At 38.3% G+C, this 122,388-nt stretch overlaps 3 protein-coding genes across 5 annotated transcripts; 2 read left to right on the top strand and 1 right to left on the bottom strand.

The window, feature by feature from the left end:
- Nucleotides 1-12,366: 12,366 nt before the first annotated feature.
- Nucleotides 12,367-18,635, top strand: cdx1b (caudal type homeobox 1 b). Its single transcript, XM_084138006.1, has 3 exons — nt 12,367-12,867; nt 15,184-15,332; nt 18,041-18,635. Exons 1-3 carry the CDS (start codon nt 12,456-12,458, stop codon nt 18,236-18,238), a joined length of 759 nt encoding a protein of 252 aa, XP_083994132.1. The 5' UTR covers nt 12,367-12,455; the 3' UTR covers nt 18,239-18,635.
- A 7,626-nt stretch (nt 18,636-26,261) lies between these two features.
- On the top strand, nt 26,262-104,259 carry camk2a (calcium/calmodulin-dependent protein kinase II alpha). Of its 3 annotated transcripts, none has more exons than XM_084137636.1 (20): nt 26,262-26,447; nt 49,366-49,520; nt 51,275-51,369; nt 70,824-70,883; nt 74,514-74,568; nt 76,394-76,459; nt 76,821-76,893; nt 78,300-78,402; nt 83,499-83,582; nt 85,274-85,368; nt 85,456-85,578; nt 85,854-85,937; nt 86,977-87,019; nt 90,277-90,317; nt 93,888-93,920; nt 94,249-94,297; nt 96,146-96,221; nt 97,790-97,884; nt 98,594-98,835; nt 102,213-104,259. In XM_084137636.1, the coding sequence occupies exons 2-19, from the start codon at nt 49,459-49,461 to the stop codon at nt 98,824-98,826; spliced, it is 1,470 nt and encodes a 489-aa protein (XP_083993762.1). In that variant the 5' UTR covers nt 26,262-26,447; nt 49,366-49,458; the 3' UTR covers nt 98,827-98,835; nt 102,213-104,259. The 3 variants fall into 3 exon arrangements, with proteins under 3 accessions (XP_083993762.1, XP_083993763.1, XP_083993764.1); XM_084137637.1 differs by lacking the exon at nt 26,262-26,447 and adding an exon at nt 37,128-37,165; XM_084137638.1 differs by lacking the exons at nt 26,262-26,447; nt 93,888-93,920 and having other exon boundaries at nt 49,318-49,520.
- A 2,067-nt stretch (nt 104,260-106,326) lies between these two features.
- sra1 (steroid receptor RNA activator 1) lies at nt 106,327-112,852 on the bottom strand. The gene is made up of 5 exons (XM_084136523.1): nt 112,757-112,852; nt 111,351-111,467; nt 110,038-110,246; nt 108,790-108,898; nt 106,327-106,929 (listed from the first exon to the last, which is right to left on the bottom strand). Exons 1-5 carry the CDS (start codon nt 112,779-112,781, stop codon nt 106,748-106,750), a joined length of 642 nt encoding a protein of 213 aa, XP_083992649.1. The 5' UTR covers nt 112,782-112,852; the 3' UTR covers nt 106,327-106,747.
- Nucleotides 112,853-122,388: the final 9,536 nt, after the last annotated feature.

Raw genomic sequence — 122,388 nt, 5'->3', positions numbered from 1 at the left:
AGAAAGTGGTACTGTGCCCCTCATGAAAAACAATACAACATACTTTTAAAATGAGTACGCAATTAACATACTTTAAGAGAGTATACTGTACTTCACTGAATGTAATGTTTTCAGACACTTATTGTTATTTACAATTAAATGAAAATGTATTATAGTTTACATTTATATTACAGACAATTGGTTGAACTTAGTGCTTTTTTGAACCACTTAAGTAGGACTTGAGTACATCTTTGTATGTAATTTCATACGGAGCCCCTAAGGGGACATGGTGGTGGGGAAAAATATGAGATTGGAGGAAAAATTATAAGTCAATGATTTACTTTCTCACGCAAATATTTTACACAAAGTTTCTCATTGGGAACTCAAACATTTTACGCAAAGTTTCTCGGGGGAACACAAACATTTTGCAACAAACGCAAAGTTTCTCGGGGGAACACAAACATTTTGCGACAAACGCAAAGTTTCTCGGGGGAATGCAAACATTTTACACAAAGTTTCTTAGGGTAATGCAAACATTTTGTGACGAACGCAAAGTCTCTTGAGGGAATGCAAACATTTTACGAAAGGTTCCTCGGGGGAACTCGAACATTTTTGCGACAAATGCAAAGTTTTTGTGGGAATTCAAAATGTTTATGGTTATTCACGTAACCCTGGTTCCCTGAGAAAACAGAAACCGGTATTATGTCAGTTTTAGCTGATGCTTATGGGGAAAACTCCTGTTTTCTTAAAATCCTGAAGCCTGATTGATTCACGTCTGATAAGCCACGCAGAAATGCCGAATCGTCAGAATCTTTCAACTGAGGAGCGGCTTAGCATGACTCTCTGGGCATCGTAATAGTACAACAAGCTACGCAATGCTCATTCCCGTTATCGCAGGACACCAGGGTTACATGAGTAACCATAAACTTCACTCGCATTACTTCAGTTTTAGCTGATGCTTATGGGGAACTTAATCCAATTGCGTTGAACTACAAGCGCAGAATGGAAGCCACTCTGCGAGCCGACAGCTAGGGTGCGCTCGATTGAGGGCCCTTAGACCAGCTAGGGGAAAGTCTCAGACCGCAGTCGGAGCCTGCTACACAGTCCATAAGTGTCTCCGACTGACAACACCTGTGCTTGAAGAACAGGGATCTCCAGGTTGTAAAATCTGACAACGGTGGATGGCGAGGACCTGCTGGCCGCCGCACAGATATCTGGGATAGCGACTCCGCTGGACCACACCCAAGAGGAGGCCATACCTCTAGTCCATGGACTTGTAAGCCAGTGCTATCGCATCCACAATCCATTTGGAAAGTCTTTGCTTTGAAACCGGCAGCCCTTTATTACGGCCTCCGAAGCTGACAAATACTGTAGCTGCTCTGATTGCTGAAATTGGCTCAGTAGACACTTGGAGGCATCTGCCATGAACATTTTCCTCCTGGAAACTGAGCCCAGCGTTACCCTGTTTTGGTAAAAACAGGGTGATTTCCAAGGGACCAAGGCTCTGACGCAGTCGTGGGTCACCCTGAGAGTGTCAGCCTGTGTGCCACGCATGGGGTAAAATGAGACCTTTTAACCAGAGTTTTAACCTTTTAACCCAGCAGCTTCTGAAACCTCTTGAGGAGGTGAAAGGACTCCACTTTGAACGTGGTCACCATGCTCCTGATTTTCAAGGCTCGCTCTTGTGAGAGCCGAGCCTTTATTTGGGCTGAGTCAAAGACTGCTCCCAGGAATGAAATGCGTTGGCTGGGGAGCAGCAAGCTCTTGCCAAAGTTGACCCTGAAGCCCAGGTCCTCCAGATGGCTGAGGAGCTGGGATCTGTGGGTGCAAAGCTCCTGTTCCGATTGGACCATAAGCAGCCAATCTTCGAGATAGTTGAGGATGCGGATTCCCATCTGTCTCAGAGGGGAGAGTGCCTAGTCTACACACTTCGTAAAAGTAAACAGAGCTAGAGAGAGTCCGAATGGAAGGACTGTATATTGGTATGCCATCCCCTCGAACGTGAATCTCAAGAAATACAAAAGCCTGACTCTCTGCATTCCGTGGGGACTTTCTCCATAGCACCTTTTACCAGCAGAGACTGAACTTCGGCTATGAGGACATGAGAACTGTCATCTGAGACCGATGTTTCTGAGACCCATGCGTTTGGCTGGGTGGAGGCGTGGCTTGACTTCCGGCTCTGCTTTTGGCTGGGGCTGGACGGGCGCTGAGGCTGGCCTTGGTGGCTGCTGGGTCGGCAGGGCCGTCTTGTAGCGACTGGAGGCAGTGGCGAAGCTGGTTCTTTTAGGCAAGAAGTGACGCATAGTCTGCGATGACTTCTGGGCCCTGATGTAGCATTACGCAAAGCCATTCAGTCAGTTTGCTTGCAGAGCGACTTTTTTCGCTGCGAGGATTGTTCGATGGCGAGAAGAGGCGAGAGAGAGGCTACAGTCTTCTTTGGAGCAGCGAGATGATCTTTGCGCTGAAGGAGAAAGATTCTGACGATTCTGCATTTCTGAGTGTCTTATATAGGCTGCCAATCCCGCCCCTTTTGGCAGGCTGAAATGCCATTTTTCTGTGAAAAGCACAGGCGTGAACCAATCAGGCTTCCCCGATTCCTTTTTTTCCCATACGCGTCAGCTAAAACTGACACAATGTGATTGCAGGAGAACGCAAGAGCATTGCCAAATAATTTTTCCTCCCATCTCATTTTTTTTTATTCATCATGTCTCTCTAGGGCAGGGATAGGCAACTCCGGTCCTGGAGGGCCACTGTCCTGCAGAGTTTAGCTTCAGCCCTAATTAAACACACCTGAACAAGGCAATCAGTGTTTTCAGGATTACTAGATAGATACAGGCAGGTGAGTTTTTATCTGGGCTGAAGCTTAAACTCTGCAGGACAGTGGCCCTCCAGGACCGGATTTGCCTATCCCTGCTCTAGGGGTTCTGGTTACATGATTATTTCTATTGTCTTTGAAATATTATTGTAGATAATTGTTTTTGAAATATGGCAACTAATAAGTGTACTGCCAAATGTACTTATAAGCATTTATGGTAAACTAAAATATAGCCTACTTTATATTGAAATGTGCATGCCATATATTTAAATATATTCGTAATTACACATTTGTAATGTAATTAAGTAGCCTACATTTAAAATATATTGACTTGTATTATAAAATATAAATGTCACATTCACCGCCTTCTTCATCGTCTGTGTCTTCACTACACTTCCCAGAATCCTCTGTCATCATCACCTGCTCCTCATCACCCTCATCATCACCGTCACCTGTTGTCTTTGTCATTATCTGTGTATTTAAGTTCCCCTCTCACTCCTTTTCATTGCTGTTTATTGTTTGTGTGGTTAGCACTCTGTTTGTGCACGCACACTGTTTCGAGTTTGTTTGGATTCTGCCTATGAAAATAGATATTGAGTATTTTGTATCTTCGCTTGACCTTCGTCTTCTTCTTCATCCACCCGTTGACGTTACAATAAATATATTAATATATTACACACTACAATTAAAATTAATATCAATTACTTTACATGTACTTTAGTTTGTTATTCAACGCATCAAAATAATTACTTCTTTAAAGCAAACACAAAAGATGTAAATAAACCTTAAAACAATAATTTGACATTATTACAAAGCACAACAATTTTTAAATGTACTCTGACATTGTTTTGAGAAATCTAGTCATGAAAGTGTAGTCTCTATGTACTCTTAAGTTGTCTTTTATTTCATAATAATATTATATTATGCACAAAGGTGGAGACTTACAAATTCTGAACAATTATAGGCCAATATCAATACTTAATAGTGTGGTTAAAGTCTTTGAGAAAATAATTTTTAATCAATTATCTGATTATCTATCTGATAATAATTTACTTACTCAGTGCCAATCAGGTTTCAGAAAATACTTCTCCACTCCACTCTCTTAAAACTCTCTAATGATATATTTTCTAGCTTAGATGACAATCTGTGTACCGGTGCCATTTTCTTAGATCTCTCCAAAGCGTTCGATTTAGTTGATCACTATCTTCTATTGGATAAATCGCATGCTATTGGCCTCTCGAGATCATCTTTACTCTGGTTTAATTGTTATTTTCATCATCGTCGTCAGGGTGTGTCCTACAGGGGTTGTCAGTCTGATTATACAGGCATAGTGAAAGGCATCCCTCAAGGTTCTTCTCTGGGACCTTTATTATTTTCTATCTTTGTTAATGATATGCCTTTATGCTGTACAGACTGTAATATTCATCTTTATGCCGATGATACAGTCATTTACTGTAGTAAACCTACCATCTCCGGGATAAACCTCTCTTTACAGCACGACTTCAATTCTGTACAGCAGTGGCTATTGGTTAATAAACTTCTCCTTAATAAATCAAAGTCCTACTCTTTATTGTTCCATAGAAAAGCCTTGGATATAGCCAGGTGAAAACAACCTTAATCTTTGTTTTCTCGACTCCTCTCCTTTAGAGTCAACTGAGACCTTTAAATATCTTGGTGTTTGGCTGGAAACTGATTTATCTTTTAAAACTCATGTACAAGCAATGACAAACAAACTCAACTCTCGTCTTAAAATACTTTATCAATCTGTTAACTGTTTTAATTTTCTGGTCAGGAAAAGAATAGTCTTACAGCTGCTCCTGCCTATTTTGGACTATGCTGATATTATTTATCAGAACACTACTGCTTCTTGTTTGCATTCCATTGATGTGGTCTACAACAGTCTTTGCCGTTTTGTTCTCCGCTGTCCCTTTAGGACACACCGCTGTGTGTTGTACAGACAGTTGTCCTGGTTTGCCCCTTCTGCCAGGAGACAGTCTCACTGGTTACAGTTTATTTTTAAAAGTTTTTACTTTAATTATCCAGTTTATCTCAAGCAACACTTAGTGCTTTATAATTCGCTATACAGCCTGCGACACAATGATCAGATCTTTTTTGTTGTTCCTAGAGTTAAAAGACAGGTAGGGAAATACGCATTTTGTTTTAAGGCTCCATATGATTGGAATAATCTTCCATTTTCTATCCGTTCTTTAACTTCACTTACAGCGTTCCGAAGGGCTCTCAGGGAACATCTTCGGAACACTTGTCTTTGTTTTTAGTTTTGTTTGTTTGACCTTGGACTTCATTGGTCATGTGTTTACTATTTCTCATTTTTATTTATTTATTTATTATTATTATTGTTATTATCATCATCAATGTTCTTGTTTGTGTTCCTCTTAGTTCTTGACCTTGTGCAATGCTAGTCATGTGGTTGTTTTTCTGTCATGTCACTTGTGGGGTTCGTGCTGGGTGGGGTGGGGTTGAGCAATGTGAGCTGGTGTGTGTGTGTTGTTGTGTTTTGTTGTGCTGTCTTTGATCGTGATATTTGCTCTGCTGTTTTGGTTCTTTTTTGCTTTGATGTACTGGAGGACCCCCTCGAAAACGAGATGTCTCATCTCAAGGGGTTAATCCTCGCAATAAAGATATGTTAATAAATAAATAAATAAATAAATATTATCTACAAGTACCTGCAATAGTTAAGCACACTTCTTCCCTCTGTATGTGTATAATATGTTTAATAAAAACAGATCTGTGTGTTCTGGTGTCAGAACAAGTAGGAACCACTTCCTGTCCTTTAGGAATCACCAGTGAGGCTCATTTGTTATATCAACAATAGTGAGGCTCAACAAATATCTCATTTGTTGGTACAGCAACTAGTCTTTAATTTCCTAACATTTAAAACCATATAAAAGCAAATGATTTATTGCAGTACATCGTTTTATTACACTGCTATAAACTGCTTCATTTAATTGACTTATTTTTCATAATTTCATTTAAAATTAAAAATAAAATAAATTCAAATTTATTTGTATAACGCTTTTCTCAATACATATCGTTTCAAAGCAGCTTTACAGAAAAGACATGTTTCTACATTACTTTAGAGTGATCTGTTATCAGAGGTGATGTGTCCAAGTTATGTCCATATGAAATTTAGTTCTAAGATAATACAAATCATGCAGTTAGCTAACATCATGTATTCATTTAGCAGAAACAATGATTACAGAGTTGCCATCATCCGAAGTCCTCGTCCTGGAGTCATCTCGAGTCGTCTCTTCACATCTGAAGTCTTCAGATCTGGAGCTGACATAGTCTCTAGTTACCTCGGGATGGGCATCCTAAGATAAAACAGAAAAGCAAATGGAAAATAATTGGCATTTCTGCTGTTCATAACATTTCAAGCAATACAGAGTCGTGTGCATTTCATCTGATATAACTGGAGTACAAGGTTATGAGATGCGTCATATGAATGCTTGGCTAAAGAGATGCGTCTTTAATCTAGATTTAAACTGAGAGAGCGAGTCTGGGGCTTGAACATTATCAGGAAGACCATTCCAGAGTTTTGGAGCCAAAAGCAAAAACGCTCTCCCTACTTTTGTGGACTTAGATATTCTAGGTACTATCAGAAGCCCAGAGTTTTGTGACCTTAAAGGAATAGTTCACTTTAAAATGAAAATTCTGTCATCATATACTCACCCTCATGTTGTTTTAAACCTGTATGAATTTCTTTCTTCTGCTGAACAGAAAGGAAGATATTTAGAAGAATGTCAGTAACCAGACAGTTTCTGGGTCCCATAGTCTTCCATAGTAGGAAAAAATATATACTATGGAAGTCAATGGGACCCAAAAACTGTCTGGTTACTGACATTCTTCTAAATATCTTCCTTTCTGTTCAGCAGAAGAAAGAAATTCATACAGGTTTGAAACAACATGAGGGTGAGTATATGATGACAGAATTTTCATTTTAAAGTGGAGTATCCCTTTAAAGAGCGTGATGGAATGTAAGGCAATAGAAGATCAGTTAAATACACAGGAGCTAAACGGTTTAGGGCTTTATAGATCAGTAGCGATACTTAATAGGTAACCAGTGTAGAGATGATAAAATTGGTGTTATATGATCATATTTTCTTGACCTCGTAAGAACTCTAGCAGCTGCATTTTGGACTAACTGTAGCTTGTTTATTGAGGATGCAGGACAACCAGCTAGTAATGCATTACAGTAATCTAAAGGTCATAAATGCATGAACTAACTTTTCAGCATCAGAAACTGATAGCATGTTAGCAATGTTTCTGAGGTGGAAGAAGGCTGTTTTTGTAACATATGAAATACTTTTGTGAAAGACTAATATAACACCCAGGTCTTTAACTGTAGAGGAGGAAGTGACAGTACATCCTTCAAAATGCTAATTATATTCTAAGAGATTCTGTGTACAGGTTTTTGGTCTTATCCAAATTTAATAGAACAAAACTGGTCATCCAATATTTTATATCTTTAACACACTCAATTATCACTTTAGATAATTTAGAGATCTGGTCGTGGTGAAATATAAGTGCATCATCAGCATAACAGTGGAAACTAATTCCATGTTTTCTTATAATATTACCAAGAGGCAGCATATACACTGAAAACAGCAGAGGGCCTAACACAGATCCTTGTGGCACTGCATAATTTACTGACGGTATCTTAGATATTTCCCCATTTAAATAGACAAAATGGTAACGGTCTGGTATGATCTAAACCACCTTAATGCCTGTCCCTGAATACCAGTGTAATTTTGTTGTCAATTTAAGAGTGTTTTATGATCTATAGTGTCGAACGCAGCACTATCAGATCAAGTAAAACTAGTACTGAGATGCAACCTTGGTCAGACGTGAGAAATTTGTAATTTTAACAAGCATAGTTTTTTCAATTCAGACTGAAATTTTTCAGATATATCATTAAACCAAATTTTTGCCTATATATTCCAAAGCATTTTCAAATTCCAGGGTACAATGAATAGTGGTTGATAAAAAAATAAAAAAAACTATCTTGATTAGATAAAAGGCATGAGCTGTTGACCCCTCTGAGGAGATAGAAAACAAGAAAAGCTATTCTTTACATATCATTGGTAAACTTCAAGTAATGTTGCTTACCTCTGCAATGCATTGGCCAAATGGACATCTCCATGCATGGATTAATAAACAACACTGTACGATTTTTTATATGGCGAAGGTTTAAGGTAGCAGACAAGAATAAACTCGATAAACTCAACCCGGAAAGCTGGTCCAGTTCATGGATTTGAGTTACAAAAACGTAATATTATTGATACTACATATAATCCCCTGCATGCTATAGATAACACCATATTTAGTCACAGATTACAGCTGTACCATTGAATGTTATAGATTATTTTTTTTCATGGCTGTGAACTTCTGTATCATCCCCCCCCCCCCCCCCCCCTTCTTCTTAAATAAATAATTATTTTGCAGCTAATTGTTTCATTATTTATTTGTATTTGTTATACATCTATTAAGTAGCCTACTGTTGTAATTGACTACAAAAAGTAAATAATTAAATGTAAGTAAAGTTAAGTACAATTACGAGTTTGACTGATATTATGTTATGTTATGTGGCTTTAATATTATGATATTAAAGCCACACTGAGTGTGAGTAAGCCTATATTAGGTGTAGGTGTAATTTCTCGGTGGTCCTGCAGGGGACTGCATGAGACTGTTACTTTGGCACTGGATTCACATGGCGATAATACAGAGAGCACTTTTCAGCCGCAAGTAACGATGATTTTGTGAAACATTTTGTGATCCGTACGATCGTTTCTACAATATGATACGATATACTTTTTGGAAACACGGTCCTGTTTAGTGCGTATCACTAAGCCTGAAATAAATAAATAAATATAGCCATGAATTGTAGCCTTAAATAGCTAAATTAACACATTTCAAATGTGTGACACGTTTGAATTAAGTCATTTCTTTACACTAAAAATTAGGCTATATGTTGATGTCATGTTAACTTTAAGACACCATACTGGACAAACGTGATTTTGAGAGAAACATCTGCAGTATGGTGGCCTACATATTATATTGCATAACAAATATACAAACATATATATTTGTTATGCAATATAATATATTATACTTATATACAAATATATATATTTATATATATATATATATATATATAAATATTTGTTATGCAATATAATATGTAGGCCTACATATAATATATAGAATATATGTAATATATATATATATATATATATATATATATATATATATATATATATATATAATAAAAACAAGTAGCCTATTGTTATCTACTGTAGCCTATTTGTTATCTGCTAAATTAGCTATACGCTAAATGTAATAAAAGCAAGTCTAATATAGACAATTGTATATTGAAACTGAAAGCTTTTATTAAATTGCTATTTTTAAGATATATTTCCTGGGGAAAAAACTACAACGTGGTTCTCATACCCACTTAAACAAGCTTAGTTTTTAATTTTATTTTATTTTATTTTATTGAGGTTATTGCCGAAATATGGAAGCACGAATTGGTGCGTGGTCGAATGATCGAGGAAAAAGTGTGATGACTTGTAAATGCAAGTACGAATTAAAATATTCTTTTTCACAGCTCGGTGTTAACAAGGGCAACGAGCACTCTCTCTGCCATGAGACGTCTGATTTTTACCCGCATTATTATCAACCATCAGCGTTTGTTATACTCTTGTTTTTCGTTCCAAACAGACTAAAGGTGCTTTAATCAACACTGAAATATTTTGTTAATATACATTTATATATATTTTATTTGTAATTCATATCGACCATTGAAAATCAGTTCCGTCTGTTGCTTTCTCAGGGTCAGCAAGTCGATGAAGATATTCTCACCCTTTTTGTCGAAAGCTCTTCCCATTTCAATCACAAGGAAGTCACACCTGGTTGTGAAACGTGTCGCACACATCTAAATCCTCTCAAATCTTCTCCAAACCCCTTTCTCCTGCTGGACTGACAAAAATCGTTTGCATTATTGTTTCCTCAATGTCTTTTATGGATGGGAGAAAAAATACTGGTGTGCCTTATTATAAATATTATGGTTTCTGTTTGCATGTTTTCAGATGTTTTGCTTAGAGTTGAGTGACAATGTTAAATGTCAAGAGGAAAAGTATGAGTCAAACTATGAGAAATGACTAAATTCTGAAGAAATAGATGTTAGATAAGATTAAATCCTGATAATTTGTGTACATATTAACTCATTAAGTTTACGAAACAGATCTACCAATAGGTTGGATACAAAAAAATGTCTATAGCCTACTAAAAAAAAAAAAAAAAATCTACCAAAGCAATCTTCAATTACAGTGTAATAGCTGCAATTTTTCTAATCGAACTCTGAAGTTAAATAAAGCTACACCGATTATATAATTATTTGCCCACAAACGCACTCAATGTTTGTCACATATGCCTACACAATCATAAATGACTGTAGCACTATCTGAAGAATCAGCCTGAGACGCATCGCAGATTAAATATAACTACACTAAAAAATAAAACAATTTTCACTACGAAATCGGCAGTAAATTTCACAAGTGGCCTAATTAAAAAATGGCTTGATTAAACGTGCGATTTTTAAGTAGAAAGACCGAAATAGTCTAGTATTTTCTTATAGCTACTCCAATCATATATATTTTTTTATTATTATTATGATTTACAGCATGTAGCTTCACACACATTTGCAGATGTTTCTCTCAAAATCACGTTTGTCCAGTGTGGTGTCTTAAAGTTAACATGACATCAACATTTACTTTCTTAATAGATGTTTGATCTCACAGTGGATTATTCATAAAGCCATTTTATAAAGCTCTCACATTATTTTATAGCCTATCTTTATAAATCTTTTGATATCTTTCTTATAAATGTTATATTTTATATCTTTATGATGGTTTCATTCGTCTCCATCTTTTAAAAAAAAAAATTAAACAGGTCATATTTTATGGCCGTAGCCCTATATGTTTTGGATGATATGGAGGCTTGATATAATTTGGTATATTAATTGTATCTCTGTCCACCGACACCGACGCTTCTCTTCTAAAACACGCTTTGAAAAGTGAGAGCTCAACATCAGCAGAAATATCCATTAGGCTATACATCGCTGAAAATACAGACTTGTACTATAGACATCAATGCCTATTCACTGTCACTGATTACATAAATTGAAAACACATTTCTATAGTAGCCTGGATGATTTTCCAGTAAAAAAAATAAAAAATAAAATGTAGCCACACTTTAGTAAAATCTGTTGAAAATCAGACATTTGCCATAACCAGGTCCAGAACTAACAAATAGGCTACATTAGCTCTGCTATATATTCAGCATTAACCTATATGTAGCCTAGTATTTTCAAATTAAGGCTGTCTAAATATCGTCTTGCGCAGATTGCGCAGATAATTTCGTCTTGCGCAGATTAACGCGAAGGTTCGGGATCGAACACCTGCTGCACATTCCGTGTTTTAATTCAGCAGAACTCGAACAAGACGAGGTTCGGAATCGAACACTGAGGAAATCCCGTTCCATGTGTGGCCTACTAATATAAGCATTGAAATAATCTTTCTATAACATCCAATGTGTTATAAAATGTGTCTGCAAATGTGTCACATTTTAACGCACATCCCATAAAATCTAAAATGACGTAAATGTAAATGATTATATTATGGCCATGATCTTTGCCTTGTTCACACTGATGCTGCTCCTTGTTTTAAATCCAGTGATAATCAAATGTGTGTGTGTGTGTGTGTGTGTGTGTGTAATTATAGGACAATTGTATATTGTATATAACCTACTCAATGAAGGCTACAGTAGGCCTATAGCTACACTGCAATACATTTTTGTAAGAAATATGGTATAAACTGGTAGTTTTGTTTGGCAAAATCTTATTATTAAAATAGTGACAAAGTTGTATTACGGCATGTCATTTAATTATAAAATGTTGATTTACCAATATATCCATTTAAACTAATCTTTTTTTAATGTAAAATGATATTGGAAGGCCACATTATGACTTAAAGTTTATGATAATTATTTTCTCCAGCCATGTTACCAATAAAAACAAAGACCGAGCACAAGCGACACTAAAAACAATAGCCTACAAACACAATATAAAAACAAGCATAGAATAACTTATTTTTTTCTAAACATGCGAATTTCGTGAATGGTTATTTCCCTATAAGTTGACCCTTTTACTTGTTTTTTAACAATAATGTATCTTACAAATATAGTGATACTTTCTTGTTAAATATAACAAGACGAAAAGATAAACCACATTTTACTTTTAAACGTAATTGAGGCTACATGTAGGCCTTTAAATGCAATAACATCTTTCACGGTAGCATTTTTACATTTTCCTAAAAATGAGCCAACGAACATGTTTGCAGTGGATAATTATATAATAACTCATTACATTCTTTCATGCGCCGCTGTGTTTCGATACCGTGGGAGGGTGATGATCGGCATCATAAACGTGACGTCAGCCTCGCAACCTTTAGCAGGCACTGAGGCTGGAGGGTTCAGAGAATCTGTCCAGGTAGACGAACCGTCAGGTTATAGGGAAACCTGGGTCTGAGGAGCCAAGATCAATCGTGCGGGTGCATATTATGCACTGGAGTCATCAGGCGGGAAAATGTATGTGAGTTACCTCTTAGAGAAGGACACCAGCATGTACCCAAATTCCATGAGACACCCAAGCCTAAACCTGAACCCTCAGAGTTTTGTAACCGCACCTCCACAGTATCCGGACTTCACTGGATACCATCACGTCCCTGGGATTACCAACGACCCTCACAGCCAAACCGGAGCCTGGAACCCCGCGTACCCTCCTCAGAGAGAGGAATGGACATCTTATGGCCCGGGAACCGGACCTTCGGCTTCGGGCACCGGTCAGCTGGGCTTCAGTCCTCCGGAGTTTTCATCTGTCCAATCGTCGGGCCTTCTTCCATCGTCCATAACCTCGTCAGCCGGTCAGCTGTCGCCGAACTCGCAGAGACGGAACCCGTACGACTGGATGCGTCGGAGCGCGCCCCCGTCAAACTCAGGTGCACTTCAAATCTGAATGCAATTATTGCACTTTAAAAAGTATAAGTCAATGATGATTATTATTATTATTATCATAGAGACGCATAACCTATAGCACGAAATGTATTTATCGTGCAATTTATATGCAAAAAAGATTTTTTACGTGCATATGATACGCACTTTATGGCGTGTGTGTACGCACACTCCACACCACTAATCCTACCCAAGGGGTTTACAGGGCGTATCTTATGCACGTAAAAAACTTGTTGCGTATAAATTGCACGATAAATACAATTCGTAATATAGATAGGCCTACGCATTTTCATGAGATCGTGTTGACATGACTATCGGGTTCGCAAAAAGCCACTTTAAATAAGTTCAATTCCAGCCTATATGCCATATGTAACGTCGAAACTGGTGAGCTCGGCGCCACGGCCACAGTTTTACAGCTGACAAAACTCCTCTGCATTCACGCGTTTGTCATGCTAATAGAGATGTGTGTGTGTGTGTGTGTGTGTGTGTGAGTCCCTTTGCTTTGATGTCACTCTTTGTTCTTTTTTATGCCTGGATGCCGAGAAGTCTGTTGAATACACGGATGCGCACGTGTAATTAACAACATACTAAAATAGGGTTACACTTTATTTGGTAACAATTTAATTCACAGTGTCATTGTTACATTACAAGCAGTTACTAGTAATTACTAAAAATCATGTATAATTACAGGCAACTAACCCTAAAACAATCCCTAATCCTAACTATATAGTAAGTACATGTAGTAGTTACTTAATATTACTCAGTACTTATAATTAAAGTGTAACCCTTTATTTTAAGGTGTCATTGTTACAGTGTAATTATACATTTAGGCCTAAGTACTGAGTAATAATAATTAACTACATGTACTTACTATATGGTTAGGATTAGGGTTTGGTATGGTTTAGGGTTTGGGTTAGTTGCATGTAATTATGCACAATTTATTGTTATTACTACAGTAACTAAATGTAACATGCGTAACAATGAAACTGTAAAATAAAGTGTTACCTGAAATAGCAGTAAGGATGTTTTTTAAATAAACCGTGAAAAAGCAGTAAATAAAAATAAATAAAAAGATAGTCATGCAATAATTAATGAGATTATGTCCACACTTAGATCAATTGCTTAAACTTAAATTCGGCGGATCTCGGTGGATTATAAAAAATGGAAAATGCAATATAAATTGAGAACATTTAATATGTTTACATGTACAGTTGGACCTAATATTTCCATCAGATGGGAAACAATGAGATTTGGAATTATCTCAGTATATGCAGTAATAACTTTGATATTTCAGGAAACTTTAGGGACCAACAATGACTCTCATTAATTAATTCCATGCCATGACATCATAGAAAAGCAGGGAAAAAGTCGTACATTTAGTTGGACATATACTCAGATGCGTGGTAATGTCCGTGTGAACACTATTTCACTCACAGTCTTTAATATGAAAACATGGATATGCCATAAAACTAGAATCTTGAGGCAATTCCTCAAGACAGTACTTTTAATTACTAAACATTAACATACATCTCAGTAACCGAACTGTCAAAAATCTGGAGCCAACCACGCACAAATAAAGTATTATTAGCTCATTAACGTCCTCAATTTTATACATCACAATGAAATAACTGGCTTTAAAATGGAGGATTGTGAGAGTTGCTCGGCTGAGTTAATGATAACTAGAGATTATGGTCTCTGGTGAGATTTTGGATGAATATGCTATATGGATGAGAAGCTAATTATCTGGAGTTCCTCCCTGTGTGTCTGTTGCCCTAGACAGGCGGCGTCCTTCCCTTCGCCGTGTGTGTGTTTTAATATTTAACCTGCCGGCCACTTAAGTCCCCTCTTGCCACTGACAGGGTAAACTAAGTTTGAAATATAGAGACACGATACCAAAGACCTTTATAACATGGACATCTTGGTGTTTTATATATGTGTGCTCTTAACGATTGGCTTGATTAAGGGAGCAAACACTATGTTCCCATAGTTACTTTTTAATAGAGAAGATAAACACATTACTGCATTAACTCAAAAAGACCCTTTATTTTGATCACATTATCATTAATTATAGTCAATTTGATGAACGCCACGCGATGTTTACGAGAGAAAAGCCTCGGAAGGAACCAGATTTACAGTGAATTCTATGCCATACAAAAAATATTCTTCTATTATGTGAAGTGAAAAAAGATTCATCAAAGAGAGTGTAGAATGAATTCTTAAAGGGACTGATTTACAATTTTTGAGTTTACATTTTCACTCGATTATTAATTAATAATGAAGTTGCTGTGGTGTTTTTCTTTTAGGAGGAAAGACCAGAACAAAAGACAAATACCGGGTAGTGTACACGGACCATCAGCGTCTGGAGTTGGAGAAAGAGTTTCATTACAGTCGTTACATCACAATAAGAAGAAAAGCAGAGCTGGCGACAACACTCAGTCTGTCAGAGAGACAGGTCAGCTGCTTTCATACAGTCTACAGGAATATGATATCATAATCTTAGCCTAATCATGCATATCTAACTAGTTTATGATTACTCATATGCAGTGTTGGGGTAACGCATTACAAGTAATCAGATTTCTTTTTCAAGTAACTAGCAAAGTAACATTACTTTTTAATTTACAACAAAATATCTGAGTTACTTTTTCAAAAAAGTTATGCAAGTTACTTTGTGTTCCCACGCATTGACTGACAGCTCTCCCGTCCCCATGTTGAGACTCATCTCACTTGCACAAAAACAGATTCAGTATTCTTCAAAATGAATAAAAAAAACAATATGAAATACAAACGCTGAATATTATGTAAATCTTGAATAATTAAATGTTCAATAATACAAATATAATTTATGTATTTAATCTCACTTTATTGACTGAAATATTAACAGGTTATTATTTATCTCACTTGCACAAAAACAGATTCAGTATTCTTCAAAATGAACAAAGACAGTTCATAAATAAATAAATGTTAAATAATACAAATATACTTTATGTATTTAATCTCACTTTATTGACTAAATGTGAGCAGACAATTATTAATCTCACTTGCACAAAAGCAGATTCATTATTCCTCAATATAAATAAAACCAATATGAAATGCAAACACTAAATATTATGTGAATCTGGAAAATGTGATTCACATAATATGTGAATATAATATGTAAACATAAATGTTCAGTAATACAAATATACTTTATGTATTTAATCTCACTTTATTGACTAAATGTCTTTGCTGCTGACCTTCGATGATCCAATTCAACCATACTAATAAGCAAAAATTACTTTAGATGAACATCACGTTTGTATTTCATGTTTGTTTTTATTGCTGAACCTGTCCTATTCTTTTGCGATCCAGAATGGCCAACACAATCTCACAGCATTTCGTAACTATTTTACGTTTTGGCGAATTGGTGGCTAATTTGTACAGTCTCATTCGTACGTTTGCGTACGATCTGTTTAGACCCCAGTGACGGGTGTGTTTAGGGGCGGGGTTATGGGTGGTCCTGCATAATGACTTTTTTCAAACACATAGTTAGAATTTATACGAAATCACCACCTCGTACAATACTTTTGTCTTCCTGTGAGATCGGGTTAAAATGGCAGCACAGCTGAAGGGTTTGTTTGAGCTGCACACTTTACATGCATTTCCTTCAGCGTGAGGCTTATTCATTTCACTTTTGTGAAAAGGCCTTTACATTTGCCAAAAATAACTGTTGTTGTTGTTTTTTTGTATTTGAAAAAACAAATAAGCAAGCCCAGCCCAGGTGAGAAAAAAGTAATGCAAAAGTAACGTAACACATTACATTCCATAAAAAGCAACTAATGCAATAAGTTACTTTTTTAGGGAGTAATTCAATATGGTAACGCATTACTTTTAAAGGAGACCTATTATGCCCCTTTTTACAAGATGTAATATAAGCCTCAGGTGTCCCCAGAGTGTGTCTGTGAAGTTTCAGCTCAAAATACCCCACAGATCATGTAATGTAAATTCCCATTTTTGAGAGGAAGGAAAAACATGCTGTTTTCGTGCATGTATCTTTAAATGCAAATGAGCCTCTTCTGGAAAGGGGGCGGAGCCTGTACAGTGACTCTGATACTCTGCCAAAAACTAAACAAAACAAAACATCTCATAAGAAAAAAACAATCCAAGGCACTCAAGTAATTTGTTTTTAGAAAAATATAAAAAAGCCTTTATACTTTCATGGCCATGTGTGTGCCTCGAGTGCCTGGGATTGTTTTTTCTTATGAGCTGAACCATCCCTACACCCAAAGAGCACAGAGATAGTACTGAATTTACACCCCGCGCAGCACTTTTTGCATTCCTTGTATTTAAAAACAAAACATCTGTTTGGTTTTGGTTATCATCTCTATCGTGGTCATGCTCACCTGACATTGCAGTACTTCAAGGTATTATTTGCGTTTTAAAGCCATATCAGTTTAAACTAATATGTTTTTTTGAATGTATAAGTCCATCCGAAGCAGGCTGTCAGATGGCACGTCCCGTGAGTATTAAACTAATTTCTCTATTGCGTTTAAACTGTCAAAAACACACAGAGTTCACATAAACACAGTCGGTTGTGTCTATGAACGTAAACAGCAGGCAAAGAAATCACATGTGTATATTAGATCTGTGTATTAAAGTAAAAGCAGCGTAATATACACATATTTGATGTTAATTTGACTCAAACAACAAAATAAAAACAGAAAATCACTCACTGCTCTTGACTGAATAACTTTAGTAGCTTTAATGAGAATATATTTATTGAATGCTGCTGTTAAATGCTCTGGCGAGGAGATAAACATGGCGGACTGTGTACCGCTCACTGAGGGGCGGAGCTAAGCGAATAGGGCGGAGTCTGTCTGCAATCGTGGGCGGGGCTTGTTCCATTGTGATGTTATATTGGAGCACATTCCTGAATGGCTCATTTTGAGGCACTGTTTCAGATTTATGGGGAAAAAATAACAAACAGAGTGAATGGATTTTTACCACAATAGGATGCTGCGGACACATAAGTATGTTCAAAAACAATATAAAAGTCAATTTTGCATAATAGGTCCCCTTTAAAAAGACTGCTAAAATGTGAGATATAGAAGAAAACAACTTTTACCTCAATAACTCTCGAGGGAATTTTTTTTTCCAGTATGACTCATGGCATGTTGTTGACAGGTGAAGATCTGGTTCCAGAACCGGCGTGCTAAAGAGAGGAAAGTCAATAAAAAGAAGATGCAACAGCCTCAGCCAGCGTCCACAACCACACCAACCCCTCCTGGATCATCTCTCCCAGGCAATATGTCCATGGTCACCAGCAGCAGCGGTGGCCTGGTTTCACCGCCTATGCCAATGAATATCAAAGAAGAGTACTGAAGAGAGAAGGATGTGCAGACTTTGACTGTTAATATTTTTATACTGCCCTTTCACACTTAGACATACACATGGTACTTTAAAATCAACACATCTTTGTTGCGATGAAAAAGAAACTGTGACAAACGTGACAAAAGACTGTCTGCTGCATGGGGTTTTATTGAAAAATACAAATGAAAAGTCGTCAACTACCATTCCAAAGTAAAATGAAGCAACATAAATCTGAAAGGTTGTGTAATATTTCTCTGGCCGTGTTGGTTTCTTTATTTTAGTACTTTATTACCGCTGTTGTTTTGTTCATCATTGTAAACTTTAAGATGTTTTGAGATTATGAAACGGAATTAAAATAATTGTGTATTTCTAAAGTAATTTGTATTAATAAAATAAATGTTTTATTGTGGCAAATCGATTCATTTCACACTTGCCAAGGAGAGCAGCGTTTCCACCCAATTATTCTTTATAATATATCTGATTAAATTGTGCCTTAACAGATATATAACATATGAGCTAATCTACAGCCAAGTGGCAAATTTCACCCTGTGAAATACATAAGGAGAATACAGTGTATTGAGAATACAATACACATACAGTGCTGTTCGCATCAAGCACTTATTTGTCAGTTTTATTGAATGTTTTTCAATATTCTTTTAAAATGTAATTTCTGTTTGCAAGGGTCACTGAGAAAATGTCAGATGTTTCCACACATTTAGAGAGAAAACACCGCTGGAGCAGCATCTCAGGCCCAGTTTACACCTGATATTAAGATGCGTTTTGAGACGATATTAAGATCGATCATATCACATAGATGAGGGAGATACATTTCTGTTTACACCTGGTGTTTTAATCTGTCTCTTTTGTCCACTTTCACCCATACAACAACATAGTGTCGGCCCAGATCCGGCCCACATCTGGCACGCGTTGAATCCACATGTACCAGATGTGGCTCGGATCTGGGCCGACACTATGCTGCATTTACACTTGGCATTAATATGCTGTTGTGGCATTAACTACCACTTCTGTCCTGATTTCTTCGAGGGGAGGGTCAATGGGCGGGTAAATGTATGTGTTTTTTCAGATCTTTCAATCTAATGGACAAAATTGCAAAAAGACAAAATAACAAAAAGCTCATACAATACGCGACCGGAGACGATGGAAAAACATACGGAGAGCATCAACTTTTTTCTCTTCAAACCAAACTTGGGTCTTCAGCTGATTAAGTTTAATTTTTATAATTATGTAATAATTTTTACGGAGAGATGACGGTCTTTTAGTGGCTGTTTGAACACACTCGATCACATGAGCGTTTACACTACGACAGCAATCCGGTCTAATGTGTTTTCAACTCCCTCTGGAAGTGGAGAAAGTGGACGAGCTCAAAGCCGTTTTAGACCCTGTTTACGCCTGTATTTAGAGTCGTCCACTTGTGATCCGATAGACTAAAACACACCGTAACACCAGGTGTGAACAGGGCCAGAGGAGAGGACCTGTCTAGTCTGAGATCCACTAGGGAACAGACATCACTCGAGCCGGAGCTCGCGCTGTTTGCTCAGTGTAACGGCATCGCTGGATAAGAGACGAGCGCACACCGAGAAACTGTGAGCTATTTCATTATCAAGCACACTCTGGACTCTCTTATCAATGGTGTGACAGAGAAGCTCAGCTTGACGGGCATTGCATATCTCCTCCACGGCGTCGCTGAAACAGGACCTGTTTTATGACCACGTTAACAAAGCCAGGGTGTGGCGTCCAAAGGCCAGCGAAAGCCACTGTTGAGCAAACAATATACATCTGCCTGCGTACATATCCATTCACAGAGTCCATATGCCCACACTCAGCCTTCAACACTATTATCTGCATCTTTGTGGATTTCTAAACGAAAGAAGACATTTCACGTTTTCATTGTGATCAATATCTTTCAGATCTCCATCTCTGAATCATCTCACAGGGGACCAAAACCAATATATTAAATCCTACAAGTATCCTGATTACACATTGATTGATACATATGAGAGAAATGTAGTGATTCTAAATATACGCTGTTTTATTTAAGAAAACTAATAAAGATGTTTAAATGATTTGGTAAATCTGTCTTGTTACCTTATATTGTTCCATTTTCTTTATCATTGCTCCATTTCTGGTGAGGGGAGAAGCGTATAAACAAGCTTGCTGATAGCTCCCTCATGTCATAAACTTTATTGGGGGCATGTTGTAAAAATATTCTCACCACAGTAACAAAAACTTGTTTATATGCAATTCTGAATGAAGTAGCTACAAAACTTTTTCGGTAACACTTTACAATAAGGTTCATTAGTTAACATTGATGTATTAACTAACATGAGCTAACCATGAGCAATACATTTGTTACAGTATTTATTAATCTTTGTTAATGTTAGTTAATAAAAATACAGCTGTTCATTGTTTGTTCATGTTAGTTCACAGTGCATTAACTAATGCTAAGAAATACAACCTTTGATTTTAATAACGTATCAGTAAATGTTGAAACTAATATTAATTAAAATTAATAAATGCTGTAGAAGTATTGCTCATTCTTAGTTCATGTTAACTAATGTTAATTAATGAACCTTATTGTAAAGTGTTAGCCTACCACTTTTTATATTAGGAAGTCCAAATAATTTCTTGATGCATTTATTAATAGAAACTGAACATGTGTCTAAATGGTGTCTAGATGGAAGAAGATTAATTGTGATTAGTTAAAAATAAAAAAAAAGTCAATGCCATCACATCTATCTTTTTTTATTTATTTTTTGTATGTATTTTTTTATGCATAATTATAATTCAGTACAAAACAAAATAATACAGAACAATGATCACGAACATGTGGGGATTCAGGGAAAAGGAAAAATTAATAATTATAAAAAGAAGAAGAAAAATTACAATTTACATAAAACTTGTTCTATAATACAAGATGTTTTCAAAGCTTTTTTGTTGGAGGGGATTTTTTTGAAGCGATCACAATAATAATTGTAAATCATAAGTAAATTACCCAAGTATCATGAAACTACTGATTTATCACACACACAAAAAAGTCCTAATTTGAGGTTGAAGATAAATATTTGTATGTTTGTTTTCCCATCTTAAAACCTCTTTTCAAAACCTACAATTTAACAGGATTATCTATAAATAGTTAATTTGGGCAAATAGTGTAAAAAATAATAAAAGAAGAATACCCATGTCTATCTTCACTTAAAAAGGCTAAACAAACTCATTACCCGTCTAGTATTACTTATATAGCTTGTTTACGAGGCTATTGTATCATAAACTTTCAATTACAATAGTTATACCCACTAATAATCTCTATAATGGCGAGAATAATTCAACATAAACACTGGAGCTGTAAAGCAATGATTCTAGTGTCTCTCTATAAATAGCAGATATGGTTAAGTGCCTATGACACCTTTTCATTGAACCCAGCGGAATTTACTCACAGAAATACTTCTGTCATCATAAAAACAACTTGAGTTTTTAATAATGCTGTATAATCTTATTATCAAACAAAATACAAAAAGCAAGAAAGCAAGGCCCTGTTGTTTACCCTATTTGTGGAAGGTGCGTTATTAAAGTCAACACTAGCCATATATATATATATATATACAGTACCAGTCAAAAGTTTGGAAACACTACTATTTTTAATGTTTTTGCAAGAAGTCTCTTATGCTCATCAAGCCTGCAGTTAAAACAAAAACAAAACAAAAAAAACAGTAATATTATGAAATATTATTACAATTTAAAATAATGGTTCTCTTTTTTAATATATTTTAAAATGTAATTTATTTTTGTGATGCAAAGCTGAATTTTCATCAGCAAGTACTCCAGTCTTTGGTGTCTTATGATCCTTCAGAAATCATTCTAATATGATGATTTATGATCAGTGTTGGAAACAGTTGTGCTGCTTAATATTTTTTTATAACCTGAGATACTTTTTTCAGGATTATTTGATGAATAAAAAGTTAAAAAGAACTGTATTTATTTAGAATAGAAATCTTTTGTAACAATATACACTACCGTTCAAAAGTTTGGGAAGAATAACTCTTTTTTTTTAAAGAAATTAGTACTTTAATTCAACAAGGATGCGTTAAATTGATAAAAGGTGATGGTAATGATTTATATTGTTAGAAATGTTTTTATTTTGAATAAATGCTGTTTTTATGAATAAATGCTGTTAACGTTTTACTCATCAATGAATCCTGAAAAAAGTATTCCAAAAAAATATATTAAACAGCACAACTGTTTCCATCATTGATAATAACTGAGTATCAAATCAGCATATTAGAATGATTTCTGAAGGATCATAAGACACCAAAGACTGGAGTACTTGCTGATGAAAATTCAGCTTTGCATCACAAAAATAAATTGCATTTTAAAATATATTAAAAAAAGAGAACCATTATTTTAAATTGTAATAATATTTCATAATATTACTGTTTTTTTTGTTTGTTTTTGTTTTTAACTGCAGGCTTGATGAGCATAAGAGACTTCTTTCAAAAGCATTAAAAATAGTAGTGTTTCCAAACTTTTGACTGGTACTGTATATATATATATATATTGAAAAATGAAGTGTAATAAATTGGGACATTGTTTTTGCACCATAGCTGTCAACAGTGATGAACGGCCAAGAGGAAGCATAAAATAGTTTACTAAATTGCATAATCGTGACATGCCTTGATATCAAACATCAGATTTTTGATAGTAGTATGAGTGAATTTTCTCGGGTCTCTTTGAAAGCCTCATCCTTCACCTTGATAATCAACCTTTGCCTTTGTTGATAATTTCCAGCATTTCAACATGACAATGTATATCGATGTCAAAACAAGTTCATGTTTGGCAATCCAAGATAGACGTGCAAGAAACAAACCTCAGTTTCCGAGATGTGAAGTGTGAATGATTAACCCGCACAATGCTCAGTAAACTTTAACATCAATAAAATAGCAGTGTGACTTCAACTGTCATTCTGAACATCATTTCTCACAGCACTTCTAGTGCAGTAGTAATACGGTTGTTCATCACCGTGGGAAATGCAGTGCTATATAATAATAGTAAATAATAGCAATTGCAAACCCACAAGCTCAAATTAGAAATGTAGTACAAGTAAACACACATCTTAAACGTCAAGGCACATAGAAAAGAGTAATATTTATATAACAGTAATATTATATATAACTGCTCTATACTCCTTTTCAAATGCAGAGTTTTAACTGACTGATGTTTCTGCCTCACAGCGGATGTCAGAGGTCAGAGGTCAAAATGCTGATCATCCAGGACTAGGACCCTTTTCTTTGTACCTGGATTACTAAATTATTTAGATTTCATTTGGTTTAGATACAATCCTCCGTTCTTTAAAACTCGCCTCGTACATTTCCATAAAAATCGCATCTCAAAGTCTGTGATTTTAAACTTGACTGAGAGCAGGTTTAGTTCAAGTAAACTATATTGTAGCTTTTTAAAGCAAATGTTAGGCTCTTGGAAGTCTGAACCAGCTTCTGAGATAATAATAATAATAATATAATAATAATAATAATATGGGGCCTAATGATGATAATAATAATAGGTTAATAACAATAATTGGTGTAAGTTGTGTACTTGCATGTTTTTACATTGTACTTTTGCATTGTAATTACTGTTTGTAATTACAGGTGTAATTAATTTCTGTAATTGCATGTATTATTACACTGTTGACCTTCCCTTACACCTTAACTCACCCTTAAACATAACCATACCAACCTGTCCCTAAACTAACCCGTCTCCACCTCAATAGCACCTCAAAGGTTTTCACGATTCACAATACAACATCAACACAATAAGAGTTAGTACATAGTTAATTACACCTAATATAAAGTGTGACCTAATAAGAATATTTTTATTTTAATATATACTATAATAGTCACAGCCGAATTACTCACTGACAATTTATTAGTGACACATTTTTGGGGGAAAAATGATCATTTTATTAGAGCGTTGCATTAGCTGTACTGAGCTGGGCATTCATTTGAACAGAGACAGAGAAAGAAGATTTAGCTTTTTTTGCTTTATAAGTTTTGTAAGAACGTGGGCTTAATGTCATCAAGCAGCGCATCCCAATAAATTGCTTACAAACTCTTGACATTAAGACTGTTTACATAGGCTACTACTAGAAATAAAATATTTATGAATCCTATCGCAAAGCGTTTAATTGATCGGTTGTCGAGTAGGACCGGTTACATTTGGTGCCGTGACCCGGATGGAAGTGAGGATTAGGGGCATATGCGTTCCCCGATAAACTTTTTCGTAAAGTAGGATCATATCCCTATACTATTTCTGCATTAATATCTAATCACCACTCGAGTGTGCAGTCACACGTTCGTCACTTCACTTCCGTAAAGGGTTGAAGACCTTTCATGCTGTAAATCAAAGGTCTTCAGTCCTGCTCCAATGACCCACTGTCCTGCAAAGTTTATTCCAACCTGCTTTAGCACAGCTTGATGTGTATTTTCAAGCAATCCTGAATAGCTTGATTAATGTGTGTGTTCACTAAACTCAGTTTCAACAATTGACCATTTGAGAATCTAAAGGTAAGACTGAAGACTGAATTCAGAAAGGTAACACATAAGTACAAACTGCATGGTTGCATGCAAAAGCCTTAAGTGTCATCGCAGCTTACAAAAATGTCAAGTTTGGTTAACTTTTACCTGTGAAATTGCGTAGACAAAAGTTATTTGACCTCTTTTTGGTGACTATTTGGATGGTAGACAAAATTGCAAAAAAGTTTTCATGTTACAGATCTACAAATTAGTATTATCACTATATATTTAAACTATTTACTAAGCTATATGTCATCATCACCACCATTACCTTGAGGAAACCTGACTAGTTTGTGAAGGGGACAGGAATATCCAAAGGGAACTTGAATATCCAAAGGGAACTTGAATATCCAAAGGGAACTTGAATATCCAAAGGGAACTTGTGTATTATGCTTTAAAGGTACGAGTCAAGTTTGGTAAAACAGTGCCGTCCAGTGGACAAAACATATATCAAAATATATCATATATCTTATTTTAAAGTCACAGCATTGACATATTTAAATTTGTTTGGCCATACAGAACACATTAGGCCTGGCATTTTTCCACAGTCAGTCATATTTCCTTTACAATCTACTGAGTTTTATAGAAGTAGGCCTACTTTTTATAACTTGTGGTGGACTGGTCCATCAGGGTGTCTCCCGCTTTAGGCTCAAGGCGCTGAGACAATCTCCAGCATCCCAGTGACCCTACACAGGACAAGCAGTTTTGAAAATCGATGTATGGATACTTAACCCCCAATATTGAAATTAGTCAACAGTTTGTGATATTATCTCTTCTATCAGCTCAAGAAGTGCAGACAGAGGCAGGGGAAGAGAAGGACAGATGCAGTGATGGAAAATTTTTACATATTCAATAATCTTAGTTGCAAGAAATTCAGATCATATAGGTCTGATTCACACCAAATCAAGTTCATTCTTGCATGTAAAAAAAAAAAAAAAAAAAAAAAAATTGAGTTATTTGAAATTAAATTGGAAAAGGATTTCATCTGCTGCTAGTATGACTGTTTCTATTATTTGAATGTAGATAGTGGTTAAACATGAGATGTAATTCATTTGGGGTAGGCCAAATCAAACGGGCAATCTTTGGTCTTAATAATCTATTAGGCTACATGTTCCAGAACAAATCGGTTTGGGTTAAGGGGAAAATTAAGTTTCATAACTTTAATAACTTTAACTTTCATAACATAAGTTTCATAGCTTTTTAAATCCTGTAGCAGATTGCTGCTTTTGTACGTTTTGACTGAATTGTTTCCTTGTGTTTATTTCCTATTGTCTTTTATAATGGCTATTGTTGTTCATTTAAATATTGTTGTTCAATAAATATATTACTTTATATAAATAATATGCCGTGTTTGGTATTGACTGAGAAAGGGTCCGTTAGTGATTCTGAGATGGACTTCAGTGAATGTTAAATTATTACGCCATTAGATGGCGGAAAAGACTTTTATGATTGAGTCAGAAAATGAAGTTGTTTTAGCGCTGTCATGGGAAGGACGACGACGAACAAATCGCTTTCCTCAGCGGAATTCAAACTGAACTTTTGGATATAATATCACATGGCTGCATGTAAACGTAGTCAATGACTCAACGTTCCTCCGTTGGAAGTACTCCGGAAGGAAGTAGTTCTGCACAAAAGAGGTTTTTTTTCTTTTCTTATTTATTTACACACGTGTGCTGTCGAACTGTTGTAGGCTATAAAAGCAATGTTAGGCTATAATCACACTCGTAGTCGTGCGATATGGCTGTATATCAGCACAGATGTGATTAACTACAGCTCTCTGAATCACAGCCGTGCTGATACAGCCATATCTCACTGCTACTCCTGTGATATTGCTCATATATCCTTTATGGTTTCCAGTGTGATCATATTGCAGAAATTTGACCGCTTTATTTATTTTAATGAACAGAATTAGAGGCAAATAATTCTAACAAGAATCCTTGTTGAGTATCACAGTTATTGGCTAAAGAAGTGCAAGTAGTGCAAGTAATATTTCAAATGTCTGATAACCTGGCCAGAAGATATCTCTTAATAGTTGGGTTCATAGTTCATGGATGGATTAGCGAAGAAAATTACAAGATGGTGACGAGCATCTGGCCTCTAAAAGTGCACAAAACACACTTGGGTTTCTTCATGATCTGTATTTTCAATGTTTCCTGATGTTTGTGCTGCTTTAGTGTGCCAGTTGGTTGAGTATTAATAATTGTTTTGGGCTTATGAGAGAGAGAAACCTTTTTATCGCTGATGATCTGTTCCTCAGTTGTATTGCAAAGATAGATTATCTGCAGAACAGAATAGCGTTTTTTTTTTTTTTTTTTTTTTTTTTTGGTAGGTCAGTGTGTGGCTTAGCATGTTGTAAGGGGACAGAAGTGAACTACCATCTTCAGAACTATCAGTGGTGTTGAATGTTCTGTAGTCTGATACTCAAAAGGATTCAGAGCAACTGGTGTGTTCTAGATTAAATGTATACTCTTGTCAGAGTACATGCAAGTGTTGTTAAGGTCTTATCTTAAGTGTTGTATAAGGTCTTGAAAGGTGGAACTTGTACATTAGTTTTACACTCCAGGCACAACTTCACAACATACATACAAAATATGTAATAAATATTCAATAAAAAGTTTAAATAAAGTGCGAAGAAGCCAATTTTCCTAGGTCAGACTACTTTACTTGAGTTTGCCCAAACCTCTATGCCACAGTTATATAGAAGTTTTGCAGAATCTCCTAAAATAAACCTAGATATTTTAAAGGTTTTACAAGCTACAGTACACTAATCTTCATTAAACTTAAACTAAAATGCTTAAAAAATGCTGTTTTACCAAATCAAATCAAATCAAGTATATTTGTATAGCGCTTTTCACAATACAGATTGTATCAAAGCAGCTTCACAGTATTAAATTAAAATAAAATAATACAACAAGGTTTTTTTCTAGTGGAATTTATTGATTGATAGAATAAAAATTAAATATCCCCAAAATATCCACGTTGTGGATATATGTTTTATATTATATTCACATAGTTTAATGACAGGTAGGATTCACTTTATGGCACTCATTCATTTCTATGGTATCCACAAACAGTAATTGACTGTCGCACAACTTTTGGAAATTGTATTTGGCTGAGCATTTGTTTGGGCGGCTCGCCAATGTATTTGATTTCTCTAATACATAAAATAAGTAGGCTTGTAAGTTCGTTCTGGTCAGGAGAAGAATTAGAAGTATAGCACAGTCCTTCAGCAGAGTCACTAATGTGTCAGCCTTCAAAGAATCTGTGCGACAGAAATTTAGACATTAAGAGCTGAAAATACACAATCTTTCAGAAATAAATGAAACAATCTGACCCAGTGATATGGAACTGTAACAGGGTCAACAGACCCGGAAGGAAATACTTCATATCTGTGCGTTTACTGAAACACAATTGCACATCTCAGAACGCTTGTCAAAATCACATGGTATAAACACACAGGATAATAGGGTGGAGCTAAAATAAGCAACAGGCTATAATCACCCCACAAATTGTATGGTTCCATCTGTATGTTTCCCCACCATTGTAGTTTTCTGATTAACTTACTCCCATTGACTGGAAATTCAACAAACTTGGCACAGGTTAACGGTAGATAAATAGTTATCAAAATAACTTTCATCCAATGAATTTCCTAGCAGATATGATTGGATTTATTTTGTTGGGTGTTGCCTATTATGACTAAATAAAGCAGAAAAGTTCAGTTTTATAAGTAAGAGTATCGCAGATGCATTACAGGAAAATATATTTCTCTGTAACGTTAGAAGTTATTATAGAAAAGTCTTCCTCTCTAAAAAGCTGTTTAAAATATTTGTTGGCTAATTTCACACGAGTAAACACCATGAAACGCAAAAAACAAACTACCACACCTTATGAATGCAACAAGTTTTTTATTGGATTTCTAACAGGTTAAGATATTATTTTTATTTGTATTATTATCATTATGTCCTGAAAGCATCTGGGCATCCCAATTCCCATCCCAAACTTGGTAGGATGGCCATTACTCAACTGTGAATGACAAATTACAATATTATCCAATATCAGCTAAATATTAATATTCTCCACTAGAGGGAGCCATAGGATACACCAACACAACATTGTCTACAGCATCTAGTATGGATAGTCAAATTTGGTCATGCTTTTGCTTCTGCTTGGCCCGGTGACAGTGGACATGGGAGGCGGGTGTGCTAACAAATACATTTACTGCACAGCCCATTCATTACACTTCCTTCACATGTGCTTGGACTAATAATTGCAACTTGTAATATTTGTTTTGTTTTGTCACCCCCAAACCCACCCAAAAGTGTCTGAGAACATGACATCCACACAGCAAAAACTTGCCGGGATGCTTTCAAATTCTACCCACTAATCAGAGAGGTGCAATGAAATTTGTCCAACTCTAGGTGGTGCTACAACAAGAACATTTATGTTTTCTACTATAAAGTACTGCAGGGGTGACGATTATTTGGAGGCCAACACTTTTTGTAGAGGGGTTGGCCTGTACATTTACATAATCTTATTTAAAATGATATAAATCAAGAATTTAAAATAATTCATCCTCTCAACAACTGTGTTTTTTTGAAAGAATCAGGGCTTCCATGGTCTTGGAAAACCTTTATAGGCTATATGAGGTAGCCCAACTTTAAAAGTTGATTTCTATTGATTTTTAGATCTGGAAATGTTATGCAAATTAATGGTAAAACTCCATGGTCAGTCTATAATGAACACATGTTTTAGCCAAGCTCTAAAATATTTTATTTAAACATAATAAAATATTTTATTAAAATATATATATATATATATATAAAATCCTTTTTCTTAAGCCTTATCCAGCAAGTCACAAAAAAACCTGGAAATTTCATGGGCCTTTGAATATTGTTGTGGACGGTGAGGTTCAGAACCACTGGTCCAGTATGGACTCTCCACTTATCAGCCACAACATTAAAAGCTCCTGCCTAATATTGTGTAGGAACTCCTTTTGCTGCTAAAACAGCTCTGATGAGCTGAGGCTAGGAGTTACATGACTACTGATTCACTCCAGTTACTTGTCAAAACAATACCAGAGTTACTTGAGTACTCGTGATTGTTACCCTTAAAAAAAGACATAATAATAGTTTGTGTCAACAAGCATTTATTAATTCACAGCTCAATGTTTGCAGCAATTATGTCTCTTACATGTTTTGTAAAAAAAAAAATGACTACAAAATTTCACTCTGAGGAAGGACAAACAGGACAGAGCAATATTAATATGATCTATACCTTTACGCTGATATATAATAAATAACAACAAAAAAGCAGCTACTCCAAATACCTATAATATTACAGCACAATAATATTAATATAAAATTCCTTCATGATAATATATTGATTTAATCAATCTTAAACCCATTGCGAATCAAAGACAGCTCAAGATTTGGCAACTGTTGTGTAAATTTTAACTGTTGCCATCTTAAATTTTTTGTGAAAATGTCTGACTGTAAAGTGGATGGCTAATGTAATCCCCAAAGGAGACAGAAATAAAATCCCAAACAAAAGTACTGCAAAGCAAATTATTAATCACAAAATGAATGCAACCTGGCAACTTACAGTAGAATGTCAAATGGAAGGTTTGTGTGTCTGTGACAGTGACTGGTTGCTATGATGCAGCTTGGGTGTAAGTGACTTGGTTGTCATGGAGACGACACTACATGTCAGACTGATGTGCATAATAGTGTGGGCATTATTTTTAGTTTTGTTGAGAGTGAAGGGGGTTTTACTGATGAAACATTACAGATGTGTTTGCAATAGGTAAATGGGAGAAATATTTTAAGTTTTAAGTCTCTGGATAAAGCGTCTGCTAAATGATTGTCTTACAAAAAACAGTCAATAAAAGTAACATTGGAAATAATGACCTGTAACCATGGTAATCACATCAGATCATACAGTATCATATCAGATATGGTATAAACTATAGAAGATTGTGAAATTTAGGGTGCAGTTTACACATGTGGGAGCACAGATTACTAAATTGATGGTACTTGATTCAGATGAAATTTCAGGATCAGATATATGGTTGGATTCTAGCTTTTGCCATCTGGGGTTTTAAAAAAAAAAAAAAAAACGTTTGAACATTTTGGTAATTGAGGAGGCATTGAGAATTTCTCATGTAAAGATCTCTTCTCTGTTTTCTCTAAATTATGTTATTGTCAGGAGTATGTTATTTTCATTATGTTTTAGTTTGGTTTTGTTCCTCTTTTCCTGTTACCAGTCATTGTTAGTTTCTTTGGTTACTGATTATGTCATTGTTTGTTTCCATAGTTTCTGATTATGTTGCACACCTGTGTACTGTTCTGTAGATTAGCCTCCTTGTGTATTTAAGCCCTTAGTTTCTTTTTGTTCAGTGTTTCGTCTATGATTATTTTTGTTGTAAAATGTATTTCTGAGTTTCTTAAATGTGTAATCTGTTGGATTTATGATTAAAGACTGTTTGTTTCTCTTACTCTCCATCATCAGGCTTTGACTACGACCAATGCTGACAAAATACCAAACCTAAAGAAACGATTTTTGCAGCGTTTATAACCATGGATTTACCTGCAGCACACCTGTTCTTGTTGGAGCAAAGACCACATGTTTTTTTTTTATATATATATATATCTGGCATGCCTCACCCACTATCCGGACCACTCGCTCTGCATATTTTTTCATACAAGCCTCAACGAGTGGTCCAAGGCACGCCTTCCCGTGAACGGTCCTCGGGGGAATTTCGATAGTTTCTTAGAGTGGGTGCTGGCGAATAATGGATCCCCATTCACCATCGGCCTCGTAGAGGAGGCCAATGCCAGCCCCACTCCGGATTCAGAGCCCAGCCTGCCACCAACCAAACCCCCAAAGGAGAGGATGCCTGAGCCCACCTCAGACACTGAGCCTGAGACTGCCGTGATGCCAGCGCCAGAGCCAGCGCCTGAGCCAATCCCAGAGCCGGAGCCTCTGAGTTATTTGAAGAAGTAGAAGTAATCAGAGGTAGGAGGCTTTTACCCCAAAGCCTCCAGTCACCGCTGGTCCCGCCCAGCTCCAAGTCTCCTTCATCTCTGATGGTCCCACCTAGCCTCCCTCTCCCACATCCTCTACCTAAGACCTAAGACAGCCAGTACCTCGGCCCTCCTCCGCTGGCTCCTTTAGTCCCTCGGCTCCTCCTCAGTTTACCCAATTCTGCTGTGCAGATCCCCTGGCTCCACTAAGCCGGTCACTCCACCTCGGCCGTCGATCAGTTGGCACCACCTTGGCTCCTCGCCCCCTCGGCTCCACCTGGGGCCGTTGTCCTCACAGCTCCACCGGGCTCCCTCATCCCTCTGGCTCCACCTTGGTCAGTTGTTACTCTGCCTGCACCACAGACTTCCTGGCCTTCGGCTGAATCTCCTCCCTCCACTCCTTCAGTTCTGTCAGGCTCTGTCACGCTTTCCCTCCGATAATGGTTTTATCTCGTATAGTGTGTCATAGAGGACGGCAACTGACGCCACATCTGTAATGCTTCACAATGTCGCAACAGACAGACTAGCATGCTTCATTTTTTTCCGGTCCTCCACAACGGGTTCTGTTATATCTGTGGCGATGACCACTAGGAGCACAGAAGCTCTTCTGTACACAGTTTTCAATCATGGCGAAACTAAAGAGAGACGATAGTATTGGTGCAATGAAGGAAAGATTTGTGGTGCTATGGCAGTACTCCTGCCTTTATGATGTTTCCTAGAGGGACGATCACGACAGTGTGAAAAAAGATAAATGTTAGTGGAGGTGCTTCAACAACCTGGTGAGTAGGCTACATATATTTTTACTACTGGCTCAAGTTCTCTTTAGAGGATTCCATACTATCCTCAGGAACATGTCCACTGTCAGGTTTTCTTTCTTTTTGGGGCTTTTCTGACGACAAGAGATCCTGTGCAAAACACACCGCTTTGGTTGCCATTGTTTGTTTACGCTCACAACACCTTTCAGTCAATAGTTCAGCCTTCTCGATGACATCACACACAAATAAAGCAACAGGTTATTTGCGTCTCTGAGCATCACATGATGGTGTTTCGTTACTGAATTAACAAATTGTTTGAATTAATGATTCAGTGACTCTGTAACGAGTAGAAATAAGGTGTGGCCCTTGTTGAACTGTCTGCACTGTATATACGCCTCGAGCACCCAAGATATGCGGGTTATTTCTGTTTTCTGTTGCTCATTTCAAGTTATTTTGTTTATTAAGTAACGTTGTGGATGATAGAACGTTTGTGATTGAGAAGTCGACAAGTCCAGTTTTGAATGAGCCACAGGACCCTAAGGAGGATGGTAAAGCCACAACAAATGGAGATAGGAAGGAGCAAAAGCAAAATTCTGTTCAGTAGAAGGTAAACTTCAAAGGGGGGAGGAAGTTTCACTGAGGCAATCCTTCCTCTAGAAGATAAATGCGCCTCACCCTTGTCTTATGTCCCTGCCTGAGTTGCTTGTCCTTGGACATGTGGAGGACTGTACTTCTCCTTCATTTTGGGATACACCATTTATTGTTACAGTCAATTTCTGTCATAAGGCCATTGACGTAGCGCTGGACACCAGTGCCTCACTTTTGGCGGTTTGTACAAATATGATTTCTGATGTCTTGCAACATTCTCAGAAGGTTCAACCTTGGACTTTTCCCCCAATTCAGCTTGCCAACAGTGCTACTTGCACTCAGACTGGTGTTGTCTGGCTGAACATTGGCCTCCAAGGCAAAATTTCTATCATCGGTATGTCATTATCCCTGATCTGTCCTCTTCACTCATCTTAGGGATGGATTTTATGCTACGAGCGTCGGTTAGCATCCATATCAGGTGACCCTGGGTGAATCTACATCCCAAGAGGTTTTGAGTGAGTGGTTGGAGGCACCTGAGCTTGGGAGCTTGATGTATCTTGTATTGGATGTCTGCCAGTCTGCCTTGGATAAGAAAGTTGAGATGGCTTGTCTGAAAATGGAAGAAAAAGCAAAATTGCCTTAAAGACTTTTGGAGCTTGTTTGACGGACAACCTGCGAAACCAGTTCACCTCCCACCATACCGGACCTAACCAGCTAAGAAACAAATCATTGAGGATCAGATTCAGATGATGCTGGAAGAAAACATCATCGAACCTTCTTCCAGTCAATGGGCTGCACCTGTAGTAATTGTCAAGAAGCCATGTGGAGACCACAGGTTTTGCATAGACTACAGAGGCCTTAATCACTTGACTCTTAAGGATTCGTACCCACTGCTCAGAGTCGACAATTCATTGGATTTCCTGGCTCATGAAAAAGTTCTTTCGACTCTTGATTTGGCTCAAGGGTACTGGCAGGTGTCAGTGGAGAAACAATCAAGACCAAAGACAGCTTTCACGTCACACTGTGGCCTTTTTCAATTCAGAGTCTTTCCTTTTGGGCTTAGTAGTGCCCCAGCTACATTTCAAAGAGTAATAAACAACATCCTTGCTGGCTTGATCTATAAGTGCTGTGCAGTGTATCTGGATGATATCTTCGTCGCATCCCCAACCTTTGAGCAACACTTGGAAGACCTCCGGGAAGTCCTGTCTAGACTTAAGTCAGCTGGTCTTACTCTCAAGCTAAAAAAGTGTCAGTTCTGCTTGAGTGAACTAGGATCCTAGGATACAGAGTCACTCAGGATGATATTTCTCCTGACCCGAAAAAGGTGGAAGCAGTCACAGATTTCAGAACGTCGACGAACGTGAAACAAGTGAGAGGATTTCTCGGCCTCACAAGCTATAACAGACGATTCATTCCAAATGATGCATAAAAAGCAGAGCCACTTTTTAAAGAAAGGAAACCCTGTTCAACTGGGACGACATTTGTCAGGCTTCGATGGATTACTGGAAAAAGTGCCATACGTCTGAACCCATTCTGTGCCTCCCAGATTTCACACGGCCATTCTTCATCCACACTGACGCTTGTGACTTGGGCCTTGGTGCGGCCTTGATGCAGAAGGATGACATGGGGCGAGGTGTGGTTGTAGCTTTCACGAGCAGAACATTGCGCAAAGCGGAAAGACCGTACTCAACACCTGAGAAAGAGTGTTTGGGAGTGATTTTTTGGCTCTGAAACATTTCAGACCTTACATCGAGGGCCTTCATGTAACCAATTATACTGACCACAATTGCCTGAGGTGGTCCCAACCCCTCTGAGCGACTAGCGAGATGGTCCTTGCACCTACAGGATTTTGACTCTTATCACGCAGCCCACTGCCACATTGTGAGGACCCTATTGACATTCTTCTGCTGCATGCGGTCATAGCTGGGTTGGATCTGCGCAGTCTCTCCTCGTCATGATCACAGACAGTTGAGGCCGTTACAAAATGGTGGGTGACCCAGTGGTTGGCGGTCTTCTTTGAAACATTGAAGGGGGCGGTACAGACGAAGAACATGTCATTAATGATGGTCTGCTTTATTTCAGGGACTCTAACGCTGCGTTTACACTTGGCATTAACATGCGACCTGTATCCGGATGTTGTCCACATACACATTGAAAAGACAAGTGTAAACGCGCTTCTGATGGGAATGTTATCCGATCAGTGTGTCCAGGTTCGGAGGTAGTCGAGGACGCATTGTGATCGGATAACATTCCCATCAGAAGCGCGTTAGCGCGTGACTTTCTCCGTTTCTGTAAACCTGTTCAGTGTATTTATTTTTTCCCACATTCATTTTACACGTCTAGTACATTTATGTGGTTTTGTTTTATTAATACAGTGTATACTTTTTTCTTGATATACCCCGAAAGAATGGAAGTGAAATGTGACAACATGCCCCATAGGTGGAGTACATTGTAACATGACCATATGATAGCTTAAAATGTTATCTGATCTAATAAAAAAAAATACAAGACAAACTAAAATATTTTCTCAATAAAATACAATTATTAACTTTTTCATATAAAATAATGGCAATTTTTAATAATTAAAAATAAAATAATTTTTAAGTATGACAATGAACACACCGGAAAACAAAGCTATACAACATAGTTCAAAACATAATAATAATTTGTCAGTCAATTTCTGAACATTAATTCTCAGTCTTTATTCACCTTTTTCTAATGTTTTCTCAATAGAATTCATAAAAGTATAGAATACAATAGCATAGCTCTAATAGGGGCTCATTGTAACGCAGTGTGACAACATGCCCCATCTGCACAACTGGGATTTAAACCCTGCTAGTGTCTTCTGCTAGTTAGCGAAGAACCATATCAACTGTTAAATAACATTGGAGATTAAATTAATATCAGATTTGTCTAATTTAAAATAAACACCAAAAATAGAGATGAAAAAGTAAAATAAGAAATTTACTTTTGCTATGGTTAAATAAATGTTCAATGATATCTTCCAAAGATTTCTGAATTTTGGCGCAATTTTTTCTCTATATAGTGTTGATATGGCAACTAGAAAATACACTACGTTTTGTAATGCTAGCATGTGTGGAAGTAGGCCTATTTAAAACAAGGGTGTTACAACTAGCCCCGCGTTAGGTTGTGCCCCGCTCTCCCCTACATCGCAAATATACTGAAATGTTTGCCTTCGCACCCTAAAGTTGCAGAACCATTCACTTTCTGTAAAGAACGTGCATTTTTCTCACCACAGCTGGCAACGTTCTCGGATACGTTTCTCTGTACCGTTTCCATTACGGCATCTATCCACATTATTAGTACTTGCAGCCTCTTCATCCTCATTTTGCGAGATTTGTAAAATGTCCCCCGACTAAAAAATGTTTTTAAAAGAAAACCCACTTCAGGTCGACTTTGCACCGGAGCCATCCTTTGTTTTTTTTTGTTTTTGTTTTTTTCGCGGGAATGTGAGATCCGATCTGTTATCCAGATACAGAAGCCACTTGATGTGGACAGGTGTAAACGCACCATGTCCTGATTGGCTTATGATCCGATCTGCTTGATCGGATCACGGTGATTGCATGTTAATGCCAAGTGTAAACGCAGCCTAAGACAACCTGCACTCTCCACCCAATGAGGTAGCTTAAGTTATATGTACAGTAATTCGACCCACTGTACTCTTATTATAATAACTAAATATTATCACGACCATCCTACAGCTGGCCACCTTCATTTTTAAAATCATTACAAATAGGACTGCACAATTAATCGAATTTGTAATTGCGATTACAATTACGGATGCCACAATTATGTAATCGTTTAAAGGTGCAATGACAAAAAAAAAGTTCACTTACATTATTCTGTGTGTTTAAGATGTGTTGTGTGTTGTGTTTTTCCTGCTTATTAAAAAACGGCAATTTCTTTGCAAAAGGAATAAAAGCTATACGAGAACACTAGTCGGCCTTCACTGAAAAGCTATCTTCACAGGTAAGAAAAACAGTTTGATACTATTAATTAAATAGTGAATGCTAAAGACCTATATTTTTGTGAATTGGTGAATATTCAGGTGAATATTGTTTCGTAGCCAATAATACCTCAGCACGTTATACTAATTTGTTCCCTCGTTTTATTATATTGTAGCCACGTTGTAATTCGTTAAATCAAAATGAGGGAGGGAATTAGTTCGTCGTCCAAGTCGTCGTAAAAACGAATTATTTAGATCAGTGGACAGGGCACATAAGAACAAGCAGAGAGAGAGCCCCGGCCGCGCGTGCGCACTCTCACCGCCTTCAAACCTATTTTTTACAGTCTATGCTTCAAACACAAGCGCTGTATTGCTCTCTCTCCCTCGCGCATATCAACATCAATTGACACAATAGTAAAAGGTCGGTAGACCGATTGTGTTTTATAGATTAGTAGTTTGTTCATATAAAGTGTTTGATTAGCAAGTACATGTTCAGGAAATGCATAATACAAATTGTATGGGTTAATGTAACGGTAAACGGACTCTGCACGAAGCTCTTTTGAAGCTGTCAAATGGTGTCGCTGTTAGACACTTAATTGTGATTATTGCTGCTCTGAGGTTTCTTATAGGCTACTGTTGACTGTTTTATCGTTGTTTTTTGAAGAAGCAGCAGCTCTTGCCTCGGAGAAAACAACACGGGCATAGCGACAATTTTGCATATAAATTACTACTTATAGGGCTTGAATTACAACCTGTGGGCAGTTTTTCCTACATCCTTTTGTGAACGTCGTTTTACACTTGTATGCTGCACAGCGGGTCATCTTAAAAGTGCCGTCGGAGCTACCAATCTCTGTATAATGGCCGTTGGAGCCCTCTGCTGGTAGGGAATCGTAAGATGGCCGCTCGAACACTTCCGGTGGCTTCACTGCCTAGTGGCAGTTTAGAACGTCATGAGCTATCCAGTCATTATATAGATCAGTGGTTTGACCCCCTTTCGCCTTCAGAACTGCCTAAATTCTACGTGGCATTGATTCAACAAGGTGCTGAAAGCATTCTTTAGAAATGTTGGCCCATATTGTTAGGATAGCATCTTGCAGTTGATGGAGATTTGTGGGATGCACATCCAGGGCACGAAGCTCCCGTTCCACCACATCCCAAAGATGCTCTATTGGGTTGAGATCTGGTGACTGTGGGGGCCATTTTAGTACAGTGAACTCATTGTCATGTTCAAGAAACCAATTTGAAATGATATGAGCTTTGTGACATGGTGCATTATCCTGCTGGAAGTAGCCATCAGAGGATGGGTACATGGTGGTCATAAAGGGATGGACATGGTCAGAAACAATGCTTAGGTAGGCCGTGGCATTTAAACGATGCCCAATTGGCACTAAGGGGCCTAAAGTGTGCCAAGAAAACATCCCCCACACCATTACACCACCACCACCAGCCTGCACAGTGGTAACAAGGCATGATGGATGCATGTTCTCATTCTGTTTACGCCAAATTCTGACTCTACCATCTGAATGTCTCAACAGAAATCGAGACTCATCAGACCAGGCAACATTTTTCCAGTCTTCAACTGTCCAATTTTGGTGAGCTTGTGCAAATTGTAGCCTCATTTTCCTATTTGTAGTGGAGATGAGTGGTACCCGGTGGGGTCTTCTGCTGTTGTAGCCCATCCGCCTTAAGGTTGTGCGTGTTGTGGCTTCACAAATGCTTTGCTGCATACCTCGGTTGTAACGAGTGGTTATTTCAGTCAAAGTTGCTCTTCTATCAGCTTGAATCAGTCGGCCCATTCTCCTCTGACCTCTAGCATCAACAAGGCATTTTCGCCCACAGGACTGCCGCATACTGGATGTTTTTCCCTTTTCACACCATTCTTTGTAAACCCTAGAAATGGTTGTGCGTGAAAATCCCAGTAACTGAGCAGATTGTGAAATACTCAGACCGGCCCGTCTGGCACCAACAACCATGCCACGCTCAAAATTGCTTAAATCACCTTTCTTCCCCATTCTGACATTCAGTTTGGAGTTCAGGAGATTGTCTTGACCAGGACCACACCCCTAAATGCATTGAAGCAACTGCCATGTGATTGGTTGATTAGATAATTGCATTAATGAGAAATTGAACAGGTGTTCCTAATAATCCTTTAGGTGAGTGTATATATATATTTGACATTTGAGGCTTAATGCTATAGAAAAGCAAAAAAAGTTTTTTCAGAAAGAGTGTTTTCAGCTTGTTTATTTTGATATAACAATATGGCATGCAGTGGCTTCAAACAATGGCATAAAGCTTTCCAAAACATCATTCAATGTAAATTGTGATAATCGTAATTTATAATCGCAATTACAATTTCAAGGGAATAATCGACAATTGTGATTTTTGACATAATCGTGCAGCCCTAATTACAAATATAAATATTCAACGTTTTATGTTTAAAACGTCAAAACATTATTACAGCATGTGTAGCTGCAGGTTAAATGCATTCATGTCCCTCTGAGCTGCATTAAACAGTCTGAGTAAACGCCTCTTCAGATGCAGCTTCTGTGTTTCCTCTGCATTGCAAAGATCAATTTTGTTGTTACTGATTTCATGTGATTGGTAACAACCCTATAGTGTCTTATTATTCTAATTGAATATATTAAATATAAAAATGAACACAAAAGATTATGCATATATTTATGTAGGTTAGGAAAAAAACCTTTATAACGGTAATGAAAAGACTCCGGCCATTCCATTCCATTCCCTTTCTACTCCATTTCGCTCTTTCCAAGATACTTTCCCACTTGCCACCTGACCACGCCCGCCTCACCTGTTGTCTATAAATTGTTTCTGCACCTCTTTGTTCACTCTTTGCACTTTCTCCTGGCACTTTGATGTATACTGTGTGTGTCTTCATCAGTTAACGTGAGTTAATTTGTTTTCATTTGATTGTCTTTTTTATGATTTACTGTCAACTGTTAACATGTACACTGTTGGTTGATTTCTTTGTTTGCCAGACATGTGCTATGAACCATGTGGGACGATTGTTTGTTTGATTTATGTTTTAACAGCCTGTTTAGTTGTGATTAGTAAACTCATATCTCTTTTGTTTATTTGTATTGTTTAATTTATGTGGATTGACAATTGTCAATTAATTGTTATTAATTGTTATCTCTTTTTATATTTAATTCTGCAGCACACAAACCATGCATCTCAATCAAAGACAACCGTAACAATAAATAAACTACTGCTGGTGTTGCAATAAACCTCGCCTTCTCCTTGCTTCCATCATCACTCCATATCATTTGACGTCTTCTGGCCGAGACTCTGTTTGCTCACCAAACCCTCACTTCACCTGAACCATTCCCATTATAGTACAGTTCCTTCAGTGGTCCTTCGAGCCGGAGCCTGAGTGAGGGATACCATGGCAGGCATTGGTATGGATGGAAAAGATGAGAAAGAGTTGGAGTTGGAGAGGGCTCTCCCAGTTAAACCCAGTAGCACCTTATCCAGGCGAGAGAGGCATCAACCTGACCGCTATGGCTTCCCGGTTCCTGCTAGGAAAGCCTCTAGTAAGCCCGAGAGCCTACCTTATCCCAGCCAAGCAGCCAAACCATCTCCTAACCCAATTGAAGCTGGAAATGGAGAAGTGGAGGATGAAGAAATCACCCACGATTATGTCCAGCCCGAATCGGTTGAGGAACCTTCACTTCCACAACTAGCTCCACAACCAGCTCCACCCTCACAGGGAGTGGGGAGATCTACTAGATCCAGAGTCAAGAGGGATAAGCAGGAGTCATCACCCAGGTCGAAGGCCACCTCGTATACTTACTTTTCTGGCAGTGGAAGTTCTCGAAGCTCGCGCAAGAGCCATGGTGTGGAGCTCACCTCTCGACAAGCAGCCATGATTGAGGAGAGGAGGAAACTTGGAGAACTGCAAGAGATCCAAAATCAAATCCAAGAGGAACAAGCCCTGGATAGCCGGGCTCGAGAACTGGACAGGCAAGCACAAGCGGCTTTAACAGAGCGAGAGAGGATGTCCCGATCTCTGACTCTACAGCGACGACTGCGGAAAGTTCAACGAGAATTAGAAGAGGCTCGGCTAATAACCTCATTCACTGGAGAAGTGACCACAGAACATTCACCTGCTCCGCCACCTCAAGAGCTGGCTCCTTTTTCAATGAGCTCCAGAGTTTGGATTCAGGTGAACCTGTCGATCTGTACTCAGAGCAACAAGCTCGTTGTGTTGGTCATCCAACATCTGTCTCTGATCCCGTTCCAGTGAATCAGCCAATCACTTCGTCGTTTCAATCCTTACCTCAGCCTGTCGATGCTGTGAGTCAGTCTGAGACTCTCCATCCTGTTCAAGGGAGCCACCCAGCAGTTCAGAGGTCCAGTCCAGAGCAGGCAACTCCCTCACCTCCTTCGTTCATCCATTTAGTGAGGACCGCACCTCGTTCTTCCCAGAGTCAAAGACCCTTAGATCCAGTTCCTGATACGTCCGCACCTCTTTCATTACACAAGTCCAGTGAAAGGACATCAGAGGGAGCTAGTATCATGGAGCTGTTAGTAGCCACTGCTTTTGGCATCCCCAAGCCAAGACTGCCTTATTTTGAGAGTGGAAGAGAAAGTGACTTTGTTTTGCTTAAGATGGCGTTGGAAAACCTGTTAGATATTCATGCTCACCTCTCTGAACAATATAAGTTCCAGGTTCTAATGGACCACTTGAGGCTGCCTACTGCGTACAAACTAGCCAAGTCTTATATGCATGCCTCAACTCCCTACACATCTGCTGTTGCTGCCCTTAAGGCAAAGTATGGCCAGCCACGGCAGTTGGTCCAGAGTGAACTAGCCAGCATCCTTCATTCACCACCTGTTAGATTCGGAGATAGCAATGCATTCCAGGAATTTGCTCTTTCTGTACAGTCATTGATTGGCATGCTGCGATCGGTGGACGGTGCAGGTGGAAGTGAATTGCGGTGTGGTTCTCATGTCGATAAGCTATTAACCAAGCTCCCCCTTAATTATCGGGACAGTTTCGTTGAGCACTGTTTGAATCGTGGCATCCTTAGAGATGGTGCAGAACAAACATATACCTTGGAAGACTTCTCTGACTGGCTCCAGGTGAAAGCCAGGGCCAAGAGTCTTGCCCAACAAGTCTTTGTCCCTGCCTCAATTGAGAGAAGAGAACCAGTTCAAAAGAGCCAAGTGAGGAAGGTGATGCCTACCACTATGTACCTAAGCAACACAGCCACTGTGGAAAGACAGCCTAGTGTCCAAGGAGGCCGTGGAAAAGGGATGACCATCCTTGGTAAACCCAAGTTCCAACCTTTCTGTCCATACTGTAACAATAACAACCACTTCTTGGGAACCTGTCCAAAGGTGAAGGAGTTCAGTCCATCAGAACTGAGAACTTGGATAGAGAAGAATGATCGTTGTTACAGATGTGCTCGCTGCCATAAGCCGGATAAATGCACCCTAAAAAAGCCTTGCAACATTTGCAACGAACTGCATCTCACCATCCTGCATAGCATTGCACATCAACTGGCCACACACCCACAAAGCTCAGAGAAATTGGCTACGGCAGACATTCTCAATGTGCTCGTCCGTGCACCCTGCATTGACGACACACTGTACATCGATCAGCAAAACCGATCTCCTCGGGTGATGTTGAAGGTAGTTCCGGTCTTACTAATCAATGGCCGGAAGAGGCTGCAGACGTATGCCATACTCGATGATGGCTCAGAAAGAACAATCATTCTGACCTCAGCAGCGTCCCAGCTACAACTTACAGGGCCAAAAGAGACCCTTAATCTCAGAACTGTGCGACATGAAGTAATTCCCATGAGTGGTGAGACCATCTCCTGTTATATCTCCCCTGTGAGCCAGAGGAAGAAGATTAGGTTTCATATAGCCAATGCCTTTACTGCCCCAGTCCTCAATTTGGCTGAGCATTCTTGTTGTGCCTCTGACCTGCAGAGGGAATATTCCCACTTGCGAGGCTTACCCTTACCGGACTTTGTCCATGCTCGGCCATTAATCCTAATAGGCTCAGATCATTCCCACTTGTTGGTGCCCAAAGAGCCTGTCCGTATTGGACTTTATGGGGGACCTATCGCCATTCATACTGCCCTGGGATGGGCTGTTCAAGGCCCATCCAATGCCTTACCTCGATCTCCTCCTTCAGATGCACAAGCTTTGTTTACTATTTGTGATCGTGTATCCTGCCCCGCTACTGCGGAGTTGATGGAGAATGTGGAGAGACTGTGGAGACTGGATTCCTTCCCACACCGTAAGGAGAAGGATGTAACCCGATCTAAACAAGACCATTATTGCTTGGAACTGCTTGAGACTAAGACTGCCGTCAAAGAAGTAGGTGAGGTCTTGCGGTATGCTACCCCATTGCTCAGAGCACCCAACAGTCCTAGGTTATCCTCCTCAGCCCATACTTTGTTGCCATGGCTCCGGGGAACCGAGCGCAGACTGAATAAGGACCCAGAGCTAATTGAGATTTACCACCAGGAGATTCAGAAGCTCGTTGATATGGAGTATGTGAAGGAGGTGGATCCTAAAGATGACCAGCCAGGGTCAGAATCTTGGCTAGTCCCACATCATGTTATCAAACAAGCCAGTGGGAAACACCGACTGGTGTTCAACTGCTCTTTCCAGCTTCATAGTCTCAGCCTGAATTGTAGTCTTCTTCCTGGTCCAACTCTCGGTCCCTCTCTTCTTGGTGTGCTCCTCCGTTTCCGTGAGCATAGTGTGGCCATCAGTGGTGATATAAAATCTATGTTCCACCAAGTGCATCTACTCCCTGCTGACCGGCCATTACTCAGGTTTCTCTGGCGAGCTATGGCTAAGACAACTCCCCCAAAAACCTATGAGTGGCAAGTGTTACCTTTTGGCACAGCTTGCAGTCCTTGCTGTGCCATTTACGCCCTGCAACGTCACGTGAAGGAGCACCCTGAGAGTGACCATGAAGTGTTGAACTCAGTGCTAAGAGCTTTCTATGTTGACAATTGTCTGCAGAGCTTTGATACATCAGCCACCGCCAAAGCTCTGTTGGACAAACTTCGCGCTACACTGTCTCGAGGAGGATTCGAAATCCGTCAGTGGGCGAGTAATGACTCCAGTGTGGTAGAACATCTTTCCCCTGAGGCAAGATCTGTGAGCACTGACTTGTGGCTCTCTCAATTGGGTGTTGATCCTCAAGAAGCCACCCTAGGCTTGTGTTGGTGCTGCCTTCCTGATAGCCTGGGATACAAACACAGGGTGACGCCAATCAGGATTCCCACACTCCGTCTCATCTACCGCACTCTTGCCAGTCAATATGACCCATTAGGGTACATCTTACCTTATACCACCCGGGCTAAAGTGCTGGTGCAGGACTTGTGGAAACTCAAACAAGGTTGGGATGACCCCATCACTCCGTCCGAACTAGCGGATCAATGGCTAAAGTGGGAACAGGAACTGTCGGAGCTCCCCAGCATCAGACTGCCCCGCTGTTATGTGCCCCCTTGTGCGGACCAGTCGGGTATATACCGAGAGCTTCATGTCTTCTGTGATGCCGCGGAACGGGCCTATGGTGCTGTGGCTTATTTGCGTGTCCAGGACAATCAAAATCACATTCATGTGGCCTTCATCATGGCCCGTTCCAGAGTGTCACCGAAGAGACAGTTGTCAATACCCCGACTTGAACTGAGTGCTGCCTTATTAGGGGCACAGTTAGCCACGACCTTGAGGTCGGAACTTACCTTGTCGTTAGCTCAAACTATCCTCTGGAGTGACTCCACAACGGTGCTGACCTGGTTGAAATCCGAGTTGTGCCACTATAAGGTCTTCGTCGGCACCCGGATCGCAGAAATCCAGGAACTCACCGACAGTGATGACTGGAGTTATGTCGATAGCTCAAACAACCCAGCGGATGCCCTGACCCGAGGCAAGAAACTGAGTGATTTGGTTCAACCCAACTGCTGGATGACCGGGCCACTCTTCTTGCAGAAGCCTGAAAATTGCTGGCCAGTTGTCCCTACTGTTGCCCAACCATCACCACTCGCAGACAGTACTGAATTGAAGAAAGCTGTTCTGTGTTTGAATGTTTCTGCTACCTGTACCTTACCAGATGTCTCCCAGTATCGAAACTGGAGTGACTTAATCGTCGCCATTGAGCAGGCACGAACTCAGTCAGACCAAGTCTCCAAAGGAGCAGCAGCCGAGACCTTAATCTTACAGCAAGCTCAGGCGTCATGTTTCCCTGAAGAACTTGACGCTCTCCAGAAAGGGAAATCTCTCCCTAGGCAGAGTCGTCTCCTCTCATTGTCTCCTGAACTGGATCCAGATGTGGGGCTGATGAGAGTAGGAGGAAGACTCCGTCGATCCCAGGACTTGGATCCCGACATCATTCACCCAATTATTCTAGACCCGAAGCATTCTACTACGCAGCTCATCATTAAGGACTATGATGAGTCTCTGCTGCATCCGGGCCCAGAGAGGGTCTTTGGAGAATTGAGACGCAAGTATTGGATCATGGGAGGAAGACCGGCTATCCGTAAACATCAGCACGGCTGTCGGGAGTGTCAGAGATGGAAATCCTCTCCTGAAGTACCGAAGATGGCTGATCTGCCCCCAGCGAGGCTGCGTCTCTTTAAACCACCATTCTGGTCCACCGGGGTAGATTGCTTTGGACCCTTTGTTATCCACCAGGGCCGTAGAACAGAAAAGCGATGGGGAATTATCTTTAAGTGCTTAACGACTCGTTGTTTACATCTCGACTTGCTCGGAAGTTTGGATGTTGACGCCTTTCTCCTAGCTCTCCGTCGCTTTATATCCCGTCGTGGCAAGCCCTTGGAGATCTGGGCAGACAGAGGAACAAACTTTCGTGCTGGAGACAGAGAACTGAGTAAATGCTTCCAGGAGATGGAACCTAAGCTCCAGGAACACTTAGCCGATCAGCAGATTTCATTTAACTTCAATCCACCAGGGGCTCCACACTTCGGTGGAGTCTGGGAGCGTGAAATCAGATCAGTTAAGAATGCCCTGCGAGTGATTCTTGGGAAGCAAACCATCTCCGAAGTTGTCCTTCAAACTGTCCTGATCGAAGTAGAAGGCATCATGAATTCCAAGCCTTTAGGTTATCTTTCCTCCAATGCTGCGGATCCTGATCCGGTCACTCCCAATTTGCTCTTGATGGGGCGGCGTGATGCCTCTCTGCCACAAGCCATGTTTGTCAGCAGTAAGCTCCTTGGGCGAAGGAAGTGGCGTCACAGCCAGATTTTAGCTGACCACTTTTGGACACGATTCATTCGTGACTATTTGCCTAACCTGCAACCTAGAGGAAAGTGGCTGAGGGAGGTCCAGAATCTCGAAGTAGGGAAGACTGTTCTAATCTTTGACCCACAACTGCCTCGGGCTTCTTGGCCAACCGGGCGTGTCACCACCGTCACGACCGGGAGGGATGGTCGTGTCCGGTCAGTGGACGTCCAAGTTGGCAGTCGGATTTACACAAGACCAGTGTCACGTTTGATGGTGCTTCCTGAGCTGGTAGACGAGTGAGTCTTTTTATCAGGAGGAATTGATCCCAATTCCGGGGCGGCTATGAAAAGACTCCGGCCATTCCATTCCATTCCCTTTCTACTCCATTTCGCTCTTTCCAAGATACTTTCCCACTTGCCACCTGACCACGCCCGCCTCACCTGTTGTCTATAAATTGTTTCTGCACCTCTTTGTTCACTCTTTGCACTTTCTCCTGGCACTTTGATGTATACTGTGTGTGTCTTCATCAGTTAACGTGAGTTAATTTGTTTTCATTTGATTGTCTTTTTTATGATTTACTGTCAACTGTTAACATGTACACTGTTGGTTGATTTCTTTGTTTGCCAGACATGTGCTATGAACCATGTGGGACGATTGTTTGTTTGATTTATGTTTTAACAGCCTGTTTAGTTGTGATTAGTAAACTCATATCTCTTTTGTTTATTTGTATTGTTTAATTTATGTGGATTGACAATTGTCAATTAATTGTTATTAATTGTTATCTCTTTTTATATTTAATTCTGCAGCACACAAACCATGCATCTCAATCAAAGACAACCGTAACAATAAATAAACTACTGCTGGTGTTGCAATAAACCTCGCCTTCTCCTTGCTTCCATCATCACTCCATATCATTTGACGTCTTCTGGCCGAGACTCTGTTTGCTCACCAAACCCTCACTTCACCTGAACCATTCCCATTATAGTACAGTTCCTTCAGGTAAAATGGCTATATAAAAGTTAAAAATAAATGTAAACTTTTTGGAAAAAGATAATTTCTGTCACTGTTGTGAACTGACCACTGCTCAGAATAAGAAGAATAACACTTTGGGAGTCAGCTGTTCACGGCAGTCCTAAACCTGCCAAGGAACCAACACAATAAACACACTCAGCAAAATATAGTCTAATTATCATTATCGAGAAAATCCCAGAAAATATCGAGATACAATTTTTTATTAATATCGCACACCCCTAATGGACTCCAACACCTGCGATGACTTCAAAATCTGAATCAACATGCACCAATGCAAAAAAATTCTATATATCCTAATAATTTTTTAACAACATGTTTTCATTACTTTTATGAGCTCATAGTTTTTGCCTTAAATTAATACATTGTTTAAATTAATACATTGTTAGATCACTGCTTGATTTGTACATGTACATTTCTGAAATACATAACTTGGACACAGGCACCTCTAATAACAGATCACTCTAAATTGTCTGTAAAGCTGCTTTGAAATGATATGTACTGTGAAAAACGCTATACAAACAAATCTGAATTTAATTTAATTGAAAATTTAATTATTTGTGAACCACTGGCCTAGTAACCTGACCCTATGAGCCACCTTGGGTAAATTGTTTATTTTTATTTACTATTTTTCCCTCTATATCCTGTATCTCTTTAATATTTAGATAGAGAAAATGGTGCGTTCAAGTCATCTCGTATAGATCGTATTTACGAGTTGAGCGCACATGAACGCCACCAGAATGTTGTAAATATGAGTGGGAAGCTCGGGATTTTCTTTAAGCCCCAATCTTTACGAGTCAGGGGCGTGTCACTGAGAAACATGGCGGAATACCACAATACTTAAAGGTATTTAGCAGTGATATTGCTACTTTTCTATTTACAGTGCAGTAAGCTAATTACCTGCACGAAATATGGTGGCATTATAATATAACAATGTAATATGTAACGATAAAGTTTGCAGTGGCTTCATAAATGAATTAAAAAGATAAAAAAGCAAAGCACACCTGATGCACATTTCTTTGTTCTTCATTTTCTAGAACTAGAGTTTAAGAAACTTGCTCTAATTGTGCAATTAATTAAGAGAAAGTGCACCGCCATCTTACTCCGACGAAAGTGACTTGAACGCACCTGCCGTCGTACCCACGACTTCCCACCGCGTAAGTACGAACTTCCCAGGAGGACTTGAACACACCATTAGTGCGCGTGCACATGAAGGGGGGAGTGGGGGGTGGAGGAGAGAGAAGGATGAAGAGGGACGTTAGCTAGAGGAGAGATGTTGACATAACGACTAGATAACGACAACGACTAACATTAGAATTATATTCTCTTGAATTTTGATATGGCCGACACACGACCAAAGATACGACGTTCCGATGAACAAATAGCAAAGAAGTATATTGTTAGGAGGAAGCACGGAAGGGAGGGGACGGGATGAGGAGGAGGGAAGGTCGAGCTAGCCTCCGTTTTGTTTGACAATACTTCGAACGTCAACAAGAAGTGACGTCACCCAACATCGCTCACAGCACCTTTAAATCTGCATCGGGAAATTTCTACTAATGAGTAATAAGGAATCACAGGCCCTACTAATAACATCTCGAATTAGTTCAAAGATATGCTGCAAAGGTTGCATTTGAACGAAGGGATTTCAACTGATTACAAATATAAAGAAGTGAACTTTCCCCATCATTTTATCAGAGAGCCTTTCAAATAGCTATTTTGGACATCTATTCATACAGTAAAAGCAGACTGCTGTGAAGTAACAGTGTGATGCACACTGAAGGTGTGTGGGTGTGTTTTACTGTCTGCATGGCTTCATGTGTGTGAGCATGTGAGGAGAGGAGGAGGATGCGGCTGCCATGGTAACGAGGGCTGTGTATGGAGAAGAGCAGCCAGTCGCAGGCAGCCACAGAAAGATCTATCTTTTTTTTTTTCTCATTCCACTTCCACTTTTCCGATATAGAAAACGATCTCCAGACCAGGCGTTTGATCGCGCTTCTATTCCTCCTGCCTGACGACACTCTCATCAGACGCAGGAAACACACACACTTCAAGGATGGCAACCATCACCTGCACACGCTTTACTGAGGAATACCAGCTGTTTGAGGAACTGGGAAAGTAAGTTGGAATTGCTTCATTTCTTTAAAACAACGTGACATGTTTGAGGTGGCCCAAGATGTTATTTTCAATCAATAAAAAAAATGCAATGATTTTTTTCTTTTTCTTTTACAAATCAGCTAATGTTAAGAGTTTTAATTGTTAAACATCTTGTCCCTTAAAGAATAAGGACAACATACCTGGAAAATGTCCTCGATAGATTCTAAAAGGACGGCAAATCCACTTTCCAGTTTAAATTGAAACCAGTTACAAGGCAAATTTTGGTTTGAATGTTTTAGAATATTATGAAATCAATGCAGTCAGAATATGTGGAAATGATCCATGGGTATGTACTAACTTGAGAACGCACATAACGCAACTTACATTACATAACATAACAGGCAGACATTGGCTGAAGGAGATCCACTGAGGAAATTATTTAAAAGTTCAGACGCAAGATCTAATGAGCGATTCTAACATTATGCATTAACAGTACAGTGAAACGATCTTATGATTACAGAGAGCGCATGCTGAAGAAGAAAAATCCCTGTCTAGTGTCTTTTTTTATTTAATTGTAGTCAGAGCCTAATTAAGTTGCAGTCAGCATCCTAACTGGGTTTTGCAAAATTCAGTGACTGCTCAATGCAAAAGAAGAAACATAATATACTGACTGCACACAACTCATTAACAACATCGAGATTAACGTTCATCTTTAAAGATGGCAAAAGAGAAAGTCAGAAAATGCCATATATATGCTCTCAAATCAAGAAAATAAGTATACAGTGCACTCGCTCAGGAAAAAATGCTGTAGTACAGAGTGGGTGGATGGAAAGAGAAGCAAGCAGATATATGTATACACACACACACACACACACACACACACACACACAGTATATTGCCATGTAAGACATGTTCCTGGGTCAACATATTTTGTTGATCCTGGAACAACATTCCTGTCCAAAAATGTAGTCCTAACCCTATCCCTACCCCTAAATCTAACCCTACCCATAAGTTATTCCTAAAATCAGAAGGAAATGATAGATTGATAACACTGGTGTAGAAGCACATAACCCTTGTTCTAAAACTAAACTTAACATAAACTATAAATGTGTCCCTCAAATCTGACTGGTTGATTGGAATGTTGTTCAGGGATAAAAAAAAAAATAGAAAAAATTATTATCCAGGAACACGTTGTACTTGGTGAAATCAGGTTCACCTCATATATATCTATATATCTATATCTATCGATCTACATCTATATAACACAGTACAATGAAATGACATTGGTGAGTAATTGGACTGTTACACACTATAAAATGTAGATATTCGTATATCAATGCATGTAGTGCCAGTAACAATGCTCTGAAATGTTGAGGCAGAAGTACAAAAAAAAATCTGCTTGCTTCCCTCTTTCCATCCACCCACTCTGTACTACAGCATTTTTTCCTGAGCGAATGCACTGTATACTTGTTTTCTTGATTTGAGAGCATATAACACCTCTACAGAGATGGGTCTTCAACTCCATCTGGCCTTGTGCCCACTGCTCTACTCCCACATACACCCTCATACTGAACACACACACACACACATCTTTTTCTGTGGGCAGTCAAACCGCTTACATAATTGCCTTTGTGGGTGGCAATTCAATTCAGACATTGAAATATTGCATAATTCAATATATTACTGCTTGCCTAGCAGGTAAACCTGCCTTTCTTTCTTGAAGTTTACATTCACAGAAACATGCAGACATTGCTTCCATGTTCTCTGATTTTTAGGGGAGCCTTTTCTGTGGTGCGAAGATGTGTGAAAGTTCTCTCAGGGCAAGAGTACGCTGCTAAGATCATCAACACAAAGAAGCTGTCGACTCGGGGTAGGTGCACAGATTAGTTCAAATGCATTAATACCCGCTCAAGGATCAGGTCTGTAAGCAATCAACAGAACATCAACAGTGGACTCGATTTACAGTTGATTTATTGCCAGTGTATAGATGATCTGTAGTCAGTCTAAAGACCCCATTTATAAAACTGGTGATTTTTTTTTTTTATTGACTCATTCTGTGTTATCTGGAACAGGAATTACTTAAAGCGATAGTTCACCCAAAAATTTTAATTCTGTCATTAATTACTCGCGCTCATGTCGTTCCAAACCTGTAAGGCTTTCTTTCATCTTCAGAACACAAATGAAGATATTTTTAATGAAATCTGATTTCTGTCCCTCCATTGACAGCTACAAAACTACCACTTTGATGCTTCAAAAAGTTCATAAAGAGATTATGAATTGGGGGGTTTAGTCCAAATTTTCTGAAGAGACACAATCGCTTTATTTGATGAACATATTTAATTTAGGCTTTTATTCACATAAATATTGATCAACTCACACAACAGTTATGGTAAACGGAAGCTTAAGCATGTTCGCTTGAAATGTGAGAACTAATGAGGTTAATTCTCATGTTACGCATCACGTTTGAGCTTCTGCAAGAACCAATGAGGTTCATTCTCGTGTTACGCAGCACGTTTGAGCTTCAGCAAGAACCAATGAGGTTCATTCTGGTGTTACGCAGCACGTTTGAGCTTCAGCAAGAACCAATGAGGTTCATTCTCGTGTCACGCAGCACGTTTGAGCTTCAGTAAGAACCAATGAGGTTCATTCTGGTGTTACGCAGCACGTTTGAGCTTCAGCAAGAACCAATGAGGTTCATTCTCGTGTTACGCAGCACGTTTGAGCTTCAGCAAGAACCAATGAGGTTCATTCTCGTGTTACGCAGCACGTTTGAGCTTCAGCAAGAACCAATGAGGTTCATTCTGGTGTTACGCAGCACGTTTGAGCTTCAGCAAGAACCAATGAGGTTCATTCTGGTGTTACGCAGCACGTTTGAGCTTCAGCAAGAACCAATGAGGTTCATTCTCGTGTTACGCAGCACGTTTGAGCTTCAGCAAGAACCAATGAGGTTCATTCTCGTGTTACGCAGCACGTTTGAGCTTCAGCAAGAACCAATGAGGTTCATTCTCGTGTTACGCTGCACGTTTGAGCTTCAGCAAGAACCAATGAGGTTCATTCTGGTGTTACGCAGCACGTTTGAGCTTCAGCAAGAACCAATGAGGTTCATTCTGGTGTTACGCAGCACGTTTGAGCTTCAGCAAGAACCAATGAGGTTCATTCTCGTGTTACGCTGCACGTTTGAGCTTCGGCAAGAACCAATGAGGTTCATTCTCGTGTTACGCAGCACGTTTGAGCTTCGGCAAGAACCAATGAGGTTCATTCTCGTGTTACGCTGCACGTTTGAGCTTCAGCAAGAACCAATGAGGTTCATTCTGGTGTTACGCAGCACGTTTGAGCTTCAGCAAGAACCAATGAAGTTCATTCTCGTGTTACGCAGCACGTTTGAGCTTCAGCAAGAACCAATGAGGTTCATTCTCGTGTTACGCTGCACGTTTGAGCTTCGGCAAGAACCAATGAGGTTCATTCTCGTGTTACGCAGCACGTTTGAGCTTCGGCAAGAACCAATGAGGTTCATTCTCGTGTTACGCAGCACGTTTGAGCTTCGGCAAGAACCAATGAGGTTCATTCTCGTGTTACGCAGCACGTTTGAGCTTCGGCAAGAACCAATGAGGTTCATTCTCGTGTTGCGCAGCACGTTTGAGCTTCGGCAAGAACCATTGAGGTTCATTCTCGTGTTACGCTGCACGTTTGAGCTTCGGCAAGAACCAATGAGGTTCATTCTCGTGTTACGCAGCACGTTTGAGCTTTGGCAAGAACCAATGAGGTTCATTCTCGTGTTACGCAGCACGTTTGAGCTTTGGCAAGAACCAATGAGGTTCATTCTCAGCGAGAACCAATGAGGTTAATTCTCGTGTTACGCAGCACGTTTGAGCTTCAGCGAGAACCAATGAGGTTAATTCTCGTGTTACGCAGCACGTTTGAGCTTCAGCGAGAACCAATGAGGTTAATTCTCGTGTTATGCAGCACGTTTGAGCTTCAGCGAGAACCAATGAGGTTAATTCTCGTGTTACGCAGCACGTTTGAGCTTCAGCGAGAACCAATGAGGTTCATTCTCGTGTTACGCAGCACGTTTGAGCTTCAGCGAGAACCAATGAGGTTCATTCTCGTGTTACGCAGCACGTTTGAGCTTCAGCGAGAACCAATGAGGTTCGTTCTCGTGTTACGCAGCACGTTTGAGCTTCAGCGAGAACCAATGAGGTTCATTCTCGTGTTACGCAGCACGTTTGAGCTTCAGCGAGAACCAATGAGGTTCATCCTCGTGTTACGCAGCACGTTTGAGCTTCAGCGAGAACCAATGAGGTTCATTCTCGTGTTACGCAGAACGCTTGAGCTTTGGCAAGAACCAATGAGGTTCATTCTCGTGTCACGCAGCACGTTTGAGCTTCGGCAAGAACCAATGAGGTTCATCCTCGTGTTACGCAGCACGTTTGAGCTTCAGCGAGAACCAATGAGGTTCATTCTCGTGTTACGCAGAACGCTTGAGCTTTGGCAAGAACCAGTGAGGTTCATTCTCATGTTACGCAGCACGTTTGAGCTTCGGCAAGAACCAATGAGGTTCATTCTGGTGTTACGCAGCACGTTTGAGCTTTGTTTTTCATTTGTTTTCCGAAGATGAACGAAAGTCTTATGAGTTTGGAACGACACGAGGGTGAGTAATTACAATGACAGAATTTTCATTTTTGGGTGAGCTATCCCTTTAAAGGAAGGATTTGACATGCAGTCATTATTAAGCATATAAAGGTCAAAAACATGTAATAAACTGTTACTTTCAAAGACCAAACGCTGGTTGCATAAAATGATAAGACTAGGCTTACAAGTAAGTCATCAATTTTTTTTCTTTAAGACTGTTTATAACTTTTTTATGTCAGTTACATAAAAATGTAGATTGGTCTAATTTGATACAGAAAAAGAAAGACTGATTACCTCTAACTAACTGCTAGTTGGTCATACTAGTTCTTAACATAATGGATGGTTATGCAACTGGCCCCAAGTCAGATCTTTTTTTTTACCTCATAACAATCATTCACTTTCATTTACATTTATTGGCAGGGAGTTTCCTACACAATAAAATTCCATGTATTGAGTTGTATGACGTATGAATGCTGTGTTAATGTCAAGTGCAAAGACAAATTCAGTATTAAACCCCAAAGTGCTCAAATGCAGATGTGGTGCCTTTAATAACATGTGACATCTTAGTTCAAATAAGTAGGAACTGTCAAGTATAAGCCCTGAACTTTCTACTTTTTCAACAATTTAATCAAGGTGGATGTTTAACTGTTCCTTTCTTATTGTGATAGAGAAATAAGCTTTTCGAACTGAACCGGAGGGTTCGTGTGAAAAAACAGACAACTAGATGTCTAAATTATTAGAGTAGGACTGAAGATCTTGGAGTAGCCTAGGTACTATATATGCATGTGTCATTTTTAAAGACATTTCTGTACAAATGGTGATTGTTGTATGATTGTCATAGCTGTAAAAGAAAGGCTTTTTTTCTCCCTGGAAGCTGATATTGTAAAAGCTGAAAGTCAAGTAGAGCAGTAGGAGGCAGTGATATACCCTGAAGGCAGCCGCACACCTCCTACACCATGTTGCCAAGCACACATCATATTATATGCTTCAAATAGTAGCTACTGTACTTGCATTGTTGTTTTAATGGGTTTTTAAACAATAGAGTGTGCATGAGATCCATTATTGCTTCTAACAGCTTCTCCATCAGTCTTCAATAGCCAACAATTTCAAGCACATCATATGTGTTTTTTTATTACTTTACAATAGTAATACATATTCTGTGAAGGTATATTCTATTTTGGACCTGTTTCTGTGCATGTAAAAACAGAGTATATTTGGATGAGAAAATTATGTGAAAATCTCCTGAAGAGGGAAAAAAAATCATTCTGTTTTTTTTCCTGTTCAGAACATGGCAGTGGTAGCAACAAATACTGGCATCCTTGCACTCAAAAAAATAATTGCATAATATCTTCCAGAATTAAAACATAATTTGGTATCCGAATATGTATGCATGCAGTTGAACAAAACAAAATTACCTAATTCCACAGAGAAATCCTAAAATGACCTCGAAAATATTAATGATGCCTTCTAGAGCAAAGATATTCTTATTTACTTTGGAATTGAACTTTCTTTTGGTGAGTTGAAAGAATCATGAATTCAGCCAGTTTGAATAGAGAAAATGTTTATGTTATTGTTTGTACTGCAATGGGCATGAACAACAGAAAGAAAACCAGAGAACTATCTGAGGTCGTACGCAAGATTAAGATGGACAATCTCAAGGCTCCAAGAGCATCTCCTGAGACCTTGCTTTTCCTGTTTCCACGTACTTAATGTTAGCAAGAAGGCACTGTAGCTGACCGCACCGGACGAGGCCACAAGAGGAAACTTGATAGAAGATTGCAGTGAAGAATCAGTGGTGGAGAAAGCACTTTAGCCCGCTGTTTTTTGCACCGGCACACAGCTTGCACCATCACTCAAAGAAAGAGAGTTACGTGGTAATGGAAAACCCAGGAGAACCCCACTGACTGGCATAAGAAAGCCAGACTGAAATTTGCCAGAACACACCTGAATGCACCAAAATATCTACCCACGTAAGAGGGGACGTTCTCGCAACCTTGCAAAACATTCCCTAAAAGTTCTCTAAAGGTGATGAGAATCTCAAACCTTTACAGAACAATAGGGACGTTCCTACCTCTTTTGGTTATGAAAGTGCTGCAGTTCAAGGTTCCTTATATGATTTTATGGGGATGCTCCATTTTGGTTATTTTATGGTCACATAAGAACGTTACAAAGAGGACATTTGGGACGTTAACAGAACGTTCCTACGTGGTCCTCTTTTGGTAATATAATAACATTCCCGATATGTCTTTATTGGGACGTTCCATACACTAGTATGTATCGCCATGTATATCGGCTACAATGCTCTAAGTAAAAAGTGTTAGTCTGGAGCCCTGAGCTTAGATAAACACGGAAGCGCCTAAAAGCAGCTGCCTATTAGTTGGTACTGAATATATCCAGTACTCGGTACTATTGTTCCTACTGAAATGCTGGTATCGTCACATTTAAAAAAAAAATCAGTAGTGACTTGGTACCAAAGTACCTTTACTTTTGACAACCCTAGTCGAGACCTAGAGGGAACGTCCTATAGTAATGGTCCCCTAAACATTCCCAGAACGTCCTGAATATTCCCTGAAGGTCCGCCAAATAACGTTCCCTAAACGTTTAAAGAACTCCACATCATGACCGTCTCGGAACATTCTGGGTGGGAACGCAACCATGCGACGTCCTTGATACCAGCGGGCACATTCTGAGAACTTTCTGGGAACATTACATTTCCAAATAAAATGTGGTCCCATAAATGTTCGGTAAACATCCTGAATGTTCCCCGAAGGCCCACCAAATAACGTCCCCCAATCCTTTAAACAACTCCACATCATGAACATCAGGGAACATTACTAGGCGACTTCCTTGACACCAGCGGGGATGTTTTGAGAACATAAAATTTCTAGCAGTTATGGAATAATGTCCTGATAGATGAGACCAAATTAGAGCTTTTGAGTCACAGAAAACAAAATAAAGCTTTCAAAGAAAAGAGAAGGTTCCTTACAGTCAAACATGGAGGTGGTTCACCAGTGTTTTGGGGATGCTCTGCTGCCTCTGGCACTGAGTGTCTTTGTGTGCATGGCATCATGAAATCCAGTGAAAAGGGTATTTTGGGGCACAATGTTGGACAGAGTGTCAGAAAGCTTGGTCTCCATTGAAAATCAAAGGTCTTTATGTAGGGCAAAATGCACCCAGGAATCACTCAAGACAAAATTCTGGACTGTTCGGCAATGAGTCTAGATCTAAATCACATTGAAAGCTTGTGGAGAGGTCTGGAAACAGAAGTTAAGGGAAGATGCCAATCTAATATGGGGGAGCTGGTGCAGTTTGCACAAGAGGAGTGGGCCAAAATTACAGTACAGTGGTGCAGAGAGCTTGATGATCATTTTAGAAAGTACTTAATTGCAGTTATTTTGACCAAAGGCTGTTCTACCAAATATTAAAGGGGTCTTGTTATGCTTTTTCACTTTTTCAACATTAGTTGGTGTGTAATGTTGCTGTTTGAGCATAAAAAGATCTGCAAGGTTTCCAAGTTCAAAGTCCACTCCAAAGGGAGATATTTTATTTAACAGAATACACTTTCCAAGAACTACAACGGCTCGTTTGGACTACAACGCATTTTTTACGGGCTTCGTGAAGTCATAATGTTACTCATTTAAATAATCCCCGCCCACTGACTATGCAAAAAAAGGGGACAAGGCCTGGTTGAGCTGCAATAGAGAAGACAGTGTCGTCGTTGTCAAAGAGACACGTTTTTTTCCACCCTGTTTCTAAAACTCATTTATTTCGACCTTGCTAAGGCTAACAAACTTATTAGTGTTGATATAGTGTTTACTGGAGCTTCTGTAAGCTCTCGCTTTTGTAAGACTGTTCACCGCACCTTAGGAAAATTAACCATGGTTTTGTGATTGATTACTGTTTGTATTACCATAGTTTTCCAACAAGTATCATGATTAAATGGTGTATAACGTATCTCAAATGTATAAGAAAATAAAAAAACAAAAAATAAAAAACAAGAAAAAAAAACATACCCTTCTGAAGTTTCCCATGAAATCCGTGCTTGCTTGAAATCCGTTCTGGACGATCCTCTTGTTTGTTAGCATTCTTAACTCTGAATCAGGCTTTAATTGGTTTGAATTTGACGCCATCCTTAATATTTACACCTGAGCAGATAAAAATCACGGTTATGGTAAGTGCCATGACATTTCCCGAACACCCGCTAAGCGCTGCCAATCACAACACACTGGGCCAGCCAACCAATCACAGCACATTTCAGAAGGAGGGGCTTCATCGAAACAGGAACTATACAGCATGTTCGAGACAGACTAGGAAGAGAGGAGCTGTAATAATGTAAAATATATAAAAAATAATGTGTTTTTTTAACAATCAAATATAAAAGCATATTCTAGTACACCCCAAAAACAAAATCAAGACTTCGTAAAAGGGCATAATAGGATCCCTTTAAGTCTAGGGGGACCAAAAATTTGGTCAGTTCTGTCTATTTTCTTATTTAAATCCATTAATTAAGTTCTGAATAAAAAACAAATATCCTGTAATATTGACAGTCAAATAAAGAATTGTGGAGACTAAATACTTTGTTAAATTGAAACTTAATTTTAGATAAAAAGTGCATGAATGCCAATGTTTTTGGTCTAATTTAGTGACATTACAGAGGCTTAAATCATAAATTTCACCTATAGATCTGACCAAGCTGTGTCAATAATAAGGCACACTTAAAATTGCCAACATTATGTTTTTGGTTGACTGAAAGGGGATATCATGGGAAAGCCAGGGCTGTGTTTCTCAAAAGCATCACAATCTAAGTTGATTGTAGAGACCATTGGTTCTAATCTACTTTTGAGAAACGAAGCCCTGGGCAGTTTCCGCAGTGGTTATTGAAGGTAAACTAATCTTCTAAGATGACTAGATCAGTAGTTAAGACGTAACTTTAACTCTCTCACAGACCCTATTAAACCAGTTACAGCACACATAACTCGTTCATACGCACTAGTAGTTGATTTATGACTTATGATGCATGATTCATTATTTATAAACCATCCCTGTCATTCATGGTGTTTGGAAGGATCTGTTCTCTCAGTCAATCAACTTTAAAATGAATTGAATTGAACATTTTGTTTTTGTTTTTGCAAAAGGTTTCTAACCAGGGCAGGTTTCTGTGCATAAGGTAACTCTGAATATTAAACAAAATGCTTTATATCTTTATATTCCATAATTTCTCTTGCTTTCATCTCTATTCTAGCCTATAGTCAGATTAATCTTGGCACTTGCATTATAGCCCGTCTCATGTTACTGCCCCTTAACACGAATCACTTTGCTGTTAAGATGAATTACTTCACTTCCCTCATTTGTCAGGAACTTTCGATAGAAAGGTAAATAAATGTACTGTAAATGTAGCGAGAAGTATTCATGTGTCAGAGGAAAGGTGTAATCTACCTGACAGGTGTTCACAGGACCACACTTCAGGCGACAAATCAAACCCTTGTTCAAAAACATCTTATGTAAGGAATAATTGACTCCAGACAATTGAATTATTGAAAAATATTTAATACTCTGCTGCCACCTTGACATTTTTTTCAATAATTTAAAGGTATGGATTGCTTATTCTGCTTATATGTACTACGGTTACCACACCTCTCAAAAAAAGTGTTTAGCAGTCTTTAAAAAATCCACATTAAATTCAAAATAGTTAACATGTTTGGCAGAGCTAATGACTGTCATTTTGAAAGATGTCTAGCTGGATGAGAACAATATATGTACCAAGTTTGGGGACTGTAAGTGAAACTGGCTAGACCATTTGAGTCACAAGACGGCGCTTGAGTCACAACTCCCCCACTTCCCGCCACACTCATTTCTTAACTTTTTCTGTGATGTGTGTGACGAATTAGATTTAAAACAAATCAATAATCTTTTTATTCAAGACATCAAAAGTCCTTTTGCAGTTTAACATCAGCCGTGTCTCATATTTTTTCCGACCAAGTTTGACGTGATTCGGATAAATATTAAGTCTGTCGTAAATTAAATCCAAACTGGCCAACCTCCTGTTGGATAGAGTAGTGAATGTCAGTAGCCTGGATGCCAGCCGAACTTAGCCCCGCCCACAAAATTTTTAGGTCGGGAAGTTCGGTCTGGACTCGATCCGTTGAGGAGCTATTATGCCCGAACAAAAATTGTTCGGACCAATCAAATTGTCAGGGCGGGCTTTATACGATGATGGACAGATGAGCAACATTACGTAATCATCCACGTCACCAACGAGCGCTTGGGTTGAATTCGTTTACAACAAAGATGACTGCCGTTGGAGAATTGAGATTTCACGAGTTCACGCTTACAAATAAGTCAGATAGAATAAATGCATATTTGGTGTGCTGTCCGAGGAGAGGCTCCGGGCTCGGTATTCGGCCCGAACCCAAAGTACTCCCCCCGTATTCCTGGCTGTGGAAGAACAAGCCGAGAGTGAGTGGAGGGATGCTGAAAACTGTCAAGGAATGTTGAGTTGACATAGTGAATAAATATATGCTTCCTCTCATGGTGATAGTGTAGACCGTAGACGGTAATTGTTTGATGACAAGTTGATTGGATTGATTATTTGAACGTGCTCCTCTCGAATTTTGTTTATGAAACATCATGTGTAGATTCCGCCATCGCGTGTGTTATAGAAGATATCGACAGCGCATTCATTTTAAAAGAGGAACAGAGAACCGCGATCAAGGCATTTGTCGATCGGAAACATGAATGAAAAACATACGTCACTTACTCCGTTGCTCTGATTGGTTGTAGGTCACTCTATCCAATTGAGTGCAGAGGCATTTTCCTTCCTGGTTCGGTTGAAACACGCCCCATAATCACAGCCCAATGGAGCAGTATCAGACTCACATTCTGACTAGAATCTGAGTATGACGACGTCAGGCTAGAATGTCAGTGTAAAAGTGGAGGAAAAATACCCACAGTGCCATCATGGGCCTTTTTTTTATCTTGACCACATGAAACAAAGGAAGAACAACGATTTCAGTCATTTGAATATCCTTTTAAATAGCACTTCTGAGGCACGATCACCCATGTGTTTCTAATGTTAAACAAATCAGTGTTTCTCATTCTGTAATATCCTATATGTCATGTTCAAGAGCCATAGTGTCACAATCTCACTCATTTTGGACTTTGTTTCTGTTTGCACTTTTCCCCTGTTGAGTTTGTTGTCATGGTTGTTAATTTGATTTCGTCATTCAGTTCAGGTGTGTGTCATTAATTATCCTCGTTTGCATGTATACTTAAGTTCCTCTGTTTCTGTTTATTGCTGTCGGGTCTCGTTTATATTAGATGTGTTGTGTGCTGTTCTCTTTATGTGGATTATTGCTTGTGGATTTATTAAATAGTGCCTTTTGCATTCATTATAGTGTTTGCGTGCAATCTACTAGGGATGGGCTAATTAAGCCTCATGAAGCACTGAGGCTTTCCCCTGATTGTTCCGGGAAAAGATTCGAAGCATCAAGAGTGTCGAAAGCCTTACTCTTACTGGAAAGGTCACTCAGGGCAAGAGAGAGAAAAACAATCAGAAATACACACACACACACACACACACAAAAAAACGATATATCGGCTACTAATAAAACAGGCAGTTATCCCCTACCTACCATTAATACTAATAAATATTCTAATCTTCAAACATCTATATAGATCTTAATCTTCAAACAGAAACCTACAGAGGGTACGTATGCAATTAAATCTGGAAGAGCAGCCAAGATATTAGTGACTCCCCCGCAGCCTCAGATGTGCAGTGCCTACTTGTATGATGCTGTGATACTGTTCAAGCTCAACTATAAAAAATGCATTGCTATCCCTAATTGGGGAAAAACTGAACTGCATTTATAAATACTTACAGTTCGTTTTTGAGTCGCCCCCAGTTCTTGCATAGGTTGACCAATCGCAGGCCAAGGAATTGCAGTCCATGGACTGAAAGAAACCCCCACCTGCTGAAGATTTCATCCTTAAAGATGAGACAAATTCACAGTGTTTCTGTTTCACAATGGGAAATGCACGATCCACTTTGTGAAACAGTCGGCCATAACTAAAGAAAGTACTACCATTGTTGCTTTTCGAAAAGTGGCCCATCAGGTCAACCCCAAGCATATATCCTGGCTCTTTCACTTCTGTCGAAGAAATCCTTGGGGATTTATATTTGGGGGTTTATACTACTTCCATTTAGAACACGTTTCCAAACATTGTTACGAACAGGGCTTGACAAACTTGTTGAGAAACTCGTTCGTCTTAGCCATTTACCAACTTCGGGCAGACAACACTGAAATGTTCACATTTCTCAATTAATTCCTCTGTCTCCCTAGCAGAGACAAAACTAGGAAGTTCTAGGTTAATGGGGGTCTAATATTGGAAGCGACTGGCATATTTGAAGGTGTCATTCTCTGAAGAGGTTGCTACAAATGGAAAATGGATCACTGGGGTGCTGGTTTTCCTGAGATGAGCCACTTCCTATTTCCATTGCTCACTCCTTCTTTGTAGATGATGTTTCACAACTCCTTGCTCTAATTTGGCCAGTGATTCATGCATAAATGTTCAGAGTATATATATTCAAATTGCTGACTCATTGTTGCGAGAAGGTCCGCAGTTTGAATCCCAGGTGAGCCAGGTGTGTGTGAGTGTGTGTGTTATTCCTGTGATGGACTGGCCATCCGTCCAGGTTGTTTCCCTGCCTATACGGCCTGAAATACTGGGATAGGCTCCAGCATCCTCACAACCCTACATAGAAAAAGCGGTTTGGAGAATGAATGGATGGACTTAAAATCCCCCTGTAGTCAATAATTTTATCCCTTAAAACTCATCTTTGAAAAAAAATCTTCATGCCTTAAACCAGCTTGAATGTAACTCGGCACCCTTGCCTCATTTAGTATACGCGGTTATATGAATATGCAAATGAGCCCCGCCTCCACTCACTCACTCAGCTCAGAGATCCACTGGTTGACTATCACACGTTGATCTGATTGGTTACAAGGTCATTTGTGACGTCAGAAACACCAGCGATTTCAAAGCGTGTTTTTGAGACTGTCTTTGGTTCACTGCAGTTTTAAGGAGAAAATATCGACTTATGAATTTACACATGGTTTGTCTTAAAGCATATTAAAAACACCACATAGACATATAAACAACATTAAAAACTGGATTTTCACCACAGGAGGACACCGTATTGTAATGGTCTGATGAGACTACACGATATGTGTCAATCAAGCTTTAAAGATTTTTGTAGCTGTAGGTTATTCTGTAATTTACATGCATATGTTTATAACTTTCTGTCTGATCAATGATATAGGATCAGTAAAATTGTAAATGTTGCATTTAACTAATCATACAATGTTGTGATGGTATAGATAGATTGCTGCTTTATATTAAGATCTACTTAGCTAGGTCAATATATAGCAAATGTCCCACATCATTGTTATTGACATATAGTAAAAAAATAAGAAGAAAAATGTGGGGGTGTAAAAAGCAACAGTTTCAAAAATCTTTTAGAAAAAACAATAAAAAAAAAAAAACATTTCCATTCCATCATCATGAATATAACAAACACAAGATCTGTAGTAGAAGCCCAGTGAACTAAACCATAAGGGCAGAATTTTTGGCACTGTTAAAAAACTATTATCAGGATTTACTAAAGACACACAGTGAAAAATTAGTGCGGCTAATTATTGCATATGCATTTGTTGAAGTTTCCTTTCAGACACAAAATGTATGTGAGGAGAGTATTTAAATGAAACACACAAGGTGATGTACTAAGGTTTGCGCTTGTCAATTTGGTGGTATTTGCACCGTTATTTAACGCCCATAAAAGCATGTCTTAAACCAGACGCTAATTTGCGCTGCTCTTGATAGATTGTATTGGTCATTATGGAAATGATCCGACTGCGTTTGTGTTCTTGAATTGGCGCGTCTTCAGTAGATCACACGCAGAACTTTCCACTCCCATCGGCGCTTTTATGGGATTATAGTGCTTTCACGCAATAAAAACTAAAAATGTTATATGCATTTTGGCCGTTCGTTTACACGACAACAGTGTTTTGGGTGCCTGAAAACGCAAACTTTAGAAAACGGTCTCCGTGTAAACAACAAAAACAGGAATCTCTGACGTCATGCACATGCGTATTACGTGTTCAGTCTATAGTGTTTCATCGCCATCTACTGGCCTGGCAGCAGAATACAGCGTTTTTTGCGGATCCGTGTGAATGGGGACCGTTTTGACAATGGTGTTGTCTGTACGCGGAAAACTCAAAGGAAAAACTTCTCCATTTTAAGCATATCGTTGTCGTGTAAACGTATCCTTAGTCTGCCCTAAATACTTCCCCTTCTCTGTATAGTCAAAGTAACCAGCTGTCCACATTCCACACTATTAGTAGTGTAACTGAGAACTGGGGAAACCAAGAGGGAAAAATGAGCTTCCCAGCCAGAAAACCCTGACACTGATTGTGTTGTGCCGAGTCGTTGACAGTAAATGATACCCAATTCTATTTGTGACATACTAAACGCTTGCTCTACTTTCAACAACATGACAAATGGATGAGGAAACACTTATCATAAAATGACCTTATTGGAATGAACATTCACTTCGACACATCCAACATTTTCCTTGCCCCAGTCACTTTTTACTTGCTTGCATGATCTTATCATCAGTGGGTTCATGGGAATGCATCTCAGGCCACAGGCAGGGAATACCCCAGACAGATGGCCAGTCCGTCACAGCTCTCTCTCTCTCTCACCCACACACACACACACACATTAGCACAATTTAGTTTCTCCCCTTCACCAATGCTGCATGTCTTTGAGGAAACTCCTGGCTCAGTCAGGACTTGGGTTTTCCTGCTGTGAGGAAACATTGCTGTCCACCGAGCCACCATGATTTATTCACCATGAAGAGTTTTACCATGCTTTTTCCAAAGCATGTTTTCAAGAAAAGTCTAAACACAAGTCTTGGTGGCTTTAATGTATTCTCAAGTACAGATTACTTTGGAAGACTCTGTTTCAAGCACATTTTGCTAAATTTTTGTGTGTGTAAAGTAATGCTTATAAAATGCTTATTTTAAAACTAATACTTTATTATATTATATATATTTAGTAATGTTTACTATAAGTATTTGGTAACACTTTACAAAAAGGTTCAATTTGTGAACAAAACCCTCATAGATCATTTATTAATCTTAGTTATTACACATCATTATACAAATCAAAAGTTGTATCTGTTAATATTATTTAATGGACCTGAGCTAACAGTTTTTATTGATACTACATTAACAAAGATTTAATAAATACTGTAAAAAAAAAAGTATTGCTCATTGTTACTTAATATTAGTTAATGCTTTAACAAACATTGACTAATAGAACATCTTTATAAAGTGTTACCAAGTATTGTATTATAACAAATATTAATACTGATAAAATATCTGAACATGAGCCAATAATATTGACAGACATTTTACATAAATATATTTGTTCACACTTTAGAGTCCAATTCTCACTATTAACTATGACAGAATAAGGCATTAATATGTGTTTTATAAGTACTAATAAACAGCCAATATCCTAGTCATTTGCATGCTAAGCAACTAGTTAATAGTGAGAATTAGACCCTAAACCCTTAATTTTTTTCAATTGTAAATATATTATAAATACATGAATAGATAAAACAAAAAAGGTAAGTATGAAACATAAGATCACAATTCTGTCCACAATTCTTTTTTAGCCTGTAAAAGCAAAAGAAGTTAGATAAGATAGATAGATAAGGAGTTAGATAAGTTGAAATAGGTTATAGATTATAGGCCTATAGTGATTATAAACTCCATTCAACTTTTCCCCCCAGTCTGGAGATATAAACTTCAGTCCAGCTCCAAAAAGCATATAGACCCAACCAATGTTCACACAGTGTGTTCGTATTTCATTAAACATCTGCCTATATGATGTTAATATGTGAAGAAATACACTTCAAGAAAATTGTTTTCAACACGGATGTACTTTTCTAACAAATCCAATCTCAGATAACTGCATTAGTTAAAGTCCCCCTATGGTGAAAATCCAGCTTTTTATGTTGTTTATATGTCTATGTGGTGTTTTTAATATGCTTTAAGTCAAACCATGTGTAAATTCATAAGTCGACTCCATTGCTGAGTATTTTCTCCTTAAAACTGCAGTGAACCAAAGACAGTCTCAAAAACGCTTTGAAATCGCTGGTGTTTCTGACGACACAAACGACCTTGTAACCAATCAGATCAACGTGTGATCGTCAACCAGTGGATCTCTGAGCTGAGTGAGTGAGTGGAGGCGGGGCTCATTTGCATATTCATAGAACCGACATACTAAATTAGGCAAGGGTGTCGAGTTATACATTCAAGATATGTATGACGATTTGTTTTTCAAGGAAAAAACTTTTAATTATGTCCTTTTGGTGATCAAAGATGATTTTTAAGGGATAAAATGATTTACTGCAGGGGGACTTTAAGCTGATTGGTTCATTGGCATGTAAACCCAGCTTGGTTAGCTATATTAATAAGAGTTTAACTCAGTAATATGTTAACTTGGTTGTCCATAACAGACCTTAAATTAGCAAACGTTTTCCAGAACCCTGCTATTATCCAGGAGTGCACGCATACAAATGTTATCCTATTAATCAACTGACAAAATCATGTTTTGTATTTTTTTTAATCTTTGGATGATGCTAAGACACTAATTCATGCATTTCCTGTCTTATTGTAATATACTGGTGTATAGCTAATACAAAATGCAGCAGCCAGAGTACCAATGAAACTAAAAAAGAACAGAGTATTTTACACCGGTTTTAAAGAAGTTGCATTGGTTCCAGTTCACTATAGATTATTTTATTAATTTATAAAACACTGCATAATCTGGCACCTTTATATGTTACAGACTGTCTGTCAAGATTCCAAATTCTAGTTTAAGATCCTCTAGTCCTTTGGCACATATACAGTAAATCTCAAACAGTCTGGTGGTGTTTCTTTCACCCACTATTGTCTACCAAATGAAGTGAGAGAGGCAACTAGCATTCATATTTTAAAAGGCAGGTTAAGACAAATCTTTTTAAAGTTGCTTATGGGTATATTGATATTGTGTATAATTGTGTGAATGTGTGTTTATTTTACCTTGTGAACCTTTTATGGTTGCTTTGGAGTATTTTTATATTGATATTGTGTGTAATTGTATTGCCAAAATTTGTTTTTACCTTGTGAAGCACTTTGAGCTGCCTTTTATGTATGACAATAAAAGTTTATTATTATTATTATTATTATTATTATCAATAACTTGATAGTAAGAAACCTTTATTAACCTGCACCATGACTTCAGAAAGTTAACTACTGAATGTCTTAATAACTGAGTATTGTTGATCTCCTTCCTTAAGTAAAATTCCCTAAAGCTTCGGAGGAAAAACTTGGACAAGCCTATCTGTATTTTTTTGCTGTCTTAAGAAAATTGGTATTAATCGAAAACCATTACGTGTCGGAAGCGCTTGACGAACACACAGCCTCAAAAGGATGGCTAAATGTAATCCTCCGGAGAGTTCTGCATTTGTGCATCATCCAAATGAGTAGGATGACACTGCAGTGATTTCAGCACTTCTCAGAGGAAATAACCTTATTGTGCCCACCCAAATCAAAGTTTCTTTTCAAAGTAGAGATATCTGAATATTCTTCCTAAAAGTTAGTATTATTAAATAAAAAATTGTACTGCTTCGCCAAAACTGACAAATGTGAAAAGTAACTGAAGATTCCACATTTTCCACACAGCTCCAGATAAAAAGTAAAGCATGCATTTTCTTTGAAACATAATTTTTCTTATGATTTCGGTCTTGTTGTATTTCAAATTAAAAGAACAAGTGGGCTTATGTCGTGTGCAGGCTTCAAGGGTGATGTGATGATTGAGAGGTCAGCCTGGGTCATGGTTAATATCTGATCTTATGTTGGCCCAAACTATTTAAAGCGTTTGAAAATGGGAGAAGGTAGTGCTTCATTTCTTAATTTCTAGCTAAATTCCAGTTAAAGGTAAATGCACATTGCACAGCCATATGCAGTGCAGATATCATCCCCAGGGCCAAAACTCTGCAGATTTGAGGAAATTAAGTGAAATACTAAACAGAGATAAGTCCTTGCAATCTACAAGAAAGTAAATCTGACTGACTTTAAAGGATTAGTTCACTTCAGAATGAAAATTTCCTGATAATTTACTCACCCCCACGTCATCCAAGATGTTCATGTTGTTCTTTAGTCGAAAAGAAATGAAGGTTTTTGAGGAAAACATTCCAGGATTTTTCTCCATATAGTGACTTCAATGGGGTCCAACGGGTCGAAGGTCCAAATGTGAGTTTCAGTGCAGCTTCAAAGTCTCGACACGATCCAGCCGAGGAATAAGAGTCTGATCTAGACAAACCATCCGCCATTTAAAAAAAATATATATATATACATTTATATACTTTTTAACCACAAATGCTTGTCTTGCACTAGCTGTGATGCGACACACATTACGTGATCACGTTGAAAGGTCACGTGTGTTCCGGTTCAACCAACCAACACTAGGTCGGTTTGATTATGTTACACCTTTCAGCGTGAATAAAACTAAACAGAACATGACTGTGACACTGTGAGGTCTGGTGGATGTTCAAAAGAAGAATTTAACATGATAGAGCAGCAGTGAGGGCAGTTGTGAAGAAAAAGTTTTGTAGAACTCGACACAGAAACCGTGTGGCCCTGGGGTCTTATCATTCTGCATATAGTTTAATTGATTCCTCTATTTTCTGGGATTGTAGAGATTTTTCTAGGTTCCTTCTTTTTTCTTGCTTAATGCTGGGGATAAACTTCCAACATAGAGTACTCATCTTAAGGGAATTCTACTGTGTATAAATCTGAGTAGTATTTTTGAAAGGTATAGGTAATTTCAGGGGGATCCACTGCTATCTTTTGAGTTGTTTTCCTAACATTAGGCACTGTATATGCTGAGATGCCACTTTTGGCAAACAAAGGTGGTCAATGAGAATTCACCCCCATTCACCCATATTTCAAATATTTGTATAGTCCAGGAGTGTCCAATCCTTATCCTGGAGGGCCACTGTCCAGAAGAGTTCAGCTCCAACCCCAATTAAACACACCTGAACCAGATAATCAAGGTCTTACTAGGATTACTAGTAAGGCAGGTGTGTTGAGGCAAGTTAGAGCTTAACTCTTCTGGGCCGATTATGGACACCCCTGAACTATACAAATATTTGAAATATGGGTGAGTGGGGGTGAATTCTCATTGACCACCTTTGTTTGTCTTGACCTAGAAACAGCTCTGCATCTTATGTGTTGTTTGAAGTCTATCACATCCTTCCCAGACAGCAACAGTCTCAGATCCGGGCCACATCTGGTACATGTGGATTCAATGCGTACCAGATGTGGGCCGGATCAGGGCCGACACTATATTGCTGTCTGGGTTGTTGTAACTTACATATACCCGTCCCTAAAACATATGTCATTATTGTGATTTAAGAGTGCTTAAAGTTGCTGCTATTGTAGAAACCTGTGCTGCATGAAAGGATTGAGATGTTAAGATCTTCTTATGTAAGTGTTGCATAGCAAACATTTTCACATACTGTGTGGAATTATGGGTTTTAAAGCTTGGAAGTGGCTTTAAATCCACTTCCTTCTGAGGGGAATAAAATAGATTTTTTCATCTTGGCGTGATAGTGATGAAGCATGAACATGTTCCTTGTTTTGTGTTTGGACTTTTATGTTGAAGTTCTTTTGAGGTTGTTCCCTGCTAGCTTTGTATATGGACTTTTAGTTTGTAATGTTGTTATGTTCCTGTTTCCGGTTACCCTTTGTGATTCCCTGATTGTTCGCACCTGTGTCTTGTTAGCCTGATTATTCCTTTCGTTTGAGGCAAGGTCGAAATGGGAATTTCCTAAATGCTTGAAATGTCCCACTTCTGACCTCTGTGAGTTCCAGTCAATCACACTTCACATATGTTGACCTCATGATTTTGCCATAACTCAATAAGAACTCTTTGTGTAAAATTATAGCAAAGCTGATGAAAAGCTAAAATTAAGGTATCATTATATAAACGTAAAGTCTTAGTTTGTTAAAGATGCCGCCATCTTGGAAGTGGCATGACATGGCAGGAAGGGATTGATTGATCTGCCCTGAGTTCACAGGTCAAACGGCGTCCCACATGTTATTTTCAAGTAGGAGGTGGAAAAAATCTGAATTCCAAGTTGTCTGGAGGGTAATATAAGCCCTTGTGTTTCCTCTGTTAAGTCAAGTCTTGTCCATGGATGCGTTGGTGGTGTGCTCAGTTCTGGTTCTTTTTTATTTATTTTTTCATTTTTTGTTATTATTAAATGAAAAATGAATACTGCATTTGGGTCCTGCTCTACCTTGAGTTCACCCCAACTTTACAGATTGTGCCATATACTTCAATGCTTATGACCAAAACAGACCACTTCAATGAGGTTTATAAGAAGCGTGACTTGCTTCTTTAATAATGTTCTTTAATATAAATGATAACTTTCACAAAAATTATGAAACTTTATTTTCATGGGGTGTACCATTTTTTTCACAGCACAGTAAATATTTTCCATTTTGAATGTTGAAAACTAGAAGTACTCATGCTTTTCTTTTAATATATGTGAAAAATCTCTTTATATATATATTTTAGATCACCAGAAGCTGGACAGGGAGGCTAGGATCTGCAGACTGCTGAAGCACTCCAATATTGGTAAGTTATCAAGCCATCTAAATGAGATCGTAACATAAACTTGTTTTTATATGAAGCCAATTGAAGGCATGATGGGTTTGAGGATCTGAGACCGTTTTCTATTATCATTTGTAATGCAGAGGTAGGAGGAGAGTAATAATAACTAGCTACATTTCGTAGGACATTAGCCCAATAGGGAAATATGCATAATTAATTCTGATCAATAAAAGCATTTGGATTGAGTAACTGATTTGGGGGATTCCTGACAGAATCAGCCTCAGACATCTGACTAACAGAATGAGAATGTCTATAGACTATAAAAGGATTTAACTCTCTTGGCCATAGACAATAACATGTCCTGATGCAATTCTTTGAGGCTCCAGTTCCTCCTGTGTTGATGAGAGAGTACCAGATGAAAAAGGTCTTTGGTGAATGGAAAGGCAAAGCCGCAGCCTGGCACAAACAAACTCAAGGGGTCCTTCGAAGACTTCTAGCTCAGCATTCATGTCAGAATTTCAAATTCTTCCTTTTCCCACTGTATTCATAGCCAGTGATCTTTTAAAGCGTGTGTATGTCACACCCTCAGGAGTTGAGTGAGCCCGTAAGGAGTTGTACTTTCAGATCGAAAGTTTACTATCCTTTGTCTTTTATCAGGGTGCTTTGCATATGAAATTGGATTGGGTGTTAACAGAAAATCTTCATATAATAATATAATAGTAACCAAGTTAGCAAAATATAATGTCAATTAACATACAGGAAATTAATATTGCAGCTCATAGAAACCAAACATGTTATTGTCAGGATGTTATGTTTTGTTCTTTGTGTTTGTGTCTGTCTTGCCAATTGACCTAGTCCCCTTAGTAGGCCTATGTGTCGGTTTGATTCAGTTCACCTGTTGTTGATTAATTAATTAATTAGTTCCCTCAGTTGGTTGTGTGTATAATAATGCTGCATTCATGCCATGTCGTAATTATAGTAGTTTCAAGATGACAACACGTGACGTTATATTCGGAGCTGTTCACGTCCTCGAACTGGGAATTAAGCGTTTCTATGGCACCACTATCAATGCCTAAATGACACATGGTACAAGTAGGAGCTCTCAAACAATTCCCATCTTACAAGTTGTAATTATGAGCTCTACGAGGACGTGAATGCTTTTTACAAGTTGAAATCATGTAATAGCGGTAATTACAACATGGCGTGGACGCACCTATAGTCCCTGATGTGTTCTTTGTCCGGTCTCGTTGATGTAAAGTGGTTGTTTTCTTGTCTCCTGAGTTTCTATGATCTGTGATCTGAAGAATTTTTGGATTAAAGACTTTTTGTTTGTGTGAAATACTAATTTCCTAAAGAATATGTGAGTATTGCTTCAAAACTCACTGCCACAATGTTGCCTCATATCGTTCCCTTTTCATGTGTATGTAACAATTGTGTATGAGTCTTAGTAAAAAGATCACCCCATGTCTCATTCTTTTGCCGAAATATGGCTAGGTCATGTTATAATGCGGTTGCTAGGGTGCTCTGAATGGTTGCTAAGGCATGGCAAGGCAGTTGCTATGGTAATACTGACTACTTGCTGAACTGAGCGAATAGAGTGAACTCTAGTCTGCATGACACTGAGAATGGTTTAGAGGGATATCTTCGGATGTACAGTATGTACGACTCTTAAAAAATGCTGTCCCTCACACTTTTTCTTTTTGGCCCATATCTGCTAATCAATTAAATGAATTATTTTTGTTTGTTTGTTCTTGCTAGCTTTTTGAGGTGCATACTAAAATATTATATGCAAATGACTTATGACAGGTTAGAGTAAGTAAAAGAGGCAGAGAGATGAAATGGATGTGCACATGGGCATGGAGGGGTTCAGAAGCTAGATCTTTTTTTTTTATTCTAGCTCTATGGCTGCAGAGTTGACTTTAATTAGTTTTACAGCGCAATCTAATGGCCGATTCTCACCAGATTTGGTACACAGTGTAATATATACACTGCCAATGGATCTGCCAAATTTCATAATCATCAGTCATTCACAAATTGAAGTTGCAGGAATTTGATTGGCTACTGGCGGCCATTTTTGTTGCTTTGTGCGATTAAGGTTTTTAAAGCTTTTATAGGACTTACCCCAAAAAAGATACACATCAAATGATATTTTCCTTGATCAAACAGTTTGAGAAAGCATAAATGGCTTTGTAAATGCAAATGCAAGTGACCCTAGCCTAGATATTTTAAAAGTTATTGAAGTCAAGGCAACATTGAATGTTGAAAAAAGCATAAATTGCATTGTTAAAAAAAATAAAAAAGACTCCAAGCAAAGGCACAATATGTAAGCGAATAAAATATCCAAAAAGCACTTGAACAATGTTATACATTTTGTTGACCTGTGTATTTATGTTATCCCAAATGTTTCCAACAATGTTTAAATCAAGAGAAATCAGCTATTTTAACCAGTGTAACGGCCCTTGTCATTGCGTCGCCTGTCAATGATGTCATATCTGCGATGTCAAATCTACCCTCGATTTCCGGTTTTACTTCCAAACACCAAAGACGCTTTTATATATTATGTGTTTTATTAGATAGGTGAGCAACAGTTTAGATACATTTATTGACAGAAAACTAATCATTGTTATATAAATCAACACGGTTAGTCTTATTGTTTCTTGTTTTGCCTTTTCTCCACCAGACAATATATTTGTCAGCAGGGTGTGCAGGAACAGATGATGAAGTTCAAATGTAGTTTTTAATAATCCACACAACAATAACAGGGCAGAAGAGAAACACCTTAACGCAAATGTGACCAGACTACAAACAGAGGAAAAGGATGAACTTAAGGACTGACACAATTAAAGGTTATTAACAATACACAGCTGAAACAAACAAACTCATGATGATGGTGACCATGGTAACAAAGAAGTGGTGGGAAAATCAAAAAAAGGAAGACATGTGACTAATGAAATCATGAATGTCCATGAAAGCTAAAACAAACTGACCATAACTGTAACAATATTGTAAATCTAATTGCACGCCACTTAGCAACACAAGTCATCCAGCTTTTATTAATATGATATTCTAATATCGATCTAGCTTAGCCTACTGTAGTGTGCAACAAGTATCACAGCCACTGAGTGAATGCACAGTGTAGCGTTATAACATAGTTTTCAACACACTTAAATGTATTTTTTTAATAGTATGATTGTTTTGACCAAGTAAAACAGCGCTGCATTACCCCATAACTTTAATTCATCACATAAAGTGACCTGCATGAGTAGTAATTCAGCACTCGTGGCTGTTTCATTAGAATTAGAAATAAAATAATGTGAATTTAAGTGATCAAACATAACTGTAACAGGTTCAGGGAAGTAGGAGGCAAGAACGGCAAATGTTAAATGTCACTTTAATAATAAAATAAACAATTAAACAAAAGGAGTAGTCCAAGAAAAACGTACCTGTGGCATCATTTTTGCAGAATGCAAAATACGTTGCGTCGTACACGTTTCGCTACAGTTTTAAAGTGAAATGTTCAGTGAGTGAAGAACAAGAAGAACAATCCTAAAAACAATATCTGTAAGAAAACCATAAGGAACAAAAATGACTTCTAGATCATGTTTTCTCTTTTTCTCTTTTCCATGCAAACCACAACCGTCGATTCTTCACCAGTGCGACTGCATGACAGCATCTCAGAGGAAGGCCACCATTACCTCATCTTCGACTTGTAAGTTTCTCTGACCAACCATACCAGATAAAAAGCATCTTAGCATTTTATGTAAACTATACATTTACATGTGAGTAAATGCATGATTTGTTTTCAGAAATTGCTGAATACATTTACTTGCCTGTGCTAATGTCAGGGTTTATGTGGGAATAGCTAATGACTTTGGGTGGATACAATAGATATCTTTCTTCGGTAACACTTTACAATAAGGTTCCTTTATTAAACATTAGTAAACGTATTAACTAACATGAACTAACAATGAGCAATACATTTACTACTGTTTTTGTTAATCTTTGTTAATGTTAGTTAATCAAAATAAAGCTGTTCATGTTAGTTCACAGTGCATTACCTAATGTTAACAAGATTTTAATAAAGTATTAGTAAATGTTGAAATTAACATTAACAAAGATGAACAAATGCTGTATAAGTGCAGTTCATTATTAGTTAATGTTAACTAATGTAGTTAACTAATGAACCTTATTGTAAAGTGTTACCCTTTCTTCATATTGAAATAATTACAGCACTTACTGTATGACACCTTCATAAAACTTTTGTCTTAAAATTTCCAGATGTTGAAAAGCATAAGGGTGTTTCTTAGACTTCAGGCATTTTAATCTAACAGTGATTATTAGAACTAACAAATTTCAGCTTTTGGTGACACTTTATTTTAACGTGCCCCTTTTACAGTTAAATTACACATTGGTACAGAGTAATATTAATTAACAACATGTAGCCTACTTAATATAGGGTTAGGGTTTGTTTTAGTGTCAGTTGCTTGTAGTTACACATAATTTACTGTTAACACTATAATAAATACATGTAACGTGTAATGAGACGACATTAAAAGAAAGTGTTACCCAACTTTTTTTCTTCTTTTTTTCTTGTTATATTAAGATCATATTGCAACTGCTTTGGAAAAGTTTTGCCACATTGACAAAGTCAACATACTTATGTTGTATTTATTATGTACACTATACTACACAGAAGACTAGCATATACATATATCTAGCATAGACATATCTAGCATAGATATTTTGAAAGTCATTGGAGTCAAGGCAACATTGTTTCTAAACTCTGTTTACTTTCATTGTATGGATATGAAGTTTAAACAGTAAAGTTTGACCTAAAACCATGAGACTGGTTTCTTTATATTCCATGGGCCGTACCAGATCGAATGATTGGTACTGTACCCATATGGTTAGGAAACTTGGTATTTCATTGGCCCTAACCCTAACCCTTAATAAGTTCAGTGCCAGCACCACCTAGTTGCCAAAATATAACAATGTTTAAAAGTGCTTGTATAATTTTTTTCATTTCTGTTAAATTTGGCCTATTATGCGGAGTACTAAATCTGCTATGGTCTGCCATATTACATATCCTCCATTTTTAATTTTAATGAAAGCATTTTTTTTTTTTACTTCTTTTTAAAATGTGGCTCACATCATTTTGACACCATGCCAAGTTATGAAAATATTTTTGATTGTTGTCTAAAGCCTTAACAAATCTAATGACTTTAGTGACAGTAAAAGCAATTTACGTTACATTAATAATTCTGCTCGGTTTTTATTTATTTTATTTTTTTATACCTAAAATCAATATATGCAATCACATTTTTAGCCACTGTTGTGTATGATTATTGATTTTTTAATATGATTCATTTTATTTTTGTACTGTCACAAAAACACCCTGGTATACACCATGTTAGTAGACGAATTAAATGAACTAGTGAGAGTGTGAAAAGCGAAAAGTTCACAGGGTCAGACGTTCCTATAGAAGTATAATAAATAATCCTTCAACTAGTGCTGATTCTTGTCGTCTGGTCCAGAGTAACGGGTGGTGAGCTGTTTGAAGACATTGTTGCCAGGGAATATTACAGCGAAGCAGATGCCAGGTGGGTGGGCTATCATCAGCATAACACAAACTCACTCTATGTATAAAAGAATTACACAAATAATGTCAAATATGCAAATGCATAAATGCACACTAACTTAAATAATCCAAAGTTAAGTCTCCTTGCCTTGACAAGAGCCAGATAACTCACAAATTTTGCACAACTATCCATAAAACTGCCATTTTTGCATTTTCATCAGACTGCATAAAATTCACTTTAGTAAAACAGAAATAGCTTCCTTATTTTTACAGTAAGCAAAGCAAAAGAAACTGGAATGTCCAGTGTGAAAGTCCAGCGTGGCCAATATATTCCCCTGTATTTGAGTAAAAGTTTTCTCTTTCTTTTCTTTTTTTGCCTGAAGCCACTGCATACAGCAGATTTTGGAGGCTGTTCTTCATTGCCATCAGATGGGTGTCGTTCACAGAGACTTAAAGGTATTTTATTATGATTGACCATAAATGTCTTTTAGTAGCACTCATTATGGGCCGAGCACAACAAAATATATGCTGCAAAAATATATCATTAATTTGACAAAATGTTTTTTTAATCGGTTTGAATGAATGATTAAATACTTCACTTGTTTCATTACTGGATGAATCAGCGTTTTTGAACGAATCTCTTGAGTGAATGATTCAATGACAACACATTTTTTTAACAGTCTTGTCGCCACCTACTGGTGTAACGATGTAATCGATACAATCTTTATTTAAAGTATCCAGTTACTTTTAAAGGTGATTTTGATGGCTTCCGTAGACATCAGTGTTTATATCCGAACTATAAACTTTATTCCCAGTACTTCTGTGATAATTTGAATTATTGAATGACAGAAATAATGATACTGTGAAGCTGTTTCTTACTTAAACATGACAACTGCTGTCTCTTGATCAGAACGCAGATCTGAATGTTCGCTGTGATCGTACTTGTCAAAGGTTTAATAGACACAGGCGAATCATTGTCATTTAGGAATAAGATCGCGTGCATGTTTGAATCGAGATCGCTATCTTTTAATGATTAATCATGCAGTTCTAATCTAAATGCTCTCAGATGCTCTATCAGTGTGTAGGTAATAATATATCAACTGATCTTACTGTTTAGAGACATAACAACTAAGGGCTATTTTACATACAGTATACTGCATAAGCAAAACGTTCTCATTATAGCGGCCTTATCTAACAGGTTAACACATTCACACTGGGAGTGAGAGACATGCAGTGAGATGCCACAATTGGCTCATTTTTATCTTTTCTTCAGTACGACTCATGCTAAATTCATAAGCTCTGACTATATCTAGAAAAAAAACCACTAGGAAACTTAAAAAGACACAAATATAATTCTAAAATCTGAATGCAGTCGACTAAAGCAGCCAAGACTCAGCAAGTTGGGGTCTCACAAGGATTTAAAAAAGTTTTAAAAAAATAAAACTACTTATAATACAATTGCTTATACCTTTAAACATATAAACTTTTGATTGTGCTGTTTCCAAATGGTTGTGGTATTGTCTACACTGCACTGTGTATTCAGGTACAGAAGCCCCAGTGACATTTAAGTCTTAGATCTGGGAATTTACGGTCAATTATAACAGCAATGGTCATTGACAGAAGAGTTTCTGCTCTGCAGATATTGCTCAACGCTAGTACGATATACAGTACACATGGCAGTACATTGAATATGACTAGCCAAGTCAATGTACAAAATCGACTCAAAGAGAATACAATTGTTTTGTCTTTTATTAATTAACTTTAGTGAAATACTACTCCAATATGTATGTTCTAATATGTTGGAAGAAAAAAAAGCACTTTAATATTTTTCTTTTTTGTCCCGTTTGTTTCCATGTTTCTAGCCAGAGAACCTGCTTCTGGCTTCCAAATCCAAAGGCGCAGCTGTGAAGTTAGCAGACTTTGGCCTTGCCATTGAGGTTGAAGGGGAACAACAGGCCTGGTTTGGTAATGACCCATTTATTATACCACCAAACAGCATTAATATGGAATTGCAAAAAAAACAAACATAGATTAACACTACAAAGATATCTTCACATAATATTGAGTATATGAATTGCTACGCTTAGTGTTGTTTTTGGCGGCCTGTTTTAATTTTAGTTTTAGTCTAGTCTTTGTGTCAAGCTGTCATTTTAGTTTTTATTAGTTTTAGTCACGTTCATACTCTTTTTAGTCTAGTCAAGTTTAAGTCGACGAAAAGTGATGACATTTTAGTCTAGTTTTAGTCGACGAAAACTGATGACATTTTAGTCTAGTTTTAGTCAATGAAAATTGTATTTTAGTCTCTTTTTAGTAATGCAATTCTATTTAACCCAGTCAATATAGAATTTCAAACAAGGTTATCTTATTATATTTAGTATATTTAGGGCTGTGACAGTGGCAGTTTTTTTTACCACTGCGGTAATGGACCAACTACCGACGGTGGTTGGGGGGTTATTTAAAAAAAATAAAAACTCGTTTTATATTTCCACACAAAGACGCGTGTTATAGCCTACCACTGCGCTTTGAGAGGGATGTGGGACACGAGCAGGAAAGAGACCATAGATCTCTTTATGATATCTTCGTGTTTTCTACTTGATGTAAATTGGTCTGAAGAGCGAATTTTATCCTCCACAAGGGCGAGATATTTAGGCTATGTTTGAGATTGCGCTGCCAGAGAAAGTGAAACTAAAAATCACCCGCGCGTGTGAAACGCGCTTTACAACTAAACTTGACGCGCCCTATGTCTAATATAACAAGCACAAACTGTGTTAAAAAGAATTTGACATGCAAGTACAAATGTAGGCTATCTGTCCTACAGCGTTTTTCTACTTTACCACAGTAAAGAATACGAATAATAGGCCTAATTAAAAGCGAACCAATGAAGAAACGTTTATAATCCCTTTAGAAAATGGGTTAGACGTGAGTGAAGATTTGGGAAAAGAAACAAGAGATTCCATGCAGGGATGAGTCACGATTTTTAGATATTCGATTAGTTTATTTAATTATAGAATATCGAATAGGTTGTGCGATTATTCTCTAAAATAAAATCTCCATGTTCTGGTGCTGATGCAGTGACGCGTTCATGTAACCAGAGACGCTGCCAATAACGCACATAACAGCTGTCACAAAGAACTGGCAAAAGTAATGATTATGAATGTGTCAAATATATCAATGAGACATTTTAATGGAATAACTAATGGAGTAATATTGTTAAATTCGCTGATAATCGGGTGACCAGATCGCAAACCAGAATTTAAACCCGACAAAGCTATGGGTTCACGCACAACTCTCTCATTCGTCGTGACGTTATAACATTTCGTCTCGTCTCGTTTTGGTCAACGAAAATGAAGAGACATTTTAGCATAGTTTTTATTTTGTAAACCACATTTAGTCTCGTTTTTATTCGTCAACAATATTGCATTATACATGTATTTTAGTCATCGTCACATCACCAGCATTTACGTCTCGTTTTCGTCAGGTGATAAAGGTTCGTTGACGACAATATTTCGTCATAATTTTCGTTGACAAAGGCAACACTAGCTATGCTGTTCTGTTCCCTTTTTCTGTTACTTTTCTGTATATTTGCACCTGTTTTGGTGCTGATTTAAATCTTTATGCATTTGATACAATTACTGTATAAATTTTAGGAGAATAAGAAAAACAATATGAGTTTATGTTCTCTTTAATATGAGTCACTTTAATGATTGCCTTTAACTTTAACGTGTGCGTTTTGACGTAATCATTGGGCCTTAGCACCATCTCATTCAGATTTCTGTCTTCAAGGTTGCAATTACATCTGGTTACTTTACAAGCCTGACTTGTTTTCCTTGTCAACTTCTCTTGATTCAGTCACAATGACAGCTCATCTTTAGGGTATACATATTAGTCGTGTAACGGTTCAAATTGCTCATGGTTCGGTTTGTATCATGATTTTAGGTTCACGGTGTCGGTACAGTTTCAATGTTTTACCGAGAACCGTTACACCCTTAATACAGTACATATAAGGCAGTGGTTTACCCAGTTTCAGCTAGGATAATGGCTGTCACTTATTTTTTCAGTGCCTGTTGGGGTTTGGTGGACTTGCCTGCTGCTGGCTTGTCAATATATAGGTTTTACTGTTACCAGTGCTCGATGTGGGAAAGAAATAAGTGCCAGTACTCCCGAGGATGGGGGTTTGGGGGTCTTCCTCGGTTGAAATCGCGTTCAGGATGAGAGGCTACTTACTGCAGAGCCACGGATGGACTGTGAAGTCCAGCTCCTCCTCACTGGACATCCAGCACTCCCCCTTTCTAGATTTAAAATTGGGCGTAATTAGTGGGGCTAGAAGGTCCAACCACTCCATATCCCCACCCATAACTCTATCCCTCCACCCATTAGATCCACAGAGGTCGAGCTGGACTAAGTTAAGCTAAACCCATGACGTCCAGACAGGGGGAGCGTGGCTCTGCATTGAGCACCACTTGTTCCAGGGAGTCCTCCTTGTTTGATAGTACCAGCAACTTGTGAGAAGCGCTGGTACGCAAGAAAAAGTGAGGGTACGCTACCGATTAAAATATAGAAGTGCCCACTTCAAGCACTGACTTTACTTGAATATAGAATTTGTTGGGTACCATTTATGCCAGAGTAACACAATCCATGTGATAACATAGCTATATCATAGTACATGGTGTTTATTTATAAAAAGATGCCTTACACTTAACATACCTTACACTTGCACATTACAATGTGATGAATATAATGAGCGGGTTACAAACCCTAGCATAACTCTAGAGTTCAGGAGGGTGGTGGAATGGAGGCGGTACAGGGGGTAGGACGGTGGTTCAGGACCAGAATCCAGCACCAATACAAGAGCCAGGGCAGAGCCAAAGACCAGGAGTCATAACCGAACCAGACAAACAAGGAGCCAAGGCAGAGCTGAAGGCCACGATGGAGCCAGCAGGACTATCCTCCTTGTTTGTCCCCGAGGTACTGATCAAGTGGAGCCAGAGGACTGAAAGGTCATTAAAACATTCTGAGGACAAAAAACCTAGGTGAAGACGAAGGGATGCAGAGCCAAAGTGACGACAAACTAGGCAGATCCAGGGGATCGGAAGACCAAGGCAGAATCGTTGGTAGCGAGGACAAAGGCAGAGTTGGCGAGAAGGAGGCCAGTGCAGCCAAAGGGGTGGAGGGTGATGTGTAGCCGGGATCCCGAATATCTGTGGCGGTACAAGAGCAATGACTGACCAAGGTGGTCAAGGGACCCCAATGGAGTCGCAGGGATTTCAGACCACGGCAGAGTCGAGGGACCGGCGAGCCACGGTGAAGCCGGCAGAACAAAGGACCAAGGAGGAGTGATAGACCCTGAACTGAAGTGGAGCCAAATAGTTATAAGTGAGTTGTCATGAGTTTATCGACCATCAGAGGCTGGGCAGACCCGATAACCGTGGTTGAGCCGGTGAGGCCAGAGGCTCACCGTGATTTTGCCAAGTAAGACATGTTAGGGTTAGCTAACTTTGACTTGACTTGACTTGACTTAGGGTTAGGGTTAGGGTTAGGAACAACATTCCTGTCCGAAAATCTTTGTCTTAACCCTATCCCTACCCCTAAACCTAACCCTACCCATAAGTTATTCCTAAAATCAGAGGGAAATGATGTATTACACTGATGTAGAAGCACATAACCCTGGTTCTAAGCTTAAACTTGACATAAACTGTAAACATGTCCCTCTAATCTGATTGGTTGATTAGAATGTTGTTCCAGGATCAACAAATCAAACCAGGAAACCAAGGAACATGGGAGAAAAAACAGAACTGAACACATACACACGCAACATCCATGGGAGGACAATGAACAACCGACCAGGAACAAGGGAAACACTGGGGTATATAAAGGCAGAACCAAACAAAGGAACAAGACACACCTGCAATCAATGACAGGGCAATCGGGCAGAAAAACTACAACATGACTACAAATACACAGGAAAACGGAACAGACAGAACTACAAAATAAGAGAGATGAACAAAACTATAGCAAATCAACCAAAATCATAATGGGAAGAAAACATCCCTTGTAATATATGTGTAACATTCCAGCAGGGATGATGAAGGGAGAGTTGAGGAAGACATCTTTGCACCAGTTTTCATTCTAATAAACACAATATTCCACACGGTGATGGAGAACACAAATGCAACAGAAACAGCTTAGCTCATAAACAAAGACAATAACCGACAAAGAGCATCAGAAAATGAGGTCACTAAATACACAAAGGAATAGTTGGATTTTTAATTTCTAGGGGATTTCTAGGGATTCCAATTATAACATGTTGTAATCAATGTAATGAATTTTGGGTAACACTTTATTTTGATGGTCCCTTTTGAACATGCTTTTGACTATAAGTAACTTTGCAACTATATGTCAACTAACTTTCATTGGAGTATAAGTAGACTGTCTGCTTAATATCTGCAAACACTTTATTGTGATGGTCCTCCAACAGACAATCTACTGACTATAAGTCATTTTGCAACTACATGTCAACTTAATCTAACCCTAACCCTACCAGTCTATTAATACTTAACTAACATTCTAATGAGAGTTAGTAGACATGTAGGTGCAACGTTACTTATAGTCAACAGAACGTGTTAAAGGGACCATCAAAATAAAGTGAAACCGAATTTTGTCATTCTAATTTTCTTATTCATTGACTTGATTGTGATGTGATTGTAGCCATGCTTTGTCAATATACATACTGTGTTTACAAGATACAGTATAAATATGCAGTAAATAATGTGGGTTTCTAAGAGTACTGTTCCAAATTTGTTCTGTTTTGAATTGTGTAATTTGACGCTCCACAATTTCATCATGTGGTCCCGGTTTGAAAGGGCATGATGCTGACTAAACTCCCATTTGCATTGTATGGGGTCCTTAAGCCTGACTGGAGACTTTTCTTGTAATAGTCTGGGAATTTAAATTGTGCAAATGTAATTATCTTCAAATTTTCTTTTTTCATGTAACTCATTTTCAATTTGTGAAATATATGCTCAAATAAAGGTTATAAATGTTTTTTTTTTTTCTGACATAAGGGTTTGCTGGCACTCCTGGTTACCTGTCCCCTGAAGTCTTACGGAAGGACCCCTATGGAAAAGCTGTGGACCTGTGGGCATGTGGTTAGTGTGTCATATTTTTGCCTCAAACACTGAAAGGATGCATGATCCGTCCTTCGGATGAGACGTTAAACCGAGGTCCTGTGGAGTCTCTGAGGTCATTAAAAATCCCATGACACTTCTCGTAAAGAGTAGGGGTGTAACCCCGGTGTCCTGGCCAAATTTCCTCCATTGGCCCTTAACAATCATGGCCTCCTAATAATCCCCATCCATTGAATTGGCTCTATCACTTTCTCTCCTCTCCACCTATATCTGGTGTGTGTGTGGTGAGCGCACTGGCACCGTTGTTCTGCGGCTGCCGTCACATTATCCAAGTGGATGTTCACACTGGTGGTGGTTGAGGAGAGATTCACTGATATGATTGTAAAGCGCTTTGGGTGTACAGTAGTAGGCCTACATATGAAAGCGCTATATAAATGCCTCATTCATTCATGATGATGCAGTATGGTACCATAGCATCCATTGCAGAGTGTTGCATTGCAATGCTACATTCACTTTGATGTGCAGTGAATTTTTACTGTCTTTTGAATTTTGAATGTCTTTTGCCAGACTGTAAAAAATCACATATATTACAGAAAATTTGTTCCAATAATTGTTCTGAAATTGATTATTTAGTTATTTTATACCGCCAGAGCTTTCCTTTATTCTGTGCTTTTATTCACACAGATCACAGGGAAAACCAAATTACATCACAAAAGTGATGGCTATCCTTTTTATGTGAAGGACTCTGGATGTTTTTCCAGGATGTGCTCTTTATGCACGCTCCCGAGAGCCTTGCCTTATTGCCTCTCTCTTCCGCTCTCTACAGCGGCAACCGTGTGCAGCACTAGCTAACGTTATCTTAGAGACGGAGCCTATTAACGTCATCAACAGGCGGCCGGGTCCCTGCGCAACTCAGACTCCAACACAGACTCTTTACTCCAACACACAAAAAATGCTGTTTTACCACAACAGCAAATATAATGTTAATCTATAATGATTTAGCGAGGTCAACTACAATGACACATGAAACAAATGCTTATACAATGTTCAGGATAATGCCAAAGAGCCTATAATATAAATGCGTCATGCAAAAAAAAGGAATTACTCTAAGCTAAGGTCCTGCATAGCCAGATCTATCTCCACACTTTGTTTTAGCTCTGTTCCAGCACTGGAGAGTCAAATATAGTCTATAATCTATATATTTTTTTAATAGTGTATGCATGGTATAATATTATAATAATATTATACGCTATTCTATGAATATGCAAATGAGCCCCGCCTCCACTCACTCACTCAGCTCAGAGATCCACTGGTTGACGATCACACGTTGATCTGATTGGTTATAAGGTAGTTTGTGACGTCAGAAACACCAGCGATTTCAAAGCGTGTTTTTGAGACTGTCTTTGGTTCACTGCAGTTTTAAGGAGAAAATACTCAGCAATGCTGTCGACTTATGAATTTACACATGGTTTGTCTTAAAGCATATTAAAAACACCACATAGTTTTAACAACATTTAAAGCTGTGTTTTCACCACAGGGGGACTTTAAGATGTTAAATGCTCAAAAAGTACATACAACTTGAGACACATAGTCAAAAATAAAAGTCTCTCCTTATACCTTGTATTAAGTGCCTTGCTCTATAGCATAGATTATATATATTGCATGGATTAAAGCTTAAAGTTTATTAACATCCATCTTAATTTCTTCTTTAGGTGTGATTCTCTACATTCTGCTGGTTGGATACCCACCCTTCTGGGATGAAGACCAACATAGACTCTATCAGCAAATTAAAGCTGGCGCATATGATGTCAGTGAAAGCGTCCTTCATATAGTGTTGATGATAATGCCAGAAGAAATGATGTGTGTGTCTGATTCATACTTGTTGCACCCACAGTTTCCTTCACCTGAGTGGGATACGGTCACTCCTGAGGCAAAAGATCTTATTAATAAGATGCTGACCATCAACCCAGCTAAACGCATCACTGCTGCGGAGGTGCTCAAGCACCCGTGGATCTCAGTGAGTTCATGACTGTCCATCAGGACTGTACAACATACATGCATCTTTTATTGCAACTTGAGAAAAATGCCCCATTAATGCATTCAGGTATTGTTACATTTGACCATTTATATACAGGTTAATTTAGCCAGCAATGCAATTAATGAATTGACAAAGGTCCGAAGGGAATGTTTATTGGATGATTAATTCAAAGGTATTTTCTTATGTTGAGATTACATGATCAGGAAACGGCTCTACCTATCCTCTTGTTTTACCGTGCCTCTTTTTTCTTTTAGCATCGCTCCACTGTTGCATCTTGCATGCATAGACAGGAGACTGTTGAATGTTTGAAGAAGTTCAACGCCAGAAGGAAGCTTAAGGTAAGTTTATATAAGGCTGCAAGAAGCTCTCGTACTGTGAGATCGCATTGACTCTGTTTAGAATGATAAGAAGGATGTAAAGATCTGGGCTGGTACCCAAAAAGTTGCAGGTTTGAACCCCACAACACTCTTCAGAAAATTGGTTCTAAACAGTACCAAATTAGGGTTCTTTGGCTTGTATTTTGGCTTTAATTTGCTGAACTTATATCAATGGCAGAATCCTTTTTATAAGGTTCCATAAAGAACCATGCTTTTGAAAGTGCTATAAAGTGCCTTATAAATAACATTTTCAACAATATTTATTTTCATTAGTATCTTCATATTATTAATATTACTATTATCAATATTATTTGTATATATTAATAAAGAATAAAGGAATAAAGAACCATAAACTTTAACGCAAAGAACCATTTCAGCATATAAAGGGTTCTTCATGATGATACAGTTCTAAATAGAATTGTTACTACATGCAAAGAAACGTTAAAGAATCATCTTTTTTTAGAGTGAAGGGTTGTTCCATCAACTATAAACATTATTCCACTTTAATACATGTTGGGTGAAAACCAGGCAATTTGGAATCCTTAACAGTTCCAAATGGAATTCCAAAAATCCTTTTGAATTCCAAATCAATTTCTAGCAGAGGTAGCATACAATATGCAGAATTTCCAAATAAAAATGAAGTCAAACAAATAAAATAAAATAAATACCTGAAAAATAAAGTTTGTCTTGTTTGGCTTGACAAATCCCAGACAGTAACATAGTGTAGGCCCAGATCCGGGCCACATCTGGTACATGTGGATTCCACGCATACCAGATGTGGGCCGGATCTGGGCCGACACTATGTTACTGTCTGTGATCTTGTTTGAAAGTTTTACGAAAAAAAAATAAAAATTAAAAGCCAATTCCGTTCAAATTCCTACTTGCGAATTAAAAGGGAGCCGATTAATAAATTCTGAATTTTGCATACTGTAACTCTGATAACACAACACCACTGTTACTGAGGAACGTTTGCTAAAAGATCCTGTGTTTTTGCCTTCAGGGAGCTATTCTCACTACTATGCTGGCCACCAGAAACTTCTCAGGTGACTCGAAATATTATATTTCTGTTATCTACTGTTTTTGTTTCTACCCTATGTTAAATGAGTGTGTATGAGTATGTCATGATCAGGAACCACACTGGAACTGTTTTGATTCACGTTGCAATGAAGGTTTGTAGAGATGCTTGAAAATCTTGTTGTGTGTGAGGCCCTTTACTGAAAGATGGCTGATGCTTATGAGTCTAGCCATTTGCAAGCATTTGGAAAATTTAACAAACAAATTCTAATCATTGGCATATCTGTCCAAGCCATGTCATCTTATCAAACACAGTCCAAGAACTGGCCGAGTGATGAAACACACAGCAGTCTAGACTAACTATCCAAACATGCTCAACAATGGTGTCTAATGTCCAAGATCATGGTAGAAAGAAACTTGCATTTCTAATACAGTAAAGGAATTGTGCAGAGTCAAGTCACCTTTATTTATATAGTGCTATATACAATACAGATTGTTTAAACAAGAAAATAATGATTTAATGATGCACACAGAGTTCAATTCTGCTGTAACGCAGCTCTAAAAAGAAAAAAGTGTCACTGTCATACAGTCATGTGAAAAAGAAAGTACACCCTTTTTTAATTCTATGGTTTTATACATATCTGAGGACATAATAAAAAATCATTTTGTTTTTAGCAGGTCTTAAAATTAACATTAAATATTTAACCAACTATTTAATTTAAAAGTATGTTTTGACAATTTAGTCGAATAAGTGAATAACTGATGACAGACAAGGCACAATCCCACAGTAAAAGAGATTCATCTCTTTTATTCAATGGTAAATTTATTCAATGACATAAATAAAGGTATATGAATATATAAATATTTAATTGCTCATATTTTAATTTATTTAAGTCATAATAGCAAGACAGTGAATTGAAATTAAATTATAGCCCTAAATTATCTTATAGGTGTTAATGAATGTCTTGAATGTACATCTAACTAAATTCAATGGAAGTATTGAATAACAACCCCATTAATTACAATAAGTATTCAATAAAAAAATAAAAACACTAATAACTGTGAGCTACTGTGCCAATTTTGGGCATCTTACCCCAAGCTTTGCTTTCATCTTTTCCCTTCAAAATGAAAACAATATTATCCCTCATTAACAAACAGACACAAAAACCTTTGATATTCAACATAATAAAATGTCATAGATTTTCCAAAGACACAAAATTAGATAAGATAATAGTGTTACGACTGACTAAATCTCAAACAATTTTGCTGTTCAGAGGAAATGAATGAAGGAGTTATCTCACTCCATCTTGACCTACTGTATATAGAGTCTGATTAATTAATGGGAAACCCTGAGATGCAAGGTTTCAAACACTCATTATACAGATGACCTCTGGTGGTGAGATGACGGTAAAACTGCTATGGCTCATAATGTATCTAGATAAAGCTATAACAATTTTACTATACACGTCTTTCTGTCTAAACTGTGATTCTGCTAGACAGATGAAAAATGTTATGTTAAATGAATGTTAGTTTATTTCCAGTTGAGTGGTTGCAGCAGTCCTACAATATGTGCATGGGATGCCTGATCCAATGCCTGTTCACTGAGAGTTAACTTATTGCTTCAGGCACAGACCTTCACCACCGGCATGACCTCAAAAACCCAGCATCTGTAACCCTCTCGCCATATGTAAACCCAAATATGGGACCCTGGTGAAGGCCAGTTTGCAGATGTTGGGGTTTGAATGACAAGAAGTTTTTCTTTAGATACATTCTCAATTTGTTAGGTGTAAGTGCACAGTCACATTAGTCAAACTTCAAAATTTTACAGGCAAAATAGTTCCATACTGAAGAATTGCTTATTCAGATGTCACTTCCTAACTAAGCAGCTTTATATGAGTAAACGCGCTGAATTTACACATTCAGAGTTCAACCATCTTGAATCCGATGGGAAATCCATGCAGGGACATTTTTCGCCTCAGGTGTCCCTTCCTATTTGAGATGACTGAATTGCACCCACAGAATTTTGCCGCACAAAGGTATATGTGAGCTCACCTTAAAGTCACAATCACATGAAATTAATTCATTTTAAGTCACATTGTTGTAATGTGAAGTTGCATTTATTAAATGTTTTATTTATGTGGACAGGCATGTCCATTAAACATGTTTTCAAATAGTAGGAGATCATGGGGTGAAGCAGAACCTGATTTCACTGTTTTCATTGATTTCAACATCTTTGTTGATCCCTGAACAACCAATCAGATTTGAGGGACACGTTTATAGTTCATGTCAAGTTTAGGTTGAAAACCAGGGTTATTTGCTTCTACATCAGTGTTATTCATCTATCATTTCCCTCTGATTTTAGGAATAACTAGTTCAGGGGTAGGGATAGGGTTAGGATTGAATTTTCCATCAGGAATGTTGTTCCAGGATCAACAAAATGAACTCTAGAGTGAACATGTAGTAGATGCCACAGATTCAGGGGCGCCACGACACCTTAATCCGGTCCAGTCTGAGAATTATTTTCTTTTTTAAGTATTCTGTTCTTTGTGGGAGTGTATGTCATGTGGGTGAGGGTCTGTAAAAGGTCAGCTATATCTAAACTAAAATAGATAGCTCCACCTGTTCAAGTTTAGCAGCCGTAGCTTTTGCATAGGCCATTCTATCACTCCCAAACACTCTTGATCATTCATCACATTCAGTCTATTTTTACCCAGAGCGCTCATTCTCCACTACTTAAGATAATGTTCAGTGGAAACATACTGGCTTGAGTCAGCAGTGCATTTTTAGTGTTTAGTACCTCTGTCTCTGTCTGTTATTCAATGTGAACATTCAAACTGAGATGTAGGTCAAGCATGACCAAGACTGATAATTCTAGTTCCCTATAGAAGGTGAGAAAATACCCATCCAATAATAGTTTCAATAAAAGTCTGACTAATTTCAGCTATCACGAATCTTCCATTTTTGGACTATATCTTGAGTGATTTTCTAAATTATTCCCAAATGTATTTTGATTTTTGAATTAGATGGGTTTAACATTTCGTATTCACTCAGAGTTCCTGATTATTTGTGTGTTTTGAGCAGCCATTAAAAGTGAGCAGTGGAGTGTGGGAGTGTGTGATTATGTATGCTGGAAACTCCCAGCTCCTATTTTAAAAAGTCAACAGATCTCCAGAGCCAAACTTGAGTTGGAGAACAGAGGAGAGCAGTGCTATGCCTCTCACTATGCTTTTCTGGGCTTTTGTGCCCTTTCTTATAGCAATTTCACTCTTTTTCTTTGTCTCTTCAGGAGGAAAGAGTGGCGTCAGCAAGAAGACAGATGGTGTGAAGGTAGGGTGGAAATCAGATTTAAGCCTATAATTTACACAATGGATAACTTATGTTATTATATTTTTTTACGTTATGTTATATTATATCATAGACAACGGTTCACTTCACTTTTGACTGTTTTTGTGTGTTTGTGAGCGAGTCGTTGAATCATTCACATAATCGATTTATTGAAAACACACAGGAACAAAACATTACAGCTGATTGTGGAAAAGCTTTACTTTCACTATTTTTTGGCCATATCATATCCCAGACAGCAACATAGTGTCAGCCCAGATCTGGTACATGTGCATTCAACGCGTACCAGATGTGGGCCGGATCTAGGCCGACACTATGTTGGTGTGTGAGATTAAAGTCCTGTCCTCCAATTCTTTGTCTGACAACACCATACATCCACTTTGCACCTCCTCTCATCCTGTTAGCGAAGGTAAACTGGTTTGTTAAATGATTTTTGCCTTTAACTGCGATTGTGGCAGCTCTTGATGCCACTGCCTCTGAAGAAAGATTGGTATTTTTGCTCGCTACACAGGCACAAGGACTTAATCAGCGAATGTGCCACTACCTCCCTTGTATATTGCCCAGCTGTCTTGAAATTGAGTCCATTGTTCCCTTTTTTTAGTGTTTGAGAAAGCCTAAATATTTTGCAAAACATTCCAATTCCCTTTTATTCTCATTGAATAGAGTACAATGAAGTGAGATAGCAAACCTTACAGTGCATCTGCTCATAACAGGACAACAGCAATAGGTATAACTATGACACAATAAGTATAGCACATTTACAATACAATACAATAACTTTGGCAAATGAAGTGAGGAAATGCATGTTAGAATATTGCTTATCGTTAACTTGTAGTTGCCCTATGTACAATACGTGCAATTGAAGTATGTCCATTCTAAGTGCAGTTGAGAGTTTAAAAGCCAGTGTTTGACAGAATTTAGTTCTTGTATGGCTCTGGGGTAGAAACTGTTCTCGAGTCTGTATGTCCGTGATACTCTGTACCTGAAACGCCTACCAGAGGGCAGCTGGACAAACGGATCCATGGTCATGGTGGAATGATATGTTAGGATTCAGTATGGTAGCTGCTCTACTTAGAAAATGAGATCTGAATAAGTCTTCCAGTCAGGAAAGTGGGCATCCGATGATCTGTACTGATGACCCTCTGGAGGGCTCTCCTGTCCGCTGCTGAGCAGTTGTCATACCAAACAGAGATGCAGTACGTCAGCACACTCTCAAAGGAACAATGATTGAAGGATACCAGCCGTTTTCCCTGCAGTGGAGTCTCTGGCTGTGCCTTCTTCACTACTGCGGTGGTGTTGGTAGCCCAGGAGAGATCTGCGGAGATATGTATGCTCAGAAACCTGAAAGCAGGGACCAATTCCACAGTCCCTGTTAATGTATAAAGACTTGAGAACTGCGCTGCTCTTCTAGAATTTTACTATGAGTTCTTTTGTTTTTAAAGAGTTCAATATGAGACTATTGTCTGAGTACCACACTGCCAATCTTTGAACTCCTATAAGCTGTCTCGTCTTCTCCTGAGATAAGTCCAACAACAGTTGTGTCATCTGTGAACTTAATAATTGTGTTTGTGGGATGGGTGGGGACATAGTCATGAGTGTAGAGAGCATAGAGAAGGGGGCTCAGCACATAGCCCTGTGGGGTGCCTATGCTGAGTGTGAGGGCCTAGTCTAACAGTCTGAGGGCGATTTGTCAAAAAGTCATTGACCTCCATGACAAATGGATTGGGAAAAACGCAAGGCATCAAGTTTGGTGGCTAATCTGCCTAGAATGATCATTGACATGAAGGCCCTACATCACTTGAATCTGGATAGCTGCAGTTTGCATTTATATTTACATCTTAAAGTGGTGCTTACAGTGGTTTTATGTTGTCCAGTACAAAGGAGACTTTAATAAAGCATGAAAGACGCACATATCTCTAAAGAATGTTTTATCAAAAAACTTTAAACTTTTTCCCACCCTTAAAGCTACCCCACATTTTTTATTTACATCCAAAATTCAACCTCAGGAACTAGAGTTGTTAAAAGTAAAGACTTCGGTACCAAGTCGGTAATGGAATTTTAAAAATGTGACCTACCAGCATTTCCCTCTAGCATTTTGAGCACTGTTGAACGGATTCTTAAACACCTCTGATTGGCCATTGTGTTCATGTGCTCAACCTATATGTCTCTGATTGGCAACAATGATCAGTGCTTCGAAAAATGTTATGCCCTTCATCGAGCACTTACACAGTTACACACGGGAGCATTTGAAAGCGGCGTCTATTAGCGGATCCGTCAATCAGCGGATATATTAGGGATCTGCCTGCTTTTACATGCTCCCGTGTGTTACTATGTAAGCACTAGGTGAAGATTGTTGATCATTGTAGCCAATCAGAGACATATATGTTGAGCACCTGAACACAATGGCCAATCAGAGGTGTTTAAGAATCCTTTCAACTGCACTCAAAATGCTAGAGGGAAATGCTGGTATGTCACATTTTTAAATTTCAGTACTGACTTGATGCCAGAGTCTGTACTTTTTGACAACTCTAGAAGACACCATGAAATACACCGTTTACAGTGCAGCTGAAGAGCCCACACCAGCCACGAACCACCTTAGCAAGAGGCAGAGGCCATTTCCGTTCCAGAGTCAGCGCTTATTGAACTGTCCTCCCAGGAGTTAGTTCCCACCCTGAAACCCACCCTAAAACCTACCCTAAATTTGTTCCTTCTCCACCGGCCCCATCCAGCTTGTGACTTCCTGGTCCTTCCTCCTCCGATGGTTCCTTCCAGTTCCCAAGGCTCCACCTCAGCCCTCCAATTCCATGATTCCATCTTGACCAATCGATCCCTTGGCTCCACCTTGACCAATCGATCCCTTGGCTCCACCTTGACCAATCGATCCCTTGGCTCCACCTTGACCAATCGATCCCTCTGCTCCACCTTGACCAATCGATCCCTTGTCTCCACCTTGGCTCATCAATTCCTTGGGTCCACCATTGGTCTGTCATGCCTCCGGCTACTCCATGGTTACTTATTTTGCCTGCACCACCATGGGTGTCCTTAGACCTTCCTATCCCTCCCTCTTCCAGAAATCCATTATCATTTGCAGTATTGCAATAGTTCATGCTAAATAAAAAAAATCCATCATATCTACTTACACAGGCTTCTCCTTTCAATACAAATTGTGTGCCATATTCCAACTATTCTAAAAACCATAGGGTTGCTGTCATGTGTGGAACAGACTGAAATATACATCATTAGTTACTGAAAATCTCAATTTGGACTCAATGGCCAGTAGTTGTAATTTCACCTGTAATATCACTACATTACCTGCTGTAGACTATATCATATTTTGCACAAATTTATACTAAAACAAGTTTTTGATGAAAGAAGGTAGGTTAGCACTACAGATACTCCTACGAGTGCTTTCTTAAGCATTATAAGCCAAGGAATAGACACAACAAAGAGGAGGACTGTTTTGGACTTTAGTCACATATTCACGACTGTACCTCTCATCTCCCTCTGTCGATTCAGTGTTTGTTCCTGTCTAACCTCTTCTCATTTCTCTTCCAGAAAAGGAAGTCCAGTTCCAGCACCCAGCTGATGGTGAGTGTGAAACAGGCTCTGTCCTGTTGACAATCTGCCACAACTGGCAACCTTTAAAGGCAACCTAACAATGAGCAAAACTTGGCTGCCATGGAGCTGGACTTTCTTTTTGCTGATGTTGATGTTACATCACATCTGTAAAGTTGATGCAAATCTGACACATTCATTATTGCAGGACTGATGTCAAGTCAGCAGCTTGACACCTCTGATTTTCACTAACTCTTTCTTTCTTGAAGTCACAGAGAAAGCAGCTGGTCAACTATGATCTTGCATTATGTGATCCTGGCTTTGAAATTAACAATAAAACCCTGCATCCTGTCCTTTCTAGGAATCATCAGAGAGTACCAACACCACAATTGAAGATGAGGATACTAGAGGTGAGACTATCTTTCTATCCATCCATCCATCCATCCGTCCGTATATGCATCTATCCATCCATCATCCATCCATCCGTGTATCCATCCATCCATCTGTATATCTATCCATCCATCCATCCATCCATCCATCCATCCATCCATCTGTATATCCATCCATCCATCCATCCATCAATCTATTCATCCATCCATCCATCTGTATATCATCCATCCATCTGTATATCCATCCATTCGTATATCCATCCATCCATCCATCCATCCATCCATCTGTATATCTATCCATCCATCCATCCTTCCGTATATCCATATATCCATCCATCTATCCGTATATATCCATCCATCCATCCATCTGTATATCCATCCATCCATCAATCCGTATATCCATCTATCCATCCATCCATCCATCCATCTGTATATCCATCCATCCATCCAGATATAGGGCAATTCTAGAGGAAAACCTGCTTTAAGACTGAACCTGAATGTCTTAAAATGGTCAAAGCCCAGGCTTCTGTCCCATTGAGAATATATGGCAAGACTTGAAAACTACCTGACAGAACTTCAGCAATTTTCATTAGAATAAGAAAAGATATACTCATAGCAGAGCGTAAATAGCAGATGCTAATTACACTAAGTGCAAATAGTTGTAATTTCTTTGCACTAACTGCAAATAGTGTTAAATATATTTTATACTTAGAGCAAATTGTGGCAGATACTGTTTACACTTCTGTGTAATGTAGCACATTATTAAAACAATACGCAATAATAACAAGAATATATCCAGTGTATATTTATTTAAATCTTAAACGGATACTGTTTTATTGGGAAGTTGCTTGTCCCTAAAGCCTGTCCATCGGAAAAGAAATGTCTCTGCACATTAAACTGGGCTAAGAGTGTCCTGTTTTTCAACATCCCAAAACATTACAAGCAAATGAGACATACTGTAAAGTGAGAAATCAGATTTTCCAGTCTTGCTACCATGCACCAAAAATGTCTTGTTTTGAAATGAGCCCCATCCTGACTTCATGATGCAGTTCTCATTTGCATACACCCGTCCATTCAACACACATCATCATTGTGGTGATAGAATACTTACAGGTCCACGAACACTGAAAATGGCTAAAAATGACTGTAGAAACCTGTGCTCAACGAAAACATGAATCATGATGCATTAGGTGTAAATAGCCTCTGCCATCATGTAATCTGTTCTCAGCTGTGCTCACACACTGGTAAACTGTTTCATTTCTCATTTTAGCAAATCATGCCAACATATTCATAAAACCTTTATCTTAATTTCGAATTCTCAGTTTTGCAAACTGTACCCACAAATTTGTAGCCTTTCCTCTCATATTAGCATAAACACACATGAACTCAATGACATTAGGTTTGATTATTCATAGATGCATTTTTAATTCTGATAGGTAACACTTTACTCCGATGGTCCACTTAAGACATTCTACTAACTATTAGTAACTTTGCAAATACATGTCAACTTATTCTACTAACACGTAACAGTCTACTAACACTCTAATGAGAGACGGTTGACATGTAGTTGACGAGTTACTTATTAGTAGTTAGCAGAATGTCTAAAGTGGACCATCGGAAATAAAGCGTAACCTTCTGATGTCACTTTTATTGACCATTATTGGTTACGCATTTATTTATTAATCAGGTACTTGTATCAAACTTGACATCCTAAGCAAAGAGAATGATTATACTTATTTCAATTTCAACTCAATAAGTGAACCTAAGTGTAAATAATCATTTAAAGAAAATTACCCTTATACAGTGGGATCTAACACGAACTGCACCACTGAAAACCACCTTTAAAATATTTAACTTTCTCCTTTGCAGTGAGGAAGCAAGAAATCATCAAAGTAACTGAGCAACTCATTGAAGCCATCAGCAATGGAGACTTTGAGAGTTACACGTGAGTTTGGGCAACATTTGTTTTTCATCCAGTCCTTCAACATTTGCATTTGCTAATCATTAAATATGAATGTACTGCAGTGGAGACTGGGGATGGTTGTAACACTTTTCTTAATGTCTGTAAAGGCCTGTTCACACCAAGGATGATAACTATAACAATAACAGTAGCACTTTATTTTAAAGTCCTGTTCCGCATTTACATACAATGTATTTGTTATAGCAATTACAATAACCGGGTAACTAATAGGTTACTGTAAGTACTGTAAGTACATGCACTGTAAAACAAAGTGTAATCACAATAACCATAAAGCTTTTTATTCCAGCTGATGAATGATACAATGAATCATTGACAGCCAATCAGAATCCACCTAAAAAAGCCCCAGCATTTAAAGTCAAACTTTCTCCTGACACCTTTAAACTGGACCATTTGTGCATCCGTATAGATTTGATTGGAGAAATTAATTCAGGAGAATTTGTCCTCAAGATGAAATTGGGAAAGAACTTGACAAAATATGTAGGAGTAGTAGCATGAAATATTTTTTGTTTCGTCAATTGTTGATCAATTTGCCTTTCCCCAAATTCTCCGGTGTGTTTGGAGCGCAGTGCCGAGGATGTGCACCAAGTTTCATTTCAGCACATCAAAGCGTTAAAAATATGTTGTAGTTAATGTTGAAACTGAAAATGGCGAATAAACAAAATTGCTGAGGTATTGATATCACCTGATTCAGCACGATCCAAGGAATCCTTTGGGCCTTTGTAATTTTAGGACAAACACACTCTTGTACAGTAGGTGGCGCTGTACTAAAACTCAGAATATCTTCCATGGTGCCAATGATGCCAAGATACAAGTGTTACCAAGATACAGCCTCACTACCTGTCAGCTACATAAAAAATGCCTTCCTGAAATGGTTTTAAAGACTGCTTGAGAGAAAACAGTGATCCACAGTACCAGTTGGTCTAAAATTGTTGTGGACATAAGGATATTATGCATTTATGGTAAATTAAAATTTACCCGTTGTGTAGAATTGGGTGGGTGTGTATAGTTTGTATTATATGCATGCAAAAAGTGCGTATCATGTATGCTAAAAAAAAAATGCATATCAGATGCATGTAAAAGGTCATTTCTGCGTATAAATTTAGTGCATGCAAAGTGAAAGCATGAACTTGTGCTATGGATACGCAGTACTAGAGGTTGGGCTCATTTAAACTTGTGTAACTTAATAAAAAAAACTGTGATGTTAAAAAGCAGATGGCCTCCTGTCATGCTTATGAAAGAGTAAGTTATCGTTTCAACGTTCCAGATGTTCTGGATCTCTTTTCCTGTCACAAGTTTCATAGGCTGGTTATAAAATGAAGTTTTAAAGAGCTCCACAACCAATAAATCAATGTCAAGAAGACTTTATTCAATATGATATATTATCTTATTAGTCGGCTGTAATAAGACATGCAGCAGGACGATAATGGTTTAGCCAGTTAAACTATCAAATCACTTCAAATAATTCAGTATGTTTGTATATTTGAACCACTGTTTGTGTTGTGAGTGATCCAGTAAGTGATGTTTGTGTGCAGGAAGATGTGTGATCCCAGCGTTACAGCGTTTGAGCCCGAGGCCCTGGGAAACCTGGTGGAGGGCCTGGACTTCCATCGCTTCTACTTTGAAAACTGTAAGATGAAACATATGCCTATATGACTATACATAAATATATTAATCAAATGCAAAATTCCAAATAACTTCTTCATTGAAAAAAGCTCATTTGTGAAAGCAGTATGTGATGTGGTGTTCAATTGTGACATCCAGACAATCATTCACAATATTTGGAATTAAAAATAAGAAAATATCCAGCATAGACAAAACTCTTTTGTATACTTCACATAGCCTACTACTGTATCACTATATGTTGGGCTATAGAAGCCTTTCTTTCTTGGATTACAATGACTGGATCACATTCAAGAAGGTCACTGTCATTAATCAATATCTTGTTTCTAAACTAAGTCTTTAATGTTGTATTTCTAAGTTGCATTCACAGCTAAACTAAAGTCAGATAAATGTGCATTATGCACCAATCCATGTTTTTATTTTGTCAGTCATATCATGTTGTATGAAAAGTTCTGCATTGTTTTAAAGACCTTCGAGGCAAGTGGTATTTTTACAATTATTTCACAAATCAAAGTTCTGTGTGAAAAGGGAGCACTTGCGTTCTCTTTTCCCCTTGATATTTAAAGGACGAAAAAACTGGTTGAAAGAAAGATTATTAATTTCACTGCACACTGTGAGGATTCAGATCCTCCAAGCATCTCTATCCATACAGTATGCAGCACCTCTCTAGAGATTTTATATGAAAAAGGTGGTTTTGTTTGTTTGTTTCTGAACAGTGTGGTCAAAGAACAGCAAGCCAGTTCACACTACCATCCTGAACCCTCACATCCATCTGATCGGAGAGGACGCCGCCTGTATCGCCTACATTCGTATCACGCAGTATCTCGACACAAACGGGATGCCATGCACCGCCCAGTCAGAGGAGACGCGAATCTGGCATCGTAAAGACGGCAAGTGGCAGATAGTCCATTTCCATCGCTCAGGCTCTCCGTCTGCCATCACTAAATAAGAGAGTCAGGTAAGACGTGTCCAAATTCATTCATCATCGGAGCAAGGCATTGAAGGTGCAAAGGCACCGATTGTATTCTTGTTCATTTTCGTTGGCAACGAATCTAAAAAAAAAAATCTTTAAATTTCTGGTGCTCTTCGGTCATTTTTGAACCAAAAAATTTATTTCATCGGAATGGTACGAAACTTGGTAAAAGTTTTCACACCTGGTCTGTGAACACAAAAAAGAAAATCATGGACATGATTCGAAAACAGAAATGGTCGAAAATGAAATAGTCACGCTTGTATTGTTTGCCGTCAAAAATGAGCGCATAGGAAATGAATGGGATGCGAATTTCATCTAGTGGAAAACGTTTGGTGCTGCGCCCAAACAAAATCTGACTGAAAGCTCATTTTTTTAAGATATCAACCTCAAGCTTTTCGGCAGGTTATGTTCCAAACTTTTTTTGAAACTTTTTTTTACTTTAGCAATAATATGCTAAGTGTCTTCTTTACAAGACTTTCAAGAATTCAAGATTTACAACAGTTTTAATTGGAATTTTCATTTTCAAGTCCATGGTCATAAAGTGAATAAATGGATTATAACTAGAGCATAAATATAATTTACTACCATAAAAAATATATATTATCGAATTAAAATATAGTACATTCATTTAATTGAATTTTTTTTGACCACCACACAAAGAGGACCAAAGGGTTAAAAATCTTTATCCAGTTATAAAAAATAAGTTTCTCATAACAGCCACCGAGCAAACGCACAGAGTAACGTTATGACATAACTTTCACACTCTCATACTGTATTTTAGTATGATTGTTTTGACCAAGTAAAACAGCGCTGCGTTACCCCACAACTTTCATTCATCAAATAAAGTGACCTGTAAGAGTAGTAATTCAACACTTGCGGCTGTTTTATTACAATAAAATAAAATAATGTGAACTTAAGTGATGAAATGTAACTGTAACAGAGTTCAGGGAAGGAGGCGGACGTTAAACGTAACTTTAATTGTAAAATAAACAAACAACAAAGTGAAAGCAGTGGCGACTGTGGCATATATGCATAATAAAACAGCAAAATAAAATGACCACAGTAACATTAATAAGACTTTATTACATTAGATCACCCATGAACATGATTTCTGCCCGAGTCCCATCGGCTGTGGAGGTGAAGACGGCAAATCCCATGATTCCACGCTCATTCACGGCGTCATCAAGCTATGCCTTTGTTATTGTTTTGAAATAGCGACCTCTAGCAGCAAAACTTTCTTCAAAGTTCTCCAAAATGAAAATATTCGGATAATGTACAGATATTCGAAAAGTAAGAAAGTACAAATACTTCATTACTTTCTACACCGACAGCAAACCGATTAATTGGACTGGATTCTGGTAAAAAATGGAAATGATTCAGACTTCTCATCACTATGGCAAGAGTTTGGGGCGGGACTATCTGTTTGGCTGACCAATGAAAGGAGGAGGGTGTGTTTGGGGAAACTGGTTTGATAACAGTCATCATATATCAAATATATGTCGCTAATGGAGAAAAAATTATACTGAAAATATTGGTGAACAGACAATTCCTTTTCTGAAGAGATCCATTCCAAATCAGACAGGCCTGAAAAATCTGAGCAAAGTCTTCAGGATTTTGTTCTGTGCGTAAGATCCTTACTAAAAGTATATGTGCGCCCAAAAGCCAAAAATGGCGTAAGGCAAAAAATATTCAGACTTATAAAACCGTGCGTACGCCAGAACCTGTGCAAAATTCCCTTTATAAGTCAGCGGAAGATTGTGCACACATGCGAAATAACCATATGTGGAGCTTACAGCGCCTCGTTTTACTATGCATATCCTCATCTGCATATCATTTGCATATGCATATTCATCCACGCGATACCATGTTTAACGGTACAAGACATTAGGAAAATATGAGATACTGATGTGCGTCACATTACATTGTTAAAAATCATTTAGTAGCCTATCCTTGCCTTGTTTTTGAATAAATAAATCAAATAGTATAAAGTACATTTCAGAGAGAGTTTTTCTCAATCTTTTCCACTGGCCAAATAGTATTTTTAATTGCTTTATATTTTTTATGGAAACAGAGAGGCCTTATTGTGCATTATTGATAACTATTTGCGTGGAAATATTTCTCATGGTGGCGCTATAACATGAAAAAAACATAAAACTGGCTATAACCACCTGACCATTAGTCCGATTGACTTGAAAATTGGTATGCAGTGTCTTGGTCCAAGGTGTCATGTATGTCTATGAGGACATTAGTGTATCTCAAAAAACATGGCCGCCATCGACCAATGAATTTGAGCACCTAATAGACTAGGTTAACGGAGGCCGATCGGAACGAAACTCGGTGGGCATGTTCGACTCATGGCCCTAGAGGTCTGTAAGAGTTACACTCATCCACACAATATGCATATCATTTGATAGATCTCCTCATCCTGAACATCTTTGCCTCAAGAACCACTGCTGTCAGTCAAAGCGTTCATTAAATATTCGCAAATATGTTAAAAACCTACTTTTGCGAACTAGTCCTAGGTTTTTTGCTCGATCGGAACCAAACCAGTCTAGGACAATTCTCTGGACTATCTAGATCAATAATTATCAAAAAAAAAGTTGAACTTTTGCATTTGGATGGCTATAATAGGGTGATTTATAAAATGGGCGTGGCAAAATACACTAAAAAGCCTATAAATCCTAAATGAAAACTCAGAACTTCACAAAAATTGGTGGGCATATGTGACATAACATATTAAATAATCGTGCAAAATTTTATGGAGATCGGCCCATAGGTGGCGCTATAACTGTAAAAAAGCTTTGAAAACCATATATTTCCTATGGTAAATTGCCTGTATTGGCTGTAAATTGACTTTTCCATCTATTATTTCAGTGGTTAAATGCTTGCTAAATAAATTTTAATGTCCTAAATGCTTATGTGCTTAAAGGCCATAAATGCTTGAACCCCGATAAATGCTGCTTGCAGCTTTGATTATTTTATGTATTTAAACTGTTATCGTGAACTTGCACTGTATTTATGATTAGGACTCATAATGAAGATTTAAAGTGGTTTTCCTTCATCTACTGTCAGTGATTTCTCAGATCATCATCGGTGTCGCTAAATTTTCCAGTCAAGTTTGTTTTTATAAATCACAACTTATGCGTTCGCCTCTTTCAGGGCCTGTTTTGTGCGTACGCAACGGTTACAAATGAAGCCCCAGATCCGGTCCACATCTGGGACACGTGAACTCCACATGTACAAGATGTGGGCCGGATCTGGGCCGACACGATGTTGCTGTCTGGGCTGTGGATTATATTCATAACAATATTCTGGCTCCGTTGCAATTTGCATACTGACCTATCTCTCTATTTCTGTCTTAGTTGAAAACATCAAAGTTGCAGGATCACTCGCTTGAGGATGTACAAGCTCCGAGCTTCTCATCTTTTCCTTGAACTTCATTGGCTTTAGTGTCATCACATTCACATCAGCATTTATTCCTCATTGCTCAGAACACTTCTTTATGGATAAACTATGATCAAGCCACTTTGTGCTGTGTGGTATTAATTTTTTCAGTAGTTTGGGTATGTTTACAAAATTAGCCACCATGTTTCGACCATAAGTGTGCTTGGACAAATGAGATATTCGGGACAAGGATGGAGCAAGCACGACATTCCAAAAGAGATCCTGTTTCCTGCGTTTTATAAAAAGGACACGGGTATCTAGATATGCTCTTTTTAATCGGTAAATATTTAGACATTCGTTTTTCAATCTCTCTCTCCTATGCCTGTATTAAAACTTGATTGCAACAATCCCATGTATTATTTTAATTTATTGTTAAACAAAAACTTTTAGATATTTGAAATACCTTTAGAATTCCACGTGTAACTGCTAGGTAAGAATATTGTAATGAGTTTTTCATCGATGAACAGCTTGTTCTCCAGAACTCTTTCTACGGTGTGTTAGTCAAGCACATTGAACAACAGTGAATTTCAGTATACGTTTAGCCCTTGAAATCAAAGCTGCATCGATGGCGCAAAAAAAAAAGAAGAAACAATCCGCACTGCAAGAACAGATGGATCAAGAGGGCCGAGCGACCCATCCAACGAACCGTTGCTGAAAGTGAAAGATGGAGCCGACGGTGGCACTGTCCCGAGCTGCAGTGCATTGTGGGTCTACAGTATCTGCATGCGAGACCTTTTTTCTTTTCCTTGATAAAGTTCTTCCAGTAGAGCTGGTGTATTTGTTCTTCCTTTTGTATTTTAGGATTCAGGGATTTTTTCTTTTAACAACAAAAGGAAGTCTCTTGAAGTCATAAAAGCTCGATGTCTAGGCTTAACGTCTATTCAAATTCAATGGGAGAATGTTGTTAGAGAGAGAGAGAGAGACAGAGAGAGAGAGAGAGAGAGAGCTTTCAATAATCGGTGTTGTTAACAGTGAGGGAAGTGCTTATCTACTGATGTTGTTTTTAAAAACACTTGACAACAGAAGGCGTTAATCACTCACAAATGTGCTTCATATTTATTAACAAGTACAATGGAATCACAGTTATTAAAATGATTCAAGGAATGAGGTGGACATAGTGATGCTCAACGACCTATAGCGTTTTAACTTGTTGATATTGTATTCAGACTATTGGAGTATTGAATATCTGCTATTCAACTTAGTCTTTCTGTCTTATCTAAAAAATTTGTAAGGTATATTAACACATTTTGCATCTTAAATGCACAGAATAGTATATGTTTAGATTTATTAAACCATTTACGTTTTACTAGTAATACTGTATGAGCTGATTAGTCAGATTTGTCAAATATTGCTTAGTATTTATTTTGTAAAACAAGAATGTTAATGTGATGATTGTATGCATGATTTTTTTTGTTATTTGATCTAAACAAGGTTGTATAGAAACGTTTGGCCATGGCTGTATAAAAACTGCTATTCATCAGGCTGGATTTTGTGTCATAATACCATGAACAGAAAACCGACTGCAGTCTTCACAGTTCTTTAGTTAAATCTGTAACACATTTAGGCTACTTGTTGCATATCCGACAAAGATTCACTCGTAATATATGAACGATTGAATTATTGTTCAATTGTCATTACAGAGCTAAAGTTTTTCAATGATTCCCTCTTTTATTTACCTTCTCAGAAAGACACATTTAGAATTGAAAAATAAAATGCATGGAAAACAACGGTTCATTGTAAACGGCTACTGGTGGCCTCTTTGATGTTTTTGTCTTCTCTATTGTTTCAGCACAGTTTATGAAAGGCATAACAGCATCTTTTTGGCGTATATACTGTGTTTTGTTGAGGCATGCTGTTTCTATTGTCAAAAGTGGGTGGGTATGATAATTGTTTTCTGAGTAAAATGTACTTTTTGCAGTTTGGCTCTAATGCAACCGGGCTTATAAATAAAAGTGCTTTACAAAGTGTTGTAGTTGTCATTGCTTATTTGTTGTGAATTCTCTTTTGTTGGCAAGTTTTGAGGAGTGCATCTGGTAACACTTTATTTTAAGGGGATGTAGTTACACGTTATTACATGTACTTACTATAGTAATAACAGCAAATTACGCATAATTACAAGTAACTAACCCTTAACGTACATAACGTAAGTACATGTAGTTAATTAATATTACTCAGTACTTATTTGAGTAAGTACAATGTAACTACTTCATCTTAAAATAAAGTGTGCATGTTAAGTCGGTATGATACGGCCTTTAACTATATTAAGCTGTTACATTGTGTTACAGGGCATTGTTACAGTGTAATTACACAAATAAGTACTGAGTAATATTAATTAACTACATATACTTACAATAGGGTTTGGATTAGGGTTAGTTGCATGTAATTATGTATAATTTATAGTTATTACTAAAGTAACTACATGTAACAAGGACACTAAAATAAAGTGTTACCATGTAAGGTTAGGGTTAGTTACATGTAATTATGCATAATTTACTGTTATTACAATAATAATTACATGTAACATGTAACAAGGACACTAAAATAAAGTGTTACCATGTAAGGTTAGGGTTAGTTACATGTAATTATGCATAATTTACTGTTATTACAATAATAATTACATGTAACGTGTAACAAGGACACTAAAATAAAGTGTTACCATGTAAGGTTAGGGTTAGTTACATGTAATTATGCATAATTTACTGTTATTACAATAATAATTACATGTAACGTGTAACAAGGACACTAAAATAAAGTGTTACATGTAAGGTTAGGGTTAGTTACATGTAATTATGCATAATTTACTGTTATTACAATAATAATTACATATAGCGTGTAACAAGGACACTAAAATAAAGTGTTACCATGTAAGGTTAGTTCCTTGTAATTATGCATAATTTACTGTTATTACTATATTAAGTACATGTAACGTGTAACTGACGTTAAAATAAAGATGTTGTGATAGTCTTATCTTCCCTATTGTGATGCACATCCGAATGAAACTGTTTCCCAAAAATGACAAGACTTGATTGGGAACTAATAGGATCATTGTCATTTGCTAAATATTACATATTGTTTTAAATTATGTGCACGGATAAATCAACACTATTATAATAAGAATTGTCAATTTTGATTTCATAGTGATTTTAATGAAGCAATATGATGAAAAATGACAGTGGGCTATACTGTAAATGATGTAGTATGTCTAATACTCTTATGTCTAAGACTGTAACACCTGAATGAAATTTGAACAAAAAACTAAAACGTGTACAGACAACAACGTTGTCAAAACGATCCCCGAAAACGACTAAAAACGCTGTATTCTGCTGCCAGGCCAGTAGTTGGCGATGTCACTTTGTAAAGAAACACTACGCACCTATAGACTGAATACACATGACGTTTTCACAAAATGACGTTTTTGTAGTTTTTATGGAAACGGTAACGGTATCATTTTCAAAAAACTTTGAAACCCATTTTCAAAAGTTAGATTTCTCATTTTTCCGGAAACGGCATTGTCGTGTAAACAAACGGCCAAAGCGCATAAAAAGTTCAGTTTTTATTTATGCCCCTGAGGGAGCAAGTAAAATGTGTTAATGCTAAGTTAAATAGCAATTGAAGAGAAAGACTTTCAGTCATAAAACCAACTGTAAAGTGTTCATGTAGGTGTCAGGCATGATGCACACCTTTTAAATGTTTTATATTTATTAAAATAAACTGTCAATCATGTGTATATATTGCTGTTTTTCACTACTGTATATGATCATACACAAAATATACAATAATTAAAAGCTCAATAGCATTTGAAGAGAATGACTTACAGTCATAAAATATTATTGAGCTTTAAATTTATGTGAGCATCAATGTTCCCTGGTTTTCACGGTGCATTGTGGGACTTTTAGGGAGCGAACGTTTCAGCGCACTGGAGGGATTCCGTGATAGAGAATGTCCGACTCCCTAATCAGTGCCCTGACTAGTAAACTACAGAGCTGATTGAGACGCATATTGCAAAACATACACTTTGGCAAAAAAAAAGGCTAGGTTTCAACATAATTTTATTGCACATTATAACAGTACTGATCAAATCTGTTATATATAAATTTGTATGTATATATATTACAAATTCAATACCTTCTCAGTTGAGCCTGTGAAACTGAGGGCTTTATTCGGGCTGAAAGAGTTGGAAATCAACCCTATTTTAAAAGCAGACTTTTATATACAGTAGTAAGATACTTAATGCCTACATTTTTAACCAATTTTTTTTCAAAATACAAAGAAAAATTACAATGAGGTATGAAAGAAAGAAATGTTCCCCAACACCACCCTACAAAAATAGAAGTAATATTAAATTAACTAGATGGAAATGGGAAGTTTTTTTTTCTTTTTAAAGATGGATTATACAAAACTTTACATAAGTTAAGACAAATCACTGGCAACGTGTGGAATGAAACATGAGTTTTCAGAGAAGCGCGGGAGACGCTGGATCATCAGTGCAGTTGTTGACTGGTTGTGGGCTCAGGCTTCGAGCTTCAGCGATGAGACGTTTGACTCCCACCATCCACTGACTGACTTCAGAAACATGATCCACCATCAGGCCTCGGTGGATCTCATCAGCGCCATCCCAGTTTTTACTTTTCAGGGCTGAAACGAATCACATCCAAGTATGTTTTCCTCGCTTTTACCAAGCTAGACAACAGCAGTCTAAATAAATGAATAGTGTGTTTCAATAATGTCTTAAATTCTGAACTAATCCATTAGTCCAGTACAAACGAACGGCAGGACTGGGCGGTTTATACCATGCAATGGTGGAAATGTTTCAGCTAACAGAGATTTTGCTATATAACGTGCTGGAATTCGTTTGACTGCTTCATGTTATTTACATTTGAGCAACAAGAAAGATGATGGGAAGTGTGGCAAACAAGTTAAGATTAAGTCATAAGAAGTTTATATATGCATGCAATATATTATGTGTTATTATATGTGTTATAATATATTATGGTGTTAGTCTCAAAGCTAAAATGTTAATAGTTGCAAATGCAAGTGCATTTGAATGTGTCTTTTTAACTATGTACTTTTTAAAAATGTTGGGTACAATGCATCTCATTTTAAAATCTTCCCAGTCTACTGACATTTGTTATGACATACGCTTTATACATTATGATGCTCATGATAACTTTCATTAACTACAATAAGTAAATCCACTTCACCAGCCAACTATTCTTTGACAGCGATGCCATAGAAATATACAGAGCTACCGCTAACAAACTAAAACAAACTGAAGTTCAAAGACAAAATTCTATAGATGGCGGCGCTTGTTTCTCTGTACTTAAAGGGATGGTTCGGAGTAAAATTAACCTAGGGTCCTTTGCACCATATGACCTCGAGCCAAACACCCCAAGAAGCCTTTTTTCCCTTGGTTGAAATAAGGATGCATAAGGATGTAGTGTAACGACACCCAGTTCCAGGAATGCACTAATATTTTGTTGGTAGTACCAGTTTGCAACAATTATTAGTTAACACTGAGTTGTTAACACTTCGGAAAAAATAATAATTCGTCGTTACACTACATCCTTATGCATCACTTTCTGCCAGGACTTTTACGGGCTTTTCCCAAATCACTGAAGTGACGTCGACGTCTGGGTTAGCGGTAGCATGAGCCGTCAGACAAGTGTTATTTAAATAAACTCCTGATGTACTTACAAACTTTCCAATGCCTCGTTTTATGAGTACAGAACCTATTTGTTCTACTGTAGAAGTTTGGTGCCATTCTGGGCATTATTAGTGGGGTAATTTACGAGATACAGCCTTGGATCCATTAGCGCCTGCACTAAGCCATTCAGCTGATATCTCTAAATAAGCTCTAACTTTAATAATGTTCGACTAAGGGAAAAAAGGCTTCTGGGGGTGTTTGGCTCGAGGTCATGGTGCAATGAACCCTAGGTTGATTTTACTCCGAACCATCCCTTTAACATCTATGTGCTTCTCCCAAATTTAAAATCGGAAGGTTGTTTTCTTTTAAATTTACAGTAGAGGCCAAAAAAGAATTGAAATCTTCACCCTTATATTATTAAAAATGTGTTAAAGATTTTGTAATCATATTGCACAGCTGTGCTTGGAGTCGATTGTTTTATTTGTGATAATAACGCAATGAAACATGCCAAATTGTGCCGACATAATTTTTGACCAGTCTGTGATATAAAGAAATTATGAACACAAGCCAAAACACAGCCGAACCCAATAAAAATTAATAACTGATTATATGGTAGTCAATTTTGCCTTTTGGCCAAATCATTTTGTCAGATGAACACTTCAACCTAGCTTTGTTAATCCCTCATTTAAATGTATTAAATGTTTTCTCATAATTTGATGGTTTAATCGAACTTGTAGGGTAATTGAAAATCCACACATCACTTTGCCCACTACTGTACACATTTACAACCCTTGTTCTAGGATGTTTTACCACTGAACCAGTGAATAGAAGTGAACAACACTCTGACTCACCTTGGGACAATCCATGCATCCTACGTTTAACCAAAGGAGAGAGTTTTCCACTTTTCCACATGTCCTCAAAAAGCTTCAGACGCCTTTCAACATCATCACAGATCTGTTTCTGAAAAAATAAAATAAAAGACGGTCACAAGGTGACAACAGGAACATAAATGTCCACAGCTCCATCACACCTGCCTGGAAGTTTCCTGAACACCCTGATTCAACGGTTCAGGTGTGTTTAATTGGGGTCGGAGCTAAAGGTGAGGAAAAGTTTCTTGGAAAGACTCTTTCTTGAAAGATATTTGCTTTATGTTATGTGACTGGTACACTGGTTCCAAACTCTGTATTTTATAGATTGTTAAAACCCAAACAATAAATGTCCTTGTTTTGAAACTGCGCAGATCAGGGTTTGACATTCACTTTCTTGCGGCGAGTGGTTTTCCAAAGTTACAGCCACTCAGCATTTTCACTGGCCACAATTTTGACATCGATACCATGGGGAAAACTGTCCTATAGATATTTTTTTATATTATCTCATAATTTGGCAGCACGTTCACTTAAAACATGACTGACTGTGTTTACGTGAATACTCGCCAAGACCGGCATTTTGACATTATTTTGTGTGTATTTGACTGTTTAAGCGCAATAAGCAGCGAAAAATAACTCAATTTAGTGCTGAGAGGCGGCTTTATGTGCGCAAACTTTGGTTGTGAACAAAAACTGCGGAAATGAGTAAAATTCTGCACAATATATGCATTCCCACGGCGAAATTTAAGCCCTGTAACAGGAACAATATTCATCCGGAGCAAATGAAACGAGTGAGTGAATGGAGGCGGGTTTGTGTGTCACTCACTGTCGGAGAGATGAGAGAGAGAGAGAAAGAGCAGCTGGTATCATGTATCTATTCTGTGGATGATGAGTATTGGAAGCGTTTCAGATATTTCAGTATTAATATGCATTAAAAAAAAAATCTATATTTTTGACAACACTGCATTGCACTCAGTTTATCATTTCAGATGCCTTTTTAAAAGACTACAATTGAAAAATGTATATATTATATACAAAGTGTCTAGTAGGAGAGACTACGTTACACTCCACTGCTGAAGTACACGTGTTTGCCAGGTTGGCGGGTATTAATGTCAAGCCCTGGTGAAGAACCAAATATATTTCTTAGTTATTTTACTCATTTTCCCATTCTGCCAGTCACCCATTGGTTTATGCTCTGAACTTTATTTTCAACATTTCACACAATGACTTTACCTTCACAGTATGTCTACATGCATTCAACGCCCAATACAGCGGCTCTTGCACATCCTCAATGCATGGCTCTGTCTCCAGCTCTGCTGTTCTATCTGAAGGGATTCTGGGACTCATGGAAGGAGGAGTGATGCTGTCCATCGGAGGAGGATTTATTCCCCGGGGAGGCGTAATCCCCGCTACTGGTGTCGATTGCATCTCTGATCCTGAACCTACAGGGGCATAAATAATCAAGATGACGCTTTATTAGGTTAGACATTCTACTAGTTATAAGTAACTTGTCTAACTAAATGTCATTAGAGTATTAGTAGACCGGTAGGGTTCGGGTTTGCAGAATAAGGTTGACATGTAGTTGCAAAGTTACTTCTAGCCAGTAGAATGTCTGTTGAGGAGCATCAAAATAAAGTGTTACTTAATTACTATTGGGGAGCATCACGATAAAGAGTTATTAGATATTAAGCAGACAGTCTACTAATACTCTAATCACTGCTAGTTGATATGTAGTTGCAAAGTTTCTTATAGTTAGTAGAATCTCTGAAGTAGACCATTGAAATAAAGTGGTACAATAGATTATAATTCGTTTTGTGTTGTAGTGTTGTGAAGTCGCAGTTGAATTACACTTAAAAACTTGAATTACCTCATCTCATTTCTCATCCCTACACTTGTAAATTTGGTATTTAATATGTATTGTCTGTGGTAAAAGTGCTTACAGATGCGAATCGTTTTTTGAATTCATCCAGAATGTGGCCCTATAATAAACCACTTTACATTTATGCTAATTTGAGCTGTAACGGTATAAAAAAAATCCTCTTAATCCTTCAAAGGCCAAAGAGTCATACGTGTAATAAGTTCCACAAGAAAAAAATGTATGTGCCTTTAATGTACATGTACCTTGTAACTTGCTCTAGAGAACAGTTTTTGTTTCAAGAGGTGTCCATTAACACCTGTATAATCAAAACTTGTTGTGCGCCATGACACAAACATGGCCATTGTGGTTAAACCACAAAATAAGAACTGGGAAGAATTTGCAAATTAAAAATGTTTTTAAAATATTATTTTAATTATTTATTATACAAACAATGAGATGGACTGACCCTACGGATTTTAATGTAAAGTGAGATTCTTTGAGATTAATAGCACCTATAATATTATTAATCAAGAATAAACAGACAACTTTGTGATGAATTAGTTATATTTTTTAATCAAATCAAAGGCCAAGAAAAGATGACCATACATACAGTATAATAGTTTGGCGAAAAATACAATTAGTCATTTGTTGCAAACATGTAAAAGGTTTAATCAGGGATAAGCTTGACCTGTAAGTTGGGGCGCATGTACCCTCTTGTTGAGAATATTTCGCTTCGGTCCTCCTGGATCCTTCTGCAGGCCGTAGGAAAACTGTGGTGGGTCGTTCCATCCATGCTCCTGATTGCCTGAGAAGAAAGCAACATTATTTGAGCAACATTACATGATTTTCCACAACAGAGAGTGAAAACAAGACTTATTTGTGTACACTGATCCTGGTGTCTCGCAATCATGAACCCTAAGGTTATTTATTCTTCTTCTGCACTGAATAAGCAGGGATACAGACTGCACATAAAACAGTCCAAAAATATTAATTTGAGAGTTATTAAATTTTTTGCCGAGATAGCCACTTGCGACGATATTCGAAATTCGGATTCGAAATAATCCATTAAACGAGTTGTGATTTGAGGAGCTTGCACTAATATTTTTTCAGTTCCATTTGTTTGCGCGTTGTCTCAAGGCCACGCCCACAACAGGGGACAAATCATGTATATTCATGTATACTCCACCCACTGGAACAGTTTTTCACAGGAGCTGAATATTATACACATGTTCAGACTCTGCGATGTGCAGAAGTACCTCACTTTATTGAATTAATTATTTATCCCCTCACACATTTAATTATTTATATATATTAATGCAGGAATATGTTGATTTATGTATGTATTTGCACATTTATATATTTATTTATGTAGAATTTTGTGGATTTATTTTTTAATTTGCTTATTTATTATTTTTTGTAACCACCTCCTAAAGAGAACTTATACAGAACATTCTCTAACAGTTATTATTAGGATTTTTTATGTTTTGGGAACCAAAAGTTCTGTAGCTGGGTGCATACACACACACACACACACACACACTTATAAATGCATTAGGGTAGAGTAATCGGGCAAAACGACATTCATTTAGTTTAACAACATTGAAAGAAAGTGCAGTAAAAACAACACTTTTTTTCTATTTTCTGGGTGGGAATCGCATTGAACTTTACAATGTTGGGCTGGTTATCTCCCTCAGCTCGGGTTTGTTTTTAAAAAATGACCAGGCAACACTGCTGTAATTTGGGAATGTAGTTTACAGACTCGTTGTGTTTTTACTGTTTCTTTAACTGAGACATTAAACACCAGATGCCACGTCACGAGCTGTCACATGGAAACACTCTCATACAAATGTCTTTAATAGTCAATGAGTATTCAGTTGATTATAGTTCTATCGCAGTTTTCTGCATTAGATTGTTCCTGTTCTTGTTTACAACTCACAGTAAATGACACGAAAAGTTGAGAGGAATGAATGAATGAGAGTGAAGAAAGGTATTAACTTCTGCTGATTACTCACACGAATATGTGACACCGACACATCATATGTAAGCTTATAAATTATATGGTTATATATACATGTACTATTATTTATATCTTACCTGGTTTAACAAACCGATCACTCATAGCAGCCTAGAGACTCCAGCACTGTGTGAAGATTCGTGTGAGCTCAGCAACAACTCAGCCTTAACAAAGGCAAAATAAAAGTCACCGATGAAAAAAAAAACAAATTCAAAAGTTTTGGGTCAGTAAGATTTTTAATGTTTTTAAAAGAAGTATCTTCTGCTCACCAAGGCTGCATTTATTTGATAAAAAACAATTTATTGTGAAATATTATGACAATTTAAAATGACTGTTTTCTATTTTAATATATTTTAAACTGTAATTTATTCCTGTGATCAAAGCTGAATTTGCAGCATCATTACTCCAGTCTTCAGTGTCACATGATCCTTCAGAAATCATTCTAATATGATTTGATGCTCAAAAAACATTCATTATTATTATCAATGTTGAAAACATTTATGTACAATTTTTTCTTCAAAATTTTTTGATGAATAGAAAGTTCAAAAGAACAGCATTTATTTAAAATAGAATATTTTCTAACATTATAAATGTCTTACTGTAACTTTTGATCAGTTTAACTCATCCTTGATGAATAAAAGTATTGATTTATTTTATTTCTTTCCCCAAAAAATAAAAATAAAATTCTTACTGACCCCAAACTTTTGAACGGTTGTGTTTAATGTTACAAAAGCTTTAGATTTCATATAAATGCTGTTCTTTTGAACTTTCTATTCATTAAAGAATTAAAAAAATAAATTAAAAAAATTGTTGAAAAAATCCCATTAATGAGACCAGGCGATCACCGCATGGAACAGCCTTACCTCAGCTAGTGCTTCTGACGTTTGCCGCTGGCTCTGATGTCTCTAGTCTAGTGGTTAAACATGAGATATAATTCGTCTTGTGTGTATCTAACGGGCGATCTTTGGTCTCATCAGTCTATAATTTGTTCCCTGGTAAATCGTTTTGGCTAAGGGCAAAGTGAAGTTTCATAACTTTATATATTTAGGCTATTTAACTTTAACGTAGTAGCCTACTGTATGTTTGACTGAATCGTTTACTTTATTTCTTGACTTGTATAGCTTCTTATACCTTTTAGGCTACTTATACTGTTATAATGGCTATTATTGATCAATAAAACGTCTCAGTTACTAACGTAACCTTGGTTCCCTGAGATGAGGGAACGAGTATTGCGTAAGTTAGCTTACGCTATGGGAAAACTCCTTTTCTCGAGAATATTGAAGCCAAATCTTTAAAACGCAGTGCAGCTGCACAGCATACACAGATGAACGGCGAGAGTGGTCATTGGCTGTGCTGCAGCAACTGCATGAACCTATGGTGAGGCGGCTCAGACGCGCAAACCAATCAGGGTTTGCCAGAATGGGCGTGGCCTACGGCTATAAAAGCGGCCATTCTCCACCTAGGACCTCAGGTTTAATCGACTGAAGCGATCCCCTGATCAAAGTGCAAAAGCATGGCAGGTTACGCAATGTTCCCTTTCGAGGGTTCCCTTTCGAGAGGTCTCTCATATTGCGTAAGTTAACTTACGCTATGGGAACCCCCTTCAAAATGCCGTGCGTGCTTAACTTTGCTCCATACGGTAGGCCGAGGCAAGATGCCTGAGGCTGTGAAAGAGTAAAGTATGAACCCAATAAGTCAGTCAGTGACGGGCTTCATATAAGGAAAAACAAGGAATGGGTCTAATGAGGGCCAAACTCTTATAATGTATATATATATAATATATATATGAGAACTGTAGTTCGAGTTAAAACAGGACCGGATATGTATCGGGCCCAAGTTTTAGGGGGTTTGTGCTTACACATTTTATATTGAAAGTACCCTTGACTGCAAAGCGGGAACTTGCAGGTTATAAAACCTGATAAATGTGGACGGCGAGGCCCAGCCGGCCGCCGCACAGATATCTTTAATGGGTATTCCACTTGACCAAGCCCAAGACTAGGCCATGCCTCTCGTGGAATGAGCTCTGACGCCTAAGGGGCAACGAAGGCCCTTAGACTCATAAGCCAGCACTATAGCATCAACTATCAGCGCGATAATCTCTGCTTTGAGACGGCGAGCCCCTTGGTGCAGCAGCCAAAGCACACGAAAAGCTGTTCTGACTGTCTGAATGAGGCAGAACACTCTAGATAAACTCTGAGAACCCTGATGGGACAGAGTAAATTCACGTCTCTTTCGTCCTCTGGTGAGGAAAGAGCTGCTTGGGAAATGTAACCATGCCTTGGCTTAAGGACGGCTCTGGAGTCGTTAGGCCCAAACTCAAGGCAGGATGCGCTCACTGACAGCGCGTGTAAATCGCCCATTCTTTTCACTGGAGCGAGCGCCAGTAAAAGAGCGGTTTTGAGCGAGAGGTGCTTCAGGTCTGCAGACTGAAGCGGCTCAAACGGGGCACCCTTCAATGCTTCCAGGACCGTGGAGAGGTCCCAGATAGGCACAGAGGGGGGTCGCGAAGGGTTCAGCCTCCTTGCCCCTTTAAGGAAGCAGACAACGAGGTCGTTTCTTCCTAGTGATTGTCCGGCCACAAGAGCATGAGATGCTGTTATGGCTGCCACATACAGTGAGGAAAATAAGTATTTGAACACCCTGCTATTTTGCAAGTTCTCCCACTTGGAAATCATGGAGGGGTCTGAAATTGTCATCATAGGTGCATGTCCACTGTGAGAGACATAATCTAAAAAAAAAATCCAGAAATCACAATATATGATTTTTTAACTATTTATTTGTATGATACAGCTGCAAATAAGTATTTGAACACCTGTCTATCAGCTAGAATTCTGACCCTCAAAGACCTGTTAGTCTGCCTTTAAAATGTCCACCTCCACTCCATTTATTATCCTAAATTAGCCAATCGCGACTACCATCCAGCAGTAAAACGTGGGGAACAGAGCTGCAACAAGCAGAGTTCACGGGGTAGCAGACACACACTGTTTCAATTCCTTCGCTTTTTTTTTTTTAATCATTTTATTTTCAAAGGTTTTCTGCATAACAGTCACAGACAGACACAAACCAACAAGGCAGGACACAACAATACAAAACAAAACAAAAACAATAACTGCCAGTTCTTATAAAAGATACCAGCCTGTATCTATAATCCAGTCCAAGAACTGAAAAAAATGTCCACAGGTTCTGAAGAGTAAGGGTTCCATGGTTTTGGGAAGAAGTGAGGTCAAGGAAGCCCAAAGTTAAGGGCAGAGTCCCAGCACTTGAATGATGGTTTGAAATGAAAACAATTCACATAATGAAAATAGGACAATAATACATAATAATATCAAACTTCCACCTGAGACTCATCCTGTTGTCTCTTAATATAGTCAGTGAAAGGCCCCCAGATCTTGCAAAACCTGCGCTGGGTGTTTAACAAAGTGTAACGCAGCTCCTCCAGGTATAAACAGGATACCATATCATTCAACCACATCTTAAAGCAGGGAGGGGACACAGATTTCCATTCCCTTAAAATAATCCTCTTTGCTACGACCATACCAAACATGAGGGCCTGCTGTAGGTCTGCTGCTGTAGGTCTATAGAGAGAGTTAGCGAATAAGGGGTACAACCCAATATTGCAAAGAGGCCATCAGGTTTCAATGGAGTTTTATATATGACATTGTACAGGTTAAAGATTTCACCCCAAAAGGCTGTGAGCTTGGGACATGCCCAGAAAAGATGACCCAAGGTCCCATCACTGGCCTTACATTTATCACAAACGGCAGAGACAGAAGGGAAAATCCTATTCAGTTTGGTTTTTGAAAAATGCAGACGATGGATAACTTTAAACTGAATAAGCTGAAGTCGTGCATTGATAGAACATGCTTTGATTCTCTCTAATGCCATTGACCAGAGCCCATCATCATTCTCTTCTCCTGTGTCCTTAACCCATGCTTCTTTAATGTGAAGAGAGGAGATAGCCAATGGAAAAAGGGCAACAAACTGTGAAATCAAACCTTTGGATGTGGGTTCACGTGTAAGAAGTCGATAAAACTCGTGTTGTGTGGGTACTGATTCCTTTACAAAGCTTCTAATTTGGAGATAACGGAAAAAATGGCTAGATGGTAGCAGATATTTCTCCTTAAGTTGGGCGAAAGATGCAAAACACTTGTCAATATAAAGATCACTGATAGTTACAAGGCCCTTCTCTGTCCAGTGTGCAAACACTGAGTCCATTAGACCTGGCTTAAAGGAAGGGTTATGACATATGGGAGCAAAAAAGGAAAGCTCAGGGAGATTCAGCACACCCTTAATTTGTCTAAGAATCTTCAAAGAGTTTGATAGAATAAAGTCACCTTTAAGCTGTTTGATAGATGAATCAGGATTTGAAAATAAAAAGGCACTAAGGGAGGCTCCAACAAATGTTTTCAACTTGTGGGACTCAATCAAAGGCCAATTGGGGCAGAGGTTACTCTCATCATCAGTGCATAGGGCATGATTCCAGAATACCCATGCTCTGGCGTTACATGCCCAGTAATAATGACGCATAACAGGCAGGCCCAAACCACCTTCAGTAGTAGGCTTCTGCAGGTGCACTTTAGAGATGCGGGGGGGGCTTGTTGGCCCATACAAAGGGCAAAATGATAGAGTCTAAAGATTTAAAGAAAGCAGCTGTAAGAAAAATAGGCACATTTTGAAAAAGATAAATAAATTTGGGAAGTACAGTCATCTTGATAATATTGACACGCCCTATTAAGGAGAGGGGGAGAAGTTTCCATTTATCTACCATGACTTTAAGCTTGTCCATCAGATCGAGATAATTACATTTAAAGAGAAGTTTGGGATTTTTGGTGATATTGATTCCTAAATATCTGAACTGATCATTGGAGACTTTGAATGGTAGATCCTCAAGATATTTAGAATCCAGGCCATCAGATAGGGGCATGAACAGACTTTTGTTCCAGTTAATAGTAAATCCAGAGAATTGACCAAAGGATTTTATCAGATCAAGTAGGGGGGACAGGGATGACCTAACATCTGACAGGGTCAGGACTACATCATCTGCATATAAGCCTATGGTACACTCAGATGAGCCACAATTTATTCCACGGATTTGAGGGCTGGCTCTAATGGCTATTGCCAGGGGCTCAAGGGCCAAAGCGAAGAGCATAGGAGAAAGGCAGCAGCCCTGCCCAGTGCCACGACCCAGCAAGAATGAAGGGGACCTGTCATAATTAGTCAAAATAGAGGATTTTGGACGTGCATATAGCATTCTTAACAACTTCATAAATGTGTCACCAAAGCCAAATTTTTCAAGGGTGGCAAACATGCATCTCCATTCGACTTGGTCAAAGGCCTGCTGGGCATCTAACGATATGACAGCAGCGTATGGTAGCCTATCAGAATACATAGTATTTAACAGGCGGCGAGTGTTAGAGAAGGAAAATCTGCCTGGAATGAAACCTGATTGATCCGGGTGAATTAAGGCACTGATATATTTACTTAATCGGTTTGTAAGAACTTTTGCAATAATTTTCTGGTCACTGTTCAGCAAACTTAGAGGACGGTAAGATGTGACATCAGTGTCATCCCTGTCTTTTTTCAGGAGAAGACAAACATGCGCTTCATAAAGTGAGCTGGGAAAAATCTCATCCTTCAGAGAGCACTTTACCATACGAAGAAGGAGTGGGGCGATGTTGTCTATATGTGCCTTGTAAAATTCTATGCCAAATCCATCAGGACCACAGGCTTTGCCATTAGGAAAGGAACAGATAGCTGTTTTGATTTCATCCAGTGTGATGTCAGTGTCCAGATCCTTATCGCCTCATCTAGAACAGGGATGTCCAGTGCGTTAAGAAAATCTGAAATCTCAGCATCGGTGGACTTAGACTTTGATGAGTATAACTGGCTATAAAAGTCAAAAAACCTGTCATTAATTTGTTTAGGGTCAGTTAATAGCTGCCCGGTTGGAGATGAGACTTTATGAATCGCCCTATCAGCTTGCACGCCTTTTAACTGCCTAGCAAGCAGCCTGTCTGCCTTCTCACCCAGCTCAAAGTGCTTTTATTTTAATTTACAAATATAGTGCCTGACCTGCTCGCCAAGAATATGGTTATACTCATATTTTATCTTCAAGATGTTTTTAAGGACATCCTCAGATTTAGACCCTCGGTAAGAATCCTCCAGTGCAGTAAGTTCAGTTTCAATTTCAGAGAGACGCTTCTGCCTAGCTTTTTTACTTGCTGACTGATAGGAGATTATGTGACCTCTCATAACAGCTTTAAAGGACTCCCAGAGGGTTGAGTCTGAAACAGCACCATTGTCATTATCCAGCATAAAGCCTGACATCCTAGTAGAGATGTATTCTTGAAAACAGTTGTCTGAATTCAGTGTGGGGTTAAACTTCCAGTTGTACTGACGTGTATGGAGATTGAAATCAATCCTCATGGTCAGAGGCGCATGGTCTGAGACTAAGATGTTATGGTATGTGTCGCTGATGACTCTTGATATTAGTCTAGCATCAACTAAAAAATAATCGATTCTGGTAAAGCTACCATGCACAGATGAAAAAAAAGAGTATTCTCAGTTTATGGGGTGCAGATGTCTCCATATATCAACTGTATCTAGCGATTTAATCAGATTGTTAAGTACAGGTACAGACTTCAATTGTGGGTCTGTTTTAGCGGAAGAACGGTCTGCCTGAGGGTCTAAATAGCAATTGAAATCTCCTCCAATAATTATATTGTGAGTGTTATGTTCCGCAGCAAGATTAAAAATTTTGCAAAAAAATTCAGGGCTGTCAAAATTGGGAGCATAAATATTCAAAAGGACCAATGATACAGAATTCACTGTTCCAGAGACGAGAAGGTATCTTCCACCTGGGTCAGTTATCATGGACTTACATATAAATGGAATAGTTTTACGAATAAGAATCGCTACCCCTCTCTCTTTAGAAGAAAAAGTAGATTGGTAAACTTGTGACAACCAAACAGCTCTCAATCTCCTCTGATCAGTTGGGCCAATATGGGTTTCTTGTAAGAAAGTAATATCTGATGACAAGGACTTTAAATGTGAAAATACTTTACCCCGCTTAATGGCTTTGCCAAGACCTCTACAGTTCCAGGATGTAAAAGTAATAGGACTTCCTCCCGACCTACTTGACTGATTATCCTGCATTAAAATAAAAGTATAACAGACAATTTGAACTGGCACAAGAAAAATATAGATCTGGCAGATTAACAAAGAACACATAAACACACCCCAGAACAACCCCAGAGCCGCAACAAAGAACTAAGCGGCACATCCCAAATCCTGATAGGAGACTGCCGGGTATAAGAGCCAACTAAGCAGCCAGACTAAAGTCGACACCGCGATCTCCTCTATTGTAACATACATCTTATACTGCAGCATAGAGAAAAGAAAGAAAATTAAAATAAAGTAAAAAAAATAAATAAATAAATAAATAAATAAATTGGGCAGACCAAATAATTTCTACTGCAATTGGAAAGAGTGCAAATGACAATATGCAGAACGCATAACTTCAGTGATAAACACAACCGGCGCATCAAAACACATTAGACTACCATAAGACAAATTTCAGCCACCTATGCAATAGGGTTATGGCTATTGCAAAATACACAAACAGCTAGTCTGACTCTTTGTCGTTTGTGATAGAGTTGGCAAACCGTTCTGCAGCTGCTGGTGAGTCAAAGACGTTCACTGTTTTGTTATAGGTCACTTGAAGTTTGGCTGGAAAGCACATGGTACACTTGGCTCCAGCATCGGCCAGCTTATTCCGAACACTGTCGAAGGCTTGACGTTGTGCTATAACCTCTGCAGTGAAGTCGGGAAATATTGACACCCTCTCATCCTTGTAGCTAAGCGGTGCACGCTGTCGGCTTAGTCGTAAAATATTCCTCACGTCTCTGTCGTTATGAAGTTTTGCGATGATGACCCTGGGTGGCTCTTTTTCTTTTGGCTTTGGCTTAAGGCTGCGATGAGCTCTATCTATTTTGACCGGTTTGCTGAAGTTTTCTTGGCCAAGTATCTTTGAAATCAGCTCAGACACAAACTCAGCTGGGCGGCTGTTTTCCTCACCCTCTTTGATACCAACGATCCTAATGTTGAGCCTGCGTGAGCGTCCTTCTAGGTCGTTAAGCTTGGCGCTGAGACGAGTGTTGGCTGCTTGAAGTTGCTTACAAGTGGTCTCTAGAGCCGTTATGCGGTGGTCGGCGTCTGTTAGAGCCTCATCTATGCCATCTATGCGACGTTCCACTTCGTGATGTTTGCTCTGTAGTGTAGCCAGGTGTGCATCGATTGAATCAAGGCGTCCCTCCATAGTCTTTTTGAGGTCATCAACTAGCTTGGAAACACTAGTTAACTGTTCTTCTCCTTGCTTCGTGATAGCGGCTAGTATTGCTTCGTTGCTAGCCTCAGCAGAGGATGCATTTTTCTGGCTTTGAGCTTTGCTCCTTTGCATGTTCGACGTAAAAATGAGCCCACTAGACTAGAATACAACTTAAACGATAGTCTATGACATAAAAAACGATTGCTGCAGTATACATTCAATAAAACAAGAGGATTTTACACGGAGCTCCACAAAAGTGTGACCTACTCCATTACGGCACACTAGCGCCCCCCAATTCCTTCGCTTTTTGAACAGTCTGTGATTTGGCGTGGCAATTACCAACAGCTGTTCATCTGCTAATCAGCTAGGGTCCGGGCATAGATATCATATATAAAGGCTAGATGTCTCGTGCGCACTGCTGGCCAATGGAGGTCGACGTCCGCACGTGGCGGCCATCTTGCGGCAGTGCGCTCGCTCACTCGTTTAATGGTGCAAATACTTTTAAATAACCATAACTTGCCCAATTTTCTACCGATTTTCAAACGGTTTGGTTTGTTATAAACGTCAGAGATGTAGTTATGACACTACATACATACACTGCATACATATGAAAAATTATAACATACATGTTCAAGCATTCGGAATTATAGCCACGTTAATAACGTTTGTAAGAAACCAAACCGTTTGTAAATCCGTCAATATTTCAGCGAGATATGAGGATTTGTGTGCATGCTGATCACTCACCTTAATGGACAGAGCACTGACATAAGATGGCCGAACGGTGATGCCGGAAGTGACTGCGCCATAAGACATCTAGCGTTTATATATGATATCTATGGGGTCCGGGCACCTAGGAGAATACGGGGGCGTTGCCCCACATTCTAAATCATGGTCAAACAATCACCAAAATAATGCGTGCATAGTAAAATAAATCACAAAAAAACACCAAATCAAAGTAAGAAAAAGGGAAAAACAAACAATGACAAATACACACACGGAAACACAATATGAAATAAAATGGACCATAATCTCTCCATATGACATCCCCCCACTCTTTAACGTTGGCAGTCCCTGACAACCAGAAATATGCTACCCCCCCCCTTCACTTTTTTAGCATTAGCAGTCCTTGACAGCCATAGGTATCCAAGTGTCTAAGTGTACACTATATACATATACATATACATTTACATATATATATATGGGTGATTCTCCAACTACAGGCACTTTTGTGTCCTTGGCCTTTTTTTGTAAATAAATAAACAAACAAATGCACAAATACATTGTCATTATGAAGTTCATGCTCCAACATCCCAGTAACCACCCAATCTTGCCCCTGTTTTCTTTTTTAAATGTTTTTGCAAGGCTGTTTATTAGCAGATTTTGCAG

Source organism: Abramis brama (assembly GCF_963993115.1).
Source record: "Abramis brama genome assembly, chromosome: 15".
Lineage (NCBI taxonomy): Eukaryota > Metazoa > Chordata > Actinopteri > Cypriniformes > Leuciscidae > Abramis > Abramis brama.
This window is presented reverse-complemented; position numbering and strand designations above follow the sequence as displayed.

Bases quoted from the DNA above. Each gene is read 5' to 3' on its own strand.
- cdx1b (XM_084138006.1), top strand. From the start codon at position 12,456: ATGTATGTGAGTTACCTCTTAGAGAAGGACACCAGCATGTACCCAAAT. The intron at 12,868-15,183 runs GTGCACTTCAAA...TTTTTCTTTTAG, and splicing joins CGCGCCCCCGTCAAACTCAG to GAGGAAAGACCAGAACAAAA. The intron at 15,333-18,040 runs GTCAGCTGCTTT...TGTTGTTGACAG, and splicing joins TCAGTCTGTCAGAGAGACAG to GTGAAGATCTGGTTCCAGAA.
- camk2a (XM_084137636.1), top strand. From the start codon at position 49,459: ATGGCAACCATCACCTGCACACGCTTTACTGAGGAATACCAGCTGTTT. The intron at 85,938-86,976 runs GTAAGTTTATAT...TTTTGCCTTCAG, and splicing joins ACGCCAGAAGGAAGCTTAAG to GGAGCTATTCTCACTACTAT. The intron at 90,318-93,887 runs GTAGGGTGGAAA...TTTCTCTTCCAG, and splicing joins AGAAGACAGATGGTGTGAAG to AAAAGGAAGTCCAGTTCCAG.
- sra1 (XM_084136523.1), bottom strand. From the start codon at position 112,781: ATGAGTGATCGGTTTGTTAAACCAG. The intron at 110,247-111,350 runs GTCAAGCTTATC...ATGCCCCTGTAG, and splicing joins ACATGCGCCCCAACTTACAG to GTTCAGGATCAGAGATGCAA. The intron at 108,899-110,037 runs GTAAAGTCATTG...TTATTTTTTCAG, and splicing joins CATGTAGACATACTGTGAAG to AAACAGATCTGTGATGATGT.